The 144,179-nt window shown below is 45.4% G+C and overlaps 1 protein-coding gene across 2 annotated transcripts; it reads left to right on the forward strand.

Moving 5' to 3' along the window:
* Positions 1-32,037: 32,037 nt before the first annotated feature.
* On the forward strand, positions 32,038-98,130 carry CYP26C1 (cytochrome P450 family 26 subfamily C member 1). Of its 2 annotated transcripts, XM_069239816.1 has the most exons (7): positions 32,038-32,125; positions 33,352-34,047; positions 35,088-35,312; positions 39,053-39,328; positions 65,310-65,465; positions 71,591-72,217; positions 97,460-98,130. In XM_069239816.1, exons 2-7 carry the CDS (start codon positions 33,844-33,846, stop codon positions 97,832-97,834), a joined length of 1,863 nt encoding a protein of 620 aa, XP_069095917.1. In that variant the 5' UTR covers positions 32,038-32,125; positions 33,352-33,843; the 3' UTR covers positions 97,835-98,130. The 2 variants fall into 2 exon arrangements, with proteins under 2 accessions (XP_069095917.1, XP_069095918.1); XM_069239817.1 differs by lacking the exons at positions 32,038-32,125; positions 33,352-34,047 and adding an exon at positions 34,740-34,886 and having other exon boundaries at positions 97,460-97,980.
* The last annotated feature ends 46,049 nt before the right edge of the window (positions 98,131-144,179 follow it).

Genomic DNA, 144,179 nt, shown 5'->3' on the forward strand with positions numbered 1-144,179 from the left:
ACAGCTGAGTTGAAGATCCTGAGAAAGATGGTGTTAATGGTTTCATACCTGCTTTTTTTATGGGGTTGCACCTGACACTTAGTAATCACACATAGCAGAGTGAAGTATGTTGGCAGACAAAGAGTACAGATGAGATTTTGAATCCTTTCAAATAGAGTAGCGATTTGTTTGATGCAAAGCAAAAGAAAATCAAAGAGAAGCTGATGGTTTCCAAGATGAACCAATTTCAGAGGAGTGCCCACAAACAGTTGAAGGGTGTGTATTTGGGTTATCTTCAACCTGGAAATGCTGTAATGAGTGGAATGCCATCAATTCCAAGGAGTGAAAATGGGAAATGGAGCAATGCAAGGTCTTGGAAGAGGGATGGTGAATGATACTGGAAGTAATGTGAATATTGAAATTTTGAAAAGGAAACTTGCTTGTCGTTTCTGCTGTAAAATTGGGCACTGGATGTGGGAATGGAGACAAAATGCAGGTACAATCCAGAATGAATTTGTTTCCCAGGTACAGATGCAGAGGGATGTACAGTTAATGGTCCCAGCCCAACTGGCTTCTGTGCAGCATATAAATGATGAAAAACAGTTTTGTGAGACAATGCCTACAGCCCCAGTGTTGCAGCAAATTATGAAGAACAAAGTGCCATATAATCAGGTTACCTACAAAATCCATTTAGTCTGAATATTGATTCTCCTTAGATTCCTTCAGAAAGTAATTCACAGTGACGGTGCCTGAGAGGGGGGGAGGATATCCTAGAGGTAGATCAAAGTGTCCATATATTGATGGCGTTGCTACATCGTTTCTTTTGTAATAAATACAGGAGCTACAGTTCATTTTGTGATAGTCCGAAACATACCCCTCTCAGGAAGAGAAGTCAAAATTGTAGGGATTAGTAACAAACAGATGGTTCACCAGGTCACAACAGATGCGCCAGTTAAAACAGGGCCAAAGGAAAATAAACAATTGTTCATTTTGTGTGATTCAAGGCCTGTGAATATTTTTGCGCAGAATTGTGTGATTTACTGCACCAGAGTGGTGTTGCAACCCAGGATGACAGCTCAGTGTTTAAAATTAAATCACAAGATTCAAGAGTTCCATTTTTCCCAGTTCTGACTGAAGATGACATATCTTTGAATTTGAGACATGCTGTCAAAGAAGAAGTGTGGGATTTCTGTGGTAAAGAGGTAGGACAAATAAAAAGTGGTGAACCAGTTAAAATTAGAGTGAAACCTAAATCTGTTTTCTCCAAAATTAAATAGTATACATTTTCAAAAAAGGCGGAAGAAAGATTGGAGCCTGTCACTGAAAAAAATGATTGAGCACAGAATTCTCCAGGAGGTGCTTAGTAGCCACTGCAGTTCTCCTGTGGTGGGATAAAGAAGAAGAGTAGTAAATGGAGAATAGTGCACGATTTAAGTAAAATAACAAAATAGTCATTCCTCGTTGTTCAGTGGTAACAAATCCAGCAGTAATCTAGTTCCAAATTCCATAATTTGCAGAATGGTATACAGCCATTGACTTATGTAAAGCATTCTATTCTATTCCTCTCCATGAAGAGAGTCAGTTCATTTTCGTGCTCCAGTTTCAAAATACAATTCTTGTCTAGTGAAGAATCCTACAAGGGTATACTGAAAGTACTTCAATTTTTAGGCAAATCCTCAAGAAAAATCTGGAAGATTTGAGATTGGCATTATAATTTAGTTCTTGGTGCAATATATTGATTATTTGCAAGTTGCATCCAAGACAAAGTAAGATAGTAGACGTAACACAATTGCTTTGCTGAATCATTTAGCTGACAGTGGTCCCAATGTTTCCCCAACAACGTTGCATTATTGTAAAAAAAAAAAAAAAAAAATATCTAGCTTGGCTATCATATCTGAAAAAGAGCAAGGTAAGTATTGAAATAACACATTTCTGCAATTCTGTAAATTAATTCTCCTACCACCCAGAGGGAGGTGAGGATGGTCCTGGGGATTGTTGGCTACTGTCGTAAGTGGATTCCTAACTTTTCCCTGGTAGAGTAACCTTTAATAAGGTTGATTCATAGTAATGATTTATAAGGTCTCGTACCACTGGACAAACAATGTTCAAAGGCATTCTGAGAATTGAGAGAAAGTTTATGTAATACACTCACCCTTGGACTTTCTGGCTGCAGTTTGACTTTCTTTCTCTACTGTAATGAGAGAGCTGGATGTACCTTATTGATCCTTACTCAGAAGCACAAAGAAGCAACTGTGGTCCAAAGAGGTTTTATGATCTCTTCTGTAGCTCCCATTAGGAATAGTCTATATATACATGATTTATTTAAAGCAATACAGCAGCCAAAAGAAAATGCCGTGGTCAAGTGTGCTGCCCTTAAGCCTGGAAAAGATATGGTCACCCTTGTAAACAAGTATTCTGATGAGGTGATTAGATAATGTGCACTTGAAAACAAAACAGTAATTCAAGAAAATGAATAAGATGAATCACGAATAATTTCTATACAAATTACAGAATATGTAAATTGTTTCTTGTCAAGTTAATTTTAAGCGTCTTCGAACAAATTGAGAGACCTTCAGGAGAGAGCCAGAGAAGATGAGAAAAAGATATGGGAAAAGTTGGGTTACAAGAAAAATCATCAGGGTTTATATGTTACCCCTGACCATAAGCATATTTTGCTGAATTGTGTGCTATATTTTATACTATGCTGTCTGCCTGGGCATTCTCATTCAGGGAGAGGCTCCATGATTAGACCTTTCATAAAATGTGGCGAAAATACAAATTGTAGAAATGTTGTTGATGATTTATGTTCTATGTGTTTAGCCTGTCAGAAACATAATCGGGGAAAGAGGACAGTTGCAGTAAGAATCATATTGGCAGATCAGAAGGCCCAGATACTATAATGCAAGCATATTTTGTGGAAATGTCAGTTTACAATGGCTTAAAATACATTCTTGTAATCGCCTGCTTGTTTTCTAAATGGACTGTGGCTTATCACACCTGGAGATCAAACAGCCTGACATTTGCCAAACTCTTGTTGAGGGAACTGATACTTCGTTTTGGACTTCCAGCTTGTATTGAGAGAGATTAGGGTTCCCATTTTAAGAATTAGATTTTGCAATTCATTTGAATTGTTCTCCGCATTGATCAGAGGTTCAATTTTAACTGGAGACCTCAATTTTCTGGAGTGGTTGAGAGGATGAATGAAACCCTCAAGACCAAACTGGCCAGAGTATATGCTTCTACTGGTTTAAAGTGGCCAAATGCTCTTCCTCTGGTTTTTACGAGCATTAGATGTACCCTTGACAAAAGATTTGTCTTTCTCCCAGTGAGGTTATAATGGACAGAACAATGAGATTGGCGTACGGTACTTCAGATGCACTTCTTTCAATTACTGATGACATTGTTTTAGATTGCTGCAAGGGTCATCTGTTAATGTTTGCGCCACATTCCATTATTTCAAACGGGCTTCCTTCACAAATGTCCTACATGAGCCATGCTAATAATTCCTCACATTATAACAGTGAATTGATATATATTAAAAAACAAAAATACCCCCAACAGTCTGCCAAATTGGGTTCTGTAGGAGGCTGGCCTGGCTTGTAGTGGGTACCAGAGGTACTTACACCTTGTGCCAGGTCCAGTTATCCCTTATTAGTGTAGAAGAGGTGTTTTTAGCAGCTTAGGCTGATAGAAGGTAGGTATGGCAAAGCAGCTTAGGCTGAACTAGGAGACATGGAAAGCTCCTACTACACCACTGGTGTCATATGCACAATATCATAAGAAAACACAATACACAGAAGTACTAAAAATAAAGGTACTTTATTTTTATGACAATATGCCAAAAGTATCTCAGTGAGTACCCTCAGTATGAGGATAAGATATATACACAAGATATATGTACACAAACCAAAATTATGCAGGTAATAGCAAGAAAAGTAATGCACGCAATGTAAAGTTACAGTAGTTTGCAATAGGAGCACATAGGTATAGGGGCAACACACACCATATACTCCAAAAGTGGAATGCGAACCACGAATGGACCCCAAACCTATGTGAGCTTGTAGAGGGTCGCTGGGACTGTAAGAAAACAGTGAGGGTTAGAAAAATAGCCCACCCCAAGAACTACCCCAGAGAGCACAGAAGTCGTGATAGGGGGATTCTGCAGGAAGAACAAACACCAGCAATGCAACAACAGTGGTTTTCCGGACCTGAGCACCTGTAAGACAAGGGGACCAAGTCCAGTAGTCGCAACAGTGTCGAGAGTGGGCAGGAGCCCAGGAAGTGCCAGCTGAGGGTGCAAGGAAGCTGCCAGCTGTTGGAAGAAGCTTGGAGTTCTGCAAGAAAGAAGAGGACTAGGAACTTCTCCTTTGAAGGATGGATGTCCCATGTCACGATGAAGCTTGCAGAGGTGTTCCCACGCAGAAACACCGCAAACAAGCCTTGCTAGCTGCAAGGGTTGCAGTAGAGGTTTTTGGGTGCTGCTGTGGCCCAGGAGGGACCAGGATGTCGCCACTTGGAAGAGGAGACAGAGGGGGCGCCCAGCAACTCAGGGAGCCCTCACAGAAGCAGGCAGCACCCGCAGAAGTACCTGAACAGGCGCTTGGAAGAAAAGTGAACCGGAGTCCACAAAAAGTCACAAAAGGGAGTCCCACGACACCGGAGGACAACTCAGAAGGTTGTGCACTGCAGGTTAGCGTGTCGGGGACCCAGGCTTGGCTGTGCACAAAGGAAATCCTGGAAGAGTGCACAGGAGCCGGAGCAGCTGCAAATCACGTGGTACCCAGCAATGCAGTCTCGCGTGGGGAGGCAGGGACTTACTTCCACCAAACTTGGACTGAAGAGTCACTGGACTGTGGGAGTCACTTGGACAGAGTTGCTGAGTTCCAGGGACCATGCTCGTCATGCTGAGAGGGGACCCAGAGGACCAGTGATGCAGTCTTTTGGTGCCTGCGGTTGCAGGGGGAAGATTCCATCGACCCACGGGAGATTTCTTCAGAGCTCCTGGTGCAGAGAGGAGGCAGGCCACCCCCAGAGCATGCACCACCTGGAAAAAGTTGATAAAGCCGGCAGGATGAAGCGATACAAGGTTGATAGTAGTCGTCTTGCTACTTTGTTGCAGTTTTGCAGGCATCCTGAGCAGTCAGCGGTCGATCCTTTGGCAGAAGGTGAAGAGGGAGATTCAGAGGAACTCTGATGAGCTCTTGCACTCGTTATCTGAAGAATTCCACAAAGCAGAGACCCTAAATAGCCAGAAAAGGAGGTTTGGCTACCTAGGAAGGAGGATTGGCTACCAAAAGAGGTAAGAGCCTATCAGAAGGAGCCTCTGACATCACCTGCTGGCACTTCTGTTTCCAAGATGGCAGAGGTCTGGGACACACTGGAGGAGCTCTGGGCACCTCCCTGGGAGGTGCAGGTCAGGGGAGTAGTCACTCCCCTTTCCTTTGTCCAGTTTCGCGCCAGAGCAGGGCTGGGGGATCCCTGAACCGGTGTAGACTGGCTTATGCGGAGATGGGCACCATCTGTACCCATCAAAGCATTTCCAGAGGCTGGGGGAGGCTACTCCTCCCCAGCCCTCACACTTATTTCCAAAGGGAGAGGGTGTTACACCCTCTCTCAGAGGGAGTCCTTTGTTCTGCCTTCCTGGGCAGAACCCTGTCTGAGGGGTTGGCAGCAGCAGCAGCAGCAGCTGCAGTGGAGACCCTGGAAAGGCAGTTTGGCAGTACCCGGGTTCTGTGCTAGAGACCCTGGGGATCATGGAATTGTCCCCCCAATGCCAGAATGGCATTGGGGGGGACAATTCCATGATCTTAGACATGTTACATGGCCATGTTCGGAGTTACCATTGTGACGCTGTACATAGGTAGTGACCTATGTACAGTGCACGTGTGTAATGGTGTCCCCGCACTCACAAAGTCTGGGGAATTTGCCCTGAACGATGTGGGGGCACCTTGGCTAGTGCCAGGGTGCCCACACACTAAGTAACTTTGCACCCAACCTTCACCAGGTGAAGGTTAGACATATAGGTGACTTATAAGTTACTTAAGTGAAGTGGTAAATGGCTGTGAAATAACGTGGACGTTATTTCACTCAGGCTGCACTGGCAGGCCTGTGTAAGAATTGTCAGAGCTCCCTGTGGGTGGCAAAAGAAATGCTGCAGCCCATAGGGATCTCCTGGAACCCCAATACCCTGGGTACCTCAGTACCATATACTAGGGAATTATATGGGTGTACCAGTATGCCAATGTGAATTGGTAAATTGGTAAATTTAGTCACTAGCCTGTTAGTGACAAATTTGGAAAGCAGAGAGAGCATAACCACTGAGGTCCTGGTTAGCAGAGCCTCAGTGAGACAGTTAGGCATCACACAGGGAACACATACATATAGGCCACAAACTTATGAGCACTGGGGTCCTGGCTAGCAGGATCCCAGTGACACATAACAACCACACTTACAACATAGGGTTTTCACTATGAGTACTGGGCCCCAGCTAGCAGGATCCCAGTGAGACAGTGAAAACACCCAGACATATACTCACAAACAGGCCAAAAGTGGGGGTAACAAGGCTAGAAAGAGGCTACTTTCTCACAACACCTAGAATATTAAGTCTATACAAATAATCCTGCTTTTGATTAGGATTTGTGACTTGTGGTTAGCTTAACAAACTGAGTAAACTGCATTCGTTCTTTACTACCACATATTCCAAAAGAGTAATTGAAAAATTGCAATGTGCCTGGATGAATATCTGGAAACCTTAGTAATGAAGTCTAAGATTCACAAGTGCAAGAACCCTTCTTTCCTATGAAGATATAGTTTCTGAAGACTAATTTGTGATCAAGAATGGGTCCTTAAAAGCTTGATATAATTTTTTGTAATTGTTTGAGAAAAAATTTGGTTTTCAGCTTTTTTTTTAATATCTACTCGCTCAGACTGTGGCATAGATGAGAAGGAAAAGTATTCCAAGCCTGGCAGCATTATATTTGATAGAGTGATCACCCCTTCTTGCTCTTCTAAATTTAGGCATAAAAGCCACATTTGTTCTGCAGGATCTTAGCTCTATTTTAGAGGGGTACTGCAGGCCTGAGCCTGAAAGAGTTCGAAAGGCATGACAAAGTGCCTTGAATCTCCTCTCAACAGGGAACCTGTTACAATGGCAGCCGGAATTGGATGTTTAGAGAGCAAATCATTTGCTTTCACCAAATAGTGCATGTTTATGATGAGCCATTTATTTTGTGCCCTTGTGGACATCTGCAATGTCCCTAGACAGGTAGTACCTACACCCACTCCCATCTTGGAAGCATGGCTCACCTCATAAGGCTTTAGCTCACTGCAGGTTACTATGTAATGGCCAGCAGGTTTGCAGCTGCACTTTAAGCAATGTCTCGGGCAAGGAGCACCTCCATGATTCACTCCTGCTTCATTGAGAGCAGGAGAGGCTTTGTTTTCTGGAAGCACATGTATCAGGATTCTGGCAACAAAGAACATTGTGCATATGGATGCCTGCAGAATCAATGTCCTCCTATACGTTACACCTAACACTCCTTTTCCTAGGTTTACATTATGATCATTGAAAAAGTCTTTCTGCACAGAAGGATCATGGGTGATATAAATATGTTCAGTGCCCATATGCAATGCAAAGAAGACGATGAGCTGGTTTAGTTTATACATTATCTCAGAAAATGTATGAGTTAGTGTATAAGCTGTAGACACTAAAGTTAGTAGTTATCTGATAGAAACTTTTAGTTGCAGGTTCCTTTCCTTAGAATTTTCCCCAGACGTCAGATTGGATCAAGAGGTTTTTCTTCAAGCAGTACGCATGCGTCCCGTCAGGTGGCATCAGTCGACTCCACGTCCATCGTTGGCATTGCAGTCACCGTGATGATGTCACAATCGTCTATTGGCGCAACCCCAGCGCGCTGATGTCAGTTCTTTACTTTCTGCACCAGCCCCTTTTGGGGGGATGTCCAGCAATCGCTTGTTGACATGCCCTTCGATGGCACCCTTTTCTTCTCACTTTAAGGCATCTTGAGTTACGGCTCTGTTCCTTGGCCTCGCAGCTGCTCTTCGCCCCCCTCAATCTGCTTTTCGCCCCTTTTGTGTCTACAGGAGGAGCGCCCAACCACGTCCATTTCCCTTCAGCCAAAGTGCTGCGCATGCTGACCAGCTGCACACAGACGACGGATCCAACGTGCCCATGGATCAGGGAGCCAGCGGTCCGTCTGGTCCTCCACTGCCCCGCTGCAGCCTCCAAACATTCCTAGTCTGTTGCTCCATCCTGAACCAGTTGGAGACAGGATTCTCCATCACCTTCCCCATTGGGAGATCATCACGGCGGACATGTGTGTTTTGCAAATAGTCCGAAGGGGCTACTCCCTCCCCTTCGAGATTTCCCCTCCGGTCATGCCACCATCCTACAATCGGATGATGGAGGATCACTTGGCACTTTTCTTTGAAGGAAGTTATGGCTCTCTTGGCCATGGGAGCCATAGAAAGGGTCCCTGTGCCAGAAGTAGGTCATGACTGTTATTCCTGCGACCTTCCGGTGCCCAAAAAGGACAAGGGCCTTCACCCTATCCTAGACCTCCAGTCCCTCAATCTCTTCCTCAGAAAGTAATAGTTCAAATGTTTACTTTGGCTCAAGTTCTTTCTGCCATGGATCCTGGAGACTAGATGGTAGCGTTGGATGTGCAGGACGATTCATTCCACATTCCTGTCCTGCCAGCCCACAGGCTGTACTGCAGTTTGTGGTAGGTCTGGAGCACTTCTAGTTTACTGTGCTTCCCTTTAGCCTTACCAGTGCCCCTTGGGTGTTTGCGAAAGTGATGGCGATGGTCACAGCTAATCTGCGCAGGCTAGGGGTTTCAGTCTTCCTCTACCTAGACGACTGGCTGTTGAAGGTGGGCTCGCCCCAGACTGTCGTCTCCCACCTTCAGACTACAGCAAACCTCCTGCATTCACTGGTGTTCACTATAAACCTGCCGTAATCACACCTGACACCCCCTCAGATGCTCCTTTTCATCTGAGCTGTTCTGGACACAGTGCAGTTTCAGGCCTATCCTCCCAAGAAGCGAGTCCAGGATATTCAGGCTATGATACCAATGTTTCAGCCTCTGAGAATGCCTCTTAGGCTGCTGGGCCTCATGGCCTTCTGCATCCTGCTGGTCACAAATGCGAGATGGCATATGCAGGCCCTGCAGTGGAACCTGAAGTACCAGTGGGCACAGCATCAGGGGAATTTCTCTGACATGGCCCATATCTCCGAGGGAACTGCTTAAGATCTGCAGTGGTGGCTTTCGAAACGCGATTGGGTCCAAGTCAGATCCTTCTCCTTTCCCCAACCAGATCTGACGATAGTGAGAGATGCATCACTCCTGTGATGGGCTGCCCACATGGGAGAGGTGGAGATCAGAGGCGTCTGTTCTCCAGCGGAGTCCTCGCTCCACATCAATCTTCTGGAGCTCAAGACGATCAGACATGCATTGAAAGCATTCCTTCCCTCTCTCAAAGAGAAAGTGGTGCAGGTGTTCACGGGCAACACCACTGCCATGAGGTACTGCAACAAGCAGGCCAGGGTGAGGTTGTGGACCCTTTGTCAGAAGGCTCTATGCCTCTGGACATGGCTGGTACGTTAGGGAATATTCCTGGTGGTTCAACATCTGGTGGCCTCTCTGAAAGCCAGAGCAGATGAACTCAGCTGTCAATACTGGTCGATAACTAATGGCATCTCCATCCGGAGGTGGCGCAAGGTCTCTTTCAGCTATGGGGAGAGCCTTGGTTAGATCTGTTCGGCTATGCAGAGAACATGCAATGTCAGCTGTTTTGTGTGCTGGAGTTTCCAAGGTGGTACTCGCTCTGCAACGCTTTTCGTCTCAAGTGGAACTTAGGCCTCCTGAACGCCTTCCCACCAATACCACTTCTGCCCAGAGTTTTGAAGAAGATCAGGAATGACCAGGCCCAAGTAATCATTGTGGATCTGGACTGGGCACGAAGACTATGGTATCCATAGCTTCTGAGCAAGGCCATTGATCCTCCACTGAGACTGCCTCTTCGGGAGGATCTTCTGTCACAGCAGCAGGGGACAGTTCTCCACCCAAACCTGTCCAGTCTCCGCCTTCTTGCCTGAAGATTGAGCGGCGGCAGTTGACAGCTTTTGACCTTCCGCCCAAAGTCTGTGATGTTATCTTGGCATGGTGTGACAACAAGTCTGTTGATCCCCTTTCTGCACCTCTGTCTGAGGTTCTTTTGTTTGTACTCTCTCTTGCCCCGAAGGGCTCTGCTTTGGGCACCCTTAAAGGTTATCTGTCTGCCATCTCTGCTTTCCTCAGACTACCAGATCAGCCTTCCTTGTTTAAATCTCCCATTGTTGGGAGGTTTCTCAAGGGACTTACCCACATGTTTCCACCTACTCCATTCATAATGCCCCAGAGGGACTTGAACATGGTACTCACTTACCATATGTGTGTTTCCTTTGAGCCCCTTCATAATTGTCCAATGCGGCTTCTCACCTTAAAGACAGCCTTTCTTATTCCCATCACCTTTGCACGCAGAGGGAGTGAATTGCACGCTCTTTCTCCGAAGCCACTTTTTCTCTCTGTCCATCCTGGCAAAGTGGTGCTTTGTGCCAGGGCCTCTTTCCTCCCTAAAGTAGTCACTCTGGATCCAATAAGAGTGTGTGCCTTTTACCTCAATCGTACCAAAGACCTCCGGGTAGACAATCAACTCTTTGCTGGTTGTGTGACTGCAAAGGAGGTGCGGGCAGTGCAGAAAAGTAGCATCTCCGGATGAGTTGTACTCTGAATCAAAATGTGCTATGCTTTGGCTAAGAAGAAACCCTCTGAAGGTTTGTGTGCTCACTCCACCAGAGCAACTGCTGTAACAACTGTTAGCACGGAGAGTTCCAGTCCTGGACATCTGCCAGGCAGCAACTTGGGCTTTTATGCACGTTAACTAAACACTGCTGCCTGGACAGTCAGGTCCGCTGGGACGGGTACTTTGGCCATTCAGTCCTACAGGACCTCCTAGTATGATCTTGGTTTGCAGACCCACCGCCAGGGATGATATTGCTTGGGTATCTTTTCTAAAGTACGGAATCTGCAACAAGAAGTCTCTATCATACTCGCCTTTGGAAACAAATTATCTGGTAGAGACATATTCTAGTTGCAGATTCCTTGCCGACCCACCCATCCCCCTGCTCTGCGAACTGATTTCTAGGGACATGGACTTCCTTTCAGGGACCTAGTTCTGGCACACCAGTCTCAGTGTACTTCATGGCTTTGCACTTTTGGCGTGGAAAGTCGTAAAAAGAAACTGAGCATGCTGGGGTGATGCCTATATATGACTGCGTCAACGTCGCGGTGACCACGACTCCAACATCGGAGACGGAGTCGACCGCAGCCACCTGATGGCACGCAAGGGTACTGCTTGGAGAAATATCTCCAGAACCAGTCTGATGCCTGGGGGAAATTCTAAGGTAAGGGGTCTGCAACTAGAATACGTCTCTACCAGATAATTTGTTACCGAAGATAAGTAACTTGTTCCCCTTGTATGTACTGCAGATAATGTAATTTCAGGAAAAACAGGTTCATGGACCTGTTCTGAGCCTTCACACAGAAGTTTTATTCCTACTGCATCCAAATCAAAAAGAAGCATGCAATGGAAACATATAGAGCTGCATTTTTTTCTTTCCCTCAAGCTGTAAAATACACTATAACAATACATGCAGCACATACTACAAAGTGAAAGTACCTTGTGCAGCTGAGCAAATTCCCAACATGAATACAGTCCCAGCACTGCTTTCCTTTCCAAAAGCAAAGAGCTATCAACAACCTTGAAAACAACAATGCTTAGAGGTCCTCAAATAAACACAAAATGCGACAGACATGACCCTGCAATGTAAAATAAACGTAATCCCTATTGTGAACTGCACATACAAAAGACTCAAGGCATTATGCAGGTAATGAGGCTGCTTCTTCATACATCAGCATTGCTTGCTGCCACAAAGTATCTATAGCTGACAGTATGCATATAATAATTTCTTAGCAACTTCTCCTCTGTGACAAGGTAGAGCAGGGATACGCCCAGATCAGACAGTAAAATAAATTTATTAGCCCAGTTCAATCTTCGTATTTTAAGGCCAGAGTGATAATGGCTTACACAAACTGAGCACAGAACACCCCACAATATGTATTTCATGTCCTAACTAGAAAATCTGCACTTATCAAGTCTTACCATTTGTCGGAAGAGCAGAGGAGCAGGAAGACGTGTCAAATGCCTACCGTTAATCATTTATCTGCTGCAGTCAAATCTTAAAAGGGTACAAACATCCCCATAAATGCATATCCTTCACATGGAGTGGAACTGGACTGCTGGAAAGAGGGATTTGAATACAAGGAAAATAGACAGGAAATTGAGAGCAAGTTCAATGAAAGGGTACAAGCTTACCCATACAAAAAAACTCTACAAATGCTTCACAAGATTGCATGCAATGTATCTTCACACTATTCCACACAAACCACTTCTAAACACTTAAGATACTATTTACTAATCTCCCACAAATTGCAACAAATATCAGACACATTCAAATGATGATCGTCCCAGTTCTGTAAGGAAAGGCACCCAGTCAGAGAAGTTGCTACAGTGCCATGCAAATGACATGGTGATGTGCGCAAAACAACTTCCATTAACTGACCTTAAATTATAGTCGTTCATCATGGGATGGTCCTGCCGAGGCTCACGGTTCTGGAATACTTTAACAAAAGGTAAAATATATTTTTGTGAAAAAGACAATTTTGAAATAAATAAAATGTCTTTCTATTTTATCTATAGAATCTATTGGCTGTTTGTTTTTTATTATTTGTGATTTTTAACACTTCCACATACAGAAAAGCAATTGCATCTATTTACAGTATATATTGACAAATGCCACAGAGTGATGTGGTTCCAATAGCTGCCCAAATAACCCAAACGGGGGTCTCCATATTACTATTATGTTAAATATCCAGGCCCACAATCCCACATATCTGATCATTCCCGCCCACACAAGTTTGGGCTCACACGCCCTCCGGCTTGCCAGTTTCTTTACCAACCAAATATTGCTTATAAATATTCCAATGCTTCGCAGGCCTATTAATTGGGGGGAGCAGTTCACTATAAATATCTGTTTGTGTGTTACAATACACCATATCTCTATGCTATTCTTCCACTGTTGGCACCGGACCCCGATCCCAGCGCAGTAGTAACCCAATAGCCACCAACCGTCAAATCGATTTTGGTAAGTCTCTATCCCAGCCTAGGAGCACCAATATCGGTTCACAACTGAGCTGTTGTCCACCTATTCCCTCCAGTTCCCTGAACACTGACCCCCAGAAGCGCTGCACCCCAGGACATGTCAAGAAAGCCTGCTTGGTCCTCACCACACCTGGGACAATTAGCACTGGTGCGTAATCCATATCTATAGAGTCTGAGGGGAGTGTAATATACTCTAATGGCCTGATTACAACTTTGGAGGAGGGTGTTAATCGGTCCCAAATGTGACGGATATACCACCCGCCGTATTACGAGTCCATTATATCCTATGGAACTTGTAATACGGTGGGCAGGATATTCGTCACATTTGGGACGGATTAACACCCTCCTCCAAAGTTGTAATCAGGCCCTAAGTACTTAAAGTGTATCAGACGATGCTGGCCATTCAAAGAGATCATACGAGTCAAAGAACAGCAGTAGCGCCACTGGCCATCTGGTCATCTGTTAGCTGCAACCCCAAATCCCCCTGCCACTCCAGCCTTGCTTTCGTCAGCTCATGTATACGTGTCTTCTGTATGTGTGTATGTGTGCGTATAGACAGGACACCAATCGCTGGGGTTGGTCATTCGTTACTACTACGGACAAGGCCTGCATATCTGGGGGCTCCCGTATATCCTTCCCCAAGAGCGCTGCCATAGCGTGCCTTACCGTATAATACTGTTACCGGAGCAATGCAGTCGGCCCATTAGCCCGCTTTTCTATCAATTCCCATGTTTTCATAACACTCTCCTCAAACAAATCCCCTATGGTAGTGATATTCAGAGTGAGCATAGCCTGTATTAAACTTTTATTGTGCCATAGCTCAAACCAAGCACACCTGTGGAGAGTACAGCAGGGCCAGTCCTTGTCTATATAGCAGTCCGTGCCAGGCCCGCGTAGCGGAATTGAGAGACGCAAACTCTATAAGAAGTATAGTAAGTATATACAAGAATTATCCTTTGTGAGGGGAAATGGATCTCCACAGTCTAAGCAGTCCGTATCCTAGACCCCCAGACAGAAATGGAATGTATATTTTTATTAAATAAAATGTCTTGTACTGAATGACTGTGGGGGGATTTGGCTTCATTGCAAACAAAAGGAAGCCAGAAGGCAAAAGCGGAGGAGTCACAGCAGTCTGGTATGCCTGGAGCAGGAGCTCCTTCCCTAAAGAGCCACAGGGATCCCTCGCAGAGAGATCCAAAAACAATCACATAAATGCCGAAGTCCATCATTCCTGGTCCACATTGAAGATTTCATGTCTGTAGGAGGCTGGCCTGACTTATAGTGGGTACCTTGTGGTACTTACACTTTGTGCCAGGTCCAGTTATCCCTTATTAGTAGATTAGAGGTGTTCTAGCAGTTTAGGCTGATAGAGGTAGCTATAGCAGAGCATCTTAGGCTGAACTCGGAGACATGCAAAGCTCCTACCATACCACTTATATCATATAGCCCTATATCATAAGAAAAACAATACTAGAGTTACTAAAAATAAAGGTACTTAATTTTAATGACAATATGCCAAAAGTATCTCAGAGGATATACTGTCTTAGGAGGTAAGTAATATACACAAAATATACACACAAACCGAAATCAGTTAAGTAAACAGAAAAGTAGTGCAAACACTGTAGGACACAATAGAATGCAATAGGAGACAATAGGCCTAGGGGCAACACAAACTATATACTCCAAAAATGGAATGCGAACCACGAATGGACCCCAGGCCTAGTGTACTGTGTAGAGGGTCACTGGGAGTGTAAGAAAACACTAAGGGTGTCCAAGATACCCCACCCCAAGACCCTGAAAAGTAGGAGTAAAGTTACCCTACTACCTCAGAAAGATAGTAAAGTCGAGATAGGGGATTCTGCAAAGAAAAACAACTGACTGCAAAGCACTGAAGACAGATTCCTGGACCTGTAAAGGAAGGCGACCAAGTCCAAGAGTCACGCAAGTGTCCAGGTGGGGCAGGATCCCACTAAACCCCAGATGAAGGTGCAAAAGGGCTGCCTCCGGGTGGAAGAAGCCGAAGATTCTGCAACAACGGAAGGTGCCAAGAACTTCTCCTTTGGTCAGATGATGTCCCACGGTGTGCTGGAAGATGCAGAGTTGTTTCCACGCAAAAAGGCCGCAAACGAGCCTTGCTAGCTGCAAGAGTCGCAGTTGAAGATTTTGGGTGCTGCCAGGGCCCAGGAAGGACCAGAAGGTCACCCCTTGGAGGAGGAGACAGAGGGGGTGCTCAGCAACAGAAATAGCCCATGCAGAAGCAGGCAGCACCTGCTGAAGCACCTGAACAGGCATTCAGAAGATCTGAGCACGACGGTCGACTCAGCACAACAAAAGAGGGTCCCACGAAGTCGGAGTCCAACTCAGCGAGTTGGGCAATGCAGGACAGAGTGCTGGGGACCTGGGCTAGGCTGTGCATGAAGGAAGTCTTGCAAAAGTGCACAGAAGCCCTAGCAGCTGCAGTTCACGCAGTACACAGGATTACTGTCTGGTGTGGGGAGGCAAGGACTTACCTCCACCAAATTTGGACAGAAGGGCCACTGGACTGTCGGGGACACATGGATCCAGCTCCTGTGTTCCAGGGACCATGCTCGTGAAGATGAGAGGGGACCCAGAGGACCGGTGATGCAGAAATTTGGTGCCTGCGTTGGCAGGGGCAAGATTCCGTCGACCCACGGGGATTTCTTCTTGGCTTCCAGTGCAGGGTGAAGGCAGACAGCCCTCAGAGCATGCACCACCAGGAAACAGTTGAGAAAGATGGCAGGATGAGGCGCTACAATGTTGCTGGTAGTCTTCTTGCTACTTTGTTGCGGTTTTGCAGGCGTCCTTCAGCACTCAGCGGTCGATCCTTAGCAAAAGTCGAAGAAAGAAGTACAGAGGAACTCTGGTGAGCTCTTGCATTCGTTATCTGGTGAAAACCCCACAGGAGAGACCCTAAATAGCCCTCAGAGGAGGATTGGCTACAGAGAGAGGTAAGCACCTATCAGGAGGGGTCTCTGACATCACCTACTGGCACTGGCCACTCAGAGGTGACCATTGTGCCCTCACACCTCTGCATCCAAGGTGGCAGAGGTCTGGGGCACACTGGAGGAGCTCTGGGCACTTCCCCTTGGGAGGTGCTGGTCAGGCGAGTGGTCACACCCCTTTCCTTTGTCCAGTTTCGCGCCAGAGCAGGGCTGGGGGGGATCCCTAAACTGGTATAGATTGGCTTATGCACGGAGGGCACCATCTGTGCCCTTCAAAGCATTTCCAGAGGCCAGGAGAGGCTACTACTCTCAGGCCCTTAACACCTATTTCCAAAGGGAGAGGGTGTAATACCCTCTCTCAGAGGAAATCCTTTGTTCTGCCTTCCTGGGACTGGGCTGCCCAGGGCCTGGGGGGCAGAAACCTGTCTGAGGGTTGGCAGCAGCGGTAGCTGCAGAGAAAACCCTGGAGAGTTAATTTGCCAGTACCCGTGCTCTATGCTGAAGACCTGGGGATGCATGGAATTGTTCCCCCAATACCAGAATGGTATTGGGGTGACAATTCCATGATCCTAGACATGTTACATGGCCATGTTCGGAGTTCACATTGTGACGCTACATATAGGTATTGACCTATATGTAGTGCACGCCTTTAATGGTGTCCTGCACTCACAAAATCCGGGAAAATTGCCCTGAACAATGTGGGGGCACCTTGGCTAGTGCCAGGGTGCCCTCACACTAAGTAACTTTGCACCTAACCTTCACTAAGTGAAGGTTAGACATATACGTGACTTATAAATTACTTAAGTGCAGTGTAAAATGGCTGTGAAATAACGTGGACGTTATTTCACTCAGGCTACTGTGGCAGTCCTGTGTAAGAATTGTCTGAGCTCCCTATGGGTGGCAAAAGAAATGCTGCAGCCCATAGGGATCTCCTGGAACCCCAATACCCTGGGTACCTAGGTACCATATACTAGGGAATTATAAGGGTGTGCCGGTCAGAATTGGTAAAATTGGTCACTAGCCTGAAGTGACAATTTTAAAAGCAGAGAGAGCATAAACACTGAGGTTCTGGTTAGCAGAGCCTCAGTGATACAGTTAGGCACCACACAGGGAACACATACAGGGCACACTTTATGAGCACTGGGGTCCTGCCTAGCTGGATCCCAGTGACACAGGCAAAAACAAACATACATATAAGTAAAAATGGGGGCAAGATGGTACTTTCCTACAATGTCAAAGTCATGCACAGTGGCTTCTTGCTCGAAATTGAGGACCACTTTAACATTAAATAAAAGTGATATTTAACATTGAAGGTTTTTTCAACATTGATACACCCTTTCATCATTAAGCCGTTCCATGACAAAAAATCCTTTAACATCAAAGTATTCAAAATCTGCAAAACACTCGACATGGACAAACCTCCATTGCTGAATATATGAACGGAATATTCTCAGATGTACTCTCCTTCAAGAAGAAAAATACTGGTTATTGGCATTCCCTCGTGTATGGTACCAGGTATTCCACAATACCTACTGGAAGGATGTCCCAGACACTGTCATAGCACCACAGACGCCCCTGTCTCCATAAAAGTTTTCCTCCTGAAAAGCATTACGTTTAAAACTCCGTTACACAGGACAGTATATTTAAAAGATATAGAGCCAGGTTACATAGTCATATTATGAAACACTATAGTTTTCGATTAATGAAGTTTACATCTAGAAGAGGGCACACGTAAAATTATCATCTTTCTCATAGAATGTGAAATACCTACTTTCAAGAATGCACAATTGAAACAGACAGAGCTACCGACACACACCTTGCAACTCTTACAGCTTCTCCTTCGACTAGAGTGTCACCAGTGGATGACATAAACACATGTCATCACTGGAGATGCATCAAAAGTGCAACATCTCAGTCCAAAACAACATTCATTATTTAGATGTCACAACACATTGACAGAAAAGTACACATTGCTCTTGGTTCCAGTATTAATAGAACCTGACGTGGTTCTTTTTTGTCTCAAGCTTGGACTAATATAGTGAGATGTCATCTTGTGAAGAAATAGAGACATCCAGAGAAGGACCTCCTCTTCTTAAGAGCCAATCTTCAATCGGTCTCTTTTATGGTGGCTGCTAAGAGGCGGTACTCTGCCACTACCTTATTCTTCCCTCCTAATAAGAAATGCAAAAGGCTCAGCTCAGTAAGAAGAAATGTATGCTGCCTTCAGCCACTTCTGTAAAGGCTGCTACAAAAACAGCTTTAACAGGCAAATTCGACAGATCCCCTGCGAAAAAGCAATACAAACATTTGCAGAGAATCTTCTCAGAGACAATAGTAGGGACTTTTAAGAAGTCAAATTGAGGACCTCAAATCAATCTGATTAGATCATCAGCTCCCCAGCTGATTGCTCTAGTTTAACATGTATGGGTGCTTGCAAGGTTTGGCTCAAAGAAGAAGAAAATATTCAATCTTCCATTTTCTGGAGTATATCTTTTTGGCAGTCATGCTAATGACCAAATGTAGCACATGAAATCATAGCTAGAGACATTGAACATGGTGTGTTTGGAAGGAAAGAACGAATTCCACAAGCAACATTTTATACCACAAGAAACATGGAAAATGATAGAAATCACTTGACTCTGAGCTACTGATACAATTTAGTTTAATTGATTCACTTGTTCCCCCTGAAATGAAGTAATAGTTCAGCAATATATTTAACTTCTGAGGTGATATTATGTCACACCACTGACATTACCTGACAGGTAGCTATCCAGGTGTTAAAAAGGTAACCCCTTTATGGATAAAAGGCAAAGTCCGATTTTTGGTAGAGCGTCCCAGAATGCGAAATGGTACCTCAGTGATAGATAACCTATGACCAATACTTTTAGGTATGCTCGATATGCAATGTATGGCTTATATCTGGAGTACATTACATGTCTGAATGTTTTGAAAAGAGGGAACTTAAATGACAAATGTGTTTCTTTGAGCTTTAAGAAGCATGGCCAAAACGAGTGTGATTGAAATATTATGGAAAGTTTTGTAGAGTCCATAGTGTTAAGCGCATTTATTCCAATTATTGTCAGGATTTTACTAAGCGCAGGGTGGTGCGTTATACAGAAGTGCCCTAAGATCAAAGTTTCATTTAGGGATTGTAGAGGGTGACATCTAGCAACATTATGGACAAGTGCTCGGGAATACCAAAGTCGGATAGGAAATGTTGCTTATGTAGACAGCAATAAAAATATGCTATCTATTTTCTGAAAAGATTATACTGTTATTAAGAAATAAAACCTTTGCAGCATATAACGAGGAGTGTTTTAATCAATAAGACGAATTGTAAGGATCTATCAATATCACTGTAAATACTTAACATCTGTTTTCACACTTATGATAATAAATCAGAATATTTTGTGCATAGTTGTTGTGGTGTGTGTCACGCACAAGCTTAAAATATAGGGAATGGAGCAATAGGATTTTCTCCAGACCATGATACATGAACTTTATAACAGTGGGGCACATCTGGAGAAAATGGGTGGTAAGGGCATCATGACCCGCACAAGGTTCCACCTCTCTTGAGCCATGGCCCTAACAGTCAATCAACAATGCTAATAAATAGCAAAGTACAATCTGCACACGTGCACGTACACTGTATATATGTCATGGCAGTGAGCCCTTAGCAAACATGTTATTGGAAACAGTTGCAATAATTAAGCTGCTGTCGCATTTTTACATTGTGACAATCAAATAAGACACTATTACCATTGATTAGCCCAAAAAATCCTTTTTAGTGCCTCAAAGATTCCGTATTACATCTGGGCTTATGCTTACACAGCCTAAATAATGAAATTAGTCTTGGACTTTGTGTCCATTGCTGCACTAGTGTAGGGGCAGGCGCAATAACTTCTTTTTGTGAAAAGAAAGTCTGGATTCCATTTTATTCACCAATTTATAACACTTGTCAAACTTACATATAACAAATTACGTGTGACACAAAAAATATACATAAGATATTTATTCAAGATTGGCATCATTGCTTGCCTCATAAATGATTGCATACTTTAATGAATCCGATTTTCAACTTTACTGAAAGCAGACATCTGCTTTTAAAAGTTACCTGCACATGACTGGAACAAATACACTTTCAGCCACCCATGGTTGTGGGGATACTCCTGGCAACTGGGAAATTTAGAGTGGACTCTGCAGGCATAAACAAAATTGTACATGTGCCCTCTTGGACGAAAAACTACACATTCTGCACATCTTGGAAAAACCTAAAATAAATATTTTCTGATGGATACATCTACCTTCAGATTCCTCATCTGTAGAACAATCCCCAAGTGTCAGACTGCAGCCAGAAAACTTTAAAGCAACGATGTTGCCGGTAGAGGGTGCTAGACCCAGTTGTTGCCAGAAGTGCCATCAGGTGACACCACCAAGGCCATAACGCACCTGCCCCAGCCTCGGTGGTTTCCTTTTTTCTGTGTCTTTGATGCAGATCCATAGCTTCCTTCTCTGAGAAAATTTCCTCACACAAATGATCAAAAATCAGTACCATGTCTCCTCCCATAATGTCATGTTTTAAACCATGTAGGGCTGTGGGGGACAGATGTCCATCACGGACTCTCCCTCGGTTTGTCTGTGGTGCTGGGGTCCGGACACAACTCAAAGGCCTGCACCTTGTGCCAAAGCATGCACCCCGAGGCCATCAAGGAGCAGAAAGCCAAACTTTTCAAGACCTGAACAAAGAACAACTGACTTCTCTGGAAGCGATCCCGGCATCGTTCCAGATTTCCATCCTCCTATTCCACAAAATTGAGAAAATATCATAAAAATGGTACAAAGCACTCAAAGGTAAGTTGCCTAAACTCTTGCAGGCTCCCAGAGGACCTGTGTCTTCGAAACTGCTGTCGCGCAACTTAACTCCTGTGCATCCTCAGTGGGACTGACCTACTTCAGGATCCTCGGCACCGCACTGGCACCTCCGTCCGAGCCGTCAGTGTCGCCGCTGACCTACCCCAGTTCCCAACTGTAGATTCAGCTTCAATGGCGTTCCTCAGCACCATATACGCCATCTTTGAAGACGATCACCTACGGGCCCGGTGACTTCACCACGGCTCCCTATGTTCCTACACTTTCAGCTGATGCCATGCGATGCTGCAGCATGAATCTGGTGCCTGCGCTCTCCTGTTTCGATCTGGCACTTTGCTTCTATGCATCAGAACCAACCGCAGCCACAGACTGCTGCAGAACGTTTGTCCATTCTCACAGAGATGCTAAGTGATTTTTGGAAGAGGAGGCTATACACCTCCACTAAATATACTGCTCAGACTAGAACCTTGTATAATAGAAGGGATAAAACACCCCCTGACGTACATTATAAGGATATTGCAAGTCACAGAGGAGTTACATAACCCTATAAAGGAACAAGGCCAGAGGAACTCCGAGATGACTTGCAATATCCTAATAATATACATCAGGGAGTACTTCATCCCATATAATACATGGCCATACCGCCATCATTCCCAAAAATCACTTAAAACCTTGGTGTTTTGCATGTTTGCAAACATAAAGAATAAAATAGAACCTCTCTTGGAAAAGTAAACACCTCAAAAGCTGGTTAGGTATTTATTGGCAGTAGTCTGGAATGTGTAGAAACATTTAGAAAGATTCTGACTTTTCTATAATTATCTAAGGAATGGTCTTTCTGCTAGTCACTGTAAGCTAGAAAAATAGGGCGGAAGAAGGAAAAGGAATGTTTCATTTTGTTTGTTTTTAACAGCTGCTCCATAACCTGCGATGCCTTTCATCTCAGCTGCTGGCTCTGGCAACAGGTATTGTGGCATGAGAACTTGACTGTAATAACTTATTACAGCTGAATTCTGATATCTTTTCTTTATACTCAGCGACTGGAGGCATCACAAGTCTCTGATTATAAAGAAATTAGATATAGGAGTTTTCTACAGAGATTGCAGCATCCCATTTATTATACATTTCTCATGGTGACCCAGAGCAGGATCCTCTTCAGGAATTTCAAGGCATGTCTTCAACTATTGGCCTTGATAGTTCCCTGGAGTTAGCCATGGAATTCCCCACTGGACCACCAACTCCTTAGGTGGTGTCCCGTCATCAAATCTTGTGAAAAGCTTTGGAAGCCTTGGACTTCTGCTGAGTGTAGAAACTAATGTACGCACTGAGCTTCTCCCCTTCAATAAATCTCTGCTGACACATGTTCTGGCAGCTTGGGAGAAGCCATCAGCGAGCGGTATATAAGCTTGTGGCCTGTCAATGCAGTTGGCACTGGGTGATCCACAATTCCTCTCTACAAATCCCTCACTACAGATGCTTCTTGTTCAGGAGCTTAATTGGTTAGTGCCTTTCCCACTGTCCCCAGGGACAGGGAATCAAAACGTGTGGAGGCATGGGGTAAGAAGGCCTTTTCTGCAGAAAGTATGGCCTTAAAATCTTTGAATGCCACTGCCTTCTCATCTGTTATACACACGCCTTGGGGGTCATGGCCCAAATGATGTTGCCTCACAACCCCGTCAATATGAAAGACTACTACCAGGAGCTGATCTCGAATGGCCAGAATGGACTCAACACCGTGGACTCTGTCCGCCGTTGAACGTTCAACTTCTCATCGAACATCCACGCAAACCTCATGGACCTCCCTTTTGACAGGGTTCACCCTTTCAGCAACAAGGCAGACTCGGAGCTGAAGAGATTTAAAACTGTGAGAGCCACATCCAGATCACTGGGCCTTCAGCTTCCACCAACAACTTAGGACTTCCGGTCTTTTTGACGCTTTTGTGGCTTCAGACAAGGAGCTTCTTTTCAACCCCGGCAATATCAACAAGGGGTAAACCAGCAGCCTAACTGCCTCCTTTGTCAATACAGGGGCTGCAGTAGAGGAAAGGGCTGTGGATCCACCTTGCAACCCTCCTCCTCTTACTCCTCCACCGCACCTCCAGGAAAGCAGCCCTAGTTTGTTTCCCCAATTTCACGCAGAGCCTCTGGGAGGGCGGCTGTCCTGTTTTCTTCTAGCCTGGAAGGCCATTACATAGGACCAGTGGGTCTTTCAAATTATAGAAAACAGCCACATCCTTCCCTTCCTAAAGAGTCCACCTCTCATCCCACCTCCTCCCTGTCCCTGATCATTTGGCTATTCCTCAGGAAAAGGTGGAAGCTCTTCTCCTCAAAGGAGCAGTGTAGTTGGGGCCTTGAAGGAAATTGATGAAGGTTGTTATGTGTGCTGTTTTCTGGTTCTCAAGAAGAAGAACAGTCTGTGCCCCTTCTGGATCACAGGAGCCTGAACTTCTTCCTCAAAAAGAAAAAGTTCAAGATGCTGAGCCTAGCTCAATTCCTACTCACATTGGAGCTTGGAGGCAGAATGGTGTCACTGACATGCAGGATGCATACTTCCACCTACTTATCCTGCGGTACCATTGGAAGTACTTGCAATTTGTGGTGGGTTCCAGTTTTGGTACTACCGTTTGGTTTGACATCTTCACAAAGACGATGGCTGTGGTTGAGCCCATCTCTGACAGTTAGGCATACCCATTTTACGGTACCTGGGCACCTGGCTCTTTAAAGCCAGCTTGCCGGGGATGGTGGCACACGTGTATCTGCAGTCGATGGCATCTCTGCTGTTCAACCTAGAATTGCCGATCAATGAGGCCAAATCCTGTATGTGGCCTTCCCAACAACTCTGGTTCATAGGGTCAGTACTGGACACCAACCTTCTCTGTGCCTTTTCTCCTTCACAGAGAATCAGCGATATCCAGGAGATGATTCCATCTTTCCAGTGAAGTGCGAGAGTCACCTGCGAGTCCTGCGATTACTAGGCCTGCTTGCTTTCTGTATTCTCCTAGTCATGCATGCACGTTGGCACATGAGAGCCTTGCAGTAGTGCCTCTGCAAGCACTGGCTCCAGTATAGAGTGGCCCGTCAGACTCCTTTGTGATCTCCCCCAGCCCTGCAGCGCAAGTGGCTTTGTGGGGAGATGAGAACATCAATTCAATCAATCATAGCATTTGTAAAGCACAGCACTGTCACCCCTAAGGGTATCTGGGTGCTGAGAGTGCCGTGTCTCAGTCAGAAAGCCACATCTTGAGTCTCCTTCTGAAGTCTGCCACAGAGGGAGCTATTTGGAGGTGGAGGGGAAGGCTGTTCCAGGATTTAGCTGCTGTGTGAGAAAAGGAGCGGCCTCTGCTGTGATGGATGTGGGTGTGTGTGTGCGAGGTTTAGCAAGGCGGAGCGTAGTTGGCTTGCCTTCACAGCGTGACTACATTAGTGACAGACGTCTCCACTCTATGGTGAGCAGCTCATCTGTAGGATCTAGAGATCAGGGTCCTCTAGTCCCCCGGAGCAGCAGGTGCTTCACATCACCTGCTAGAATTGCGGGCTATTCGACTAGTGCTCAGGTCCTTTCTCCTCTCCATCATACGTCAGTCTGTCCAAATCTCAACAGACAACACAACTGTGATGTTGTATGTCAACAAACAAGGGGAAGTAGGATCTCACTCACCTCTGTAGCGTAGAAGCTTTGATACTGATCTTGGCCACACTGTCAAAGGATCTGGCTCACAGCCAATCACCTAGTGGAGTCTCTGAATGTCAGGGCCAACAGCCTAAGCCAGTGCTATTCTTCTGATCATGAGTGGTGTATGCTATGGGGGTAGTCCAGGACATCTTCGCTCATTGGAGCACTCCTCATGTGGACTTATTCACACCCTCAGAAAATGCTCAGTGCCAGCAGTTCTGCTCCCTCCAATGTCCATTGAAGGGAGCCTTGGGGTATGTGTTTCAATTGAGATTACATTTTCAGCTGCATTATGCATTCCTCCCATAACCTTGATTCCTTGGGTTCTACTGAGGATTTGCCAGGACTGGGCCAAAGTAATTCTTATTGCCCCAGATTGACCTAGAAGGGTGTGGTATGCAGACCTTCTGCGCTTTTCCATATGTCCCCTGCTCTGCCATCCATTCAGGCTCAGTGTTCTGTCCCAGTCAAAAGGACAGATTCTGCTCTGCAATCTCCGAGACGTCCACATACATGCTTGGAGATTGAGCAGGCTCTACTGACCTTTCAGCTGCCCCCGGAAGTGGTTGATGTCATGTTAGCTACGCGTTGCCCCCCCACCAAATCTGCTTATGCAAGGCAGTTGGAGCAACTTTGTTGCATGATGTGTGATCAACAGTGTAGTTCCCTTGCAGGCTAAGCTATTGCAAGTGCTGCAATATGCGCTTTCCCTTGCTCAGAGGGGGTGTGCCATTGGCACTGTGAAGGGCTATTTAGCCAAGTTGTCTGCTTTCCTCTGCCGGCCGGATCAGCCATCTCTGTTCAAGTACTCCATTGTCATGAGTATTCTTTAGGGCCTGCCCAATCTTTTTCCACCCACTCCCTTTGTGGCTCCTCGGAAAGGCTTAAATCTGGTTCTTTCCTTTTTGATGTGGACTCTGTTTGAGCCCCTTCACAGTTGTGCCCTACATATGTTAACCCTCAAAACTGTGTTTCTGGTTGCCGTTTCATCTGAAGGATCAGTGAGTTGCAAGCCTTGAGCTATCACCTTCCTTTCACCATCTGCTTTCCAGACAAGTTGATGTTGCAGACCAGGGCTGCTTTCATCCTTAAGGTGGTCACTCATTTCTATCTTGCCCAATCCATCACTCATCTGACCTTCTAACCTCTCCTCACCCCATGAAAGAGGAGTAACGGTTGCACTGGTTGGATCCTAGGTGGGCAGTTAATTACTACCTTGACCGCACTAAGGAATACCGGTTGGACAACCAGCTATTTGTGGGCTATTGTTGTGCCAAGAGGGGAAGGTGGTTCAGAAAAGGACTCTGTGTCATTGGATTATCCTCTGCATCAAGTAGGAGCTGTCTGAAGGGACAAGAGACCATTTCACCAGGGCTAACTCCACCACTTCTGAGCTAGCTTGGGGGTGTCCCAATATCAGGAATCTGCAAAGCGGCAACGTGGGATTCCTTAAACACCTTAGCAAAGCATTGCTGCTTGATGCAGAGGTGCACGGGGATGGACACTCCACTAGATCCGCCTTGCAGGGTTTCCTAGTTTAAATCATCCTTCAAAGCTCCTCTTGGAAAGGGGGTTGCTGTGAAACCTGTTCTACAGGTGATAAATATGCAGGCAGGAGTATCCATCAGAAGAAAACCTTATTTACCTGCTGTATTGATTTTTCTTGTGGATATTCTATATACGTACAGTTTTATCACTGACCTGCTGCCTTCCTATTTGATGGATAACTTATGGGGAAAGTTAAGATTCTATATTACAAATATGTTGGTAATGCAGTTCTTCACAATCTGCCTCTCGCGTTGAAGACTTGGAAAAGATTGAGAGAAACTGATGTACGTGCATTGTGGTGGGTGCTTTATGGCCTCGGTGGTGTCAACTGAAGTCACTTTGGCACCCACAGAGTCCAACGCCCTCTACAGGTGTCATCATTGCATTTAAGTTTTCCGGACCCTGTGATACCTTTTCCGTCTTTTACTGTGCAGCCATGCAATGATTAAACTCTCTAGTTCTACTGAAGTAAATCATAGATATAATTAGGAAAACTGGTATGTAGCAAAAACATGTCCCAGATATTACATGCAGTAACATACTTGCACATTAATTTCAAAACATACAAAAATGTGCCTAGGTGGGTGGGCAACAAACACTCGGAACACTGATTTCCTGCTGTGGGACACACTCCGCATTCTTACGTGCAACAGTGGAAGCCGCGGACCATGCTGGCCTATCCTGCCCCAGACTGCGCCACTGCCAAGAGCCCCAAGTCCTCAGAATCAAGCCCACCTTGAAATTAAATCGTTGCTGTGAAGCCCAACATGTAAGTGGTGGAGAGTTCGGTGGAACTCTCCACCAAAATATCGGACTGTTATAGGTGCTATTGGCGTGTGAGATGTAGTTTGCATACCAAACTTCGTGCAGATACTTTAAACAGGGCCAAAGTTATTTTCATGTGAAAACATTTTGCCCTCCGCTTTCAACTTGACCACCCTTCTCTGCTTGAAACTTGCTGTAACCCTATGACTATACTCAAAAAATGTCTGAAAATGTAATGGGGATTTGTCAAATATTCACTTATGTTTATATATTACACTGTGGCAGGTGCCACTGTGAAGTTCTGATTAACACTGTATTTCCATAGGAAATTAATTTTTTGTTTTGCTAATAACTTTGGCGCAGTTTGCGGAGTCTTTATGAAACTTTACAACAACAAAAAAAATCATCCAATGCAGCTCCGAGATAAAAAGGGGGATCCCAAAACACGTTTTTCACATAGGAATTTTGATCAGTGCTACATCAAAAACAACAGAACAGAATTACACCAAATTTGGCAGAAAGCTAGGGTGTCACTCGGTAAGAGTGCTTTTTGTGGTTGGTATAAATCTCTTCAGTGGCTTTTGAGAAATTACAGTTCAAAATGTGTAGACATTTCAGGATGTGGTAGAATTATGGGACTGCCAGATCAAAAGATTAAATCTGATTGGCTGCCTCACATCAACAAAGAAATTTGGTTGGCATTTTAGGACTCGAAGCCCTGTCCTGAAAAACAAACACCTTGAGGGGGTTTGCGGGGACCACGATGGAAGGCCAAAATCAAATTTATATATTTGTTTTGTACCGGGGTAACATTAAAAAAAAAAAAAATCTGAATCCCATTGAGGTGGGCTAGGGCACAGGCCATTGACGTATTATTTGTAACAGGAGAGGGTAGCCTATGGATACCCTCACTGAGCCATTTATTGGTCCTGGGGATCCCACCACCTAGGCCCATCATATATTTATTTGGGCAGCAGGTGGGACTGTGGGCACCCTCAACAACTGAAAATATTGTGGGGGCCCCAGGTGGGACGGGGCACCCATGAAAAACAAAAAAAAGAAATTTCTGAATCCTCCCGGCACCCAGGATGGGAGTTAGAAGTGGAGCCACAGGGCCTTGGGCCTCCCCACCTCCAACCCCAATCTTTAGTAAAATAGGTGAGCTCCCTCGGTGGGTCCAAAGCACCCAACTTAAAAAAAAAAAAATGATTAAAATAACCAAACATAACATGAAATGAGCAGAGTGTGCAGAGTGGTTTCTCATTTCATATTCACTGCTCTCACCGGAGAGCGCCCCGTAATGCCCTAAGAGGGCTTTTTACTAGAGGTTTTAGGATCCTGTAGTGCCCCAAAAAAGGGGCAGGAGCTCCACTAAGCATTTTTTAAATATTGTTAGGGGCTCCAAGGAGAACTGTAGCCTCCTTAGAAACATTTTCAAAAACTCTTGGTGCTGGTATCCTCGGGCATTGAATACATGGCCCCAGGAGAGCTTACAATCCTTTTCTAAAGCACTCCGAGCTGGCGCTGTATCCTCTTCAGCTGGAATGAGGGTACCCATGTGACTGGCATTGTGGATCCATTTTATGACCTTTACTGTGGTAAGAAAGACTCACGCACATAATTATTTTCAATAAAAATCCTTTAACATAAATATGCCAATTATTTGTTTTCATTGCATGCGTGTTGGATTATGGTTATAAGTCACATAGTGTGGTCACTTTTTAATGAAACCTATAGACCTGCCTTTTATATGTTGGTGTTCTGACTCTTTGCGGGTCTTAGGCTCTTGACGTCTGTATACCCCCAGTGAATCACTACACGTAGCCCAGGGCCTGCTCTGAAGAAATTGCTTAGATTTAAACTTCAAACCAATGCACACAAATACAGCGACTATTATACATCATACCAATGCACAGTTATGAAATACTGTATTTAATTCCAAAACAAATATACCAAAATCGCATTTCAATTTTAATGGGAAATTTCAAACTGTAGTTTCTATTTTCAAAGTTGCTTTGTATGAATATGTACTTTATTTATATTTAATTCTTTAAACAATCGTGGGCAGCATGAGTAGGCGTCATGGACCCACGGGGTTCCGCAGACCAGGTGTTAATAATCGCTATTCTATGGCATCATTGATAACATCATTGATGACATCTGAAATTAATACATGGATGAGAACACTGTTCGTGGTATGAGCTGCAGTTACTTCAGGTAACTATAACTGAGGATATCATAATGTCACTTTAATCTTTGTTTTTTTAGTGAAAATATGTTTGACACAAGTCCAGAAAGCCTCTGAGTTTGAACAATTACAGCTAATGGCATGTGCCATAATTCACGATCCAGCCATTCCCTGCTCATGACGTCTCCTATTACATGGATGAAATCACTGATTCCAGCGCAAATGCCATCACCCTGCAGCGCGTCTCTCCCTATGGCTAGGCTTGTGATATAGAAATACCACATACATCACTGATGAGATCCCATGTAGCAACAGCAATTACATCATTAGCAACATCACGTCATTGATGATGTAATTATGTGATGCTGAGAGTGTGCAATCAAGCAACACCACGAAACAACTAAAGATCTCGCTGTATACGTCTAAAACAATAAAATATACCAACAGTCTGTGCACAGTTAATACGGGGGAGCAGTGTTGATGTACTGGACTGTCCTTGCAGCGCATAGCGCTGGTGTGGCATGTGCTGAGCACAAACAGGAGGGCTCGGAGGCTTCACCGGGCAATGGCTACCGTGTTTCCGAGCTCTGCTGCCGGAGCCCAAACCCGAAGCTGCAGATTATCAGCCTTACGGTTGTGGTACAGGTGGGTAAAAGAAACTCACGGACCCCTGCAACGGTGCAGGGCAGAGGATGGGTCATGATATGGCCTGCTTTGATGCCACCGTACAACCCTTCTGTGACATCGTGAGTGGCTACAACAGCGGTGTCGTGACCTCATCAGTAATGTCATCAGTGATACCATTTGAGATATATTCAGTGACGTCATGTGTAAGACATTAAGCAGTGAAAGGTGGCACGCTGTCAATAGGGAATCCGAAATGGCAATTTCAGGGGGGTTGGTAGTTTTTGTGACCATCATTTCACGTGAATTTCGTTTTTTAAACATATGTTAGTGAATTATTAAACAGAAACCCGACTGTAAAACTTCATAGTTAACATGTATATAGCCATAAGCAACTACCATCCGTCTGCAGTGGTTCGTTGTCTTCCCTTTCGAAAGAAAGGCACATGCATTACATTCCTGCTGCTGTGATTTTTATATTCGTAATTGTTCCATGAAACAGTTGTGTGACACACAAATAATAAACAAGCATTGGCATAGCCAGCGTATCGGGTCTTGGCAAGCTAGACTGATGTTTTTTAATTTTATTTAATTGTAAGCATATGCCACAAAAATAATAAAAAGGAAAGCAAAACAAAATGCCCCCACATAAACGTGACTGCTTTATGCTTGCAATACAAATATTACCTTTATAAAACATTCACCACTGCTCAGTTTTACTAGGAATGTTTTTAAACTTGAAGCCTTGCACTCTCCCTTTTATTATTTTTGTGAAGTAGACACAAATGACTCACCTTCTAAATAAGTACCTCGAACCTGCAATCTTACCAGGGTTCTCGGGCCCTTTAGAACATGAAGTTTAAAAAGTGGCGGAGGAGCAATAAACATTCGGTATTTAAACTGAGTATAAAGAAAACAAATGTAAATATTACACTGTGAACCAACTTTCGATGAAAACGAAATCAACTATTAAGGCGGCTACGAGAACTGCCTAGGCTTTTTGCAGTCACTCGGGGTGAGCCAGGCAGTGGGCACAGTGGCCTGTCCCCCCGCCCTGGGCTCTGGTGGGCGGATGCAAAATGTCTATGACAATTTAGCTGACCAACTGCGAAGCCGGCTGACCAAAAGCCCTGCTACCGGTGTATAGTCTATGATTTAGAGGGAAAGCAATAGGGTCTCTCAGAATCCAGACCTATAAAATACTCTTATAACCATTACTGATACATTCTGTTGAGAAACTCGTCATCCATTGCGCCTCTCTTTATTTTTAAAACATTTTAATTCTAATACATTATTCGTTGTGCCTCTCCCTTTATTTAAACCGTTTAATTCGAATACGGTATTCATTGTGTCGCTCATTATATTAGAACATTTTAATTCCAATACGGTATTTATTCTGAGCGATAAATTACTGCACCACGTAAATGGTCTCAGAACCAGGTCCGTAGTTCGTTGTGTTTTATTTACAGTTAGGTTGGTTTTTAGCTTTTACACACTTTCGTAAAACTAGGCCAAGAGCCTCGGGTGCAAGCTCTGAAGTGCAGCCGGGGTCGGGTTCTGGGGTTTGAGCCAATCCCGTCCGGAGACTTTGGCGTCGTAGACCCTTCGGCTCACCAGACGTGACTGGGTTCTGTCCAGTCAGGATGAGACAGCAGCGGGCGGCGTGTAGAAGTCTGTCTGGCCAGTAGGGTGTCTCTCTGCGTCCGTCCTCGGCCCGTGTGTGCGTTTACACATATATTCACATGCATAAAAGTATACGTTTGTAAAGAGTTGCCAGTACTTCGGTGGATTTCCCGTCAAGTCCCGATGCACCACTAAACTCCAGTTTGCGCCCTGCAGGTCCTCTTAGTTTTTCCGGGCAAGACCTGGTTGTGAAGGGGAAGGGCTGATGGGGCAGGGTGCATGTAAGCCTGCAGCCGGGCCGCCATTGGTTACCTGCCTGAAGGGGGGTCGTGCTGTAGGCCCAGCCCCCACCTCCTGTCACTGCAGCCCTCTCCTCAGCCCAGACGCTCCTGCCTTCAATACCCCAGCCCGCCACCTCCAATCACATCCCACTCCAGACTCCTTAAATATGCAGGAGGCGCGTCATCCCCTCTGAAGGGGCACCCTATAGAGCGCCGATATATATCTACGAATTTGCCAAAGACGGGGAAACTTAAACAAAGGGAGACTGGCAGAGTTCTGAGGGCGCAGCCTGCCCCGCGGACCCCTGGAGCCGGACTCTTTCCCGCCTTGGTGAGTCAGGCATCCCTCTCGCCTTTGGTCTCTGCTTCTATCGTTCTGTCTCTCGGTTCGCCTCGCTCCATCCTTTTCTCTCTCTTCCTTACTCTTGTCCTCATTTTCATTAACTTGGTCCACACCTCGGCCTCTTCTTCCCACGTGTCGCTCAATCTGTCTATAAGTATTTGCTCTCTCTGTCTTTCCTCTCCTGTCTCTCTCGCGTGCACTTTCCTGGATGGATGTTCTCGCCCTGTCTCTGGGCATCCTTCCTCTGCAGCACCTGTGAGAGCAGCGCCCCTTCCTCGGTGAGGGCAAACACGGGGTTCCCCGGCCTGGCAGCTGAAGCGGTGACTGCTTCTCCCGCGCAGACCGTCAGGGTAACTGACATTTGCAAAGTTCAGATGAACTTCTTGAACCTGTTGCAGCTGCGTGTGCTGTTGCAGTCCACGAGCACGTGCCTCTGAGTCTAGTGCAATGTATAACATCCCTTCTGGGCGCCAAGTGATATAGCGCTGCTCCGGATTAAATCATGCACATGCGTTGGTTGCCCATGTAAATTTCACTCACGTATTCACTACGCCGTTTTAAATGCCGTACATGCACCGATTTACATATTACATATACATTGCTGCAACCTTTTAAATCTCTCGCTCGTGCATTCGCTAAATACATATAGATATAAATCGGACAGGGGAGACGTGCGGATTTAAATCTCGCACATGCAATGCCCGCTCCCGACCCTCGCCTCGCATGATTCACTGCACACATTTATGTAAAACCTGCGTTCGCGGCACTGAATACATTTTGAAAGAACGCATTCGCTTACAAGGACTGAGATTCGTACCGCATGGTGTGTGAAGCAAACAGGGCTCTATCCTAAGATGCCAGCCTGTGCTCTTTTCACTATCGCTCACCCAGTGTGAATACACGCGCAGCGCATTATTGTGACCGAAGCTCTCCCAGGGGCACAAGTCAGCACTTCAAATGCACACAATCGCAGGTCTCCCCAGCTACGGTGGGTTGTGGCTGAATAATCCACGCCTGCCCTGTTTGCGACGAATACTCGATGTCTAAATCTGCGTTTCTCTGTGCGCTGCTTCCCCAGTGTGCAGAACGCCTTGGCTGTCGCCTTCCTTCAAAGTTACTTTGCAAATGTGCCACTTCGGGGCAAATTGGGGTCTTGTTTCTTTGGCTCACTTCGTTGGTTCATTTACCGGTGTTCTTCATCCTTTTCTCTGCAGAGACCTCATACCTGTGATGCTGACTGGAAGTGCCCGGTGCCTCCCCCTCGGCGACCCCCGTTAAGTAGCTGCGAGCATCTTGCCTGGTTCTTCTGCAGACACTCACCTGGCAGCGGAGCTGCTGATGCCCTCTCCATGCCCTCCGCCTGGCAGAAGAGCTACCGATGCCCACTTTAAAGCCTTCGCACGCAAAAGAGCCATTGCCTCCCGTGAAAAGCTACTTCCCTGGGAGAGGAACCACCGGTGCCCAGCCCGCGCCATCCCCCTGAGAGAACAGCTCCGGTTCCCCGTCGGAGCCCTTCACCTGAGAGAAGAAACATCGCCTCCCACCTGACCCCTTCCGGTGCCACCAGGACCACCGCCCCAGCACAAAGCCTCTCCTCGGACATAGAGTGACTGTTCCCGGGCTAGGCCCGTCGGCTGAGAGAGGGGCCAGTGTGAGCTCCTCGCCCGCGCCTGAAGCTTCATCCATCCCCTGGCCCGTCGCTCAGCATGTTCCTCCTCGAGATCAACTACGTGTCCCTGTTCGAAGGCGCCGCCACCTCGGTGCTGTCGCTGCTGCTGCTCCTGGCTCTGTCCCACCAGCTCTGGGTGCTGAGGTGGAGCAGGACCAGGGACAGGGAGTGCCCCCTGCCGCTCCCCAGGGGGTCCATGGGCTGGCCCTTCTTCGGGGAGACCCTACACTGGCTCGTACAGGTAAGGGCGGCTGCAGGGCATTTCCATGGGCCAAGGGTTCTCTATAGAATGACGTGTATTTCATAAATGTGTTTGTAAAGCGCTGCCTTCAGAGCGCTAATACTGAAAACGCTTTGGGTGATATCGGCGCATTCCGTGCAGTGAGAGTGCAGCATGAAGTTGTGAAATGTTCAATTACTGCCCCTGTTAACCCTAAGCGTCACTGTTCTGATAATTTCATAAATGTATAGATATTTTCTGTAGATTCCAAACTTTGTATAAGTTGTCTGAAGCGGAGCTGGGGTTCAGTGCTTAATTAGTACATACTTCTTGCACGATCGGTAATTACCTATGCCATTTCGAACAGTATAGCTCATCATGAGTTGAGTTAGTCGTAGGCGCAAGAGTGTACTGCCGTAGGGCAGATCCTTAATATTCCATTTACTGCTGCAAATGTGTAAGGTTTGAAAGTGTCTAAATGTAATATCGCCCCTCACATCACTCCTGAAACCTCCCTTCAAACCTCCTGCCCCCTCACCACGACTACATGCCGTGTACAGGAGGACCCTCGGCGAGTGCCTGGAATAACCCCTTTGTCCCACACGTGCCCCGGGGCGGATGGTGGGAGGGGTGTGTGTGGGGGTGGGGGGGGGGTGGGGGGGGGGGGAGGGGAGGGGACCCTGATGTATCTCACATGCCGCCCACAGCAGTTCATCGAGCGAGTGAGTGCCTGAAAACCTCAGCAGCCTCACACATGCCTAAGGGGGTGCCTGGAGGCGTCTTGTGCCCCGCACATGCCAGGCGACTGCCCGGAATACTCTCTTTATCCCACGCACGCCTCAGGGGTGGTTGTCTGGAAGGTACGTGCCACCGCGAGGGGGGCGGGGGCGCAGGCAATCTTAGCAACGCACGTGCCCCAGGTAAGTGACTGGAACACTACTGTGTACTGCAGATAGCCCGGGTGCGCGACAGAAGTCCCGGTGAGGTGTCTGGAGATGCCCAGCGCAGGCCAGAGCGAGCGCCCAGAAGCCTCCGACGCATCACTGTGCTTGTCTCCGCAGGGCTCGGATTTCCACAGCTCCCGGAGAGGGAAGTTCGGCAACGTCTTCAAGACTCACCTGCTGGGGAGGCCGGTGGTGCGGGTGACGGGGGCGGAGAACGTGCGCAGGCTGCTGCTGGGGGAGCACAACCTGGTGAGCAGCCAGTGGCCGCAGAGCACCCAGATCATCCTGGGCCCCCACACCCTGGTCAACTGTGTGGGCGACGGGCACCGGCAGAGGAGGAAGGTGAGTCGCGGGGGTGGGTGTCTGTCTGTCTGTCTTGCAGGAGGCTCCCGGTGTTAGGGAGAGGGTGCGATGGGGTCTGTCGCAGTCCGGGAGTTAGGGTTCGGCGGTGGGAATGTGCTGCACGGTCCAGAGAAGGCTCTAGATTGGGTAGGGGGCCCACAGAGTGACCCCGCAAAGTCCCGGGCGGGAGTTAGCGGGGCCTCCGAGGGGGGCTGGCTTTACAGCAGAGGATGGGACAGCCTAGAAGTGGCCCCAGTCCCGTGTGATCCGGTCCAGACTCGGGGCCTCGCCTGTCAGGCCCTAGAGAGCGCCCCTCCGTGGGGGAGGATGCCCAGCCCAGGCTCGTCCTAGACGCACACCTCTGGGGTGTGTGAAGCACACACCGGGCAGGTGCCCTGCTGGATACTGGCAGCTCGCCCCGCGTGAGTTTAGTGCACCCATCGCACCTCTGACGCAGCCAGGGTCCCTCCCCCGAGGGGTGAGCCTGTCCCGGGATGCTGCCGGCACTGGGTGGCTCTCACTGGAAGGGGAAGGCGCCCCTGGAGATGCTCCTTCCCTGCGCGACAGGCTAGCGCTGCACCCGGGGTCCGCCACGTCGCAGCGCTCCCGTGGCAGGTCCACCCAGTAGGCAGATGCGCAGACGAGCTGACAGCGAGCTCTGGGGTCTGCTCTTCTCTTGTAAAGCAGTGTTTTTGCAGGTACCAGACGGCTCTCGCTCATACTGCTGGTGTGAGCCGCGGTTGAAAATACCAGACTTTCGACCATCTCCTCACCTGAGTGTCCACTCCGGCATCGGCGCTATCCTCATCTCCGTCCTCGGTGCGTGACTGAGTTTCCTCCCCTTTAGAGCACCGGGAACGAGTCAGATGAGAGCGCGGAGAGGCAAATGTGAAAGGAGTCAGGCAAGGACTGAGATGTGGGGGGCGGGTGAAAGCAGAGCGGGGTCAGGGGCAAGAGAGTTTCACGGGTAGAATGAAGAGAGGACAGCTGCTGAACGGGATTATAGGAGTAAAGGTACTCACATTTGGAGCGCTCTGTACTCCTGCGGGCAGGGTCAGCATGTTTCAGCCACTTCTGCTCTGCCTGTTGGGTTCCCCGGCCTTCGTCAGCACCACCGCGATCACTTGAGTTCTCCTAATGATTACTGCACAGAGACCCCTCAGCAGTGGCCCCCACGCTCGCTCTGGAAGGGTGCATATTTGGATGCCCGAATATTACCAAGAGTCCAATCCTGTGGAAAGGGAAGCAGCAGCCATTGCTATTTACTATACAGAGACATTTCCATATGCCACATACTTCGTATATGTGACCCACTGCACGCTCTGTACATTAGTGTCATTCTCAATGCTCTAAACTTAGTGATACTTTTTGATTTGCTGGGAGGACGACCCTCCGCCCCATGCTCGATCTAGTTGTTACTGTGTTGTGCTTCTCCTTTGCGTGTTCACTCTGCCTGAGTTCCACATACATGACATGTTTCTTACATACCAGAACAAAGTATATTGGTGTTCACGCAGAGTGAACATACACAGTATAAGCACGACTGAGGGACAACTCGGTACCAATGAAAACTAGACTGAGCAGGGAGAGCCCTTCCTCCCAGTGAATTAAGCAAATCTCATCACTAAGAGTGGGGCACATTGAGACTTGCACTAATTCATAGAGTGTGGGATGGTCACATAAAGTACGTTGTCTATGAACATGTCTCTGTCTCCTATTTCCATAGAATTGGACGCTTGGTAACATCCAGGCATCCGGCTTCTAGACCTCCCAGATGTGGGGATGGCACTGTGCAACTGTGCGTGAAGAGCCTGCATGGAGATCACTGCTGAGTGGTAAAAAGTGTTCACACCACGAGTGGACCTTTTACAAAAATTGCAAGGGATCACAGTGATGCTAACAAAAGTTTGATAACCCCATGGGCAGAGAAGAACAGCTGAAACACGTGGGACAGAGCATGTTCGGCTATAGAATGCCCCAAATACACCCATCTTTGTTTTAAATTGCCAAAGGTATCCCAAGATGAAAGCCAATAGGGGATCACCTCTAGGTGCTTTTACCCGTTATCCAGATCTTGCAAGTTTGTGAAAAAAAAGTTTACATAAAAGTGCTCCCTGCAAAACTGGGGTTCAGCTTGCTTGGTAACTCTAGAGGTACCGGACTCCATGATGAATCACGCCACAGAGAAGTCCGGGTGAGAGTCCTTTTTCAAAATACTTTTTATTTCCCTTTCCCTTTACTGGTCTGGAAATAGGACTAACAGGGGTTCACTTTGGGAGGCGCCCTCTCTGTTATAGTACAGGAGCCGGGGAAGATGAAGTAACCTTACAAAACCTTCTCCCGCCCTCTTTTTGAAGTAGTGTGAATTCCTACTATAGCCTCATTCAACGCTCCCCTGCCTACATATCCAACTCTCACTCACATTGTATCACACGCCCCAGCTCGCTCCGCAAGTGACTCATTGCTCTCCTCATCCAACTCTTTCCTTAAGTCTCTGCTCTCTCTTTAGCTGACTCGCCACTCCATCTAATTCACGTTTGCATTGTCCCCTGACTCCCCACCTAACTCTCTCCGTCTTCTAATCTCTCTCTACCCTTTCTCCTTATCTAACTCCCATCTCATTTAAATGTTGTGGCTCATCCGATTAGTCGAACACTTCTTCTTAAAAGACTTTCCCATCTCATCACCGAATTCTCATTCTCCTAGTGCAACTTCCTGTGTCTCCTCATCTGACCCTGCAATGTCTCCTTACCTAACTAACCCATCTTTTCATCTAACTCCCCATCTTCTCACCTAACTCTCCTGATTCCTCATGTCATTCTCTTATTTGCCACATTACTTTTTCCAGACCCGTTTCTAGCTTTGCCAAATCACATTAAGTCTCCTATCTCCTCATCTAGCTCTGCTTTGTTTTCAGTTAACTCTCCTTTTCCTAAGTTAACTCTCCCTTGTCACTTTGTAGCCTTTCTGTATCCCCATTTAAATCACTCCTATCTCCTCATCTAACTATCCTCTATTTCCTCATCTAACTATCCTCTATCTCCTCATCTAACTATCCTCTGTCTCCTCATCTAACTATCCTCTATCTCCTCATCTAATCCTCCTTATTATACATATTGCTTTTCCATGTCTCCTCATCTATCGCTGCCCAGTATTCTTATCTAACTCTTCCATGTCCTGATCCGACTCTCCTGTGTTCTCATATTTGTCTCCCATCTCCTCATATTACTTCCCCCATCTCTTTTTGTTCCTTTTGATGTCTCCCCATTTTAGCGTCTGGTCTCTTCATCTCACCCTCCGGTTTCCGCATTCCACCTTCTTGTCTCCTCATCCTACCCTTCGGTCTCCTCTTCTCACACTCCTGTCTCCTTATCTCACCCTCCCGTCTCCTCGTCTCACCCTCCTGTCTTCAATTTGTTCCGTCTCCTCACTTACATTTTCTGCCTCCCTTTCTAACCTTGCCTTCTATCCATATTTAACTCTCCCCCATGTAACTCGTTTGTCAACTCACTGTTTCGTCCCCTCTTCACCTGCCTCTGTATTCCTTGTGTCCTTCTACCTGTATTCTAATATAATTCTTCACTTTCCTCACCTCACATTGGCTTGTCTCCCAAAACAACTTTCAGTTTTCTCTAACTCCCCACCCAACTCACTTTTGTCTCTGCTTCTAACTGTCCAGCTCATGCTCACACTTACTCGCGCTTTATCTAACTTTTCTTCACATCTCACCACCTCCATAGGTCATGGCCCGGGTGTTCAGTGCCTCTGCCTTGGAGAGCTACATTCCCCGGATCCAGGAGGCTGTGGCCACTGAGCTGCGGGGCTGGTGTGAGGAGCCGGGCTCTGTGTCCGCATACTCAGCGACTAAGGCCCTCACCTTCCGCATTGCTGCCCGCACCCTGTTGGGACTCCGCCTGGGGGAGCATGAGCTCCAGGACCTTGCCAAGACGTTTGAGCAGCTTGTGGAGAACCTCTTCTGCCTGCCCTTGGACATCCCCTTCAGCGGACTACGGAAGGTAGGGGCTCCACTGTCTTCACTGCACCCTTCTGTCCATGTGATCTGTGTCAGTAATCTCATTACTGTGATTCATTTTTCACCTTGTCACCCCAGCAGGTGTTCCCTCACTTCCTGAGACAAGCTCTCAGCTGCCTAGTCAGTAATAAAGAAACTTTTTCTAGCCTTTTGCTAAGATCCTTTCCCTACCCAAGTGCCATATATAACCTGCCTACCTTCAGCTCGTCTGTACAGGTAAGAGGGTGTGACTGGAAAAGATTGACACGAGGTGGAGGAATGGGCACTAACAAACACTTTAGGAAATAAGGTGATAGAAAAAAAAGCCTCTTGAGGTGGCTAAAAAGGAGGTCAATGCAAGGAGGACTACACAGGAGGGTGGTCCCAGCAGAGAGCGAGTGAAGGAGGAGGAAGTCACGTCAACGCTGTCTCAAGAAACAGTTATAATAGGAATAGTTTGGGTGATAAATTTATAGTTCTCTGGTAAAAGAAGGGCCAAACAGTCAGGCAGAAAACATTGTTTTTCACAAGTTAGGGAGTAGAAAGAAGAGGTGCAAGAACATCTCACATGGTAAGCGAGCATAAAGATTGCCCGGAGAGGTGAAAGAACACTTCACATGGTAAGAGAGCAGAAAGCTTGCCTGAATAGGTGAAAGAACACTTCACATGGTAAGAGAGCAGACAGCTTGTCTAAAAAAGGTGAAAGTGAAAGAACACCTCACTGGTAAGGGAGCAGAAAGTGGGTTTGCAGAGGTTCAAAAACATCTCACATGGTAAGCAAACAGTAAGCCTGTCTGAAGAGGCACAAGAACCTCACATGTTAAGGGAGAGGAAAGGCTGTCAGAAGAGGTGCAAGAACGTCACCAGGTACAGGAGCGGAAAGCCTATCTCAAAAGGTGCAAGAACACCTCACATGGTACGGGAGCAGAAAGCAGGTTTGAAGGGGTGCAAGGACACTTTTCATGGTAAGGGAGCAGAAAGTCTACTTGAGGAGGTGCAAGAACCCCACACGTTAAGGGAGAGGAAAGCCTGTCAGAAGAGGCTCAAGAACCTCACATGGTAAGGGAGCAGAAAGCCTGTCTGAAGAGGTACAAGATCACCTCAAATGGTACAGGAGCAGAAAGCGGGTTTGAAGAGGTGCAAGAACACCTTTCATGGTAAGGGAGCAGTAAGCCTGCCTGAATAGGTGCAAGAACCTTGCATGGTACAGCAGCAGAAGCCTATCAGAAGAGACACAAGAACCTCACATGGTACAGCAGCAGAAGCCTGCCTGAAGAGATGCATGAACACCTCACATGGCACAGCAGCAGAAGCCTGTCTGAAGAGGTGCATGAACACCTCACATGGCACAGCAGCAGAAGCCTGTCTGAAGAGGTGCATGAACACCTAACTTGGTACAGCAGCAGAAGCCTGTCTGAAGAGGTGCATGAACACCTCACATGGTACAGCAGCAGAAGCCTGTCTGAAGAGGTGCATGAACACCTCACTTGGTACAGCAGCAGAAAGCTTGTCTGAAGGGGTGTGAGAACCTCACATGTTTAGCAGTGGCATAAGGAAACTTGAAGGGAGGGGCCTGCAAAGCACATGGTAGAGCCCCCTCTCCCCGGCCCACCACCTACCACTTTTGCTGAGGGGGCCACCAGGAGCCTGTTCCCCACCCCCGCACTGAGGGGGCTTGTGTTACACCACTGATTTCAAGGCAGAAGAAAGCCTGTCAGAAGAGGCGCCAAAACACCTCACATAGTTAGAACGAGGAAAGGGGAGAGGGACGTCTGCTAGGACAGACAGAGCAAATATGCGTTACTTGCAGGGCACACTGCCTAAACTTAGCACTTACCCAAAGAAGGAGCAAGTCCATTTTGCGCTATTTTGCGTAGGTAGCAGGAAATGTAGCAAATACACATCTAGTCAGATTGCATATTAAATAATAAAAATGTTTTCACAACTACACAAATTAGGTAATATTTCGAGAAAGCACTATGGGGGTCATTCTGACCCTGGCGGCCGGTGGCCGCCAGGGCCACCGACCACAGGAGCACCGCCAACAGGCTGGCGGTGCTCCCACAAGCATTCTGACCGCGGCGGTTCAGCCGCGGTCAGAAGCGGAAAGTCGGCGGTCTCCCGCCGACTTCCCGCTGCTCGGGGGAATCCTCCATGGCGGCGGAGCGCGCTCCGCCGCCATGGGGATTCTGACACCCCCTACCGCCATCCTGTTCCTGGCGGGTCTCCCGCCAGGAACAGGATGGCGGTAGGGGGTGCCGCGGGGCCCCTGGGGGCCCCTGCAGTGCCCATGCCAATGGCATGGGCACTGCAGGGGCCCCCGTAAGAGGGCCCCACTGTGTATTTCAGTGTCTGCAATGCAGACACTGAAATACGCGACGGGTGCAAACTGCACCCGTCGCACCCCTGCAACTACGCCGGCTCAATTCTGAGCCGGCGTCCTCGTTGCAGGGGCATTTCCTCTGGGCCGGCGGGCGCTCTTTTGGAGAGCGCCCGCCGGCCCAGAGGAAATGTTTGAATGGCCCGCGGTGCGGTCATTTGTCGGCGGTACCTTGGCGGACGGCCTCCGCCGTCCGCCAAGGTCATAATCACCCCCTATGTGTGCTGCTTGTTGCTTATGAGTCACTTCTACCTAAATTCATATTGTTGCAACAAAACCCAGTACATAAAATCACTTTAAAATCTGAACACAGAGATTGAGCAAGTTTGCTTAACCCTTCGTTCAGTCTTTCACATTTTAAAAACAGAAACATAATGTTCTCCTTTATTTACTAGTTGTTATAATAATGGAAATCAATATACTCTGTTTTTGGCTCTGGTGTAAAAAAATTCAATGGAACGATTTTTTTATTTTTCCTAGTGAGGGAGCAGCAAAATGTTCTTGATTATTTTTTTTTTTGCAACAATGCAAAACATGACCTAAAAACCCCTTCCTCTGCTTTACAGTGCACGAGATGTGACGTGATAGCCACCTGTACGCCTTTTGGAAGCAGACCTGTGATTTAATCTCAGATTCCCCGCTCGACCAAAGTTGTGTGATCTCAGAAATGTATTTACCTTCCGGTGTTTCAAATTTCGGAGTGTCAGTCAAAACAGGAAACAAATAGCAACAACCAAGCGTAGGAAAAAGGGATGCGGCATAAGAAACCCCTGGATGACCCAGCCCACCGTCGTAGCTCCCAAAGGCATTCTGCTTCACTCGTCACTTCCTCTGAAACCTCTCATTACAACCACCACCCAGAAGTTAGAGTGGTTTAGCTGGCAGCATTTTTCACATATGATCAGGTTCAGAAGAACCTCAAACGCACTGGGACACATCCTCATCAGCGTTCCTATCTCAGATACTCGAAGTAGTCCCTTTCACTCCTAGTTACAATTCACCAGCTGTTACCTTATAGGGTTCCCTTAAGTAAAAAGTGCATTTTCCACGCAGAAGGGAAACCTAGTTGACAGAAACGGGATTTCTGTTCAGAAATTGATTCCGCATGGGCATTGTCTGCTGACTTGGTGGCCCTTGGACATGAGTTAGTCAGGGTTATTAGTGGGAAGAAGACTATAACTATTGGGCAGGGGTAGCCACGCAAAGTCATTTTAATACCCACAAAATCAGCACCTTGCGGGCATTTGTGTGTTAAAAAGCCATGCACAGCACCATTGGCCATTCAAAGTGCTTGTATCAAAGCAACAAAACATGTAAACGTAAGGTCTGAATACATTACAGTTAGGGTTCAAGCTGATTTTTGGGGATGCTGGATCTAACTCTCCCCAGTCGCTCCCATGGTGGCCACAGTTGTGAAAGCCTGGGTAAAAAGTTTTGTTTTCAAGTGTTTTCCTGAACTAAAAGACTCCAATCGGATTAGATGGTTGAAGCTGTTGAATAGTTTAGGTCCAGGACCTCTCAAGGATCTTCAACTGTACTTTAGATTCTTATTGAATCACACGGGTCGAGGGTGATCACAGGTTACTGCCTGAAGCATAGTAGCTTGCCAATGTCTGAAGAAATTCAGGACCTTCGTACAAGTATTTATTTCTCACAATTCAGTGTTTGAGTTGTACCATGAACTCCACTGGGAGCCGATGGAGAGCTTTCAAAACTGGTTTAGTACAGTCCAGTTCCAATAGGCGCAGGTACATCCGGGCTGCCTGATTGTGGCTCTTTTCAGCATGACAGTAGTCTCTTTGGGCCAGGTTACAATAATCCAGTCAGGCCATAAGGAGTGTGCATATATCGCTTTATGGTGTTCTGAAGGATCGGTGTATATTCTGGAGGCAGGAGAGTTGGAAGTTAGTTCTTCTGACCACTGTGCTGATTAGTGGAGTGAATTTGAGGCTGAGTCCAGTACAGGTTGGTATTTATAGTTTTGTATAACACAGGTTGTGTTGCTGCTACCTAAGAACACAGTTGTATATTTTCTGATGAAGTGGGTTTAGGATTGTATTAGTTTTAACAATGATTCTCTTGCATTAAATGGGAGCCAGGGCCTGCGACTGACATACATTTAAAGGGCAGCTCAGTGACAAACAGGTGCAGTCACGGCTCGCAGCTCTTTAAAGGGATGGGTGTGACGTGCGCAGGGGGAGCGGGGATGGGACATTTAAAAAAGAAAAAAACTTACCTCTCCCGTTGCCGCAGCTCCTCTGTCGCTTGTCACTCTAGCTGCAGGCCCGGACTCCCAGCCTACCCTGAGGCCCACCCTGACACTGCTTAGCGCAGCATCAGGATTGGCTGGGAGTGCCCATCCATGTTGCTGGGCTGCATACAGCCTACTGCGTATGTGTGTTTGGCTGGCTGAGACGGCCGTCCAAACACACATGCGCTCGGAGGGGAGTGCAGTTTATTATTGTTTTCCTGAAAAGGTTTTGCAGCTGCTGTTGCTGGCTGGGGGGGGGGGGGGGGGGGGCAACGCTCCTCTGCCTTAATGGAGGAGCCTCCCCTGGTCGCATGTGATAAGATTGTGTGAAATGAATTTGCTTCCCACAAGTGTAAGATGTCAGCGGTGGTGCATATGTTGTCAGTGATGATCCTGACATCCAGTGCTTGAAATGTAAATGCATAAGTGCGAGTACTCATTATGCCAGAGCACCTGTTTGCTCTAGAGAAGTGCCTACTCTCCCGTTAAAAGTATTGGACCTCTGCTGAGAAGAGAAGGTACTCTGCTTCTCAAATTAACAAAGTGCAGGTACTCAGTACCTGACAGTATCTGCCAATTTAAAGTACTACTTCCATCCAAATAATATTCTCATGTGGCCTCTTTTACAGTATGCCTGCATGGGTGTAGATAATCATTTGGTTTTTAATTCTCTTTTCATGCCACATTTCTACCTTTTCTAAGTGCTGTAATTTACAGGAATTGCTATTAGCCAATTTAGTAAGGTTTGGAAGAATGGAGGCTGATGGGGACTTGCCAGCATTCAAACCTGTAGATCACTGCTGGTTTATCAACAGTGTTCAGCTGACTGAGCCTCCTGGTGGCAGCCTCCAGGAGGGAGCTGAGATACTACCATGCTCCATACTAGTGAAGATAAATATGGCCCAAATAATCATGTTATTCGCAGCAACTGTGCTAATAAACATGCCTTTATTGAGGTCATATGGCCTGTTCAGTGAAATGTTTATATCTCCTTTAACCCCTTTTATCCTGGACCTGGTGAAATTGTTTATAACTGTGCAGGGCAAAGCACCATGGCGTACACATGAATGCACAACTGCATTGTGTAATATGCTAATACCATTGCTTTAGGAGGGAAGGGGCATCAAGACCTACTCTAGGCTTCATCACTCGTCAGTGCCACTCTCCACATTTGATCATGGTAATAACATATTACATGCAGCACATCTGTATACATGTTATCAATGCCATGGTATTGAAAATAAATGTGGCCCAATAACACATTATGGAGAACAACTGTACTTATGAAAGAATAGTCACATATTTGTTATTACAATGCAAAGGCCAAATTCAATATTATTAAAACAGTATAGTCACAATTGCACAAATAAACTGCTAAGAGTGCATGTTACAATGGCTTTACATAGGCCTTTTTAATGTCATTTTACCTTACTGCACACAATGTAAGACCTTGTATCCTGCTTTTGGTTAAATACCATTTTAAAAAAACCACACACACATGAAAAATATACCATAGCATAACCTATATAAGCAGGTGCATAGAGTGTACTGTGTTTTTTATTACTATTGTTGAGGGAGGCATGGGTTATCATGACCCACTGGAGGCTTTACCACTCAACATTGGTAATAGTATATTCCACTCTGTATCTATCGCTCTCTTACTCTTTATCTATCTATCTATCTATTTCTTTTCTATATATACATATTTATTCAATGAAAAGCTAAAGGTTAAAGTTTAGTTGTACGTAGAAAAAATTACTTTGTTCTTTCTATACAAAAAAATCATAAAAAACACAAACATTAAACATTCTAAAATTGTAGTTATACCTTAAATTTATAGTTTACGCACCACCCTCAAATTACTATAACTTTATTTATTCTTTCTATACAAACCAAACTTAAGCTTCAGAAATATTAGAAATGCAAAAGTTATAGTTATAACTTAAATGTATAGTTAACTCACCACCTTCAGATTACTATAACTCGCACACCTCCATACACAGTGTTGTCAACCCGCTAGCCACACTGCATTATCGATAACTTGCCACTCTGCCATGCACAGTCTTCTCACAAATGATGTCATTTGATATTTTAGAAGTGTTATTATGAATGCTGTGATTCCACATAGTATAAGTGATGTAATATGAGAGGGAATAAGCTGTGCATAGTAAAGGTTGAAGTGCAGTGGCATAGAGTGTAGTGACATACAGTACAATGGCGTAGAGTACATTGGTGCAGAGTACCTTAGCGCACAGTGGAGTGGCACAGAGTGCAGTGACCTATAGTACAGTGGTGTACAGTACAGTGATTTAGAGAGCAGCGGTATATATATATTTTTTCAACATTTGTTTAGTACCATGGTACTCTCAAGGTAGTACCACAATACTTCATAAGATTTTTGTTAAAACATATCCATTTAAAAAAGTAATTTTTCTTACTTATCCCAACTTAGATCAAATACCTCATGTCTTCCTAGACATGGAAATAACTAGTCTTTGTGCAGATTTTGTAGTGAAACACAGAACACACACAAAGTGTGCTCAAAACAACATGGATGCCTTTTCTATTTGTAATGGCAGCGAATAGGCAATTAAATTGTGTTTTGCCCTTACCAGGTACCGCAGTATACTGCAGCAGAATATATCACTAAGGTTTTGTCACTTACTACTATAAAACAACTGAAGGGATTTCATGAAAAGCAAAAAGGATCATTTACACACCATCATCTATATTCCTGCAAAATTTCATGAAAATTAATTCAGCTGTTTTGTTGCTACATCCGAGTACTATCTAGGCTATGGGAAATGCATTGGTGGAAAACATGTTTTAGAGCCCCAATTTCTATTTGCACCCCTCAACGAATCACTGTGAAACTTTGCGCCATCGGCCAAAGTCGATAAGTCAATAGGTCTGTAAAGTTTTGTGGAAATTTGGTAAAAAGTAGCAAAGATATTAGAAAGCAAAAAGTAATTCCTTTCTCTGGGAATCTTAACTATATAACCACAGAGTAGCTACCGCCACTTTATTATATGCACACCATAACTGATGCCGGGTTTGTGTCAGATGAACCTTTGGAACTAACCTTTGCATGTTCTTTTTCAGTGGATTTCATTGGTTTATTTATGTTGTACTGTATTCATCCGCAATGTACTGCCTTCAGCTGTGCGTAGCAGGGTTTGACTGCAGGCAGACTATCCCTTCTATGCCCAGAAGAAGGAGATGCCCAAGCCCCATGGCAGAAAGCCAGCTTAAAGCAAGGCCTTGGGCTTTGTACTGCATGCGTTGGTCTTTGCCTCTTTGACCCACCTCTTTAACCGTGACCCTCTGTCTAATTTACATGAAGACAGATATTCTTAAATTGAGCTTAATTTGCAAACTGTCTGACAAATTCCATACAAATTCATCAAACAGCAGCAAAGTTGTTAGTAAATTGAATATCTATCGACCCTTCCATATTATCCCCCCTTTGCTGGATTTGCTCAAAGCTTGATGTACTAACGAAAGTGAAACCTGCTAAACATCTGCCAAAATATTAGTGGTTTAATCAAACTGTGCTAAATTCCTTAATTTACTTCTTTGACCCTCCCTTTTAAATGTCACCCCCTTTGGTGGACCTGCATGAAAATGAGAACACTAAGAGTTAGCTAAAATGCTAAGACTGTGCCAAATATCTTTCAGATTCATCAGATGATGCCAAAGTTATTAGCAAATCAAAAATGTTTTAGCCTTCTCTGTTTAACTTGCTTCTCATGTATTGTATCTGCACAAAAAATGAAATGCCTGCATTGGGTGTAACATTCTATCTTAATGACGCATATCATGCATATACGTTAAACTGACTCAAGGTTATTAGAAAATTAACATTGTATTGCCCTTCCCCACCCCCACCCCAGTATCTATGCCCCTTGGATGTATTGGCACATAAATGTAAATCTAATTATTTTACACTTTTGCTAAATCTTGTGCTGATTCCCCATACAGTGCCAAATTTATTAACAAATTAACACTTTATTTGCCCACACTTTTTCAACGGACCACCCCTTGATGAATCTGCATGAAGTTCAAAATAGCAAAAGTGAGCTTAATATACTAAGCTGCTAAGCGTTTGCAACATTGCTAAAGTTAAAAGCAAACCAATTGTCTTTTCAACTGTCAACTTATGAAAAACTGTTAACCCTTTTAATCCACCTGGCACCTTTTTCAAGCGTTAATAGCTTGAAAAATACTAAATGAATTTACATCAAACCTACAAAAGTATGTTTCTGAGTAAAGTTCTACTACATGCAGTTTGTTTAAATCTGTTCTGTGGCTTTTGCTGCAGCCTTGAGCAAAATGTCCAATGGGAAAACACATATTTTTAGACTTCTGACATAACTTTTTATTTCTGCTGCAGGGAATTACATGAAATTTGGCATGCTAGCCCTTGACTGGATATGCTAAGTAGGGGCTACATTTGCTGTAAATCCACCATTGAGGAGCACAATTCCATGCAAATAAAATTCATGGTTACAAGACAATTCCTACAAAGAGCTGAATTTCGCTGGTTATGGTTCAATAAACTAACCATAATTTGTGACACCATCAGGCACTGCTTATGATCTCACATACTACTTCACTCGTGCCATGTTAAATGGCATAATTGATAACATCTCAAATAACATCATCGACTACATCACTACCAAAATGGCTGTTGACATCATCCATAATACTGCTGTTGACAGATGACATTTTATATGATATGGATATCATGACTGGTGACATTAAATATGACCTTGGCAAAAAGAATAGATGATGGACGGGATGGTGAACAATGCAAACATTCATCCCCAGTCACAAAGATCTGGGTTTAATCCATCTTTTTTTGCCCACCACGCCACACCAGTTTGGACCCAACCATTTGCAAATCAGTCTTGACTCTGTTCCCCATGGGAACTGTCCAGCCCAAACTGCCAGGCCAGGTCCTTTATGGACCGGAAACAAGCATCCTGGGACCGGTTTCAGGGTACCACCCTTCACCAGCAAGGCTAGCTTAAATATAGTGGCGCAGTGAGCAAGGGACCCACGTCTAGGCATAACCTTCCCACTTGAGGCGAGAAAGGCAACAAGAACCAATGATGAATGGAATGCTGAACAATGCAAACATTCACCACCAGTCACAAAGACCTGGGTTTAATCCTTCATTTGTTTTGTGCACCATGCCACCCCAGTTTGGGCCCAGCCATATGCAAATCAGTCCATGACCTTATCATTGACATTATGGATGACATCAATATGAGTATGATGCCATTTGTTTGGATATGTGTTGGTATTAATGGAGAGTTAATAAATTCTCTTATTTATTGTTATAAATATATTGAGGTGTCTTCGGTGGGAGAGCTATGGTTTTAATGCTGAAAAGAGTTATGGTTTGTGTGGTTAACTATAACTGTACACTTTAAAGGGATATTTGGTTTCACTTTGTAGCCATAAATTTACTTTAACTTTGTTTTTTAAAGGGTGTCTTTTACGATGCTGTGTGTAGTGGAGGTTGACCACAAGGCAAGGATCGGTGCCCAAACTTCTGTGGATGACTGGCCCAAAGCCTGTTTCGCATGGCCTTTGGCTGTGGTATACACAGTTTTTATTGTGCATGGTCTCTGCCATGAATAGTTGCATTGCCAACCTTTATTCAGGATTTACAAAAAAAGAATATTGATTTTTAAAAACAATTTCAGAATTTACTGTCAATTCCCACAAGAAAAGGTGAGGATTTTTTGGAGAAGAAGGAGCAAGTGCCCCAGTAGGAATCATCCTCTTTGTGGTCAGGGTATTCTCCCCTAACCCCATTGTAATTCCTTTGGCCCTGTTTTCAGGATGCAGCTTTACTGTTTGGAAGCCTGCAATGGCGTAAGCAGTAAAAAGATTTCCGATTTCACTTGTTGCCAAACAATCAGATTCCCTTGATCCCCAAGTACTCCATGGGCGAAGGCCTAAATGCTCACTCCTTTAGACTTGGATTTATTCAAATGTTTTATCCTTGGAAAATTCGAGGATCCGGAACTACAAATTAAGGCTGAAATTACAGGAACATATTTCTCTCATTAGCTTTATGAAGTCCACCGAACACCTCTTTGTAACACACATTTATAAAAACAAGTACTTAATGGTTTTACTGCAAAACAAGAAAATACACCTCTAAGTAAATTTGGGTTCATGCCACTTTTGATGTAATTATGTTTAGCAGCACATGTTGCAGCATAAAACAAAGTTTCCTATGGAAATTAAAATAGGAAAATATAACTTTTTGCCCCTCCCCTCATCCTTCACCCCAGATGGATTTTCACAAAACGTCACATGCGGAAATTTTGTGAATTCTGTTTTTTGATTGGGAAGTTCTTGATGATTCATCAAATGGCTTCAAAGTTATAAGCAAAGTAAGCAAAGAAAAACACGTTTTTAGTGGAAATGAATACTATCCATAACCACAAAGTGGCATACATATTCATATTAAACAAGCACACATTTAAGATAGGCGGAATTAATTAAGAAAGATTGACAAACAACATTTCACATAACTGTATTTGTAGCGCACATGTTCATCTCGGAGGAATTCTATTAACGGAAACAGATGTTTATTGTTACCCAACACACAGGTACTTATTTTATCAACCTAGGGAGAATGAAAGGTAGAGTGGACCCACTGTAATCTGAAACTTTGAGGCCATGGAGTCTAACACAAATCCTGACAGTCAATGCATTAGTCTGCTGTGCGACTAGACCAGGGAGGGATACAAAAGCACTGACAGAGTCATAGGGTCTGGGCGGGGCTTGGAGGGACTCTTGTCAGGGAAGTCATGGAGCCAAGGTAGGCTTCACCATGGTCTTTGGCATCTGAAGTAGTTGCACACAATAACTTCTTTGGTAGTTCTTGCTACCATCAGACATTTTATCTCTGTGGGGTCATAGATTATTCTGACAGGATACTCGACTTGGGCCCACCATTAAGTTTGACATAAGAGGCTTTGTTGCCCTCAGTCCTTTTTGGTAGGGAGTAATTTATACTATTGATGAAGTAACAAACATCATACAAGGCCCAAACCTGAAGGCCTTCTTGCTCCGTTTCTGCCCATGACCAAAAATATACAAATAAGAAACGAAGTTCATAGACCTGGTAGTCATTCCAGGCAAGTGACTGATAACCCAAAACTGGAAATCAAACTCTCTGCCACTCTTGGAAATGTGGAGACATAAATTAATTAAAGAGGCTGACACAGAAATCCAGGTCCTAGGAAGACAATGCAAGCAACGCAATAAACCAATAATACTAACCAGCTGGAATACCATTCTGCAAGACCTTAAATGGAACAATGATAATAGACCAACTTGAACACAGTATCTAACTTCTTCAACCTAAATATAATAAATGCCATATATTCTGCATTTACAAACTTAGGTGCATATTTATGACCCCCTGGCACCGCCGTTACATCATTTTTGTGATGCAACGGCGGCACATTCCTTGTAGTAATAACTATGAGGCCACACAGAGCCACTTTGAGTTGTTTTGAATGGCCTCATAGATATGGAGTAAGGCAAGGCAGTGCAAATCACTGTATTGCCTTACTCTGTCCAAGGGAGGCGTTCCATAGGCATTACAGTAGCTGTTCCCATGCAACACCCATGGATTTTGAGGCAAACCCAGATTTACAAATCCCGGTAAACCTGAGGATGTGCCAAAATCCTACACCTCCCCTGGTGAGGCGAACAAGGAGAAATATATTTATCCTTGTTTTTCCTCTTTCTATGTGCTGCATTCTGCAGCACTCATAAAAAGAGGAAAAAGCCTTGCAGGATTGTTTTTTGCAGGAAAGTGCCCCTTCCTTCACAAAAACAATCTTGCATGCAATGCAGACACCCTTGCACCACGGTGCAAGAGTGACTGCATTGGCTGTAGCGGTCCATTGTGCACCAGCACAGAAGGAAGCATAGGAATGCACCATATTCCTCAAATACGGTGCATTCCTGCCCTTTCCAAGTGACACAGTGCAGTGGAGCAAAGTGACTTGCTGCAATGCTTTTTCATAAATCTGGCCCCTAGCCTGCAGGAAGTTGCACCTTGATCAACCGTGGGTGATGCATACTGTAATCTACTTCATGGAAATACCCAAATGCACACCACAAGATTGTATATCACCTCTGTGTGGTAAATAAACTTGTATATAAGTGTTGATGCTGGGCCTTACAGTGTTAAGGGGAACTGTACGCCCCCCTGCTTAAAAAGTAGCGTTCGTTGTTGACTTCCATGGCTATGTATTGTTTAGATCAGTGTTCTCCAATGTCGGTCCTGAAGGGCCAGATCCATGCCAGATTTTTAAGATAACTACATTTATTTATCTAAATGTGGATATGCTAACAAACTGGCATGGATCCGGCCCTCCAAGACCAGCATTAGAGAACCCTGGTTTAGATAGATGCTATAGCAATGCACTACATGAAGAGATTTTTCCTACACACCATGCTGTAGCTGATAAAAGCTGTACACTGTGTTAATATATATATATAATCTTATTTTATTGACACGTTTCGGCCGTAGCCTTGCTCACAATACCCTTGTAAATTGATATATATATATATATATATATATATTTCTAACAATATAACAAAGGGGCTGAGGTGATTATTGCCGCACCTTTTCATTCAATCTTATCAATAGTTGGTGTGTATTAATAGTGCACGAGTCCTGAGGGCCAGCCCACTAATCCTCCAACACCAGGATTCCTGGTACCAAAATTACTTGCAAGACTCAGCACATATATATATCCATTAGTGATAGAAGAGTGAATTTCCTTGCAAATTAAAAAGTGTGCTCTCTTTGGCGAGACATTTTCTTTTGCTTACAGTAGGTTTAAAGCTATTCCATAGTGTACCATTGGTTGGCTTGATTGTCACTCTCATTTGCTTACTTCATAGTTGATGGTTTGTGTGGGCCTTACCTCCCCATTGTGAGTTTTTCCCTCTCCTGGTTCATGGATGCATTACTGTGTTGTTACACTGCTCATATTTTGGTGCATCTTTTTTCCTGTTAGTTAAACACTATGAGAGTAGATGAGTTTTCCTGCTGTCTCCCTTGTGTGCTTCTCTGCCCCATGTCTCCGGGTTGCTAGGCTTGCCATGTGCTTCTTTTCTCCCATTGCTGGTTTCCATGTTGCTGTCTCGTCATGTGCTTCTCTGTCCCTCCTGTGTTATTTCCATCCCCTGTGTTACCCCCTGCAATCTCTGTGTTGCTCTGTCTCACCATGTTCTTCTCTGCTCCAAATTTCTCTGTGTTGACCTATCTCAGCCCGTGTGTTTGTGCTCCCATGTTGCTTCATCTGGCGGTGTGCTTCCCTGACCCCGTGGTCTTTCTCTCCCCTTTGTTGCTACTTTACCCAACCCCGTCCACTGTTTTGCTTCCCTGCCCTTCCATGCCCCCCCGCTTTCCTGCCCCAATTTTTGTTCAGTTTCCGATTCAACTTAGATTGGTAACTAAAAATTAACAAAAAAACACCTGTGCCATTTTGTAGTTGCACACGCCTACAAAATGAGGCGCCCATTTGTGTCAAAAGTTATTTTTTTAATTCTTTAGCTGTGCTGCACAGTATAAGGTATGTTATTCAGCATGACTAAAATCCATTGGCAAAACCAGTAAGTCCCAAAAGGTGCGACCTACTGGCTATGCAGGTGCTTGTTTTGAGTTAATGGTGCAGTAGGGTTGAGCATGGAATTTAAGAATGGGAGTTAGTGGGATGGGGATGTAGTGGCCAAACATGTTGTGATTCGAACACATATCCCCCACACATACTTGAGGTATGTTCTCGGGATTCATTTTTTGATTGCAGTGCGCTATTATAGTACATCCTTAAAAAACACAATACAGTACATGAAGTGCTACATAAGAAAACAAATATGGAGTAGCTAATTAATCAACAATTTAAAAGTGCTTTAGGCCTCACAAGCGGAGTAGAAAGCTCCATGCAAATGCCAGAGCAATACAATTCTCCTCAAGTTTAACTATAAAGTCCTCTCTTTTTGAAGATGTTAAAACATACATAAGCATTTATTACATGCAGATTATTTTCTAATGTCAAATTCATACTAAATTCAGAGCGGATGAAAACATGTGACCGCAGTTTAAACAAAACTGAACTATCATTGTTTGGTGCAGATGAGATTAAAATGCATCCTATTGTGCGATGCATTCTGGAAATAGAACATCTCACAGCAGTCACGCAACACATCCCGACGCAGCCACTTTGTCCCAAAGGGCGCAAGCATTAGAATGCAAGCATCTAGTACTGCTCATGTGACTGCGCTCTCTCCATCAGTTCTCTCCTGCATTAGTCCTGTAACATACTGACACTTTCTGGCGCCCTGAACGGTTGTCATAGTACAGCAGGCAGTGTGTGAGAGTATACAGAGAATCACAAACTTCCAGACTAAAGATCCCACTAACCTACATCACTCGGAGTCCGTAGCAGGAAAGCTCGAGTGTTTGAAAGACTTCAGCATTAGAACTTTGATTCTTCCTAAGGAAATAGTGCTGAAATTCTGACAGCCCGCTTATAAATCCAAAGTGAAATGCTCAAGCAGACAAAGCATGACATCGGAATGGGATTTTAGTGCACAGATTTGGGGCACTAAAATGGCTTCGATTCCTAAATGACTAGTTATTCGTTCTTGCTCTTCCTCGGTCTTCAAGTTTGGTGGGCGGGGATACAACTGCATGTTTGCTGTTTCTTTTATACATAATTTGTTTCTTTTATTTCTTCATGCAGTTGTATATAAAATGTGAGTGTTGTACTGTGTTAAGAGTTGAAATAGAATCATATGCTTACTTTATCCAGATCTACTGACAGACGTTAAAATGGGGAAAGATCCGGAACAACGCGTCCAGAATCACGCCTGCGTTGGTCACGGAAGCGGAAGGACGCTTGCCTGAACAACGCAGGCCTTTTTACTCTGCCTTAACCACGCATGTGCTGAACAACGCACATGTGTGGTTAAAGCAGAGAAAAAGGAAGATCCATTGGGAGAGGACGTGGTCAGGTAAGTGGGGCTTGGGCAGGGTTGGGGGTAGTTTTTAGGGGTGGGGCAGGGGTGAAGGGGTTGGGGTGGTTAGTTTTTTTTTTTTAAGGGGTGGGGGATCAGTACTGTGGTTTTTAGGGTGGGGGTCGGGGTTATTTTTTCTTTTAGGGGCAGGGGTGGGGGTAATTTTGTATTTAGGGCAGGTGGGGGCAGGTTATTAGGAGTCGGGGTAATTTTGTATATGGAGTAGGTTTTTAGGGGTCGGGATAGTTTTGTTTTTAGGGTGGGTGGGGGATTTGGTTTTTAGGGGTGAGGTGGGGGTTAGGGTAATTTTGTATTCAGGGAGGTGGGGGTGTCGGGTTTTTAGGGGTGGGGGCTTGGGGTAATTTTGTATTCAGAGCAGGTGGGGTTTCGGGTTATTAGGGGCGGGGTTGGGGTAATTTTGTATTTAGGGTGGGTGGGGGCGGGTTTTTAGGGGTGAGGTTAGGGTAGTTTTGTATTTAGTGTGGGTGGAGGGGGTCGGTTTTTAGGGGCGGGGTAAGGGGGTTGGGGGAATTTTGTATTCAGGGGTTGGGTAGTTTTACTTTTTGGGGGGGGTCAGTTTTAGGGCTCAGGGTGGGTGGAGGGTATCGGGGTAGTTTTGAAAGGTGGGGGTCAGGGTACTTCTGTTTTTAGGGATGGGGGTCGGGTAATTTTGTTTTTGGGGGTTGGGTTGTTTTATTTTTGGGGGTCGGTTTTAGGGCTCAGGCTTGGTGGGGAGGTATCGGGGTAGTTTTTAAGGGTGGGGGTCAGGGTACTTCTAATGCCTCTGTTTTGTGCACTCTAATCCCCCTGTTCTCTTATGTAGCTGGCTCATCTGGCATTTATCTCCCACCCCAGTAAGTTCAAATACAGCAAATTGTTGGGCTACCTGGGTAAAGACTGGATGCATGTAATTTAGGGCCTAATTATGAGTTTGGCGGTCAAACGAGCTGACCGCCACATTCATGGAGAGCACAACACCGCTATACTGGTGGCATCCCACCAAGCGTATTACAATTTTAGGGTGGGGGTGGGGGTGGCATGCGACAACCACGCATGTCGTTTCCACACATGCATTTACCTCACATGCTTTTACCATGAAAAATGGTTGTAAAGGCATGCATGGTCGTTCCGACCGCTTTGTTCAGGCATGCTTGGTTGCCGTATGCGTAGTTCCATCATAGAGCCGTTAAAATGAAAACCTCAGACAACAAGAACTCCTACATTTCCACAAACATGCTAAATCCTACCTGTTTAAACGCTATCTTAACCTGTAAATAATGTTGTTTCTTCATTCTTTTATTTTGAACACTCTTCTAAAACATAACCTTTCTTCTCCTGTCATCTTTTTCGCAGTCTTAACACCTTGCGTTTCCACTTGTTCCCACCCACATTTACTGTGCCTTCCTATTCATCTCTGTAGTCTCTCAGGTCTCTTCTTAGCACACCCCACAGTCCCATTTGCCCATTTACTTGTCCCTTTCCTTGACCCCATTTTGTTCTTCTACCCTCTATCCCTCACCCCTCTCGTCTTAATTACATTTTTTTATTCTTTTTTCTTGCTCTATGGTTTGTGGTTTTAATGCCTTTTTTAAATGCTGAGTTCATTATATGTTTGGAGACATTATTCCATGTAAGAAGATCCCAACTTTATTGTTGTAATGTTCACCAACACCCGATGTGGTAGAGTCAGGACCACTGGACTTATGCAGTAGGAGCCAGGCAAATTATGTGGCAGGGTTGAGCAAATTAAGCAGGATAACATGGCACATTTAGTAAAAGTATGACTTCTTTATTTCATCACTTTTCAACTTTTTCAATGTTTAGTTCTATTTAGGAAAGCTGAATTCTGAAGTCAGATGCTACATTTCCCAAGTGATTTCTGTTTTTATTTTTTTAGGTACAAAAGATCTGAGAAAGCTTTTTCACATAAATATGTGGTGGAGAAAGGAAGTAAAGCCATAAGGGCCTCTCAATTCCCCATAGCTTCTCTGTCAAATGTAATTCAATTGTTTAATAGCACCTCTCATACCACTGTAGGGTGTGGGGGCACTTACAGGGACTACAAGGTGTAGGATTACATCACATCCACACTGGTAAGTATTTTCAAAGAGTGCTTAGAATGAAGAAGCACAGACTCATGATTCAGAACATAACACAGTGGCTAGTGTTGCCTTTAATAAGAAGAATGTACTTCTACGCAAGCCAACTTTCTTTTAGCTGCATAAGGAAAATGAAAGACTGGGGGAAAAAATAACTTTCTAGTTTGTGCAATGAAGTTTGCATGCAGCAGTTTATAGCTCACGGTGATAAATTACAATTGTAACTTATCAACTGCTCAATAACAAAATTATCTCTGTGACAAAAGCAGTAGCCCACTGAGCTATGCACATAAAATACTGTTCTTTGCATGATACACTTTCTTAGCAGCAGGCATATTAACCATCTGCGCTACCTTAGATGATTCAAAACTGCCTCTAGACAAAACTCCTATCTCTCTCCAGCGGGAACATTAATTACCAGTTATCTTGACACTTTTATTTTTGCCCGAATGATGATGGATGTACAAGGAGCTTTGCAGTGCTTTTAAAACTGCCATACAAAGGAAGTAATAGATCTAGAAACACACACTTTTCTGTCAGAGGCCCCAGCTGGAGAAGTGCCTTCCTGCCGGTCCAGGCCTCCAGACTCCCTGGGAATGTGTCATGGACCCCTCGGGGTCCGCGGACCACAGGTTGGGAATCTCTGTGCTACGATATTGGCCCCCGCTCACTCAAAGGAGCCAAGATCAATATGATAGCACTGTTCCCGCTGGTCAGCTCAGGGGGAACGTATAATACAATGTTCCCATCGGTCAGTTCGGCGGGAACGTTGTAATACGCTTGGTGGGATGCCACCAGTATAGCGGTGTTGTGCTCTCCATGAATGTGGCGGTCAGCTCGTTTGACCGCCAAACTCATAATTAGGCCCTAAATTACATGCATCCAGTCTTTACCCAGGTAGCCCAACAATTTGCTGTATTTGAACTTACTGGGGTGGGAGATAAATGCCAGATGAGCCAGCTACATAAGAGAACAGGGGGATTAGAGTGCACAAAACAGAGGCATTATCGTATATAATATATGTATATCACAAGGTAACTATGGTGGTGTAAACAATGAAAATATGATGTGATTTCTCCACCATATAAATTTAGGCGGTGCTTTATTTAACGTCTGGATGGATAGACAGGCAGAAAGTGGCACATATCACATGGGAGGATACCTTTCCATTAAACATTTTATTAAAACAAAAAGAAAGTACTGAAGACTAAGGATTCCATCTGAAGAAAAGGCAAACATCAAAATACCTCACAGTCCTCAGGCCTCTGAAAACCATCTTAAGTAACTGAGATTGTTGCGAGATAGTGTCAAATGGTCTAGGCAGCAAACCACATAACAGATACTGGTGTAAAAGGCCCTACTAACAAATGAGATGGGCCACCTTATAATTAAATAAACAAAATAAGGACAGTAGACCCAAGAGACATGTAATTGCCCTGCAGAAACCCGATGCAGTTATTAGGTCACTGTTCGAAGGAGAGTGGATTACCAACATATTAATGTCAGATACGGACCACTGCTTCTGATCAATATATGTCTGTTGTGCACTCAAAGGCCCAATATAAAATACACAAATATCCAAAATTAAGTAATTATAATTGATCTTTGCAGGGGTAAGAATGCATTTTTGATTGTTGCAATTATTGAATCAAATTATCTGCACTCAGGAAACGTGAAATGTGGACTCGCACGCAATTAGCAATTTTACAAGGTATGAGAAGATAGTAAAAAAAAAAGTTATAATAGGGAAGACCGAATGGTGGCTTGGTGACACTGATAGCTTGTAATTTTGGTTATCAAAGCACAGCTACACTAACTAGGACAAACATTCTGCTAGTGCTGGACCTACCCTTAAATTAAATCAGTATTGTGACAGGAAAGGTTTTGTGGTCAAGGTCCGTGTGCCACCATCATTGGTTAATTCCTCTCTTAAATTACATTTTATCTTCCCAGAATGGGAATCATTGGTGATGATAGTTTCTTCTGATTACATATATTCATCTATGGGCATTTCGAAGCAAACTTATTAATTTAGGGTGGAGAACGATAGCACCACTAAAATCGAGAAACATGTACTAGATTAGCATTGCAATATTATTTGGCACAAAAAAATGAGTAGTAGAAACTAGTAAAGGAAATTTATCAGACATCAAAGCAATGGAGCTTTAAGGCTTTTATTGGTCAATTTACAATGGATTGTGCAGCCAAATATACACATATATCTTGAAGCAAGTGTACAGTCCCGAGGAATTCCATTATACACATGGTCAATTTCCAAATTGTATTCAAATCTGAAAGCAACCACTGCCCTGGATGATTTATCATACTATGCAAGGTAGACGTGTATAAAGAAGATACCGAACATAGGCATTTTGATTGTGAAGTACAAAAGGGTAGATGACAGAAGTGCAATATTTTTCTTACCTTGTGTTTGGAGTTTCCATGGTTTAGCTCTCAAATTCTCTCGGACTGCTTATTAACAGAGGTGTACATACATTTGGCAGAGTAGGCACTGTAATCTGGAGACAAAATGTCACGAAGTCTTCCATGCCTGGTGGTCTCTGAAGATACCTAAGGATAATAAACTATTAAAGGGGAAAGTGGGTTTAACTACACGTGAATGCCAAATTACATAAGATTAAGTGAAGTGTGAATTACCGAACATCTTAGCAGAGTACTTAAAGACTCAGGGCACTGTAATAGAAATTGCTTAGTTTGGGAAGTGGAAATATAATACAAAAAGCATACTTTTAGAGATCAATACAAACAACAGTGCACAGCCTGGGCCTTATATTTAAAGTGATAAAAGTAAATAATATTGGCACGTTGTGGCCCTTAGTAGAGCATGGAAAGAGCATATATCTACACAACAACTCGAGACGTGAGAGGAGATTGCTTTATCAGGAGAATACCTATCATCCCCAAAACAACACAAGATAGAAAATTAATTAATTGACTTTAATAATTCAAGCTCAGGACCAGACGTCCTTTCTCAAAGCCTCTTTAGTCCATCCACAGCTATCAAAGGACAGTGGACCAAACAAATTATTACAGTTGTAACTACTGTATTCCCATAGATGGTGGTTGTTTTTGTTTCAAGAAAGCCCTTAACTACCACATTGCTGCGATATTAAGAGATCCAACTGGATTCCCACCCACCATCTCACTGGTGTGCCTTCTGGGGTCCAGACCTTATTTCAGCAGAAAGGTGATACTTTATCTATCACATTACTAATACAGTTCAGAATGAAAAAGAGCTTTCAAACAACACTCTGAAAGCCAATATGTAAATCACAGCAAAGGTAATACATCATTGGCCTGGTAGTATAAATGTAAAATGGAGCAGAACTACATTTTTAAGATTCTAATTCTGGAAAAGTGATATTTATGTGGATGGCAGATATCTTGCAAGAACCTTTATGTGATGTTATACGAAGTTAAATATGGAAACCCTAAAATGTTCATACAAAGCTCTAGAGGATTTTTGTGAAAAAATAACTCTTACAGGCCTTCTTTGATCTATTAGGAAAATGGTGTTTTAACCCTATGAAAAAAGCAAATGAGAAGTGATCAAGTCAATGTATGCTTGAAAAGCATCTAGGGGAAATTAATTTACTAGTGTATTTTATAGGAACTTTGTTGGATTGTTGATTACAAGATTATGATTAACCTATAATGAGTTCATCCAATGGTAAGCGCCATCATCTACTTTTTCCCACTGGAACCTGACCGTTTGTAAAGGATGGATGATTGTGTGCCTTGTATAGACAGAAGACTACACATTTTAATGCAAATCTTCCCTAAGAGGGTTGGATCCTTTATTCATTCTTTCGCTGACCTAGAGCATACCAGGGATATACTGGGTTGCATGTGTGGCTGAAATACTCAGTATACAGTTAAGGCTATATTGAATCCATTCAGATACTATTAGCTGTGATGACTGCATTATTGTATTGTACACCAGATGACTTAGTGATATCCTGTCTATGGCTATCTGAGCAAATTCCAAAGCCCCAAAACAATTAAAAAGACATGTTTCCAAAATAATGATTTCTTGGCGTGATCTACATCTTTTAGTTGCTGGTGGGAGTGCAAAAACAGTAAGGTCATGTAGAATAATCAGATTCTTCTTAAAAAAATAACATGCAGTTAGGAAACTGGGAAAGAGAGCGCCACTGAGTCATTGCACCAAAACAGCAGCAGATGGACGGACATCTGGTTTATTTTTCTTTGAACACGAGTTGGAATATCAGTGGGAAGTTAGCTCTTTAAGGGCCAGATGTAGCAAGGGTTTAGCGAGTCGCAAACGGCGAAAATCGCCGTTTGCGAGTCGCTAAAGCCTCATTGCTATGTAGAAATGCATTTTGCGAGTCGGATCCGACTCGCAAACTGCATTTCCGACTCGCAAATAGGAAGGGGTGTTCCCTTCCTATTTGCGACTCGCAATGCTATGCATTTTCATTTGCGACCGCGATTGCAGTCGCAAATGAAAGCGCAGTTACCATCCACTTGAAGTGGATGGTAACCCAGGTGCAAACGGGAAGGGGTCCCAAAGGGACCCCTTCCCCTTTGTGTCTGGAAAAAAAAAGAATTTTTCAGGGCAGGCAGTGGTCCAAGGGACCACTACCTGCCCTGAAAAATACCGAAACTAAAGGTTTCGGTTTTTTTCCAAAGTGCAGCTCGTTTTCCTTTAAGGAAAATGGGTTGCACTTTGAAAAAAAAAAACTGCTTTATTTAAAAGCAGTCACAGACATGGTGGTCTGCTGTCTCCAGCAGGCCACCATCCCCGTGAGTGCCCTGAATCGCTATGGGGTCGCAAATTGCGACCCACCTCGTTAATATTAATGAGGTGGGTCTTTGCGACCCCATAGCGACTCGCAGAAGGTGTCTGAGACTCGCAATTTGGAATTTTGCTACATCTGGCCCTAAGTATCATCAGCTCAGGAGCTACTTTGGATTAAAATACATTTGTTCCAGAAATTAAAAATTAAACATCTTTTTTAGACAACCCTATTCTAGAGGATGTATGGCGTGGAAGCGTAGGTGTGTTAACTACATTTGTAAAATAAAATATGCTGAAATACAGGCAACCTGAGCACATTCGAGAAATGGCACTGGATGGTGACAAAGATGCATACAATCCAGTTAGCGGCTAATGTAAAGCAGATTCGATATTTGTGTTTATTTTACTTACATATCATACCTGAATCATTAAGAATGATTTCTCTAACACATTATAGAAGCTGTGGCTATGTGATGGTACCTTGAAGTACATGTTTTAGTCCAGCCCCTGGTTGTCTCTCTTTAAAATGTTAATCTTCCTTATGAATAAATGTGATCCCTGACAAAATAATTACTGCATTGAGATGACTGGTGAGAAGGGGTCAGAGAAACAATGGTGACTCAAAATCAAATTTCCCTAGGCCCTTTCACTGCTGGATAAACTTATTGTACACAACTGTAGCTCAGAAAAAACAGATGGTTCAAATGAGTGTGAAAAGATTAAATAGACATGGCCAGCGAGCAATTATTATATAAAAGGAAAGAGTAAGTGTTTAGATTTTAAAGTATTTGATGGCAGATTTCTGATCATATCAGTTCTGTGACACAGAAGGCACTTGCACTTGTTGAGTTCCTTAATATACTGTTATAAAAGTTCTTGTGAATACCAAGGAGACGTTCTTCTGTAAATAAACAGAGGCTACTGCAACAGATGAATATTTTTCTCTAGCGTATTTTTTCTTTTTGGCAAAAGAGTATGTAATGTTTTACAATAATATAGCGTCTCGCATTAGTCTAACTATCGCTATAGTTGTCCGGGTTTCTTTTAATCACATTCAGAGTTCTAAACCACATTCCAGGAGATTCCAAAATCACAATTTGTCCAGTTCTGAATCCGGTCTTCCAAATCCCATTTCAGGCAGTTCCAGAACTGCTGTCCTCAGCGTGTATGAGGTGGCACAAGTAGCCAAGTTTGTAACAAGGTCTATCACTTATCACATAGGTAGGGCTTGTGTGATATGAGCAGTACATCCTCTATTGAAAAACAAAAGTCGCATACCTCTTTCAGTATCAGCCCTGTACCAAGACTGCAGCCAAATACAAACACGTACAATATAAAGAAATCCCAAAAAGCAGCTAAAGAAAACATGTTAAATTGTCAACACAATAAGCATTAAATCCAAGCACCAGGACTCACCTAGCAACCTAAAACATCCATCCATTCATCCATCGTTCAGTCTGTCCGCCCGTTCATCCATCCACCTCTCACTCTCTCCATTGGTGTCCTTTAAATGTGGTGCTCAGGTGCCTGTAGCTACCTTGGTACGTGCACTATTCCTCTCTGCGTGGAAACCTGCATCTTTTTGTTTGTGTGCTCATGTTTGTTTGCAAGGGCATAGCTTGGTCAGTATGATTGGAGGGGTGTGAGCTTCAGATTTCCCATCATTCACCCACAGACATCTTGTTAAAACACATTATATGAGAAGCAGGACATGAGAGGGGCCTAAGGGCCACTAGGAAGAAAGACGTGCGGATTGTTGGGAGTACTTAAAACGCAATATTTTTCAAACGGATCAACATTTTCAAGGCCTTCATAACATAGGAGAGAGTGAGTATGTTTTTGTCTCTGTGTGCATATGTAAATCCAGGTAGAAATCTGACAGACGCCTCACCATACCCGACTTACAGCACCTGTACGCTGCCGTTTACTACAGAATTCATTTTCTAGGTGGGTGTACACCGCAAACAACCCCCATGGAGCTACACCCATGCTTCTTTGTTCTGTATGCACGCACTATGCAAAGGCCACACCCACTGTCCATTACATTGGCTTTGCTATTGAGTAGTCGAAGAAATTTAATTGGGGAAAACTCAGTCTCCATACTGATAGCTACACTCATTTTCTTTTAATAGTCTTAGCTCCCTGAATTAACTCATTATATTTCTCCATTCTCATACCGCCCAGATACTGAAGAAGTCAAGGAAAGACCAAGCCAATTACACAGTATATAATACATTCTTATGTAAAACATGCAGAGGTACTTGTGGGCCAGATCGCTTACTTTAGATCACTTCTTGTTCCCAATAGAACAGATTTTAACGTGATTTGTTGCACAAAGAACATGGGCCTGAGTCCCTTCTCCTTTTTATTGGATTCTGAATGTCTCTTTAGTCCTTGGTTCTATATTAGTTGGACGTGTCTTGTCGTATTCCTCCTCCACGGAGGCGAGCTCTGGGTATGTTAAATTAGCCATTTGCCCAGGTACCCAGCAACGCATGGAAGCAAAGCTGTCTTTAAAAAAAAAAAATCAAGTTTATAGTTTTGCAAAAATAATATTGATGTGTCGTGTATCATAGTCCGGGGCAAAATGATAGCCATGCCTGCAAAATTCCTGCTTTGCATGTTGTGCAAAATGTACAACATTTCTCAAAATGTCACACTATGCATAATTTCAAGCAAATTGTGTATAAAATGCAAAATACCTGCCAGGAGACTGGGTTGCTCAAAAAATGCCTTGCTGAGAGACTTTTCTGCTCAAACAAGTCTCCTGCTGGTATTTTTCACGATTTTCTTTCTCTTTGCATACTTAGAAAACGTCATGCAAGATACAAACAAACCACATTTCAAACAGAAGACAACATTTTGAGAATTTTTCATGTAATTTTACAGTTTTAAGCAGTTGCACGCATAATCAAGTATACACTCAAATCTTACATAAAAGAAAACTCCTTCCTTATTGGGTGACTAACAAACAATAGCTTGTTATGACAGATGATAGTTATTTTTCTAATATGTGCTCGGTATTATTTCCATATTTGCAGTGCTTAATTTGAGCTAGTCGTTTCTGGTGCTCTGCACCGGCACTAAATTGTCAACATCAGCACTTATGACAATCTGGCACATATTGGCGCTGTTTGCCTAATTTAGAAATAAGCACAGCAACAGTTGTTTATTCATACAATAAGCTTTAAAAATTACTACTACCTGCCGGCTGCATTGTCACACTTTAGGGGTGTGATGATTAATGGCTATGTTAGCAGTGTCATTGCCTGCTCTGGCAAGTGCAATGGGTGTTGCAGACTGCAGCGGCTTTCTGACCAGGGCCTTGGCACTTAGGTTCTTTAAATAAATTAAGCACTGCATATTTGACATCACTGTTTATACTATGTCTTTCTTTTCTCGAAGGGGATTAAAGCCCGTGACACCTTGCATGAATACATGGAAAAAGCCATAACCGAAAAACTGCAGAACAGTGAGCCCCAAGATTATAGCGATGCTCTGGACTTTATGATCAACAGCGCCAAGGAACAAGGAAAAGAATTTACCATGCAGGAGTTAAAGGTAATTCAGCCTGTCACACGCAAACATCTCAATGTGCCCCTTTTAATTTAAAAAATGCTAAGTAGGAAGGTTACACAACTTCGGTGAATGATATCATAGTAAGTCTCAAAACCCAAGTAGACATCCTCAAACAAAGGAACATTTTAGAAGGCCTATCGTTGCTAATATTTAAGGATGCAGGACAGGGTAAGGAGATTTTTCTCTACACTTGATGCTGCCTTTAAAGAACATTTCTTATATGATTTCAGGCACATGGACAGAGTTTCAGGAAAGTTTAAGAACGGGCTGCAAAGTGTCTAGCAGATTGTGTGTGTTTTTTGTGTTTGTAACCATCTAATCATGGGATCGCTCAATTTAGGTTTTGATTTGTTATGCTTGTTTGTAATTTAAATACGATTTAAATCGAAGTCAGATCATTGAAAAGCTGCCAAGCAAATGTAGTGGTATTTAAAGAAATGATATCGCTGTGTTCAGAAATTGAATTGGAGCGTGAGGTTGAAGATCAGCAAGGAGTGTGTGTTGGAAAGCAAGGTTTAGAAGAATGAATGCCAGATATTTGCACTTGAGGTTTGTGTTCTTATTGAGAAAAAGTCTCATGTTGAGAGGATGTGTGCAGTGGGTTCTTCAAAAAGTAAAGTGAGCGGAAAGAATGAACCAGACTTTGCGTTTGATATGTATGTGACATAATTCTGAACTGAGTGAAAACTAGTGGAATCCAGTGCGTAGAGAGCCACAACACTGTAGTCCTAATCCATGTACCAGCTTCATTTTGTTTGGGTGGGACTTGGAGTTGTCATTTAGATCTAAAAATATGTGTAACATAAGCATAGACATAGACTACTGAAAAATGGACAGTAATTTTTGTTTTATTTCATTAAGAATGTGGCAATATTTGCAATGAAAAATAAGTTTGCAAAGTTTAAGGTAGAAGTCAATTTCAATTTTTTTTGACGTGTAAACAAACTAATATAATTTGACACAGACCTAAAGCTCTCTGTTACCAGCCCTAATCTTGTTCTCTCTCCTTCTCTCTTTCCTACCCTCTTTTTGCATCTCAATTCCATTTCATACACTATTTCATGCTCTACTCCATTTTACACCTTCTAATTTACTCTCACCTTCATAATACACCCACACACCTTTTCCTCCCTTACACACACCGACACACCGACACACACACACACACCTCTCATCATGTCCTTTCTCCCTTTCTACTTGCTTCTCATTCTTTCTTTCCTTTTCTTTCTTTATCCCCTTCTTCCTCTTTTTCCTCTTCTCTTTATCCCTCTCTTTCCTCTCCAAATCACATCTCAGTGGCTTAGTCTCACATTTCTGTAAGAAAGATAACTATTTGATCAACAGGATCAAAGGACCTCTGGTTGTGCCTGGAACATTCTGCAGTTCCTGCTGCTGAAAACAGACCAGCTCCTCTCTCTGGAACATTGTGTGGCTAGGTCTCCAGTGGCACTTTTCACGTGGTGGCCTCAACAGGCATCCCTTTGTGGAAGTGCCTAGGTGCACATACCCCACATGTCTGGTAACCTTTGTTGATGGTTATTAAAGCAGACCCATTAATCAAATGTTTTCCTGTCTCCCTGGATAGACAGCCTACCTGGGGATGCATTCTGATGGGACCAGGAAACTGCGGCCCTATTCATGACTGTTTTGTCCTGCTGAGGCCAGGCACATACTCTGCATCCAATCTTTTAGTTTGAATGTATTCGGATTTAATCATATCAATAACAATGCACAAAACATTTTCAGACCTTTGTGACAATAACCAGACTGTGAACAGAGAGGTGGATAGATAGACAATATAAACGAGGCATATTACATATTAGGTTACCTTATGGTTCCAAGTCCCTTTAAGCAGGACTTTTATCTAGTCTTGGCCTTTCTCGTACAAATCATTGTTTTCTGGTTTGCTAGTAGGTGGATCGAGTTAAAAGCAAACATCCACGACTGGAGCGCTGTATCATTGGAGACCTGGAATCACATGGTATCCTGAGTTAAATAGTAGTATTTGCAGTGATCATGAGTTTTGGCCTGTTTACTCCATCCAGTTAGTGGACTTAATAGTTTGGCTAGGATGCTGTTCTGAACAAATGGACTAATAACTGAAGAGTTTCATGTTTTGCCCATGAAGGCACGTATCTGGATTGCCTGACACATACTGAAGGATACATAGCTCACCCTCTGTATTCATTTTGGATGCAGTAGGACAGGGCTGGCCCGGGAAAAGTTCTTCATTTGTATCTGAGTATAAGTGAAGATATGCAAACGGGTGTCCTTCTTGGACTCACAACTCTACAAATTACCATTATAAAGAAGTGTTCTCCCCCACATTACATTTCTAACCTTTAGTCTGATTTACATTTAAGCCAAGACATGCTATTGCCAGTGTTCTTTCTTGTATCCGATTTGTTAGAAAGCCTTGTGAGCTTACACTGATGGATCAATTTGCTTCAAATAATGACCTTAATATCCCGCAATGGAACATATTGAAAATAACTTTACAACAATGGCGAGACGGCTAGAGTGCATCTTTCATGCTTTTTCTCATGTCGAGCGATTGCTTCTCTTTCTTTACTTTCAATAAAACTAAAATAAGTATTTGTGCTGGTCACCCTCCCACTTTGTACTACTACCCCCCCCCTGCAACATTCCTCCGGCAGATTCACAACCAGCAACCATAAAGCCTCCCCCAGGTGCCCTATCCTTAGAGTTTATATATATGTAATGCAATGCCAACATGCAAATTGAAATATTTAAATGTGTGGTGTAAAAAAAAGATATATCTTTGCGGTTTCCCAGTTTCATTTTTCCATACCCTCATGACCGGGTGTCCAAATTTTCAAAATTGAAAACTAAGACACGTCATTAGGATTTAGACTGAAAAGTTGGCTCGACACTGGACAGGGAGAAGGAACACACTGGTAGAAAACACCTATGCAGAAGGACTACACCGCACATCCATGGAAGTAGAAGAGAAACTAGACATAAGAAAGGTCAGTGATTTAGAGGGTGTGAGCTTTGGTACAATTGGGATGATTTTGGAAGCTCAAAGGAAAAGATAATTGGTCTATCCTATGTTTCACGTATCTCTCTTTCATGGTACAGTTTTAGTTGCATTCTTGGATGTGTAGCCCTGCTTTTCTAATAGTACAAACCAACATTCAAGCTCCAGGAACACACACTGGCAAAGCCAATAGGTTTTGCCTACCCAAGAGCTATTGCCTTTGCCAATTTCTTTTAGCCGTGTTGTACAGCAGCGTGGAGTGAAAAACATAAAGTAGTGTGGAGCAGAGTGGAGTGCATAGAGTAAACTGGAGCGGTACAGAGGGCAGTGATGTGGTGTGGAGTGGTGTTTTAGTGCACTGGGGTAAATTTCAGTGGCATAGAGTAGAGTGACATGGATCAAAGTGTAGTGGTGAAGAGTGGTTCAGAGCACAGTAAACTGGCATAGAGTGCAGTGGTGTGGAGTGGTTTATAGTGCACTGGCATAGAGTTCAGTGGCACAGAGTAGAATGCAGTAGCCTAGAGCAGCGTGGTGGAAAGTTGACAAGAGTGGCATAGGGTGCAGTGGGATAGAGTGGGGCAGAGTGGAGTGGCTCAGAGTAGAGTGCCATAGAATGCAGTTTTGTAGAGCACAGTAGCATAGTTTAGTTCAGAGTAGCGTACAGTGGTGTAGAGTGAAGTGGTGCAGCATAGAGTGCAGTGGTCCAGATTAGAGTGGGGTACAGTGTCGTGGTGCACAGTAGAATAGAGTGGCTTAGAATGCAGTGGTGTAGAATGATGCAGAGTAGAGTGGCATAGAGTGCATTGTTGTACACTGCAGTGATGCAGAGTGCTGCACAGTAGAGTGGCGTGTAGTGCAGTGGCATAGAGTAAAGTGGTGTAGAGTTCAGTAGCATAGAGTTGAGTGGTGCAGATTAGAGTGCAGCGTCATAGAGTGCAGTGGCTTAGAGTAGGGTACTGCAGAGAAGAATTGCGTAGAGTGGTGCAGGGTAGAGTGCAGAGGCATTGAGTGCAGTGGTGCACAGTACAGTGGTGCAGAGAAGAGTAACGTGGTGTAGAGTGTAGTGACAGAGTACAGTGGTTTAGAGTGGTCCAGTGTGCAGTAGCATAGAATGCAGTGGTGTATGTTAGAGTAGTGTGTAGTGCAGGGCATAGAATGTGGTGGCGTAGGGTAAAGTGGCATAGGGTAGTGCAGAGTCAAGTGGTGTTGAGTGTAGTGGCATGGAGTAAAGCGGTGCAGAGTAGAGTGAAGGGTAGAGGAGAGCGCAGTGGCATAAAGTACAGGGTAGAGGTGGGAGGGAAAAGAATCTATATGGATGGGGATTTGGCAGATGGTCAGAAAGCACAAGCACTTATATGGAGCGCTCGAACACAAAAAAAAGTAGCTCCAAAAACAAGAGCAGTGGATGGACAGAAGTACTTGGTCCATGCTCCAGGGAAGGTCAAACATTAGAAGATGACATGACTCACGCATACCCTGGCAAATGGTAACAATGGAAATGAGAGCAACACTGAAGCTAACAAATGGTAAGCTCTGGGCAGGCTGTAAGTCCATTGTATTTAAACCGAAGTCTTGCAGAGACAGCACATGGGCTGTCTGGACGAAACCTAAAAATAATTATAATAAAACCAAGACTGGCTAAGATTTAATTTGTGATTTTGCGAGGCCAGGTGGTAAATAAATTCATATGGCATCTCTGAGCGAGTCATTTGCATTCTGTATGCGTGGAACTAAAAATACCACGTCAGGCCCATTTTCAGACTTCACTTACATTAAAGTTTTTTTCACGCTCCCTTAAAAGCTGGCTGACCGAAAACTACAAAATGGTGTTTTCTGAAATGTGAAGTGCTGAAGTCTAAAGGAAGCCCCTGAACCTGCTAGGTGGCTGACATGATCGCAGCTTGTTGATCCCGGCCGCGCTGCGTGCGTGAGGTGAGGCGGCACAGCAGGGATGCCTGACAACAGTTAACTCCCTTCAGAGGCAAGTGCCAGCTCGCGCGCGATCCGAGAGCCCCTCACTCCTAAAACCCAGACATGCATTTATTTCATGCATTTATTATAATTGAATGCGTCGCGGTGCCAGGACAAACCCTGAAAAGGCCAGGATTGTCCCTGGAAATACGGGGACATCTTTTAACCCTGCCTCATGATCAGATCCTAGCTTGGGCCATCTTTTAACCCTGCCCCGTGATCAAATCCTAGCTTCTCTGGGTTCTTAGTGTAATCTTAGGTATAGAGAAGCGAAGACAGTAATGTCTACCATAACTTCCACTTTATTTTTTAAATGATTTATGAAGCGTGTCCTTTACTTTATTAACACGATCACACAACACATTGCATAATATTGACGCCAAGTTTATGCACACTGGTCTGTCCCTCTCACTCTCTGTCTTGTCAGTCCCCTCAGTACGGCTCTCTTTGCCAGTGTCTTTTCCCACTCCAGCATAGCATTCCCGTCTCAGTTCATGTGTGCTCATGCAGGCATCTTTCCAGAAATGGTTCTAGGTCTCCTTTTCTTCCCCTACTCCTTGCCCATCGTCACCTTATCTACCTGTATTTATGTATGGGAAAGAGGCCCCGCTTGCCTGCTTCTGCAGATGCATGAATGATGCTCTACTGCTGTGCTGGAAGGCATGGCTGATTATGCTGTGATTCCACTGTGGTGGAAGATGGCACTATTTAAGGCTTTTCCAGTGTACAAATACTGCTCGACTGTATGCTGGCTGTTTTAGGGAAAAAACAAGAAATTGTGTCACAGGTCTGCCTATCTTCGACTTAAACGTATTTAATCTAAACATTCCAACATATTTGAATCCTAACAAGATTTGTGCTATTTCGCTTGTGAAAATAGTAAGCATGACAACAAATGAGACATAGGGCCTTATTACAACTTTGGAGGACGGTGTTAATCCGTCCCAAATGTGACGGATATACCACCTACCATATTACGAGTCCATTATATGCTATGGAACTCGTAACACAGTAGGTGGTATATCCGTCACATTTGGGACGGATTAACACTGTCCTCCAAAGTTGTAATAAGGCCCGTAGTGATGGACTGTGGAATAACTTCTCTTGAGACTAACACATGGGCTTTTCCTTGCAGGAGTCAGCTATCGAACTTATATTTGCTGCTTTCTTCACCACTGCCAGCGCCAGCACATCCCTGATTCTGCTTCTTTTGAAGCACCCCACTGCTATAGCCCACATCCGAGAGGAGCTGGCCTCTCACGGACTGAGCAGGCAGTGCATGAGCCATGGTTCCTCAGATACCCCTAAAGGCTGTGCTTACGTTCAGCCACCCCAAGGAACTGGTTTGAGTGAAGTGCAGGACGTGGCAACAGGCGACCACCGGCAAGCTTTCCTTTTGTGTCCAGAAGGAACTCCAGTAGAGCAGCCTGAGAAGAACATCTCATGCAATAAAGGGGGAAGTGATCTTCAGCCTGCAGTCAGTGAAAACATTTTAGCGCCAAAGGAAGAGGAGGAAATGAACAGGAATAATAACTGCAATCAAGGCAACAATATGCAAAGTGGATCAACACAGTTTTCCAGCAGGCGGGAAAGTCTTGCAGTTGCAGAGGCTTGTGGGCCATCATGCAAGTGCCATCTTAGTCTGAGACTCGAGCAAATAAACAGCTTGCGTTATCTGGACTGTGTAGTGAAAGAAGTCCTTCGGTTGCTCCCACCAGTCTCTGGAGGCTACAGGACTGCACTACAGACCTTCGAATTAGATGTAAGTATATTTATCTGCTTTCAGATGTAGACAATTGTTAGCTTCTCCTGAAATATCCATAGTATTCGACATATGTTCTTGCCTTTTGTGTTTTATTATTTTAAATTTTGTTTGAGGAGTTCGAAATGTATATACACATAGTACAAACCCACTGCCCTTTGGCAAGTTTCCTTTGATGCTTTCACAACCCGGGTAGAAGATGTCAAGGCATGTAAACAATGAACTGTCTTTGGCATCCTTTGGCTGCGCTGTTTTGCATAAAAGGTCAATGTTTTTTCTTTAAGTTGTAAAATACACTTAGGTCTTTAAATGTGCATGATTTTGACCTGCAGGGATGTATTTTGCATACCAGAAGGCATACACGAACATCCAGGAACTATTTAGATAAGGAGCAGATTTAAGTAAAGGAAAATCTTATCTACCTGTAGTAACTGTTCTCAAGTCTTGGTCAGTCCAGGCACTGCATTGCTTAGCCACTGATGTCTGGACAGTTTGGAAGAGCGCCCCCCCCAACATGGGGGGGCGCGGCCCCTTAGGGATCGGGGACGCCGGGGCCGAGCCTCGCACTAGTTGTGCGCAGGCTGGCCATGGGCTTCCGCTCGCGCGTCTCGCGAGACGCGCGGGCGGAAGTTCGACGCTGGGAGAGCGTCGGTGGACGGGGCAGGGCTGGACCGGTTTGGGCCGCCGCGCACTGGTGGGGGGGCATAAAAGCACCCCCCCCCAGAAGGCTCGGCCTTCTTACTTCGTGCGCGGCGGCCGGGGACGGGCAGACCTGTTGGCGATTGATTCCAGATTCCAGAGGACCTAGGAACGCGGCGGCGAGGTCGAGGACAATTGCTTCGAGAGAAGCAGGGTTCTGGAATCCTTGTCGTGGACAAAGAATCAGAGGGTCCCTGAGGATCAGATAGCAGGGGAGCGACCTCGTAGAATCGGGTGCATAAAAATTGGTCGTGTAGCGGCAGGCGCAGGGGAGCGACTTCGTCAGCAAGCAAAGGAGAGCGAGGTGAGTGAGCGCACGGAGGCTGACTCCGTAGTTAGGAGGTTGTTCTGTGCGCACTCTCACCTGCTTGGGGTTTACACCCCAGGTCAATTAGTTAAAAAGTTTCTCTCTGTTTTAAATGTTTAAAAATTTTGTGTGCCACGTGGGAGAGGGCTGTGGTGCAGGGGAAAAAAGTATTAAGGGTACAGATATTGTTCTCCTCCCAATTATAGTTAGCTTTGTGGTAAAGCGAAAGGGGGCCATATCAGTTGTTGAAAGTGCTTATTTACACATATAATTGTGGAATTAGTAGGTGGGTAATTTTGTCACTAATCTGAATGTGTTAATGGTGCATTGCGCGTCAGTGTCCTAAGACTGTTATCCACTGTGTTTTGCAAATAGTGATGTTGGCATTGGGCTAACGGACTATTCATTAGGTGGGTAATTTTGTCACTGATCTGAATGTGTTAAGGGTGCATTGCGCGTCAGTGTCCTAGGATTGTTATCCACTTAATTTTGCAAAAAGTGACGTTGGTATTGGGCTAACGGATTATTCATTTGCGTTAATTAATTGAGAAATTTGTCTTACCACTGCTTGCAACTTGTTTACCTAATATTAGCATTATGGCAACTAATAGGGCGAGAGGAGGTAAGAGGAAGGCCACAGATCCTGATCTTGCCTAATTGCTAAAATTGGTCCTAGCTAAGTTAGGGGGCGGGGATTCAGAAGGGGAGGCTGCTCCTTCAGATGGAGATGACGGTGAGGTAGGCGCTTCCCGCCCGCGCCGTGCGAATGTAGCACCGCCTGCAGCTTTTCCTCCAGTTAAGCGTAGGAATAAAAAACAGACTGGGGGGGCGGTAGTTCAACAGCCTACGCCGCAGACAGTTGCTTTTCCTCCAGTTAAGCGTAGGAATAAAAAACAGACTGGGGGGGTGGTAGTTCAACAGCCTACGCCTCAGGCAGTTTTGGCCCCCCCTCCCCCTGTGGTTGAGTTAGTCACAGTGGTGGCCCCCAGTATTGCAGCGGCGGTGCCTTCTGAAGAAATTTCTGGGCATCACGCAGGGGTAAGGTCGCCTAGCACGGGCCCGGCGGGAGGTGTGGAAGCTATGCTGGCGGATATACGGCGTTCTGTAGCAGCATTAGCAGCACCAGCCAAGGATGTACCCACGCAACCATTACCCATTGCGCAGGGAGTGGCTCTAGGGGTTGGCGCAGTCACAGAGCAGGGGCAGGCGGCGGGGGCCCATTCAGGGGCATCCCAGGACCTGACAACTCAAACTTTGGTGTCAGTATCACAGATGTTGGCCAATCTCTCTGTGCCAGTGCCAGCCCCACCCCCCACGACCCCATGGGCTAGTGACCCATTGCAGAACTCCGTACTTGAACTTAAGCGCCAGGTGGAGGCGTTGGTAGCAGCGCGTAATGTTCCTTCATTGCAGGTGGCGACCTCGGGCCCCAGTGTCAGCCAGGCACCGGGCCCGCTGTTGCAGACTCCTCCAGGTGGAAAAGAAAATGGTAAGGTCATAGAACAGGGTGGTAACACCATAGTAACACCAGCCCCAGCTGAAGTCACGGGGGCAGACACATTGCTATCTAGGCCGGGAAAGTTAGCTGCACATGTGGCTTCGGAAATCAAAGAGAAAATATGGAAAGGGGATTTTGTGGACATTTTTAGCCTGGTAAGGGCTAAGAGAAGGGAAATTGAATCAAAGGATAAAGATGCTAAAACTTCAGCATACTCAGATAAAAAACCTAAGATAGAAGAGAATATTACAAATTGGTTATTCGGTTTTAATGTGTTTATGTCAGTCATGATGGAAAAGAAGCCTGACATCGGCCTGTCAATGATATTTTATGCAAACAAAATTTTAAAAGCTCATCATATGTACGGCGGGAACGCTTGGCTGGAGTATGACCGTGATTTCAGGTGGGCAAAGGTAGAGGATCCAGCAATTGGTTGGGATCAGACTGAAGTAAATGTTTGGCTGGAGTGCGTGAACAACAAATTACCCAACAAGCAGCCCTTTCGAGCACAGTATACAAGCGACAAAAAAGGGTCTTGCTGGGCGTTTAACAAGAAAGTATGTTCACGCCCCCCTGGGACGTGCAAATTCAGGCACTCCTGTGCATTTTGTGGGCACCCCTCTCACCCCGAATTTAAATGCATTAAAAAAGCAAAGGACAGAGCTAAGGAAGGGAGTAAGTCCAGTACCTAGTTCTTCCTTGCCGACTCCCATTCACTTAGAGTTTTTGTTGCCTTGGCTGAAAGTTTACCCAGTCAAGGCTTCAGCTGAACTTCTGATTAAAGGTTTTTCACAGGGTTTTAGAATTCCAGCATCCCAGGTCCCCCCCCTAGGTCACTGCAGAAATCTTATGTCTGCCGTGAAAAACCCTGGCGTGGTGGCTAAGAAAATTGCAAAAGAGCGCGCTCTAGGGAGGCTGGCTGGCCCCTTCACTTCCCCACCCACAGTTAATTTTGTCTGTTCCCCATTAGGAGTAGTACCCAAAAAAGAGCCGGGACAGTTCAGATTGATTCATAATCTATCAGCCCCACGCGGCGCCTCAGTGAATGAGGCAATAGACCCGACTTTATGTTCAGTGCGTTATGCTACCGTAGACCAGGCACTAGTGTTGCTGAGGGGTCTGGGGCGGGGTGCGCTCTTAGCAAAAACAGATATCGAAGCAGCTTTCCGGCTTTTACCAGTTCACCCTGAAGATTACCATTTTTTGGGATTCCAATTTAATGGGGAGTATTTTTATGACAAATGTATGCCCATGGGATGCAGTGTGTCTTGCAGTTATTTCGAACAGTTTAGTTCTGCTTTGCAATGGATTTTCACTAGACGTACAAGTCATGCAAATGTTATTCATTATTTGGATGATTTCCTAGTGTTGGGCCCTCCTGAGTCAAACAAATGCATTTGGGCCCTGCAGTCTCTGACAACCATGTTTGGAGAATTCGGGGTCCCAATAGCCCAGGAAAAAACAGAAGGCCCCTCCACATGCATCACTTTCCTGGGCATAGAAATTGACACCATAGCGGGGGAGTGTCGCCTTCCTCTGGACAAGCTTCAAGTTTTTAAGGGGTCCATCAGAACAGTCTTATCCCATACCAAGGTCACCCTGCACCAATTGCAAGTATTGGTGGGTCAATTGAATTTCGCATTGAGGATTATTCCCATGGCCCGCCCCTTTTCCAGATCCATAGCTAGGTCCATGGCAGGGTTGACCGAGAAACACCATCACACCAGGCTATCTGCGGAAGTAAGGGACGATTTGAGAGTGTGGGAAGCATTCCTACAAGACTTTAACGGGGCGGTGATCTGGCCTCTTCCCCCTGCCGACAGCCCTTCTCTTGGCCTGTTTACGGACGCTGCAGGCAGTGTGGGCTTTGGGGCTATACTTGGTTCTGCATGGTGCCGGGCAGATTGGCCAACTGATTGGGTAGAGTTGGGGCTCACCAAAAACATAGCATTCTTGGAATTATTTCCCATCATTGTAGCGGTTTCTGTATGGGAGGACGCATTGAGAAACAAGACAGTAGTATTTTGGTCAGACAACATGGCAGTCGTGGAGTCAATCAATAGACAAAAAGCTAGCTGCAGATGGGTGCTGAGACTACTTAAGTATCTGGTGCTGCAATGTTTGAAACTCAACATCACATTCCGGGCGAAACATGTTCCTGGGGTAAATAACAATGCAGCTGATGCTTTGTCTCGATCATTAATGCAGGATTTTCAGAGGTTCCACCCTCAGGCGTCGGAGAGGATGACAGAGTTTCCAACATCACTGTGGAAGATTGGTGTCCCGCGCTGTCAGCCCTAGTAGGGGCTTCTTTGGCGACACGAACAAAGGGGGCATACGAAAGGGCCTTCTTGCATTATAGACTGTTTTTGAAATCAGTGAACTCCTCAGATTGGTTTTCATCCGAAGCAATCTGTGCCTTTTTACAACATTTAAAAAGCAATGGTAAACCTGTCTCGTGCGCCAAGGCCAGCTTGGCAGCCATCCGTTTTTTCGCCAAGCTAAGAGGGCAAGACTCTAAACTCAATGCCTTTATTATTAAGCAGGCACTGGTGGGGTGGTCAAAAGCGGAGGGCCCCAAAGTAGACTCTAGGCGGCCTATAACCCCCCAGGTATTAGAAAAATTGCTGGGTGCAGTTGCTGTAGTTTCTTCCTCCCCTTTCGAGACTGCCTTATTCACATCAGCTTTTTCGGTGGCCTTTTATGGGGCCTTCCGTATTGGCGAAATGTTAGGTACTTCCAAGAACGACCATGCAGGGGGTCTCCAATGGCCAGATGTAATAATCAATAATAACTCCGCCACCATACTGCTGCGCAAATCAAAGACTGATCAGTTAGGTAAAGGGGCGAGGATTGATCTTCGGGCAGCGCGGGGGTCTCTTATCTGTCCGGTTGCCAACCTAGGTGCTTATCTAAAGGTGCGCCCTTTAGAAAAATCAACGGCGTTATTTATACACGCAAATGGGGACTGTCTGTCGCGCTACCAATTTACAGAGGTAATGAAAATATCATTAAAGGCAGCAGGCTTGGAGCCTCGGGGTTACTCTCCTCACTCGTTCAGGATTGGCGCGGCTACGTTAGCTGCGGGTGCAGGTATGCCCATCTCTGAAGTTAAGGCCATTGGCAGATGGTCGTCTAACTGTTATAAGCGTTACGTTAGGCCAGAGCTGGTATAATTGGGATTGTTGGTGTATCTTAACATTCTGTACCATTCCTCACACAATTTTCCCTTTATTGCAGTAGATGGCTCCGCGTGTGGTTTGGGTACTGGGGCATTCATTCGTTCGTCGGGCGGCGTACCGGTTGCAGCAGCTCCGTAAACCGAATCCGGCGACAAGCTTAGACATGGCCTTCAGGTGGTGCGGGGTTGGCGGCAAAGGAATTAAACAGCTACAGCAGCTGGTTGATTTGGCTCGCGGATGTCCAGGTCTCCAATCCCCGGACCTCATCATCATTCACCTGGGGGGCAATGACCTGGTACATCTGGGTCGAAAAGCCCTCAGAGAGGCGATATTCTTAGAAATAACAAAGCTTGCTAAGCAATTTCCTCATACAGCCATCGCCTGGTCTCACATGGTGCCACGGAAAAGATGGGGCCCAGGAATCAAACCAAGAACAATCAATGTGTCAGTGAGGCGACTTAACGCAGAGATTTCAAAGCTTTGCCCTGGTCCAGGCCGTTTGTGGAACATCCCACATAGACAATTGAAAGGTCCTGAAATGTTTCATAGGGATTTGGTTCATTTATCCGATGCAGGTACTGACCAATTCATGGCAGACATGTGGTTTTTTGCTAAGTGTTTGTTTTCTGGTGGGGAGGGCGTAGGACCCTGGGGCCCTGGTCGCCCTCGTGGCGCAGAAAGAAAGAATAAAGTAACCGGAAGCAACAGAGGGGACCCCAAGGGGGGGGCCCCAGTATAACAAGAGAGATAGGATCCTGAAGTCCTGGACCAACCTGCGGATGGACACACCTGTTTGGGGGTAGGGAGCCCAGATCACTGGGGTGGTCACGGGGCTCATGCCCTGGGCCGCCCTGGTACACCCCTTGGTTGATTGGTGTTTGGAGAGGGGGCGGAACCCTGAACATGGGGGCAAGGAACAGAGGAAGCAGGGATACCGCCCCCCTAAGGATACAGGTGACAATCAGTCCCTGTGTGGTCCAAAGGAGGTTCAGGACAGGAAGGGATCCTGTCAAAATTATATGGTTACAAAGTAGCGACTATAGCAGTTTATATATATTAAAGTTTGCAGTGAAATGTTTTAGTTGAGTAAAGTGCATATGACGACTTACATGAATTGTGTTTATGAATTTCTATGAAAGTATATTTAAAATAAATACTTCTTCCATCAAACAAAAACTGTCTTGTCGGTTGGTGTATGACCGGTGTTGGGGTAAGGCCCCTATGGCGGCCTCCGAGTCCTATGGAAGAGCGCCCCCCCCAACATGGGGGGGCGCGGCCCCTTAGGGATCGGGGACGCCGGGGCCGAGCCTCGCACTAGTTGTGCGCAGGCTGGCCATGGGCTTCCGCTCGCGCGTCTCGCGAGACGCGCGGGCGGAAGTTCGACGCTGGGAGAGCGTCGGTGGACGGGGCAGGGCTGGACCGGTTTGGGCCGCCGCGCACTGGTGGGGGGGCATAAAAGCGCCCCCCCCAGAAGGCTCGGCCTTCTTACTTCGTGCGCGGCGGCCGGGGACGGGCAGACCTGTTGGCGATTCCCACCCACCCTCTCCTTATTATTAGGCTTGGAGGAAGGGCGCAGAAAGAAAGAATAAAGTAACCGGAAGCAACAGAGGGGACCCCAAGGGGGGGGCCCCGGTATAACAAGAGAGATAGGATCCTGAAGTCCTGGACCAACCTGCGGATGGACACACCTGTTTGGGGGTAGGGAGCCCAGATCACTGGGGTGGTCACGGGGCTCATGCCCTGGGCCGCCCTGGTACACCCCTTGGTTGATTGGTGTTTGGAGAGGGGGCGGAACCCTGAACATGGGGGCAAGGAACAGAGGAAGCAGGGATACCGCCCCCCTAAGGATACAGGTGACAATCAGTCCCTGTGTGGTCCAAAGGAGGTTCAGGACAGGAAGGGATCCTGTCAAAATTATATGGTTACAAAGTAGCGACTATAGCAGTTTATATATATTAAAGTTTGCAGTGAAATGTTTTAGTTGAGTAAAGTGCATATGACGACTTACATGAATTGTGTTTATGAATTTCTATGAAAGTATATTTAAAATAAATACTTCTTCCATCAAACAAAAACTGTCTTGTCGGTTGGTGTATGACCGGTGTTGGGGTAAGGCCCCTATGGCGGCCTCCGAGTCCTACAGGAAACGGACATCGTAAATCGTGCCAAAACCACAGATTGGGGAATACACCAAACTGCATTTTCTGCGCGAATCTTACATGCATTTCTGTTCCACTGCTTTCAGAACATGCCTTGGATAGGTTTCCTGGTGCACTGACTGGAGATGAGCTTCCCTTTAGACGAACGAAGGTCGCATTTTTATATGGGTGATTTTTAAATGGCTTCTAAACAGGGTAATTGAATAGGTAAATAAATGATATTGTTGCATTCCGTTAAGTCTTGATGTGAATGACAGAGGAAGAGACTTTGAGGAGTTAACGAAGGTGTTTTTCTGCTGTGCCGTGCCACCTGAGACAGACCCTCCCTCCCAGGCTGCCCTCTGCTCACGCCTCTTCAACAGAGATCTCAAGCGAACCCCTACATTACCGTACTCCCATTGGATTGATGGAAAGGAAGCGGAGTTGAACATACAGCTAGGTGCACCTGTAATAGACAGAATAAAGGCTGCACGGTAATTATATTGCTGCCTTGTAATTAGCAACATACATAGTCTTATGGGACTGCTTTTGTGTCGTCACTGATAATTTAACCCATAGATCTCCGAGAGCACGTCATCTAGTTTGTGCGTCAGTGCCGTACAGAGAAAAGCTGAGAGGACCACCTATCCTGAGCCAGATATCCAGAGGTGGCTCTCACGGGCACCAGATTGTGGGAAATCGGCGAAGCATACATTCTGAAATTTACCACACACAGCGTTACTCACACACAAGCGAAAAACGAGGTCAAACGTCTGCATGCACGGTTTACCTGAAGGGCTTGGGCCGAGTGCTAACTTGTGCACACGTGGGACTCGAGGACGCTGTGCTGCAGTGTTATCATTTGTCGTCTTCAGCAGTTCCCTTGTGGTGTTTTTCAGTTACTCTCAGTAGTAGTGTGTCTGTCACACTTGCAGCCCTTCCCCCCAGTCATATTTTGCTCCGTTGGTTAATTTGAGCTAAAAACCCATTTGAGGAAAGACTTGATCATAGTCTCTGCCTTGAATTGGTCCAATTACCTTTACATTTCAGGCATGCCTATGAAAGCGACAGAAACATCCTGAGGAGGTGGCTCGCTGGAAAGGATGTGTAGAGTTGAATCTTATGTAGAACCAATTTAAGCTTATTATTTCTCGACACCATTCTTGGGTACTCCACAACTAACTGCCAATGCACCTCGGACAATTCTCACGTAAGTCTTTCACCCGAACCTGCATCAGCACATCCAACAGACCTTAGTCATATTCAACATAGTGACACAGCTGGGACACAGCCTTCTACCCAGCACCCAGTTGTCGCAGTAAGGTAAATGCTTCATGAGTCTGCAGCTCTCGAGAAACACAATCCCAGACCCTCCTCAAAGTTTCAAATGAATTGCCCCGGTGGCGTAGGACACTCCTGCTGCCCACTCTGAAATATAGGTAAAGTATATATATATGTATGGTTCAGAACTGCACCTAGCCGCATCCTGTAGGTGGGGAAGTGGTAGCACTTGCACTGATCTGCAAACAGTTGTGTCTGTATTGAGTTGCCCTTCATTATAGATGGACCCTTCAGGGTATCATTGGCCGCTGTCCATCTGGCTGAAGCTGTGTAACTAAATAATACATCTCCATGACTCCCAGTCCACCCTCCAGTGGTAAGTGGAGTTTGCAAGGACTACGCAGACACATCATCTAAATCTCTTCACAAATGTTTAGGTAAGCTGATGAGTATATTTACAAATAAATAGAGGAAGCTGAAAAAGGAAGATGTCCCCATACAGCTCACACAGCTACTAAGTCCTTCATGAAATTACCAGTAATAAGCTCAGAATTTATATGGAAATCTGAAGACTTAGACTATGGAAGATAGTCTGCTTCCAGTTCAGAGATAAAATAGGCAGTTCACTAACGCTGAGTTCATCCAGTGATTAAGGAGGATAGAGGCCGCATTTCTTCAGGATGGTTCTCAGGCCCAAGATGTTACCAACTCGAATGAGAATATTAATCGATGGTGCCAGGTCCTTCTCAGTATTCCCCAAATATAACAGTACATCGTCCACATACAGGGAAATCATATGAACAAATTCTCATATGCTAATTCTCCTATGAATTCCTTCCCAGTAGAGGTTTGCTACCAAGTGCTCCATCACCAAAGCCAATAGGACAGGACACAAGGGACCCCCTTGACATTTTTCTTGAGATCTGACCAAGACTCTTTTACAACTTTTTCGGTTCTCAGATTTTCTGTTGGATTAGAATACAACCTTTGGATCCATACCACTACTGCTCTGAATTCAAGCATCTTTAATATGGTAAATAAGTATTGAAAGTATAAAGTATCAAATGCCTTTTCCATGTCAATAGACATCATTACCAGAAGGCGTTCATCTAATGTCATGTCGTCACTACATGAAAAAGGCGCCTGACATTTGCCAATGTGTGTGGGGGTAACACAGTCCAATTGATTTGGATGAACCACTGAGGTGATAACTATGAAATCCTGTTTGTTGGTAATTTCCGTAATATCTTACAGTATAAGTTCTACATAGAGAACAAACAAAGGCCTATAAGTGGTGTAATATTCCGGTGGAAGTCCATCACTGCTAGGAGTTTTTCCAGTGCCTAGTCCTTAGTCACCTATTTGCCTTCAGTCATGTTATGGGGTATCTCCAACACTTTTAACTGCACATCTGCTGATTTGTGCACTCCGTCGTATATATTTCCTTCTCTTCAGACCCAAGAAACCCTTGTGTCAAGTGCCATTATCCTAACTACTGAATGCTCAGTTGATCTCAATATTACTGACCATTAATTTTTTATTTCTTAATGTACATAAATCTGTAAATAGCTGTTGTAGGTTTTTTAATGCTGTCTTTGTGTTTTTATGCAAACAAACAGTGACCCAGGCACTTGGTGGTATTGGATATCTATCGTACAAAATTATTTACCAACATCATGGTAAAATCTGATAAGTAAGTCTTATTGTGTCCTCTTCAAAAGCTTCCTAAGACAAAAAGAAAAAATGATAGTGACACTTTTTAATGCAAACTGGGGATGTAATTTTGCCAGTCCATCTTCAAACCAGTGCCAGCTTTACCTAACAAACAGCGATTGGGGGTAACATGTCTAACAACAGGGAGGTTTAAATTGTTAGTGAAAGTTGGCATCTCCTTTGCCCTAATTCGGCATCTCCTTTGCTCTCATTCGCCTTTCTCACAGAACCACAGGGAACCTCTGCCTTTTTCGGATCCCAGAAGGTAAATCACTACTTTAATGGTTTTAACAGTTCTCCCTCCACTCCTTGGAACCGAAATTTCTTCTTCACATGCTTTAAAGATTGTCTCTTTTTTTTTTATAGTTCAGGGTGCCATGTGCAGAAACATTCACAACTTATGGCCATCGAACTTCAGGTTACATTTTCCCCTCAAACCTAGGAAAATCAGTGAATATTAATTGTGGGCCAGTCCATTCCTTTTAGGCCTGAGAGGAGAACACTCTTTCATCTTGTGACTTTTGTCCAAATATATTGGATTGTTCTTACTTTCCAATTCTAGTGTATCCATTAGACAGTTGGCAATCAAAGGGTGGGGATCATCTTGTTCTTCCCCCTTTTTTGGTTTTGACTTAAAGCGTTTTTCAAGGCTTCTATCATAAACAAAAATGCTTTAATTACTTTTATTAATAGCTGCCTCTTGTTGACATTGTTGAGCATGGACGACTCAAAGACTGTTGTTTGACAATATCATCCTCCACACTGCCAAGGATATTTTGTTCTCCCTGATCACATCTATTTCTATAAGTTCATCAATCTTCCTTTGCGGCCAAAGGATGGATTATTTGATCTATCCCAGGTTGAAGGTGGTCGGTGTTGCAAGGGAATGCTCTATCATTCTGAGTTTGCCATTACTTCCTAAAGGGAGGAAACGATCTGCCTCTGCTCACTTCCCTTTGTTCCACAGCGTTGACATCCTCCCCGTCAATGCACCATCCATCAATCATCCTCAAACCCTGAGTCCAAAACGGGCCCGGGTGTGGATGCCTGCCTCTGCTAATGTCTTAGGGCTGAATGTACTTCACTGGCGCCTGTCTGGCTGGTCAAGGACTTCCACCTACATGTTATCACTCTGTCTCCAAGACCTCGTGATCCGCTTGGAGTAGGCCTTCTCTCCCTTGTAAATCTCTATATCACCAATAGGGGGTCACTGTGAGATTTAGTAAAAGGGTCACTATCTGCCCTTAAGATATCAGACTTGCTGTCTTATTCGTCTTCTCTGTTTATCAGGGTGCAGTATTGCTTCTCCATGGCACAGTGGTTATCCTGTGGTTCCAGCCAATCCTGATCACTGCACTTCAGAAGCGCTACTTGCGATCTCCTCTGCCACACGCTCCTCTCTTTCGTTTCCTCCCTGGGAGCCTGCGGGAATGTTGGACTGCGCTCCCTCAGCCTTCACATCAGCTTTCCATGCCATTGGTCTTACCAGGACAGTTCCATTGTAGAATCGGGCACACAGCACAGCTGCCCCAGCAAGGCGGCCAGATCCTTCACCCTCACTCCTCATTACCACAGGGTCTCAGTGAATGCTTGGAGACCTCTCCTCCTTTCCACCTCAGTTTGGTCCCTGTGCAGTCAGCCTCCGCCAGTCTCCTCCCTATCACATCCTTTACTAACCCACCATCGGCTCATAATGACTCGAAGGGTCCCCACAATGCCACCGAGAGTAACACATTAGTACTAATCGAGATACGGGGTTGGAAAAATGTAGCCATCTTTGCGGATAACTTGCCACTCCGACCGCTGCTCCCTATTCCCGTGGTGCTTTTTTACATGTGGTTAATAGGGTACTGATGTCAAAGTAATGTTCATTGATCTGGAAAATCAGTTAATTGAAGCTGAAATTATGTTGAAGTAATATTAGGTTGCTTGGAAAAATAGCGTTTTATTGTGTGTTAATGCTTTGAACAAATTGTGGGTTTTTAATTTTCATGGGCTTTTCTTCAAAACTACACAGAAGATGATTATTTAAAACTTGTTTTGTTAGCATTTTCTGAGGCTACCAGTCTGCGTTTTCACAACTGAATCCTTTATTTTTTCACTCTTCTGACAGAAGGACTGTATTTAGAGGTGAAGTATGTATTTCATTAAATAACGGTAAATATCCATGGTCTTCGAGTGAGCAGAATTTCAAAGTTGTTCTGATTTCAGTTTAAAGTTGCCATTTATAGCTATTAAGGCATAAACTCTAAAAAGGAACTGAACCTATCCTGTCCACAAACTTACATCGTTAGCTAACATTTGTTAAACCATTTAGGAGGTAAACGAGCATTTGCAAAACTAGTAGGTCTGGCTTTAATGTGCTAATAGATGTAAACAAAGGAATGCACAAATGTGCACAGACTATTTGTGCTGGGCCTATCTGCAACCTGCCTCTTTCTGGACCTCTTACGTATATGGCTTATGGCTTTATTCCCTATAATGTGCTGCATGGCGTTAACGGCAGAAGCTTAGAGAATAAAAAAACAAAACAACCAGTTTCTCAAGAGGTTTGTCCCAAAAGCCACTGTCTGTGTCTTTGTTCAGAACATAAGCTTTTGGATAAGCGAAACCCAAAACTCAGACTATTACAGTGCTCTGTTTGCAAATACCATTATAGTCAAATATCTTAATTAAGTTAAATGCTTGTGTAAATTCTGTCTTTTTTAATGACACTACCTGATTATACTTGTTAATTAGTCAAATTGTCTTTAAAATGATAAAATCTACTGAAAAAATCCATTATCTGATTCAAGCAATCGTACAAATGCTTTTTAAAAGGCATTTACTAAAACACTTACCTTGTTAGACTTTGTTGCAAGCATATAATTTTACATTTATGTACAAATACAAAGTCCATCATTAATCTATTAACATATATTTCAAATATCAAGAGCATCCTTATCAAATAACTATAAGCCAGTGGTGTAAGGAAACTTGAGTGACCTCCTGCAAAGTACCAGGAGGGGACCTCCTCCTCCCTGGATCCAGTCAGGGGCCTACTGCCCGTGACAGCATACTGTGCTGAGGGGGGGCCCTGGAGCTCAGGGGCCCCCTGCACCGCAGGGGCTGCGGGTGCCTCTGTTATTCCACTGCTATAAGCCACCCCAGATTCTCAGACTCCAAATATGAAGACCATGCAGCTTTTTCGCTCAAATACAACTGGTCCCCTGGACTTAACTCACAAAGTCATTGCTTGTATCTGCAATTGTCAATTTCCACAAAGCCATAGATACACGTCTTCTCATCAAAATGAGTATCAGCTAACATTTTTGAAATCCTTTTGACAGTGGAAACGGCATCGTACTACACATTTCAGAAAATCCATGGCCCACCAGCAATATCCTGGCTTCCTCCTTTAACTCAAAAGAGAAAGCCAATATTTGAAATTACATGTAATATTCCAGTGGTATCAAATCCAATGCCATTCTTAGTGCCTGGGTTGCCAACACGCTTTTTATAGGTAGTGGACATTAAAGAATCTTTAAAGCACGGATCAAAACCTCATACATGGGTATTAGAAACTAGGGGCCTTATTCACAAAGATAAACTTAAACTTTTGTGTAAGTTTACAATTGTTTTTTATTCACAAAGGTATTTTAAAGCAGTATCTTTCTTTCTGTGGGGTCTCTGCACATAAAAAGGTAGGACAGTCCTGTCTTTGTATGTGCACAGACTCCACAGTTGTAAAGATACTACTAGTAAAATAACATTGTGAATAGCAAACAAGCGTAAACTTACAAAAAAGCGTACGTTTACCTTTGAGAATCAGGCCCTATATTTGCATTGCAGACCTTAATAAACGTTTCGATTGAGTGACCTCCAATGTTTTAATTAAACGTTGTCAAAGTAAGCATATTCGTTGCTGTCTCTTTTGTCACAATGTTCTTTCTAGTGCCACCAGGTCACATTAGTAGCATAGTAAAGATACAATTCTACAAGCACTAATTATTTAACTCCTTTCTCACAGGCAAGCAACTCTTTGCCTGCTCAGCCACTTGCTAAACCTTGTGGAGGTGCTCACCACACGTTATGATTTTAGTTTTGCCATCGTGGACATACAAGCTGTGCACCTCTGAAAAAGGAAGCAAAGCTTAAATTGAAATATAGAGGTCCTTTTCACACGCATGGTGTAATCTGTAAATGGTTAGAAAACTAGCCTTGTGAGAATTTAAATGAAACTTTATTATTACATTTATCATATCAGCAATGTAAAAATAGGAACACTAACTTAAGCCTATACTGGTGCAACTCTTTTGAGAGATTTCACCAGCCTCGCATCCGGTATATACTCTGTTATCGAGGTTTCTGTACACTACCCAGTTGAATAATTAGGGCAGTAGACCAAGTCCAGTCCATCGATTTCACACTTGGCCTAAACTAGGATGTAATGTGCCCTGTCAATAGAAGTTCTGAAATTGATAAAAAGGAAAAATAGGTGTCCATGAGTCAACTTGAGTATCCACTACGCAAATGATACAACTCTGTACAGTTTGTGACTGTACAAAGCGTTTTATGAATCCTGTCTGGGATTAAGATACTACATTTTTCTTGGTAACCCTCTTTCGAATGTGCATCCATGGAAAAAAAACTACCATTTAATTTTCCAGTTGTGTCCAAAATACCATAAAAGTGGTAATTCAGAGGGACCAATCATCACTCTTTTATAAATACATGAAATTAAAAATTAACTTGCCGTGAGACTGGCAGCAAGAAATTTCGCAAACCTACATTGAAACACCTTTTTGTCATTTTTTTTACCTCTTTGGTGCCATGAGAGATGTCTCGAAAGAATAGCTTCAAAACGTGCGACGCTTGTCACCGCATGCTGTTGGTGACGGACCCGCACCTGGTGACTTTGTGATATCTGGAGCGCGACCATGACCCAAAGTCATGCTCTGAGTGCCGGGGCCATGAATCTGAAGTCTTTGAGGGAGCGGTCCCTAATGCTCATGGCGACCTGGCGACCTGGCGCTGGACTCCGCGTCACTCCCGATCTCGCTCAAGAGGAAGGTCTTGAGACCGCTCACAGAGTCATCACCACTCTTACTCGTCCCATTGCAAATCATTGGAATATTCGAGTCACGAGAAGAAAAAGTCAAAGAAAGCTAAACATGCTTCCACTTCACCCCATCGCTTGGCTGATGTGATGCGGTAAGAGCGTCGACGCTCGAGGCCTACATCCACGGAGCCTACTTGTGAGTCTGCTCCGTGCCTCCCTGAGTTTCTGGGAGCCGGAGCCACCTCTACCCAGCTAAGATAATTTTATGAGGCCATGCTCCTCATCTTTGGGAAGACCAATCCCCCTGCGGTGCCTTAGGGGCCTGGGGGTTTGAATGGGGCCCTTTGTGTTCTGCACCTGTGGCTCTGGCCCCAACCTCCGAGGGCCCTTCCGGATCCGTTCATGGATCCATGCTGACGCCATTTGTACGATTGCGACCTTCCTCGGCACCAGCTAAGATGTCGACGCTCCTGACGTCGGTTAGGCCCATAATCAATGTCGACCCAATCCTCACCCCGACGACTCTGAGCCAGAACGGCGTTGATCGATGCCACTTCGGACTTCGATGGGGCCTACTTAACCCCAGGCTGGATTTGAACCCTCTTTATAATGGATACAAATATGAGGAAGGATTGGAGGGGCCGCTGGACCCTTTAGAATTCCAGCTAGACAAACCCGACTTGGACTAGGCACAGGAATTGGCAAAGCTAGTGGTCTGGATACTTTTGCAGAAAATGGCATGCTTTCTCCTCCTACTGTGGCTACGGCGGAGGGGAGAGTCTTACTCTATGGTGGTCAGAAGGGCGGCTGAGGTCTGCGGCCTTGAGCTTCCCTCTGTGGCAGTCAAGACTTACCTCCTGACGTAGGTACTTCAGCCTGGGGCTTAAACTTCAGAGCCTCTCGTTCCATTTAATGAATCCCTCACCAATGTCCTTCTGGGTACTTGATCCATCCCCAGCACAGGGGCTGCTGTGAATAAAACACTCGCCCACCATCGGCCCACCCGACTGACCGTGAATTCCCAACAACCCATGCCTGAGAGCCTTGTTATTACAGGGCCCAGAGGAGGCCCATATAATCATCTCCCAAGTCGATGGGAGGGATGCGGCTGAGTTCACAATTCGTTGTGGGCTGGATATGACTGACTCAATGGGCAGATAGGTTGCATCAGTTGTGGCCATGAGGCGCCACGACTGGTTGAGGACATCTGGCTTTTTGGGGGATGTCCAACAATCTCTTATGGACATGCCCGTCAATGGCATCCGTCTCCTCTGAGCAAAGCGCTCAAGAGGTTCAAGGAGTCCTGGGCTATGGCTCAGCTCCTTGGCCTCGTGACTTCCCCTTGCCTAACACAGTCCGCCTTTCGCCCCTTTCGTGGCCACGGAAGGAGCTCCCTGTCACGTCCTTTCCCTGCCAGCCACAGAGCGGCACATGCTACCCAGCCACTGCACAGTCGTGGACATGGAATCCCATGGCCTCGTGGGACAGGAAACCAAAGGTCTGCCCAGTCTACCCCCAACCCTGCCGCAGCTTCCAAGTCTTCCTAGTCCATCCCCCCATCTCAGACCAGTTGGAGGTAGGATTCCCCATCACCTGCCTCACTGGGAATCCATCACGACGAATAGGTAGATTTTGCAGATTGTCCGAAGGGGCTCCTCCCTCCCTTTCGAGACTGCCCCTCCAGCCATGCCTCCATCCTATGGCTGCTTGCTGGAGGATCATCTGACACTTCTCTGCGAGGAAATCGCGGCTCTCTTGGCCAATAGAGCCATAGAGAGGGCCCTTGCGCCAGAAGTAGGTTGTGGTTGTTATTCCCGCTACTTTCTGGTGCCTAAAAAGGATAAAGGCCTATGTCCTATCCTAGACCTTCGCGCCCTCAATCTCTTCCTCACGAAGGAGAAGTTCAAAATGCTCACTCTGGCTCAGGTCCTGTCTGCCTTGGACACAGGAACTTGGATAATAGTGTTGGACTTGCAGGACTCTTACTTCCATATACCTGTTTTGCCTGCCCATGGGTGCTACTTGCAATTCATGGTATGTCATGAGCACTTTCAATTTACCGTGCTCCTCTGCGGCCTTACCAGCACCCCTTGGGTGTTCACAAAAGTGATGGCCGTGGTTGCAGCTAATCTGGGCAGGTTAGGGGTTTCAGTCTTCCCCTTACCTTGACAATTGGCTGTTGAAGGCGAACATGCCCCAGAAAGTCGTCTCCCCCTTTCAGACTACGGTGAACCTTTTGCACTCGCTGGGGTACACTATAGACATGCTGAAGTCACACTTGATTCCTTCTCAGACACTCCCTTTTATCGGCGCTGATCTGGACACAGTGCAGTTTTGGCACCCCCGAAAAGTGAGTCCAGGATATTCAGGCTATGATTCCGATGTTTCACCCTCTATCCTGGACTTGGATGAGAATGGCTCTGAGGCTGTTGGGCCTCATGGCCTCCTGCATGCTGCTGGTGACACAGGCCAGATGGCAATTGTGAGATCTGCAGTGGGACCTGAAGTTCCAGTAGGCTCAGTATCCGGGGAATCTCTCCGACATGGTCCAGATCTCAGACGGAACTGCAAAAGACCTGCAGTGGTGGCTTTCAAAACGCGATTGGGTCAACAGCAGATCCCACTCCCTTCCCCAACCAGATCTTATGGCAGTGACAGATGCGTCACTCCTGGCATGGGGCGGCCACATGGCAGAGGCAGAGATCAGGGGTCTCTGGTGGAGTACGGACTCCATATCAGTTTTTTGGAGCTCCGGTTGATCAGGTGTGCAGTGAAAGCATTTCTTCCCTCTCTAAAAGGGAAAGTGTTGCAAGTGTTCATGGACACACTACCATCATGTGGTACTGCAACAAGCAGGGCGGAGTGGGGTCTTGGACTCTTTGTCAAGAGGCTCTACGCCTTTGGACATGGCTGGAACATCAGAGCATAATCCTGGTGGTTCAACATCTGGCGGGCTCTCTGAACGCCTGAGCTGACGAACTCAGCCGTCGATGCATAGTCGATCACAAATGGCATCTGCATCTGGAGGTGGTGCAAGGCCTCTTTCAGGAGTGGGGAGAGCCTTGGTTAGATCTGTTCGCCTCTGCAGAGAAAATGCAATGTCAACTGTTTTGTGCATTGGAGTTTCCAAGGCGGCACTCACTCGGCAACTCTTTTCGTATTAAGTGGAACTCAGGTCTCCTTTACACCTTACCGCCAGTACTGCTTTTTAGTATGATCTTGGTTTGCAGCCCATTTCTGAGGATGGTATTGCTTGAGTATCTATTCTAAGGTAAGGAAGCTGCAACTAGAAGTCTCTATCAGATTAACAAGTTACTTAGCTCCGGGAACGAAAAATCTGGTAGACACATACTCTAGTTGCAGATTGCTTACCGACCCACCCATCCTTCCCACTTGCGAACTGATTTCTAGGGACATAAATTCCCTTTTCAGCCCCTTAGCTCTTACGCACCAATTTCAGTGTTCTTCTTGGCTCTGCGCTGCTGGCGTGGAAAGATGTGAAAAGAAACTGTCGTCAGCGCACCTGGGTGGCGCCTAAGTATGACCGTGATGTCATCACGGCATCGCAGTACCCACAACGGATGCAGAGTCAACTGACACCACCTAATAGCGTGCAAGGGTACTGATCGAAGAAAAATGTCCAGATCCAGTTTGACACAGGGAAAATTCTAAGGTAAGGAATCTGTAACTAGAATATATCTCTACCAGATAAATCATTACCAAAGGTAAGTAACTTGTTCTTTAATGTGTGACTTTCCTATCTATGTAATGAAGCAAGCGGCTCATTAATTATCAATCACTAAAAAATAAAGATAATTGGTGACTTCAGCAACTGGGCGTATGATTCAAGTATGAGACCCAAAGACCTTGATTTTATGGAGCTAATAAACTCCTCACAATGAAGCCAGCGTATTAAAAGTCCAACTAATTGCAAAGTCATGTACTGAGCTTGACTTGGATACTTAACTGGGACAATGCCAACACTGATATATCACGTACATGTGGGCAGACCACTCTCTCACTAAATTTGAGCTAACCGTGCAGGAAGATGTGCAACTAAAATAGCATCTCTGGCCTCCGGTTCACTTGTGAACTATTGTAGGCTAAGTTACATTTAAGACACTTAGACCAAAGCAGCAGGCAATATGTTTGGCCGTAGCAGCAAAAGAAGTTAAACGCAATATAGTGCAGTCGTGGGGTACTAAGTCCCCGCCTAGTCTTCAGGAATGGCGGACAGACCTAGACTTGTGTGGTAGTGCAGAAAAGTAATCTGTGAGAGTAGGGGTTGCCCTGGGAAATGGAAAAGAATTTGGGATGGGTGGGGGGCCTTCTGGGGCAGTGAATAATCCTCTGTTAGCGGTGCCCTGGTGTGAGCAATGACAGTGAGCTGGGTATACCACTGCATGCTTCCTGGGGGGATGTTTGATTGGGATGTTATATTCGACACCGGATTAGCACTGTACTTCTACTCCAAGTTGTTTATAAATGATGGGTCTTTTATGGTCGTACGATACATGATGCAGTGGCTGTTTTGTCGTTCAATAAAAAGATTTATTAAAAAAAAACAATTAAGACACTTAGAACGTCAATGGTGTAGAAATTATGATGAACAAAACAAAAAACATTTAAACAAGCTATGGCCGAGTATTAAAATCAACTATTACAAATAAACAGTTAATTTCATTCCAGAAAGGTTTGTGATGCTCGAAACCCCCCAAAAGACATTTATGTAAATTATACATCAACTTTCTGCCACAGATAGGATTGATCATCCTCTAAAACTCTAACATGAATGATTTAACAAATTGTGTTTTTATTGGTAAAATAAAAAAGCACAATCAAAGAAAACATTGCTTAAAGTCCATGAACACACACTCAAAGGGGGTCATTACAACCTCGTCAGTCTTTTTACTGCCGAGGGACCGCCGTGCGGAAGACCGCCAGTAGTGGCGGTTTGCCGCTCGGCGTATTATGACTGTTGGCTGCTCTCCGTCCTTTTTCGGATGGAGAGCTGCCAACAGCCATACTGGCGGGCGGCGGGGAAGTGGAGGTTGCTCCACCTCCACCGCTACTCCAACAGAACACCGCCCAGCGAATCACGTCCTGTGATTCGGCGCGGCGGTGTTCTGTTGGCGGTGTGGTGTCGGCAGAGCAGCCCCCATGGCTCCCGTCCCCGCCCGGAGGATCGACGGAACAGGTAAGTCGATCGTCCGTTAGGGGAGGGGGGTGGGGGGAGTTGTGTGTTGTGTGGGTGCATGGGGGTGTGCGTCTGTGTATGTAGAGGGGGGTGTGAGTGCGTGTATGCTTGCGGGTGTGTTGCGTGTTTTGGGAATGAGTGTGTGTATGTCTGTATGTATGTCTGTATGGATGTGTGCGTGTATGTCTGCATATGGGTGTGCGTGTCTGACTGAGTGTGTGGATGTAGGCATGTATGTCAGTGTGTGTGTTGGTGGTGCCTGCGTGCGTGTCGAGTGTGTGTGAGTTCTGTGATGTTGGGGGTCGGGGTTGGAAGGGGGGCCCTGCCACCTTTGGGGGGTGGCAAGGGTTGTAGGGGAGGGAGTCTGGGTGGGGGGTGGGGGAGACCCCTATCAGTGCCAGGGAACGAATTCCCTGGCACTGATAGTGCTTACCACCATGGATTTCATGGCGGTTCCTACCGCTGGAAATCCACAGCGGTAAGCCGGGTCAAAATACTGGCGGCGGTATTGTGACGGCCGCCGGGCTGGAGACCCAGGTCTCCAGCCCGGCGGGCGGAACGGAGAAGCGGCGGATGACCATGGCGGTAACCGCCATGGTCATAATACTAAAAAAAAGACCACCAGCTTGTTGGCGGCCTTACCGCCGCTTCTCCCCCAAACACTTACTCCAGGCCAATAGGTTTTTATATAGAAAAATATATTTTCTTAGTTTATTTTAAGAACCACAGGTTCAAGATTTACAAGTAATACTTCAAATGAAAGGTATTTCACTTAGGCACTCTAGGATCTTTGAATAATCACAATAGCATGTACAGTTTTGGCAAAAATGTCAAAAAGCTATTTTAAAAGTGGACACTGCAAAAATCAACAGTTCCTGGGGGAGGTAAATAGAGGTTAAGTTCACAGGTAAGTAAAACACTTACAGGGTTCAAAGTTGGGTCCAAGGTAGCCCACCGTTGGGGGTTCAAGGCAACCCCAAAGTTACCACAACAGCAGCTCAGGGCCGGTCAGGTGCAGAGGTCAAAGAGGTGCCCAAAACACATAGGCTTCAATGGAGAACAGGGGTGCACCGGTTCCAGTCTGCCAGCAGGTAAGTACCTGCTTCCTCAGGGGGCAGACCAGGGGGGTTTTGTAGGGGGACACAAGCAGGCACAGAAAGTACACCCTCAGCGGCACAGGGGCGGCCGGGTGCAGAGTGCAAACAGGCATCAAGTAATGGGGAGACCCGGGGGTCTCTTCAACGATGCAGGGAGGCACGGGGGGGCTCCACGGGGTAGCCACCACCTGGGCTAGGCAGAGGGTCGCCTGGGGGTCGCTCCTGCACTGGAGTTCGGTTCCTTCAGGTCCTGTGGGCTGCGGGTGCAGTGTTGGTTCCAGGCGTTGGGTCCCTTGTTACAGGCAGTCGCGGTGAAGGGGGAGCCTCTGGATTTCCTCTGCAGGCGTCGCTGAGGGGGCTCAGGGGGGTCGTCTCTGGCTACTCAGGGGCTTGCAGTCTCTGGGGAGTCCTCCCTGTAGTGTTGGTTCTCCGCAGGTCGAGCCAGGGGCGTCGGGTGCAGAGTATAAAGTCTCACACTTCTGGCGGGAAACGTGAAGTCCTTTAAGTTGTTTCTTTGTTGCAAGAAAGTTGCAGATTGTTGAACAGGGCCGCTGTTCACTGGAGTTTCTTGGTCCTTAGTTGCAGGGCAGTCCTCTGAGGCTTCAGAGGTCGCTGGTCCCTGTTGGATGCGTCGCTGTTGTAGTTTTCTTCGAAGTTGGGAGACAGGCCGGTAGGGTTGGGGCCAAAGCAGTTGTCGTCTCCGTCTTCACTGCAGGGCTTCAGGTCAGCAGTCCTTCTTCTTGTTTAGGTTGCAGGAATCTGCTTTCCTAGGTTCTGGGGAGCCCCTAAATACTGGATTTAGGGGTGTGTTTAGGTCTGGGAGGGCAGTAGCCAATGGCTACTGTCCTTGGTGGCTACACCCTCTTTGTGCCTCCTCCCTGTGGGGAGGGGGGAACGTCCCTAATTCTATTGGGGGAATCCCCCATCCACAAGATGGAGGATTTCTAAAAGTAAGAGTCACCTCAGCTCAGGACACCTTAGGGGCTGTCCTGACTGGTGGGTGACTCCTCCTTGTTTTCCTAATTATCTCCTCCAGCCTTTCTGCCAAAAGTGGGGGCAGTGGCCGGAGGGGCGGGCATCTCCACTAGCTGGGATGCCCTGTGGCGCTGTAACAAAGGGGATGAGCCTTTGAGGCCCACCGCCAGGTGTTACAGTTCCTGCAGGGGGAGGTGAGAAGCACCTCCGCCCAGTACAGGCTTTGTGCCTGGCCACAGAGTGACAAAGGCACTCTCCCCATGTGGCCAGCAACATGTCTGGTGTGTGGCAGGCTGGCAGAAACTAGTCAGCCTACACTGGAAGTTGGGTATGTTTTCAGGGGGGATCCCTAAGATGCCCTCTGGGTGTATGTTACAATAAATTGCACACTGGCATCAGTGTGCATTTATTGTGCTGAGAAGTTTGATACCAAACTTCCCAGTTTTCAGTGTAGCCATTATGGTGCTGTGGAGTTCGTGTTTGACAGACTCCCAGACAATATACTCTTATGGCTACCCTGCACTTACAATGTCTAAGGTTTTGCTTAGACACTGTAGGGGCACAGTGCTCATGCACCTATGCCCTCACCTGTGGTATAGTGCACCCTGCCTTAGGGCTGTAAGGCCTACTAGAGGGGTGACTTACCTATGCCACAGGCAGTGTGGGGTTGGCATGGCACTCTGAGGGGAGTGCCATGTCGACTTAGTCATTTTCTCCCAACCAGCACACACAAGGTGTGGCATAAGACATGCTGCAGCCCTTAGGGACCTTCCCTGGCATCAGGGCCCTTGGTACCAGGGGTACCAGTTACAAGGGACTTTCCTGAGTGCCAGGGTTGTACCAATTGTGGAGACAAAGGTACAGGTTAGGGAAAGAACACTGGTGCTGGGGCCTGGTTAGCAGGGTCCCAGCACACTTTCAAATCATAACTTAGCATCAGCAAAGGCAAAAAGTCAGGGGGTAACCATGCCAAGGAGGCATTTACTTACACTCTCTTAATAATGACCCGTATTAGGATAAATACACTGATTTCAAACTTCCTTATAAGGATCTCTTGGAGAGAATAATAACCAAGGTTAAATCAGGGTCTCCTCTTGATCCATCCATGTCCGGATGAAGTAGTGGATTGTGCCATGCAAATGCTTGTGGCAAAATGTTCAAAAACAAAAATGAAAACGTTTTAGTGAAAGAAAATTGCTACAGTGTAAATCTGGGGAACAGGATGTTCTTACCTGCCAGATATTAATACCTTTTGGAAAATGATTTTCCAGGCAATTAGTAGGTGTTTTGTAGTTTTATATAGCGCAAACTCAACCCGCAGGTATTGGAGCACTTTTCATGAACACCAGTTACGTTACACAAGGACACGTTCTTTTTTGGTCAGCTCAGGGAGATTAAGCGATTTGCCCAGAATCACAGAATGTTGAGCAGACAGGAGACTCGAACCTGGTTCCCTAGATCCAAAAGTCGGCCTGGCCCTCACGCCACATCCTCTCCTTCTTAAGTTGGGCTGCACCCTCAACCAAAAATAATGTGGTGTGCACCAGTGATCTAGCATTGGGGCTGATAAATCAAAACTGAATATTCACAGTGACATCTGTCAAGCTAACTAGGAGATTGTTCCTGTAGCTATAAAACAATAAGAACACTGATAATGGTAGCTAATTTTTATTCAGTGCATGTTAGAAAGAACAGATCTTTCAGGATGTGGTCAGAATTCATATTTGCCCAGCTTCCTGTTACAACTTAAATGAGTACATGATGTAAAAGCTTCCACTTTCAGTGTGACGAGAAGGTGGATGCTGCTGAATATTTAATCTTGATCTGCCCACAAAGCTCCGCCTAAGTACTAAAACCCATGTTGACTGAAGAAGGCCTTCATGCTCACTGTCATATCTGAACCCCAGGGGATCCAGAGATTCGGTTTAAAATGATTTTAACATCTTCACTTAAAATTCGAGCTTTAAGCCTTATATTAACCTGATATTGTTGAGAGGATGCTATGTTTTAATATCTAACATGGAATAATGTAGCTGCCACATCATGCTATTTTAATCACCGTTATGTATGATTGCTGTTTATGCATGTTGCTCATTCGTATTTTTCTCCCATAGGGTTATCAGGTCCCAAAAGGCTGGAGTGTGATGTACAGTATACGAGACACTCACGAGACTGCGGCAGTGTTCCAGAATCCGGAAATGTTTGACCCAGACCGATTTGGTCCAGACAGAGACGAGGGGAGAGCAGGACGCTTCAATTACATCCCTTTTGGAGGTGGTGCCAGAAGCTGCATTGGCAAGGAGCTTGCACAAGTCATCCTCAAATTGCTTGCCATTGAACTGGTGACCACTGCCAGGTGGGAGCTGGCTACTGCCAGCTTTCCTAAAATGCAGACTGTCCCCATTGTACACCCCGTTGATGGACTTCACCTTTACTTCCACTTTCTTGGAAGTAGCAAAGCCAAGCGGGCAGCACAGAAAGAAACCTGATTTGCCAAAGAACCTTCCCCCCCAATTGTAGGCACTAGAAATTTTTCAGACCTTGCTTCGTTTTTGTTTATGTTAAGTTATTGTACATAAGGAAGCACTATAGTTTTCCGCGATGTGTATTGTTTGTGAACTGGATACTAGCTATAGAAAAGGCCAAACAGCTATTTATAATTGACTATTTATGTGTATCCACAAGTAAAGTGATGGACAGTGTTCATTCTCATAAGCTCTTTTAGTGGTAAGTTCTGTACGCGAATGTGTTTAAATATGTGTACTCTGTATTATAACTAGCTGTGAAATAAAGAAATAAAGAAGAAATCAAAATATTTGACAACGTATTGTAACATTACTTGTTTCTGCAAATCCTTTCTAAGCCTTTAACCAATCAAGGAAATCACAGAATGATATTAAGGATGTCTGTTGTGAGCACTGACTGCAATCTAAACTAGGTTTAATAATTCCTTAGTTTAAATAAATAAATTAGGAGCCAGATTAAAGGAAAGTGGCGCAGCGAGGTGCTGTGCCAAAATTATTTCTGTCATTTTGCTTCTTCTATATGTGTGGCAAAAAACGAGGAGGAATAAAAGTATTCCTCCTCGTTGCGCCCTGCTAACGCCACCCCTGGGGGTGGTGTTAGATTTTGGCACTTCCTCTGGTTTACGAGATTTCATAAATCTGAGGCAGCGTCAAAATGCAATGGGTGTTGCTGTGGCACGCCCACAGCCACACCCATTGCACACTCCTTCCAAAAAACAGTGCTGCGTGGGAAATGGTCGTATTTACAAGGTGGGGTCAAGCCACAAAAAGTGGTTTAGCGCCACCTTGTAAATATGGCGCTGTGCTCAGCGCCACAGGAGCATCACTAAAAGTGATGCTCCTGTGGCACTAGGGGCCTGTAAATACGGCCCTAGGAGTCTGCCAAAAAGGTGGATTCTAAAGCTGAAAATATCCCATGTTACTATCACCACACTCAATGATTCTCATTCTGTTTACCACGGAATGAAGAAAGTCTGACACCACCTTCCTGGATTCCACCCTGTGGCTTTAAGCTGAAGTTCATGTTTCTCTAAATGTACAAATTCCAAAATGCATATTTTAATTATTAATGCAATCCACTGTATTCTGCAGTTATAACAAAAGTTCTACAGATTAACATTAATTATGATGCTTCACCATGATAAAATATTGCATTCCTCACTTGTAATACCGCATTCAAAATGAGACTAGTGGATTCACATCTACAAGCACCCCTTTTAACAAATATAAAATAATGCACAGTATCGACATGGGTACTAAAAGGAGCCCTGTGAGAATAAAACCAATAAATATACATTCATTCCTTCTACACTGCCCACAAGGGACCAAGACCCATCCTTTCTAGTGGACTACAAGAAAAAGTCAGGCCAAACAATAGTTTTTGTAAGCAAATTCCTTTTTTTCTTGCTTCCATTATTGCCTTTATTGTGCCAATGTAAAGTACAGTATTCAAAGCTATATTCTTGGTAAACATGGAAAGCAAAAATAGAAAAAACAGTTTGAGCAATAAATAACCATCTTAGCAAAATGCTGTGTACTTTGGACAACCGGAATACCCATAAACATAGTGCAGGAGATTCCATAATTGGTCAACAGGAGAACAGAGGTTGCACTCTTAAAATCCATTCCATTTATATTATTACAAAGTTTCGATTGATAGTTCAATGTGGGGAATAAAGAAATATTCGTAAAACTTCAGAGTTTACGACAGTACCTGAAAAAAGCTATATAGAAAGTTAGCATTACTATTATTATTGATATTATTTTTTTATTAGTAGTATTAGATACGTTGACGATGAGTTTCCACATTTGCCCAGGATTTAATGCATGCTTTGCCCTTTTAGTTTGCAAATTGCCCCCTCACCTCTGTGTACAGCATATATCACAATGCAATTGTTCACCTTTCCACAGTGTATAAAGAACTCATTGCTTTGACAGCTTCCACATTGCCATATGTGTAATGATACAGTCATGCTCATGTACACATTGCCCCCTATGTGATGCACCATTGCCATGCATATTTCCACATTTCCCTTTTTGTAAGGCGTAAAGTTCCACAAGCTCTCAAATTGTTCTATGCCATGTGCGAGTAGCTTTCCGCTTCTTGGCAAATTAGTACTTTTAGTTCATCATCAGAAAATCTTTATTTGGTCAGATTCTGCCTATAAAAGAGAATCAGAGACAGTTTAAAACATACAATTTCATAATAAAACTTGTAGCTGAATCAGTTATAATTCATAATTAACCATTATAGCAGCATTAATCACCATCACCATGTTTACAAAGGGGTCGGCAACTACTCTGAGAAAAATACACATTAGATATACAGATATTAGGATAAAACATGCATAAAAGTAGCTAATAGACCTGGCATATTTATAAGAGCACCAACAAGTAACCTTAACAAATTCTGTAGCTAGACAGCATAGAAGTGGCCATATCCCAGGCTATGCTTCCATTGACTTTCTTCATTTCACAGCAGTTTGGAGGAAGTCGCTTACTCTCCGGCATATTTCATGGCTGTTCAACAGTTGTAAGTGGAACTATGCCTCTGCATTTGCAGTGCCCCAGCTTATTTATCAAAGGTTTGAGAAATATCTAAACTGGACATTAAAAAATTTACAAAAATCATGAAATGCAACGACGACTGCTATCCCTGACCATCAAATGAGCAAAAAAAAAGAAGGGGCTAGGTCTCCAAAAGAACTACTAAAAGCCTCAGACGCACAGGAGCCGCCAAACTGTGCCTGCTCTAAAATGAAACAAAAGAGACGTTTCCTTATTAGGAAGGGGTACAGACAAAAATTTGTGGATTCAGAAGTTCCAAATGATCTGGAAAGATTTAAAACTGACACTTTGCATAGTCCAGAGTTTATCTTTCTAACATTACAGTATTCGAAAAAGTGATGCTTTACTTTCAACTTGTCATTTTTTTTTATAGCGCATCAGGGACGTAAATAAATCTGTCAACCCCAATGTACAAAACGTTTTAGAGATATAATTTATCCAGGGGATTAATCGGCCCTTATCTAAAATGAGACAATCCAAGATTATATCTCTGCATAGTCGCTGCAGGATTTGACCACATGCTAACCCCCATAAGCAAAGGGGACAGACTAAACTTGTCCGTTACATATTTTAAGTTAAGCTCTGAATGCATGATGAAGCTTGAACTCGACAGACGTACCTGCAACAACCTCCCACAGATACGATTTTCTTCAATTTGAGCAGAATATTGTGAGAACCCCAACTCCTGGCGCCATACGTGGCAACGGAGATGCACTGTGCGTTATAAATGTTTAGGAGGGGGAGAGTTGTTCCTTTCCCCTTCTTCTAAGTAAGTTAAACAGTGTGCCAGCCACTTTTCTAGGCTTAAGCCATGCTTCGTTCAACTGAGGCTGCCAAGAGCCCTTAGAGTTAAAAATAACACCTAAATGACTGAAGTCGTTCACACTACTCAAGGACTGACCCTTTAATGTGAGCATAGGGATGTTACTTTTACCTGGCCCACACACCATTATGTGTAACTTCCTGAAATTAGTAGTTAAGTCCAAACTGCTCATAAAAGAGACAAAGTGGTGAACCAGCGTCCATAACGCATTGGGTGTATGAGCCAGTAAAACTGTGTCGCCAGTGTATAAAAGTGTGGGGAACTTGGTGTGGCAATTCTACGGGTATTCATGGAAGTCAAGATCAATTTAGAATATGGGTTATTTATGTTGATGGTAAAAAGCAACAAGGCCATTATGCAACCTTGACGGATGCCTTGTTTAAGAGGTAATTCCATGGTCATATCTCCGTGGGCATTCAAACGCACTTTGGCTGTGAGATCTACATGCAACGTGTGCAGAAAGTTAACTAAAGGTAATTCCACCCCCCCAGGTCCAATAGCATCATCCACAGTTTAGTCTGATTCACACGATCGAAAGCTTGGAGACGTCCATAAAGGTCAGGTACAGTGTGCAGTGCCCAACAAATGTGTATTTATTGAGTATCAAACTCAGGTTTAGGCATTGGTCCACTGTACCCAGCCCTGACAGAATGCCAAACTGAAATGGACAAAGGACATTGTTTTATTGGGCCCATGCGGAAAGGCGGTTAAATACCATCCTGTCTATGATTTTAATTGTGCTATTGATAAAGGAAATCAGTCTATAACATTTAGGTGAGGCTTGATCTTCGTTCATGAATATGGGTACAATAGTGGACAGAGCCCAGGAGCTGGGAATCTTTACCTTCAGAAACTGATTAAATGTGTTAGTAATCAATGGGCCCCACAAATCAACTTTACATTTTATAAGGTCCATTGGGATCACATCGGGCCCTGGGGCTTTCCCACCAGACCACTGCTGTGTTGCCAGTTCAACTTCTGAAAAGAGAACATAGAGGGGCAGAAAATGCTGTAATCTAAATTCCAGGGAACTCACCATACCAGCATCCTCCTCTATGTGATAAAGTGTGAATCCCAGTCATATCCCAAGACATTACATTGCAAAAGCGGGCTTTCGGGAGCATTCCTGTCTCTAATTTTGTTAACAGTGTCCCATAAGATCTTACTGTTTTTACCCAGAGTGGCAGATTCCAAGAGTTCCCAGTCCAGCTGGTGCAGCAATATGTAACAGGAACTCTGCTCCCCTACCATCTTTAATCATCCCTAGTGGCTCATCTGTCTGACCCCCTGAAGCCCAGGTGTAATCGCCCAATTTGGCATTAAAATCCCCACACAAGAAATAAAGCAGTTGAGCTTTTGTTGCATCACCTACAGACTGCAGTGTGGAAAGAAAATTAAAAAAATGTGTAAAATGACTACAAATACTGACACAAAATTGTGTAAAAATTCACAATTTAAAAGGAAAAGCATGATAATTTGTCCTGTATTCGCAGGGGTAGCGAGGTCGGACTTCCTGAGTCAATAACTGAGGCTTCAACCTGTAGGCTCAGAGTAATCCAAATAGAGAGCCCTCCCTTAGCTCTATCCCTCATGGACGCAAGGCTGGAATGAAATAACACGTAGCCTTCACAGGATATTGGTTCAGTAGCCCATGTTTTCTAGAGGGCTATGATGTTAAACCTGCAAATAAAAGTTAGTCAATCCTTGTTTTTAACTTTTTCCTTAGGCCCTACAATGTTACAGCTAGGTATTGTGAAAGGGCGAGCCTCACAATGGCTAGCCTTTCTGCCCTTGAAGCCGTTCTTCAAGGGGAAAACTTCTAGAAGAGAGCTTAAAACAATACTATGGCTGGACCTTATTAGGAGTAATCTGTGTCAGAGAGTGAATGAAGTCTGTTGGTCGTTGTAAACCTGTTGACAGCTGGGCAGTTGTGTGATTAGAAGGAGCTGTAGAGGGATATGAAAGAGACCATCGCTGAGCCTCTGTGGTGATGTCCAGGCAGGAAGGTTGAGGGGCCTGGGGATAGATGAGCCTTTGGGTACAGAGGGGAGGAGGCTTATAAAAAATAGCCTAACGGGACCAAGGAAGTTTTACTACTCCCTGTAGCGCAATTGTTCGGGCCAAACAAAAGGTTATGAGCTAAAAACAGGAATCTAAAATCCACAATGATGGACCGGGGCCTACCCACACGCATCTCTGGACTATGAAGATATCTTTAGCGCTGTGTGGAGGCAACCTTGTATGTCGTACAAGCCAGTCTAAGGTCTCAATAAAAGCTTGTAGCCAGACTCATTCATCCCGTGTGGAAGGGAAGGTACCCCTATCAAAATTGCCACGTAAGGACTGGCTGCAGGGGGAAGATTGACAACAGCCTGATCAGATGTGGAAAGTAAGGGACTCCTCCTGAGCCCCACCCTACTTTGCTTCTGTAAAATGCGGGCTTCACCATCAGTGTCAACACTGGGGTGGGTCCCCGTAACAAAGCAGGATGCGTGAGGCTCGGCTGACAGATTATAATGGGTATGGTCATTAGTATTTACCGCATCCCCGGCTGAAAGACTTTTAGATACTGTGGCCTGACCTTCAACAGGGGCCTCATTGACACTTGACTCTATATTACCACCCCCAGCTGACTATCGCTCGCGCTTGTATGTAAAGATGAAATGGGTCCAGATACGAGAAGTGCTAATTTATCTTCAATTATATTTAAACGGGAAACCAGGGGTGATATCTCTGCCTTCAATAGCACCGTTAATCTCTCAAAGTGGCGTGCTGGAAAACTGGGTACACTACCTTCAACTGCGCTGGCAATATCTTCCTTTGTTATTGAGCATTGTGGCCGCGAGGAAGGGTAGGAAGATGTCAAGTCTGCAACCTGCAGGGCAGTGTCCTGTTGTATTCATACTGATACTTGAATTCTTCGGCTGAATACCGTGTTTAGATTTCCTGGGGGGCAGGGGATAGGGTACATCTAGCTGACAGTGTGGGACTAACTGGTTTGGAAGAGTTAACATCATTAACAGGAGATGGGATTATGGAAATAGGGCTACTAGGGAAAGATGTCATAGGCTCAGCATTAAAGCCCTTACAAGGCAAAATCATACAATCAAACCCAGTCCCCTGTCCAAAGTTTAATGAGAGTCTCCTCTCGGCAACAGCGATTTCAGTGTTAATGACTCCCACGGCGTGATGAAGCATACAGTCAATAGTGGTAGGTTTTGCAGGAGGTATATAAGTGGAAGAACTGTCTGCATCTCTCCCTGCTCTGAGGATGGCTGGGGACCTATTCCCACCCCAGCTGAAGACACCAGTAGATGCAGTGCAGTTCCGCATTAATCCTCCAGAGTGGCAAGTCCATGAAGTTCAGGCTGTGATTCTGATGTTTCAGTCTGTATCCTGGATTTTGATGACACAGTCCATGAGGATGCTGGGCCTCATGGCCTCCTCCATCATGCTGGTGTAGCATGCCCACTGGCATGTGCAGGCTCTGCAGTAAGACTTGAAGTCCTTGCGGGTGCAGCATTGGGGGACTGTGTCTGACCTGGTCCTGATATCAGAGGGAACTGCGCAAGACCTGCATTGATGGCAGAGGAACCGTGATTGGGTCAGTGTTCGACCCCTCTCTCTTCCGCACTCACAGCTAACTGTGGTGACAGATGCAGCACTTCTGGGTCGGGGCACCCACCTGGGTGAGATAGAGATCAGAGGAGTCTGGTCGAGTCTCAGCTCTACATTAAGCTGTTTGAGTTGAAAGCAATTCACTTGACATTGAAAGCCTTCCTTCTCTCCATCAATGGGAAGCTGGTTCAGGTGTTCATGGACAACACCATTGCCATGTGGTACTGCAAGAAACAGGGTGGGGTGTGGTCCTGGACCCTGTGTGAGGAGGCTTTACGCCTCTGGACTTGGTAGATACTCAAGACATTTTACTGGTTGTACAAAACCTGGGGGAATCACTGCACAACAGGACAGATGAGGTTAGCCGGCAAAGGTAAACATCCTTTATGCCGAATTTTTTATAACGAAGTCCTGGTTAACGAAAGCGGAACAACGCTTTCTTTAACCACGACTTTGTTATTTTGTGCCTTAACCACGCATGTCCTGAACAACGAACATGCATGGTTAAGGTACAAACAAGGGAGTCGGCTGAGGAGGACGACGCAGATGACAAGGTGACGACTCAGGTAAGTGGGGGGTTTTAGGTTTTGGGGTGGGGTTGGGGGGTGGGGCGTTTTTGGTTTTGGGGAGGGGGCGGGGGGTCGGGGGTTTTAGGTTTTCGGGTGGGGTTGGGGGGGTGGGGCGTTTTTGGTTTTGGGGAGGGGTGGGGGTCGGGGGTTTTAGGTTTTAGGGTGGGGTTGGGGGGGTGGGGCGTTTTTGGTTTTGGGAGTGGGTGGGGGGGCAGGGGGTTTTAGGTTTTGGGGTGGGGTTGGGGGGGGTGGGGCGTTTTTGGTTTTGGGGAGTGGGTCGGGGGTCAGGGGGTTTTAGATTTTAGGGTGGGGTTGGGGGGGTGGGGCGTTTTTGGTTTTGGGGAGTGGGTGGGGGGTCAGGGGGTTTTAGGTTTTGGGGTGGGGTTGGGAGGTGGGGTGAGGGATGTAGGGTGAATGGTGCCTATTGCTAATGATTTTATCAGGAATGCCTTTACAACGAAATATCGTTGTTAAGGCATTCGTGGTAAAATCATTAGTAGTAAAGACGAGGTCGGTGTTCCGACCTCGTTGTTAAGGTTAGTAGCAGTTTAAGATTCGGTGTTCCGTCATATAACCGCCGGCAAAGCCTTGCAGATCATGAATGGTGTCTACATCCTGAGGTGGTGCAAGATCTTTTCTGGGACTGGGGAGAACCTTGAGATCTATTTGTCCACCTCAGAAATAGGCAACACCAGCACTTCTGCGCATTGAGATTCCAAAGCAGCTCTTACTCAGAGATGCATTTTGTCTCAACTGGAGCTCAGGACTCCTGCACAGCTTCCGCTGATACCAATTGTGCCCCAGTACAGACCAGGCCTAAGTCATCTTAGTGGCTTAGGACTGGGCGTGGAGAGTCTGGAATCCCGAACTCCTGAGTATCCGCATTGGTCCTCCTATCAGGCTGCCCCTTCAGAAGGATCTCCTGTTACACCAAAAGGACAAGTTCTGCTCCCAAACCTACCTACATGTGTGGAAATTGAATGATGGTACCTGAGAATCTTCGATCTCCCTCCTGAAGTCTGAGAGGTCTTCTTGACAGCCAGGTGTCCATCAGCAAAGACTGTATATGCCTGCCGTTGGGACAAGTTTGTGGCTTGGTGCACCAATAAGCTTGTTGATCCTCTTTCTGCCCCCTTCTCTGAAGTGTTGATGTTTGTATTGTCCATCGCCTGGCAAGATCTTGCTCTGGGCACAATTAAAGGGTACGTGTCAGCCATCTTGACTTTTTTGCAGATGCTGGATCAACCCTCATGTTCAAGTCACTCATTGTGGCATGCTTTTTTAAGAGTCTCCAGCATATGTTTCCCTCAAAACCCTTCATCATAGATCAGAAGGACCTTAATTTGGTTTACACTTTTTTGATGTGTTCACCAGCTGCCCTTTAAGACTCCTAACAATCAAACCCGTTTTCTAGGTGGCCACTACTTTGGCCAGGAGGGTTAGTGATATTCAGGTGTTTTCTGCTCAACCTACCTACACCAACTTCTTCCCAAACAAACCAGTCCTTTGCACCCTTTCCTCCTTTCTGCTGAAAGTGGTGAAACCCTTCCATGTTGGCTAAAGCATCAGATTCCCTACTTTACCTCCTCTGCCTTACTGTCTTACAAGGAAGGTGACTGCTGGCATCAATACAATCTGTAAAAACTGTGCACTGTGTTCTGTATCTGCTAACGGTAGCGTCTTACGGTTGATTTGAAGATGTCTTTATCTGTAGTGTTTTGACTTGTTTTCCATTTGTGTTCCGGTTGCTTGCAGTGGTGTTTTGTCAGCTGAGTTTCTCTGTGTACCAACTGCCCTTGGTTTGGCTCTTGCCACTGAGTTCACTCCAGGGGTTCCTGGGTGTCTGCACATGCAGTGATCCAGCTTTCAAGGTTCTTGATGGCTTTCAGCAAAGTGCTGGGGTGCTCGGGCAGGTATTCAGATAGGGCAGAAGCGCACTCCTGTTCTGCTTTTCTAACTGCAGAAGGTGGTTCCAGTGGCAGTAGGTCTGTGGTGGTGTGAGTATGCTGAAACTGACAAGGGTGTGGTTTATCCAGGTCATAGATGACAGCTTGTCGACTGTGATGTTACTGATTGAGGAGAAAATCGGGTCCAGTAGGTATCCAGCAGTGTGAGTGGCTTAGGTACAAGAAGAGGCCAAGGTTTCCTGGAATGGCTGTAGAGTTTGGGTCTGTGATGTCTGCTAGGTGAAAGTTGAGGTCTCCGAGGAGGGTGAAAGTGCTGGCATTGATGATGAGGGATGTGACAACATCCATGGTGCCACTAGCAAGATTGATGCTGAGTCTTGGTTGTCTGTATACGAGGGCTCCACCCAGGGAGAAGTTGGCTGCGATGCGTATCTTCAACGTGAGGTGTTCAATGTAGCTGGTGGGTGCATCCATATATGTGGTGCAGCCGATTGCATCTTTGAATATGATGGCAACGGCATCTCTAAGCCTGTACTGACATGCTATTCAGGCTTTATGTACCGCAAAGCATTACAATAAAGAAGGAACCACTGACACTTGCTATGCTCTTTCTGTAATGTCACTCATGTTGGCGCATCTGTGCGTCCACATCCTGACAAGTGGGTATTTTCTCATTTTCATAAGTACATGGCAACACACACATGAAGGAACACATTTGCCTTGGCCCAGTATTGCTAACTTGGGTGCAAGGTCAAGAAGGCTTTTAGGAGGTGGTATAAGACTCCCCTGGAACCTCCCATCATGCAGGTGAATTCACACACTCCACCCACTTGCTGGAGGAGGGTCCACTGCTTCTTTCTGCAATTTAGACTGTTCCTTCGACATAGAAGAAAGAATGATGGTTTGACAGCACCACTCTGTCTTTCAGTGTTATGCCGCCCCAATGGGAGTGTGAGTTTGTGTCTGGGCTGGGTAGAGCATAATTTTCTTATGTAGTAAGTGCAGGGCTGCAGTCTGCACAGGTGCATCCAATGAGGTTGTGCCACAGCTCAGACCAGGCCCATGGACCAGTTTAATTATGATACTGCTCAGTGTTCTTCACCTTGAGCTGAATGTAACACATACATTGTGATGTTGTTCATTGCTCCCTTAATTTCTCTAATTCATTGTTGTCGGTATCCCTTCCACCTTTGACAAGCACTGCACATGGGTAAAATAATTACTTCAGGTTGCAGCATAGTTTTGCGACGAAGCATCAGTCTACAGAGCTATCTTACTGAACCTCTAATCGCCAAAATCAGTGATCACCAGCAAGACCAAGTAAAGAATAATTGTAGTTGTAATTGTTGGTCATTTTATAAACCTAAACACAATTCATCAAAGATTTCCATCCAAGAGTTTAGCAGTAATTAGCAAACCAAAGGCTAGTCAGTTATACAAACACTAGAGGCATGTTTCATGAATTAAAAACTCCTGAAATTGTGTTTATTCTGTTGTTAATAAAACATTACCGCCTCCAAATTAATTTTACTTTATGGCTTTCACCCTACTACAAATAAAATAGAGTAAATCATGAAGGCCAAAAAAAGTGCCAACAGAAGCAAAACATTCCTTGTTTTTCTAAAGCAAATTACAACAATCATTGATCAACATTCAGTGAGATTCAAGGGCAACTTTTAAGGCAAACTACACGGATTTAAAAAATCTTTTTTTCTTGAAAACATGCATTTGAAGATTAAAAAAAAAAACTTTTATAAATCAGTCATTAAAATTGCTGACACATGTTACATTGAAGGGCTACATGACAATTCATCCACTTCTTACAGTCCAAATACATGTTAACAGAACAACACTTCATGTCTATGCTTCATTTAAGTAAAACATTCTTGCCTCTTTTGGTTACACTTGTAGCTCGGGGTCTGAAAATAATACCAACTTCCACGAGGATATTCACATTTTGCGGTTGCAATAAATAATATATGTACTTCTACGTTGAGCATGTATATTCTGGAGATATTTTTAGGCCAGAAGAAAATACAAACACTTTGCAATGAGTCAGTTGTGACATTTACTTATCTTCTCTACTAGTGCTGTGTTGTGATGTCACGACATACCTCCAATAAGCACATGACATCACTATATTACATTTCAGTTCCAATGTGAAAATGCCTGGGCCAGCACGGCATCATAGAAGTTGGGTTATACAACACTCTAATAATTTAATTTTACGTAATTGTATGAAATGTCTGAAAAGGTACTTACAATTATGCGAAATGCAAATCTCCGTTTAGCGCTATAGATCTGAGTAAAATATTTCCTTGTATCCATTTTGGATTTAAAGATAAATGTCATGCTAAAAAATGCCCAAAAAACAAGGACCTGATTTATACTTTTTGACGCAAACCTGCACGAGCGCAGGTTTGCTTCAAAAAGTTTACAGCCGGCTACTGGCTTTCCTAGACGCCAGCTGGGCGTCATATTTAAGGAATGACGCTAGCTGGCGCTAAGGCCCGGTTAGCGTCCAAATAAATTACGCTAACCGGTAGGGGAAGCTTAGAGGAAACTGGAGGTTGTGCGTCAAAGAATGGCGCTAGTCAGGTTAGCGTAAAAAAATGGACTCTAGCCTGACTAGCGTCATTTTTTGACGCACAACCCCCACAGACATGACTCCTGTCGTAGCAAAGACAGGAATCATGCCCCCCTGCCCAATGGCCATGCCCAGGTGGGACTTCATGTAGAGTGGCCCAAGTTAGCTCCCCCTATGGCATTTTAAAAAAGAAAAAAGAAAAAACTTACCTGGACTTACCTTGGATGGCCCCCCCCATCCTTGGGTGTCCTCCAGGTGTGGGTGGGGGTGTCCATGGGTACAGGGAAGGGAACCTGTGGATAGCTTCCATGGTCTCTGACCATGGAAATGAGCCCACAGGTCCCCTAACGCCTGCCCTGACCCAGGCGTTAAATAATGGCGCTAAACAGGCTTAGCGCCATTATTTAAGGCCCTCCTCCTCCTGTGCGCCATTTTTGCACGTGAGGATAAATAAGGCGCAAAGGCCTTAGAGTCATTTTTTGCCCGGGAACGCCTACCTTGCATCTCATTGACGCGAGGTAGTTTTCCACAAGCAAAAAAATTACGCTAACTCCATAACTTTGATGCTAGCGCCAAAGTATAACTATGGAGTTAGGTTTGCGCAACAAAAAGAAATGACACAAATCCAGCGCAAACAGAGTATAAATATGCCTCCAAGTGTCCAGAACCACAGCTACTCATGTTCTGTTCGGCCATGTTGTTCCTGTGCTCCCGAAATAGGATTTTTACCTGAACGGACTTGAAATTACATGGCTTAGAAAAATGGCATATTCTTGAGGAATTTCATGCAAGGAGGTAAAAGCACAAAGCTGGAAATTACTGGAGTATTGAACGTTTTGCCTAGACCTAGTTAAAACAGCTGCCTGCAATAACAACTGATAATAAATTAAAAATATGACTTGCTTTTCAGATTCATTTATGAGACACTATCGTTGGTTCCTGAGGATACATGTCTGGGCTTTTGTTTATTTATGTACTGCTGGCGGCTAGGACAGGATAGCAGATATCTATTTGCATGTTGCCACAAATTCCATAAAAATCCTTGAAAGGATTTGAAACATTTATGGCTTCCATATTCTACAAGCCGTATTTTGGTTTTGTTGAAATTTCCCTAATAATGAGCCATCTGCCTTTTCCAAATAGCTATTAATGTTTGAGCTTGTGTTTCAGATGGAGGTTTGCACAAGAATTCAAATTAGGTGGACTAGGGCGAGCATATATTATACAGAATATAAGGAATAAAGTGCCCCCTTTGATAAGTAAAAAGCAGATGCAAGGCACCCTAGCGTTCCATGACCACCTAAGAGAACTCACCAGTTGATCTGATTCCGGTTTGTGGTCACAGAACTGTTCAGGGGTATTTTATTACAAAAATATCAAACTACACATTTGTAGCCACTGCATGTATTCGTACAATAAATTCAATAATTCTTGTAGATATTTAAACAGAAATGATCCACTTACAGAGATATTTTTTTTATGTAAATAGTGTAATTATAACTCCTACTCACATTGTCCATGGCACTCAAACACTAGGCCTGCATAGTGAATGGATAATCCCAAACACTGCAGTGGGGTTGGTTGAAGGCGCCGCATACGCTTTTAGTATACATTACTGAAACATATGAGTACAGATGAGCCTGAATAATGTTTTTTGGAGCTTTTTCGGTTATGTGGATATTTACTTAAAAAGGCACTGTTATATATCCATACTGTTAACACTACAGTGTTGTGACCAATGGACTAGGTAGAGGGCCCCAGTTACAATTCATTCCATCAGTAGTTTGTTGTTTATGTGCACATTTTCTATCAGCATGTAGAGAGCTTCTCTGCACAAGCTCTAAGCTTTGTGCACTCAATCACAGTGACATGAGCATGGAGTGTTTTGGGATAACTACATCTCTGACTTTTGTTGATATCATGAACAAATACGAATATTGTATCTGTGAGCATTCTTTAATTTTATGACTCAAAAAGATGAAAGGTCACTTGATGAGGAAGCCACGAGGTTGCCATATTACAGATGTTTATGATATAACCCAAACGTTTAGTAAATAACACAATACAACATAAGGATCATTGAAGACATTGGACATTAGTGCGTAGTTGCAACATTTTTGCTCTATAAGCCTTGAGAAGGCTTGCGAAGAAGTTTGCAAACGTAACAAAAATTGGAAGACCAGGAATTTTGCAGAAATTCTTATCAGCATATATCATGATTTACTGCTGAAGTATGTGACAAAGAGCCTGTGCTCTATAGATCACAAGTAGACTTCATTTTTAAATATCCTATGGGGTTAAGTCACCTACTGCAGAGATGTGTGTGTGGCCAGCAATTCTCACAAGAGGATAATCAACGTACGATAATTCTGGTGGTTAATATACCTGCGGAGAGATCTGAGCTTTGTCTGATCAGTTTCACTCATCATAAATTAGCCTTGAGGGTTAATGTGCTTGCTTCAAAACACAATGGGCCAAATTTATCTTGCCCCTAGTGCCACCTTGTACCATATTTGTGTCATTTTTGTTTACGAAAATGAGGCATTAAGGTGGCATTTCGCACATGTCATATTTACAAAGTGGTGCAATGCAAGTATTGCGCCACTTTGTAAACCCTTGCAACTCATTATGCTTGCGCCAGGCATAATGTATGCAAGGAGGGTCGTTCCCACATAGGGAGGCCCAGAAAAATGGCAGAGTGAAATTTACTAGATTTCGCTGCACCCGTTTTGGTTTCTCTTCATTACAGTAGCAACTAGGTATTAGGTTCCAGATAGCTCTTAGCTGGGATGATACTCCAACAAAAAGGGGGCCGATGACCCTTTAAGTGAGTCCTTTGTATTGGGCCCAGATGGAAGTGAAAGTGTCCCCATATTACACTGGGACACATTCAGCAGTTTACAAAGGGGCCAGCATTGGTCTGGTTCAATGATAGCTGCGGATCTGGGATCATCCTGGAAGACCCTCATTTGCTGCACTGCAAGTCAGAAAAACTTAGCAGAAAACAGTTTGGGTTAATCTCCTTCACAACACAATTATGCGTCAAAAATTCCCAGCAAAATGTAGCCTTTCCGAAAAATAAATAATGATGCAAATATCACGAACTGCACTCAGCAAGTTACATGCGACTGAGGAATGATGCAGTGACACATGTCCTATAGACCCAGATCTTCAAGAGACCTCTCTCTGAGCCTCATTTGTGTTAGATAACCTTTTTTGTCCGGTCCTTGTACTTTTTTTATTTGTTATAACCCATTTTCCTGTTTATTTTCATTTTTGAATTTACTTTATTTTGACAATGGCACCAAAAAGGATAAGTTTTTTGTAGGTGTTTGGCTTCAACCCCATTTTCTCTGGATATCTGTCTAGTGCAGTGGTTCCCAACCTTTTGACTTCTGTGTACCCCCATTTTATCAATACTGGAGCCTGGGGACCCCCACTGAATCATTATTGGAACACGGGGACCCCCACTGAGTCATTACTGATAGCTGGGACCTAATATTATTACATTGTTTAAGCAGTCACGGACCCCCTGAGGAGGCTTCGCGGACCCCCAGGTGTCTCCGGCCCACAGGTTGGGAACCACTGGTCTAGTGTGTTGGAGACAGGGGGAAGGCCTGCAGAGGCCATTTTACCAAAGAAAGAAAGTAACGCTGAGTACATGTTCTTTCCAGAAGGTGATGCGAACCAGGCTACAGGCTAGTCACAGACAGGGTGATAACCTCACTCAGGAGCTCTGTCTGCTGATGGATGGCCACCTGGCAGTGTGGGCATAAGGTGGAGGTGACTCATATTATTTGGTATTTTATTGCACAGGATAGTTCTTCCATTGGTGTGGCCACACATTAGTGCTGTGAACCTCCTGGAAAAGAGAGCATTTCAACAAACACCTGAGAGGAGACCGTAATAGTGTGAGAGATAAAACCAGTGATAATTTAGGGCCAGATTTACTAAGAAACTGCCTACTTCTTGCTTGATGCAAGTTGTCGCAAGTCAAGGCAAGTCCTTCAATGAATTTACAAAACTACGCAAAGGGATATTTGCGCCACCGTGCGTGACTGTGGAGAAATGTAACACATATCACTGGCTTGCACAAAGAAAGATTCGCCTACTACAGAGAGACATTTCAAGAAGGAATATCTTTATAGCAAACATAGAAAGAAGACTATGCATCTAAAGATTTGTTTTTGTGCAGGAGGGTATCTTTTCCTGCACAAAAACAATCCTGTCTGTAATGCAGGCATCTTTGCACCATGGCACAAGTATGTCTGCATTGGTGCTACGCAGCACCCAGTGCGCCAGCGCAGGAAGCGCACGGTAGAAGACCATATCCCCTTCATGCAATGCAGGAACTTTTCTTGCATTAAATTTTAATAAATCGGCCCATTGGTATTTTTGAACAAAGTGTGAGAAAAAAATCAAGCAGTCTTTTTTTGCGAGACGTTGTGATGGACAGTGAATGTATAAAGTCTTATCACTGCCACAAAAATATTGCCATTGTCTGACTGATAACCCGTTAACGAAGAATTTATACTTTACATCTTTTGAGAGATCTAGGTAGAGGTTATTAATGCACCTGGTGCTGGTTCTCATTAACAGATAAAGAGATGCTCCCCCAGAGCAAGGTGCACATGAATATGCATGGAGTGTAGTGGGTTACCTGTTTGCTTCGTGGGATATTTTATTGGACAAGATGGTTAGATCTAGTGGACAGTGAGGATGTGCAAGGGAGGGGCCAAAGACCAGACAAGAAAGAAAGGAAGACTTGTATGAAATCAGAAAGAAAAGGTAACCAGATGTGGGAGAAATGCAATGAGAATTTTAAAAGAGTGGGACGTGGCTTAGCTGAGCCTTGTAATGAAGTGAAAAAGAGCATAGTATATACGTCTAATTCCTTGCGGGTGACCTAGCCCTCCTGGAAGAGTTGGCAGGCCCGGTAAGGGAAGCAAGAGAACTTCTTTAGATTCACAAATGTAATATTATGAAGGTTCCAATATCCACATATAAGAAGTCTCACAATGGCCCATCTATTATATTGATCGTTCATTTTATTCTTATCATAAATTTCAACACATGTCGTTAGTACTTCATACTGTAACACTTCTATGATTGTAAAATGTTTTATTCCATGCAGCCGACGTGTTTTGCAGCAAAGGGCTGTTTTGTTAAAGGCATTATAATATGTTGAGAGAAATCAAAGTTAATCTCCTTAAGTAATTAGTGTCAGACCTACCTGTAAGCAGGGGTGAAATGCATACGATGAAAAATACCCTTTCTCCCAAATAGCCAAGCTGACTCAAGTATCAGGATGAAGGGATGAATACTGGTGAAGCACCGGCTGCCCATGCTACTTCTGAATGGTCTGGCTTCTTGTCACCATCTGTAAAACAAATACCGACATCAGTATCATCTACTTTTCCATAGCAGAATTTCTTCAGGCATGATAATATCATTGAATTACCTAATAACCCTCCACCCTTCTTTCGTCAGTGGGAAGATCTGGCAGAATCTGATTTCTGAACCTATAAAAGAAACTCACAAGATAAATACATCAGCTGAAACTTACAAAGTAGCTAATGTATGCAAGTGAAGAAGGAGTACACATAGTACCTAACACACTCAGAGACTGGAACTACCCCAATTCATAGGAACCCAAGGAACAGTTCACCAATATTTCTCATTAGAAGTTCACATAATTCTGGCATGGGTCATGAACACTGTTCATAATAAATTCTTGATGTATGTTGCCCAACAGCATGTACTAAACCAGGAGTATTACATCATACCCTTTGTATAAATTCTGATAAACGTAGTTTCTCAATGTCTATTAATACACATATTGCTTCAAGTTTGACTGCATACCACTTATTTACTCTGTATATTCCTTTAGAGTTCATGTTTTTTTTAATAGTCCGTTAATCTCAGTGCTCCATCAATATACTTAAAACTTCAGCGTTCATTTGCATAATCACCAGTTTCTAATAATTTTTCTGTTACTCCTATCTTTTGCGGATATAAAGACAGACATTACAAGAGCCATCAAGAAAAGACTACACACTGCTTCAGATAAGAGTTTTATTTTTTGGCAGCAATAATTCAAATACGGCACTGCAGCGCATTACCCTTCTGAAGATACGGTTGTCCTTCTAAGGGTGTTCCTTCTTTTCCTTTTTTGTAGGGTGAGAGACAGAGTCCATTGAAAACAATGTCCACCCGGACTCGGACGAGCCTGATGCCGTTGCAGCCAAGAGGGGAACAAGGAGGAGACCAATCGAAGGTGTCACGAAAAACAGGTAAGAAACAAGGACACAGAATGCCACATCCAACAGGTGAGTACAGAGGGTGGGAAAGACTCAAAAACGACAAGCGGTAGTAGGTGGTTCAGTGCACAGCCTTAAAGGATCCGTTCTCCACCGTCTTAAAGGGGCCACTCCTCGGGGATTCCAGGGACACAACACACCTGACAATTAGGCAATGTAGATACATTCTTTGATCTATGGTAAGGGGTAACTCTGCCAACCCACTTTTCAATCACTGATGATAAACTGCATTATAGGCTCCCAACCATTATCCTTGCACTTCGTCTTCTTTTGATCACACAATCTGAATTCCATAATACCAAGGCACACCTTACAAAATTCTTTGACTATTTTGAAAGTATTACCAATAAACAGCAAAAAATAGTAATCAAGCATGTGATAAACTTTACAAAGGAAGTAAATTGTATGATCAATATAATACATGGACTATTGTGAGATGTCCTATGTGTGGATATTGGTGACTTCAAAATATTAAATTTTTATGTTTTATAGAACACCTGTCAGGGTAACTGGGTTGTGGCACTGGATACTATCGCTTAATACATTCACCGTTGTTCACATTTGTAGAAGTTTGATTGGCCATTTTGTTCGGTTGGTTAGGTCCTCCTACCTGTACACTACTAGCTGACACATGTTCACTGCTGGGCACTATCATAATATTTGGTCTTCCATTAGATTGATTGCTCACACACCAGCCTGTGCGGGGGCTTAGTGCACTAGGAAACAAGGCAAGTTTGATGAACAGGTTTGCAGATATAGGTCTTCTACATTGCCTGCATCAGGAGAAGCATCACCTCAGGTGGCACCATGGAGCAGCTGATGTAGGGTAGGGGGCTCTCCTGCCAGCCAAAGCCAGCCAAACCCATCAAAACCAGGCCAATCTCTACCAAATAGCAAAAATCTGATTGTCAATGCAGGTGATGATGAATTAGCTCCCTGATGTAATCTGTAAGAAGTACAAGTAGGAGTTATGTCAGATCATGGCACACTAAAATATCCTGATCCTGCAGCTGGAGGGCTATCCTTTCACCTTGCACCAGGAGTGGATTTTTGTAAATTATTTACCTTATTGTAATACTTGTTCCTAAAACTTACATTATTGGCTCACTCTTTTTTCTCAAGTTTTAATGCTGTGATTCATAACAGCTGCCCCCCCCCCCCCACCAGGTTGCACCCTGCCATATGCAAATCAGTCTTGACCCTGCTTCCAGTGGGAACAGTCCATCCTGAGTGCCAGGCCAGGTCCTCCCTGGACCAGAAACAAGCATCCTGGGACCCTAACTGTCAAGCATGGATGGATTAAACCCAGATCTTTGTGACTGGGGGTGAATGTTTGGATTGTTCAGCATTCCGTCCATCACCTGTTCTTTTTGCTTTTGTAGCCCTAAGTAGGAAGTGTATGCCCAGACGTGGGTCCCATGTTCACTGCATCACTGGATTGAAACTAGCCTGGCTGATGAAGGGTGATACCCCAAAGCTGGTGCCAGGATGCTTGTTTCCGATCCAGGGAGGATGTGGCCTGGCAGTTTGGGGAGCGCTGTTCCCATTGGGAGCAGGGTCAAGACTGATTTGGATATGGCTGGGTCCAAACTGGGGTGGCGTGGTGGGCAAAAAAACGATGGTTTGAACCCAGATCTTTGTGACTGGGGAGGCATTCTTCAGCATTACGTCCATCGTCTGTTCTGTTCTAACTTTCCAAAAGTGGCATTTTCAGAATTATAATTTAAAATCTAACTTCACTAAAAATTAGGATTTAAAATTAGGATTCCAGAAACACTAAACGTTAACTGGTTTGCTTTTCCCAATTGGAAATTACACTTATAACATGTAATAAAGTAACTCCAATCTTATCCTGTGGGAGAGATATGCCTTGCTCTAGTGAAAAACAAATGTAGAAGTTTTTGGCTATCAGTAAATGTAAAACCTAAAAATACACACTCTACCTTTTAAATTTATTGCACTCTGCCCTATGTGCTGCCAAGGCCTTGGCCAGGGGTGATGTATATGCATTAAACAGGAAGGTTTGGACCTGGTGAAAGATTTACTTTACGAGGCCGATATGGCAGTTTAAAACTGCACAGACAGGCTGCAAAGGCAGGCATGAGACATGTTTAACATGCTACTTAAGTGGGTGGCTCAACCAGTGCTGCAGGCCCAGTAGTAGTATTTAATTTACAGGCCCTGGACACGTTAGTGGTACTTTACTAACGCTCTACAAGTAAATTAAATATGCCTTTTGGGTATAAGCCAATATAACATGTTTTAAGGAGAGACCACAAGCACCTTAACACTGGGTTGCAGTGGTAAAGTGTGCCAAGACCTAAAAGCCAACACAAACGAGCTCAGAAACCAGGAGGCTAAAGGCAAAAAGTCTGGAGATCACCCTGCAGAAAGGGCTAAGTCCAACAGTTACATTTCCCTTAAGCAGAAATACTAAATATTACTCTACTGGGTAGGTTTATTGTATTTCATTACTTAAATCATTACAAAAAAATAGCATTTAAAAATTAAAAAATACAGGAAAACAACTGAAAATATCATCAGTTTTTCAATAAAATGCAGTTAATTGTAGTTCTTAACTTCCACCTTGAAGCATTATCTTTTTGGTGGAGATTTTGATTGATATCTCTGCCTTAGATCTGATGTTTCTTAGTTCGTTAAAATGACAAGTATGCTGCAACTTTACTGAAGCCGCATTTAAACTACTTGTTCAAGCGACGGGGCATCTCGATGATCCCCTCAATTATATAATGTTATTAAAAGTCATTAAAATATATGATTGTCCTAAAATATATATTTGCCAAACCGGGCTAATTTCGTTGTATTGTGAGTACTGAAACAGAATTGTAGTGTTTACATACAACTGGAGAACATTGGTTTGAGCAGGTGCGACGTGCTGACTAAACATTCTGGGCGGCAACAATATGTGTACTATAGAATCACTTCTGTGGGTTCAAAACCTACACTGTAAGATAGCAACTACATTGTGCCAGTAGCACTCCTGAAGCCCACTCTTATAGACTCTTTTAAGTAGTAACACCTTTAAATTACTTACCATGGTAGAAAATTCGATTTGAAGCGCTCTTAGGATTCCAAATTCACTAATTCTGTTCTCGATATCATCTACCCCTGCTTTTTGGCAGAGTGCCCTAATTCCGGATGGGAGTATTGGTTGCTTAAAAATTCATCCTTGTTCAGCTCTAAATCATTACCAGCAGTAGCTAAATATTTGGACCATGGGTTGTCGTTTGCAATATGAATCTCTTGTAGCACCATCTTCAGTGAGCTAACTTTAGCGTGCATGCCTAAATGATGTTATTTGATGAAAGGGGATTTACATTCCAAGTTCTACCTGAGCAATCAAAACTTTAACCCTATTTGAGAGTGTGTCGTGGAAGTTGGAAGAGCCTTTTGTGTGTTGTACATTACAACTTGTCTAGATCTGGGGAGAGTGTTGTAGGATAGACTTGGTGGCCACAGGAGATAGTTCGAATCAACTTAGCTTTTGTAACCCTCATGATGGCTTCTGCCGCAGGGCTGTATAGGTGCATGTGTATTCCACTTAGGGCAAATGTCAATTTGCTATTTTTGCTTTTAATCTGCATTTGGTGGGTATTTGGTTTGTCAGTGTCCGATAGCCAAACCCCCAAGTAGTTGTGTGACAATGTACAGGCTAACTTAACCGGGCCCAAGTGCCTCAATTACTTAGATTTGTTTTCTAAAGACCATCACCTTGGTTTTGTTGACATTTATTATATTATATTTATTTAGTGTCCAGTATCCCCTGCAAGCCTTTATTTGTTCGGTCTAAAATGACTAAGGCGGTCATTCCGACCCTGGCGGTAAATACCGCCAGGGCCGGGGTCCGCGGGAGCACCGCCAACAGGCTGGCGGTGCTCCTTTGGGCATTCTGACCGCGGCGGTACAGCCACGGCCAAAAACGGAAAGTCGGCGGTGTACCGCCGACTTTCCGCTGCCCAGGGGAATCCTCCATGGCGGCGCAGCTTGCTGCGCCGCCATGGGGATTCCGACCCCCATACCGCCATCCTGTTCCTGCCGGTTTCGGCCGCCAGGAACAGGATGGCGGTATGGAGTGTCGTGGGGCCCCTGGGGGCCCCTGCAGTGCCCATGCCAATTGCATGGGCACTGCAGGGGCCCCACTTAGAATTTCAGTGTCTGCTTAGCAGACACTGAAATTCGCGACGGGTGCTACTGCACCCGTCGCACCCCTTCCACTCCGCCGGCTCCGGTCTTCTGGCGGTTCCCGCTTGGCGGGCGGCGGGCTTGGAATGACCCCCTAAATCTTAAGAATACTGGAGGATGTGAATCTTATGTGGCCCAACCCTGGGTGGAAATGACTCTGCTGTGGCAAGTGGCACCCCCCCTCCAAGGTCATCAGTATAGATGTTGAATAAAGTATTACATGATGTGAGAATTAAATGTAAGCATAGTACATTACATTGCAAACATTTGGAATAATGTAGACTCCTTCAGCTGACAGTGATGAATGATCAGAGAATGAAGACCGCTGAATTTTGTGGCCACATACATACTTTTTCTTTACCTTAAAGATTTATGTTTGGCAATGAGGCTGCTTACAGAACTTCAACACCAAACCAAACCTCGGATGTAGGCCTGTGAATGACATTTATTCTGATATTTAGGTTCTGGCTGTTTTCTCAGCAGCTTACAGTCATCCTCTTAAAAATATATCGTTTTACTCTATTTTTCATTCCGAGAATTTGGGTTTAAGTCATTTCCAGGCATCACGGCCTTAAGAGATTAATCGTTCAGCATTTCTTTAACCTTTCCACACTAAATATTTCAGAAAGTAAAACATGCATACGGTCAAGGTAGCCATTCCTTGCAGCAAATGTGAGATTCATTGGTGATGGAAAGGAATTTACAGCAAAATAAATGTAGAAACAGAGGATAGAGAGGATTACAAAAGGTATAATAAGGAGGAGAGAATTGGAGAAAAGATTTAAATGATGCAGTGTTGTCAGTTCATCCACACGATACTTTTACTGTCGGCATACAACTCATATTTAGTCTATATATCACATACCTATGTTTTTACGTTTTGAGATCATACCGGCCATATTTACATAAAAAGACCAATGCAGACTTGTAGAAATATGAACATTAATGTGTGTTGCATTTCCAGTCCAAACCTGGACTTTACTAATGGTAAGTACTCCATGCTCTATCAGCAAAGTACTTAAGTGAGATGGTGCACAGCAGTGCTTATGTACATGTCTTCAATTTCCAGTGCGTCTCACGCTTCATTTTAATATTTTGATTTTATTTTTTTGTCAACTCCCTGTTGCCGTGAAGTGAAGTGAAGTGACCCACCAAGTTTTTTGAATCCAGGATTGTTACCTAAGCAACAAAGTAAACAAGCACGTTTTGGCCACTGCTGACAAAGCAATACGTGCCTTTACATTAGGGACACCTTCTTCGTTCCGACCATTAGCTCACCAAAGCATTGAGGTCTCCTTGGCCTGCATAGGACCAGGTTGCTAGCACCAACCATCAATCCTCTAACATATTGTTATGTTTTAGTTAACATGAGTCCTTTGGTATTGCCATGGTAATTGCATGGCAATAGAATTCTTTAGAATCCTTGTACTGAGGATTTTACGGGGAACGGTTGGAGGTCGGGAGAAAAGGAGACATTGAGGAAAGGTTGCTGGGTTATGCTGTTGTGGGTGGATGTAATAAAAGACTTTGAACAAGAAAGAAGTGTCTCCGTGTCACATATTCCCAAAGACCTTTTTAGAAGCAAAGTGGGTGTAATATTTGAAACAAGTAGGTAGGTATCCTTTTTTTATTACATGTACTAGATTTTTCATTTAACATTTTCTAGGTTGTTGGACTCGTTTAACAGTGGATAGTTGTGAAGGTGAGTATTCGGCTAATCAGATTTCCTTTTTTTGCAAATGAGATTCATTCTCTGATACATTATTATCCAATGAAACCAGTAGAAATTAATTTTATATTAACTTTTCCCTTACAGATGTGCATGTTATGCCCTAAAGCACAACTTAATGAGTGAATAATTTGCAAGCAGTCGTTAATGTGGCAATTTTAAAATATTTGCTGTTCTTGATCTGCCATGAGAATTAGACTTTTTCTTCAGATTGGCAATAAAGCATACTTTTTTATTAAAACATGTTTTATTAAGTTTCAATTAAACAGAAGGCCCAGCTGGACTCACTCTTACAGTGTGTTGGACCTGATAGCCTTAGGGTTGTCACCCCTAACTTTTTGCCTGCCTCCCTCCACTTTTTGGACACTGTTTTTGCTGGCTTTTAGACTCTGCGCACTTTACCACTGCTAACCAGTGCTAAAGTGCATATGCTCTATCCCTTGTTAAACATGGTAACTTTGGATCATACCTGATTGGACTATTTAATTTACTTATAAGTCCCTAGTAATGTGCACTATATGTGCCTAGGGCCTGTAGATTAAAGGCTACTAGTGGACCTGCAGCACTGGTTGTGCCACCCACTTAAGTAGCCCCCTTAACCTTGTCTCAGGCTTGCCAATGCAAGGCCTGTGTGTGCAGTTTCACTGCCACTTCGACTTGGCATTTAAAAGTACTTGCCAAGCCTAGAACTCCCCTTTTTCTACATATAAGTCACCCCTAAGGTGTGCCCTAGGTAACCCCTAGAGCAGGGTGCTGTGTAGGTAAAAGGCAGGACATGTACCTGTGTAGTTATATGTCCTGGTAGTGTAAAACTCCTAAATTCGTTTTTACACTACTGTGAGGCCTGCTCCCTTCATAGGCTAACATTGGGGCTGCCCTCATACATTGTTGAAGTGGCAGCTGCTGATCTGAAAGGAGAAGGAAGGTCATATTTAGTATGGCCAGAATGGTAATACAAAATCCTGCTGACTGGTGAAGTCGGATTTAATATTACTATTCTAGAAATGCCACTTTTAGAAAGTGAGCATTTCTTTGCACTTAAATCTTTCTGTGCCTTACAATCCACGTCTGGCTGGGCTTGGTTGACAGCTCCTTGTGCATTCACTCAGACACACCCCAAACACAGGGTACTCAGCCTCACTTGCATACATCTGCATTTTGAATGGGTCTTCCTGGGCTGGGAGGGTGGAGGGCCTGCTCTCACACAAAGGACTGCCACACCCCCTACTGGGACCCTGGCAGACAGGATTGAACTGAAAGGGGACCTGGTGCACTTCTTAGCCACTCTTTGAAGTCTTCCCCACTTCAAAGGCACATTTGGGTATAAAACAGGGCCTCTGCCCTACCTCATCAGACACTTGCTGGAGAAGAAACCTGAACCAGAAACTACATCCTGCCAAGAAGAACTGGCTGGCTGCTCAAAGGACTCACCTGTCTGCTTTCTACAAAGGACTGCTGCCTTGCTGTTGGCCTGCTGCCTTGCTGAACTCTTATCTGGCTGTGAAAGTGCTCTCCAAGGGCTTGGATAGAGCTTGCCTCCTGTTCCCTGAAGTCTCAGGACCAAAAAGACTTCTCTTTTTCACTTGGACGCTCCGTGCGCCGAAAATTTCGACGCACAGCTTGTTCCGCGGCGAGAAAAACGCCGCACCCCGACGCTGATCGGCACGACGCTCTTGGGACGACCGGAAATCCGATGCACGGCTTCGCAAGGACACCGCCGCCCGACATCTAGAGGAGAAATCGACCTGACGCCTGCCGTGAGATCGTAATTTCGATGCGCAGCCCCGCAGAACGACGCGCAGCCGGAAAACAAGCAGGAAAATCCACGCACAGACCCGGGATATCTGGTAATCCCCGCGACCCACAGAAAGAGACTGTCTGCGTGCCGGAAAACGACGCACGACTTCCCTGCGTGGAAAATAACGACGCAAGTCCGTGTGTGCTGGGGAGAAATCGACGCACACACCCTTTTTCCACGCACCTCTTCCTTTGTGGCCCTCTGAGGAGATTTTTCAACTCCAAACCCGGTACTTGTGCTTGAAAGAGACTTTGTTTCTATTCTAAAGACTTAAGACACTTTATATCACTTTTCAGTGATATCTCTACAATTTCCCATTGCAACTTTATTCTTTTGACCTACAATTATCCTGATAAACATTATATATTTTTCTAAACACTGTGTGGTGTATTTTTGTGGTGCTATATGGTGGTATTGTATGATTTATTGCACAAATACTTTACACATTGCCTTCTAAGTTAAGCCTGACTGCTCGTGACAAGCTACCAGAGGGTGGGCACAGGATAATCTTGGATTGTGTGTGACTTACCCTGACTAGAGTGAGGGCTTTTGCTTGGACAGGGGGTAACCTGACTGTCAACCAAAAACCCCATTTCTAACATTGGTGATCAGCGGTGAGGATAGGACTTGTATTTGTGCAGTGACATACAGTAGCTAAGTATTTGACTACCTACCCACAGTTGAAGGTCAACTTGGTTTTTATCTCTTTTTGCAAATCCGTTTTTTTTCCTGACAATTTTCAAAAACTAAATCCTCACTCAACATGTCTCTGACTGGGTCTCAGACAGGGGACTTTGACCTAGTCCAGTTGGAGACATGTACGGTCAAACAACTAAGAGGATTCTGCAGGGCAATGAGGGTACCCACCCAAGGGGCCTCCAGAAAGGAGGACTTTCAAGTGGCGCTGAGGGCCTGGGCAGAAGCCCATTTAGAGGATGATGAGGAAGAGGAGCCAGAAAATGGCCCCTCAGAGGAATTTTCACTATCTGTGGATGGTGTTACCACTGCAATTGTGCCCCCTTCCAGACCAGGGAGCAGTGTCTCTGTGCAAAGCCTGACCGCAGAGGAAAGGAGAGAAGAAAGGGAGTTCCAATTGCAAATGGCAAAACTGAAAATTGAGGCTCAACAGGAGGAGAGAAGGGCAGAAAGAGAAGCCAAGCAAGCTGAGGCTGAAAGAGCAGCCAAACAAATTGAAGCTGAAAGAGAAGCCAAACAAGCTGAAGCTGAAAGAGCAACCAAACAGGTGGAGGCTGAGAGAGCTTTGGCTGAAAAGAAACTATTGTTGGCTCATGAACTGAGTCTCAAGGAGCTAGAGATCAAGGCGAGACAGTCTGAATCCAGCAATAATGGTGGCAGCATACTGACAGGACCTGCTGGAGAAAAGAAGGTTCGTATACCCAAAAATGGGTGCCCAGTTTTGTGGTGGGAGATGACATAGATAAATGGTTAGCTGCTTATGAAGTTGCACTAAGGGCTCATGAGGTTCCTGAAGGGCAATGGGGGGTAGCTATGTGGGGTTATGTACCGCCATTGGGGAGGGATACACTCCTCACATTGGATCAACCTGATCAAAACACATACCCACTTCAGAAAGCCACTTTACTTGCCAAGTTTGGGCTGACCCCTGAGGGATACCGTCAGAGGTTCAGGGACAGCACCAAACAAACCACACAAACATGGGTAGATTTCTTTGACTTCTCCAGTAAGGCACTGAATGGATGGGTGCGGGGCAACAAAGTAGCTGATTATAAAGGTTTATATGACTTGATTCTGAGAGAGCATATGCTTAATACTACTTATACAGAGTTGCGCCAGCACTTAGTGGATAGTAAGCTGACTGATCCCAGGAAGCTTGCTGAGGAGGCAGACCTCGGGTTAGCACCAGAGTGTTCAAGAAGGTACCTGGGGGGACTCCCACAAAGATGGTCAGGGTTCCCAACAGAAGAAAGAGGGGGGAGATAAACTTGCAGATAAGGAACTCTCCAAAGGCCCCCAAAAGAATTCCCAGGGAGGGGGTGGCAACCCTTCCTTTTCCAGATTTGGGAAAAAGACAGGGACATATGACAAGTCAGGGAAATCTAACCCTAAGTGCATGGAGTGTTACCAGTATGGTCACTATAAAGGCGATCCCCAGTGCCCCAAGAGGGCACCGTCCACTACCGGACAGGCACCTGGGTTGACTAGTGTAGCGCTCGGGGGGGAGATGGACCCAGATAGCTTTGGGGAACAGGTTGAGATTTCCCTAGTGTCCCTGGGAGAAGGAGAAATGGTGCCCAAGGCCCACATGCCCAAAAATACTTCCAAGTACCGGCAGTGGGTCACCATTGATGGGCAGAAGGTGGAGGCTCTGCGTGACACAGGAGCCAGTATGACTACTATCAAGAGTCAGCTGGTGTCAACAGAGCAGATAGTCCCTAATACATTCCACCAGGTCATAGTCGCTGACAATCGCGAGAATCACCTACCGGTGGCTCTGGTTCCCTTTGAGTGGGGGCGGGGTCTCTGGTACTCTGAAAGTAGCTGTGAGTCCTGCCATGCCTGTAGATTGTCTGTTAGGCAATGATCTTGAGCATACTGCTTGGAAAGAAGTCGAGCTCAAGTCTCACCTGGAGATGTTAGGGTTACCTGAGTGGGTCTGCATGACCACACGGTCCATGGCTGACCGAGAGGGAAGTCAAGGGCATCTGGAGCCTGGAATGATGGCCCAGAGAGCTGCCAAGAGGAGGGACAAGGGGCGCGGGAAACCGGCCCCAGAAGTTCCCGTAGTGGCTGACGGGGCTCCTGAGGAGGAGGCTCCCGAGCCAACTGGGGAAGACATTGCCACCCTAGGTGACTTACCTGAGCTTGCTGGCTGGCAAGTTGAGGGTGGACCCACCAGGGAGGAATTCTGCAAGGCGCAGAAAGAATGTCCCACTCTGGAAGGTCTGAGGAAACAAGCCTCAAACCAGGCAGCAGGTGACCCTTCTGGCGATCACCACCTATATTGGGAGAATGATCTCCTCTACAGTGAGCTTAAGGTTCCGGCCTTTGGGGCAGCATGTACGCTGGTGGTCCCCCAATGTTACCGAACCTTCCTACTGGGTCTGGCTCACGACATTCCCCTGGCAGGACATTTGGGGCAAGGCAAGACCTTTAACAGGCTTGTCACCCACTTTTATTGGCCCAAAATGAGGACACACTCAGATAAGTTCTGCAGATCTTGTCCTACCTGCCAGGCCAGTGGTAAAGCAGGAAAAAGGGTTAAAACCCCCCTGATTCCACTTCCTGTCGTTGGCACCCCCTTTGAAAGGGTGGGCATCGACATTGTTGGTCCCTTGGATCCTAAAACTGCCTTAGGCAACAGGTTCATCCTGGTTTTGGTGGACCATGCCACCCGTTACCCAGAGGCAATCCCTCTGAGGACCGTAACTGCACTGGTGGTGACCAGAACTCTGATGGGGATATTTACCCGTGTGGGATTCCCCAAGGAGATAGTGTCTGACAGAGGCACTAACTTCATGTCTGCATACATGAAGTCTCTGTGGGATGCGTGTGGTGTAACCTACAAGTTCACCACACCCTATCACCCCCAGTCTAATGGTCTTGTGGAGAGGTTCAACAAGACCCTGAAAGGCATGATTGGTGGCCTCCCTGAGGCCATGAGGCGTAAGTGGGACGTCCTCTTAGCATGCCTTCTCTTTGCTTACAGAGAGGTCCCCCAGAGGGGGGTAGGGTTCAGTCCCTTTGAGCTTCTCTATGGGTACCCTGTCAGGGGACCCTTAAGCATTGTCAAGGAGGGATTGGAGAAAGCTCCAAAGGCACCCCCTCAGGACGTGGTCAGCTACATGTTGGCCCTCCGCAACCAGATGACCCGCTTCTGGAAAGAGGCCCAAAGTAACCTTGAGGCCAGTCAAGAGGTAATGAACACTGGTATGACCAGAAGGCCACCCTGGTAGAGTTTCAACCTGGAGACAAAGTGTGGGTAATGGAGCCAGTAGAGCCCAGAGCTCTCCAGGACCGCTGGTCTGGCCCATTTGAAAACAAGGAGCGGAAAGGGGAGGACACTTACCTAGTGGACCTCCAAGCCCCTAGGAATCCCCTAAGGGTGCTCCATGTGAACCGACTAAAAGCTCATTTTGAGAGGTCGGAGATCAACATGCTTTTGGTCACAGATGAAGGAATGGAAGAGGAGAGTGAACCTCTCCCCGACCTCCTCTCTGCCCAAGAAGGTGATGGGTCAGTAAGCAGGGTCATTCTTTCTGACTCCTTGACTCTAAACCAGAAAGGAGACTGCTATGAGCTATTGGAGCAGTCCTCCCCGCTGTTCTCCCTTACTCCTGGACTGACCCACCTCTGTGTTCATGATATTGACACCGGTGACAGTCTCCCTGTGAAGAACAAAATTTACAGGTTGTCGGATAAGGTGAAGGCCAGCATCAAGGAGGAGGTCTCCAAGATGTTGACTCTAGGGGTTATCGAGAAATCCAGTAGTCCCTGGGCCAGCCCAGTGGTGTTGGTCCCTAAGGCTACTGCCCCAGGTGCGAAGCCAGAACTCCGGTTCTGTGTGGACTACCGGGGTCTCAACTCAGTCACACGGACTAATGCTCACCCCATCCCCGAGCTGATGAGCTCGTTGACAGGCTGGGCGCTGCCAAGTTCCTGAGTACGTTTGATCTTACTTCAGGGTACTGGCAGATCGCCCTGACTGAGGGGGCTAAGGAAAGATCCGCATTTTCAACCCCTCATGGCCATTACCAGTACCGGGTGATGCCGTTTGGATTGAAAAATGCCCCCGCTACCTTCCAACGGTTGGTTAACGGGGTCCTAGCTGGCAAGGATGCCTTCTGTGCAGCCTACCTGGATGACATAGCTGTCTACAGTTCCAGCTGGGAGGAACACCTGCTTCACCTCAAGGAGGTGCTTCAGGCCCTGCAACAGGCAGGCCTGACCATCAAGGCTAGTAAGTGCCAGATTGGGCAGGGTTCCATGGTGTACTTGGGACACCTAGTGGGTGGTGGCAAGGTGCAGCCACTCCAGGCCAAGATTGAAACTATCAAGGCCTGGCAACCACCTCGAACGCAGACTGAGGTGAGAGCCTTTTTAGGCCTCACAGGATACTACCGCAGATTTGTCAAGGGCTATGGTACCATTGTGTCACCCTTGACAGAACTCACTTCCAAGAAACAACCTAGGTTGGTGAATTGGACAGAGGCTTGTCAGAAAGCCTTTGACGCCCTAAAGGAAGCCATGTGCACAGCCCCCGTGCTCAAGGCCCCTGACTACTCCCAGGAATTTATCGTGCAGACAGACGCTTCAGAGCATGGCATAGGGGCAGTTCTAGCACAGCTAAATGAGGAGGGCCTAGACCCACCGGTAGTCTTTATTAGCAGAAGGCTATTACCACGGGAACAGAGGTGGAGTGCTATTGAGAGAGAAGCTTTTGCTGTGGTCTGGGCACTGAAGAAGCTAAGACCCTACCTGTTTGGGACTCACTTCCGGGTTCAGACAGACCACAGGCCCCTCAGATGGCTCATGCAGATGAGGGGTGAGAATCCAAAACTCTTGAGGTGGTCCATTTCCTTACAGGGGATGGACTTTACGGTGGAACATCGCCCAGGGGTTGACCACGCCAATGCTGATGGTCTTGCCAGATACTTCCGCCTTAGCGATGAGAGCTCCCAGGAGGTCGGGTAGCTCTCCCCACTTTCAGCTGGGGGGGACACATGTTAGACCTGACAGCCTTAGGGTAGTCACCCCTAACTTTTTGCCTACCTCCCTCCATTTTTTGGACACTGTTTTTGCTGGCTTTTAGACTCTGCGCACTTTACCACTGCTAACCAGTGCTAAAGTGCAGATGCTCTCTCCCTTAAAACATGGTAACCTTGAATCATACCTGATTGGACTATTAATTTACTTATAAGTCCCTAGTAATGTGCACTCTATGTGCATAGGGCCGGTAGATTAAATGCTACTAGTGGGCCTGCAGCACTAGTTGTGCCACCCACTTAAGTAGCCCCTTTTTCCTTGTCTCAGGCCTGCCATTGCAAGGCCTGTGTGTGCAGTTTCACGGTCACCTCGACTTGGCATTTAAAAGTACTTGCCAAGCCTAAAACTCCCCTTTCTCCACATATAAGTCACCTCTAATGTGTGCCCTAGGTAACCCCTAGAGCAGGGTGCTTTGTGGGTGAAAGGCAGGACATTTACCTGTGCAGTTTACATGTCCGGGTAGTGTAAAACTCCTAAATTCGTTTTTGCACTACTGTGAGGCCTGCTCCCTTCATAGGCTAACATTGGGGCTGCCCTCATACAGTATTGAAGTGGTAGCTGCTGATCTGAAAGGAGTAGGAAGGTCATATTTAGTATGGCCAGAATGGTAATATAAAATCCTGCTGACTGGTGAAGTTGGATTTAATATTACTATTCTAGAAATGCCACTTTTAAAAAATGAGCATTTCTTTGCACTTAAATCTTTCTGTGCCTTACAATCCACGTCTGGCTGGGCTTGGTTGACAGCTCCTTGTGCATTCACTCAGACACACCCCAAACACAGGGTACTCAGCCTCACTTGCATACATCTGCATTTTGAATGGGTCTTCCTGGGCTGGGAGGGTGGAGGGCCTGCTCTCACACAAAGGACTGCCACACCCCCTACTGGGACCCTGGCAGACAGGATTGAACTGAAAGGGGACATGGTGCACTTCTTAGCCACTCTTTGAAGTCTCCCCCACTTCAAAGGCACATTTGGGTATAAAACAGGGCCTCTGCCCTACCTCATCAGACACTTGCTGGAGAAGAAACCTGAACCAGAAACTACATCCTGCCAAGAAGAACTGCCTGGCTGCTCAAAGGACTCACCTGTCTGTTTCTACAAAGGACTGCTGCCTTGCTGTTGGCCTGCTGCCGTGCTGAACTCTTGTCTGGCTGTGAAAGTGCTCTCCAAGGGCTTGGATAGAGCTTGCCTCCTGTTCCCTGAAGTCTCAGGACCCAAAAGACTTCTCTTTTTCACTTGGATGCTCCGTGCGCCGAAAATTTCGACGCACAGCTTGTACCGCGGCGAGAAAAACGCCGCACACCGACGCTGATCGACGCGACGCTCTTGGGACGACCGGAAATCCAACGCACGGCTTCGCAAGGACAACGCCGCCCGACCTCTAGAGGAGAAATCGGCGCGACGCCTGCCGCGAGATCATAATTTCGATGCGCAGCCCCACAGAACGACGCGCAGCCGGAAAATCCACGCACAGACCCGGGACATCTGGTAATCCCCGCGACCCACAGAAAGAGACTGTCCGCGTGCCGGAAAACAACGCACGACTTCCCCGCGTGGAAAATAACGATGCAAGTCCGTGAGTGCTGGGGAGAAATCGACGCACACACCCTTTTTCCACGCACCTCTTCCTTTGTGGCCCTCTGAGGAGATTTTTCCACTCCAAACCAGGTACTTGTGCTTGAAAGAGACTTTGTTTCTATTCTAAAGACTTAAGACACTTTATATCACTTTTCAGTGATATCTCTACAATTTCCCATTGCAACTTTATTCTTTTGACCTACAATTATCCTGATAAATATTCTATATTTTTCTAAACACTGTGTGGTGTATTTTTGTGGTGCTATATGGTGGTATTGTATGATTTATTGCACAAATACTTTACACATTGCCTTCTAAGTTAAGCCTGACTGCTCGTGCCAAGCTACCAGAGGGTGGGCACAGGATAATCTTGGATTGTGTGTGACTTACCCTGACTAGAGTGAGGGCTTTTGCTTGGACAGGGGGTAACCTGACTGCCAACCAAAAACTCCATTTCTAACACAGTGCCATTCCATCGCATAGTTAAGGGCAACATTACAATGAGCAAATCATCTAAATCATTTATGTCAAGGCATATTGCTATATCTTCTACACATGGGGTCCATTGTTAGACTTCAGTGAATATCGACAAAAACAGCCTCTCCAACCAATCCTACCCCGCCCTCCACTGATTGCACCTGCAGTAATCCATAATAACAGTGGTGTCCCGGGTATGGCTCCAGGTCTCAAACTCCGTTCAGTACCCAGTTGTCAGTCCCAATATCCAAATGTATCCCTGGGGCAGGGGGAGTGAACTATCCACGGGCCCGAGGGGGCAGCCCCGGGTTGGTGATGCGGTTCTCCCAGTCGGCCCTTCAAGGCAATGCTTCATCTTCTGCAGTGGCCGCCTGAAGGTCAGTCAACAGGGCCTCCCACGCATGCCCCACCTCTAATGTACCAATCCCCCTTTTCGCCTCCCTCGGCAATACTTCTCCATCTACTGCTGCCCATTTTTCCAACTCACTACGCCACTTCAGTAATCAGGGTCCCCCCACTAAATTCCAATTCCGCATTATCTTGCGCTTCACCAGTAAGAACACTAGATCCTGGAACCTACTGGTAACTTTCGTTTTCGAAGTGTGCGCAAAGCTGCTCAGCAGACAGTGCCCCAGTGTACATGGGATTGCCCTATCTCGGACAGCGACCAGTAGCTCCGTGATCCCCTCCCAGTACTGACGGATCTGAGGGCAACTCCATTACGTGTAATAGGCCTGCCCCATTCTCCCCACATCTGGGACAACCGGCATCTGCAACTTGAAAATCTCTGAATACGCTTGGGGGTTAAGTATGCTTCCTACATATACATTTGAAGCGGGCATTTTGAGACATGTGAGGCGTCCTATCAAGTATAGCATCCCAGGCCTCCTCCGATATCAGGGTTCCTAAATTTTCCTCCCAGCTAGCCTTTTCAAGCGGGCAGTGGTTGTTCCCCCCAAGGGCCCTAACCACTTTGAAAGTGAGTGAGGTAAGGGCTATATAGCAGTAGCTTCCTACGGCTGGTGGCTCAACAGTACCATTTACCCAGTGACATCATATAGTTGCTGTAACCTTCCTGTGCAAGAGGAAATGTCTCTGTGGAATGTCAAATTCCACCCTAAAGTCCTCAAATGGGAGTAGTTCCCCTTACTTAAAAAGGTCTCCCAGGGTAGAAGCCCCGCCCAGTCCTTCAGGCCTCTCCAGTCCCCTCCATGCGGGAGGGCCCTCAGCATGGTTATCGGTAGGTTCGGGGAATATAGGACTTTGGTATGAACCCTCCTTAGGCATCTAACCCAGCATTTAGCTCCAGAGGGTCCAGGTTTGCCCTCACTGCTTCCGCCTTAAGCATAAAGCAGTCATTGATCCCTTCCAGCCAATATTCTCACCCCCCCCCCATCTGTCTCCAATTCCAATTCTAAAATTGGGGTCCCTTGCTTTGTGGGGTTGTCCAACCAAGCCAGCAAGGTGCCAGTCCTGTCCCTCTCAGCATGTGTGCCTGCCATGTATCCCCTATAATCGAAGCAGTAGAGTCTCTCTACCTTAGCCGCTACCTTCTCTTTCTTATCAAATAGGGGCTGTTGTTGGTCTGGACTCTGGTCTCTGCCCTCAATCTGGTGCAGCTCCTCCCCAGAATTTAGCACCGGCATCTACAGCGTCCCCCTTACACCCATCCCGTTCACCAGACATTGGCCCCTTAATGTAACTTTAAATGCTTCCCACTCAGCTTGTGCGACGCGGCCCCTTCATTTGGTTAAAAAAATGTGTCTATGTTTTGTCTTATTTCCTACCATTCCAGGTTTTTGTTGCCATGTGAGTATCCTAGGCCTAGGGCAATGCCAGTTGAAGCTCAGGAGAAGTGGGTTATGATCCAAGATCATGCTGGCCTAGTATTCTGCGTGCGTTACCATGCTATGTACATCTGGGGAATACAGAAAGGTATTGAGTCACACGTGTAGTTCATATAGGCTGGAAAAATACGAATAATCTCTAGCATGGGGATGCATCAGTCTCCACGTGTCTACTAAACCACATGTCTGGTGTCAATCTGAGAATGTCCGGGCCATTCTCAGCGCTGGTGACTCCCTCAGTGGGGAATGCGATCTGTCTGTCCCTATTTCCATCACACAATTAAAATCGTCCTCAATCACTGTGGATTGAGTTGCGTATTGCACCAGGGGCCCGATAGATTTGAGATAAATGTGCTCTGATCTGTGTTTGGAGCATATGTGTTAATAAGGGACAGGTACCTACCCTCTAACCTCCCGCTCACTGCTACATATTTCCCATCAGGGTCTGCCATATGTGCCACATACTAGTAAGGGACCCCTGCTCTCACCCAGATGAGGACCCCCCTCTCGAAGGCAGACTAATTAGTATGATAGGCCTGGCCGTGCCACCTGCGCTGAAGCGATGTCCCTTCCTGAGGAGTAAGGTGGGTTTCCTTGAGAAACGCTATGTGTATGCCCCGCCTGTTCAGGTCAGAGAATATTTTGTATCTCTTTGACATGCTGTGCATGTGTCTGATGTTCCAAGAAAGTATCTTATAACTCGGGTGTGGAGCCATGCAGTTTACTGATAATATGATTGTGCATACACCCTATCCCCCTCACCTTCGTGTTTGTCCCAAGAGTCCCCAGAGGTGTTTAGCACAAATTGATACAATTGTAGGAACCTCAAATAAACAAGCTCCCCAACCCTCAACAAACTTTCCCTCCCCAGGACAAAGCAGCTAACCCCCCTGTCCAAACCAGGTCAATCCCACCCATAAAATGTGGGGTTTCCCACAAAACATGCATGTGTGAACAAAAAAGGGACTCTAGCGCAGGCCCCCAATCCAGAGCCCCAACCAGTAACTTGTGACAGGCAATGTCCTGCATCCTTACAAGGTATTCGCCATTGGACTTTAGCCCTAGGCGAATGCAGAGCAGTGCCATTAGAGTCCCTTGGCCGGTGCTAACCAGTTAGTCAGTAGTGCGACAGGCTATTAAATGATGTCATCTGCAGTCCCAGGGGTGACATGGGCCAGCAGAGTGCTGAGGGTACTCAACACATTTGAGGTTGAGTCTGATTCCGAGTGTTCTGCATAAACCTCATGTGCCGCTGATGGGGATCCAGTGCCAGAGTCTCTCATGTGAGCCACTGCTTCAACCGGCTGTCTCCTTTCATTTTTGGATTCCTCTACCAACAGCATCATCACGCACCACTGGGGGGCCTCCTTCCTCCTCTGAGATCCTGAGGGGCGCTGTGACCTCTGTGTGCTGCTAGGCCCAGGCTGTGGGTGGTTGTCAATCCAACTCCAGACTTCTTGTGAAGAGTGGAAAAATAGGACCCCCTCAGCGGTCGCCATTCAGAGACATGCCAGCAACATTATTCCGTATTACACACCCATTTGGCGAAGGCGCTTTTTAGCTTTGTTAAAGGTAGATCACCTTTTTTTACTTAGCGGGAGAAATCAGGGAAGATTTGTCACTATGCTGTTGTCTATCAGCAAGTCTCCCTTCTGACGGGCCTGAGCTCAAATATATTCCCGATCTTTGTAGAAAGGGAGTTTTGCCAAAACTGGCCATGGCAGAGCCCCCGGTGGGGGCGGGCTGCCAGGCACCCAGTGAGTCCGTTCCAAAGCAAAGAAGTGGGACAGGCACTCCCGGGGAATCTCGGTATGGATGAGCTTTTCTTAGTATTCAATCATGTTGTCCCCTTCTGCTCTCTCTGGAAGCACCACCAATCGGATATTATTGTGACGGGATCTGTTCTCTGCAACCTCGGTTCTCAATTCATGGGTCCTGACCTTGGTTTCAAAGGTGGGCAATTGGGTAGTCGGGTTTGCAACTGTCAAGGGTATTTCAGCTACCTCCCTCTCCAGTAACTCAATCCGCAAGCCGGCGATGGTCATCCCTAAACAGGCTCAAGTTCACCCCCAGTGTATCTATTTTTGTTTCTAATGCCTCTCTAGTGGCTGTTATGGCTTGTATCACATCTTGTAGCGTTGGACCATGTTGTGTACTCAACTCCATGCTCAGATCCTCGTCTATTGGGGGGGTAGTGTCTTTCTTCCTTGCGACCTTCCCCATGTTCGCCTCCCCCGGCCAGGAGCAAGGTGCCCTTCAAAATTACTTCTAGCCCTACAAGTGAGCCTCTTTGCCACACAGACCGGGGGCAGTATCATTGTGGTCTTCTAACTGCTTCTCCCCTATGAGCAGCTGAGACTGGTCTATTCACACGGTGCTCTTAACTAAGGTCTGGCTGGAGGAGTCTCAAAAGTGGGGCTAGCCCTCGTGCCGCCCTCATAGCCCCACCAGAATGTTCCACTCCAGCTGCAGGTGCTTCGTCCAGCACTGACTCCCAGGCGATATCCTCTTCCACCTACAACCACTCGAAGTGCAAATGGTAAGGGTGGTTAACTCAGGGGAGGTCTACAGCTCTAACGCTCTCTGACGCCCCTTCAGTGATTCCTCTACTTCTGCCGCTGCAGTCTCGCCCCAGGGGTGCCGGGGTTCCAGGGACCATCAGGCCCAAGGGAGACAACAGCAACAGGCCGCTTCTCTCCTTGTCTCGCCTCAGGGGTGCCGAGGTTCCAGGGACCATCAGGCCCAAGGGAGACAACAGCAACAGCTCCCTCTGTGGTTTATCTGCTGCTGTCGAGTTGCAGTGGGCAGCCACACAGGAAAAGGAGGTGGGGTCTGATGGTCCCCTCACCCCCTGCTCTGTGTCCAGATGCGTATCCTCAGCACTCGTGCCCCAGTCCAGCCTCAGTTCAGGAAAGAAGAGGTGGGAAGGGCCTGCTTCCTGCAGCTGCCTTCATGACCTCCTCCCTAGGGCCCAGGCCCCCCACTAAGAGCATTCGAGGCGGAGTCCCACCACCAAGCCATGCCCGCTCAGCCTCTCCCAACCAGCCTGGGCTCACCCACTCTGTCCGTCTGCTCATGCACTGCTGCCAGTCTCCCATCACCTACAATGGCTCCCAGTGGGGTGGCCCCACCTCCTTCACTCTCCTGCTGTGTCCACCACCGCTTACTTGCAGCTCAGTGCTGATCCCCACCAACTTCACCAAGGCCAGAGTGCAGCAGTGATATCAGCCGCTCTGTCTGGTCGGTCGAGGTCCACCCCTAAGACCCCAATGTCCTCCTCTTCAGGGGTGGCTACTCCCTCGCAAAATCGGGGCCCTCTTGGGCCTCTTGCTCCTCTGCTGCTATCACCCCAGCTGGCTCTCAACAGGGCCACCAGTCGCTCCTACCTGGTGAGGCCCTCTCATGTGGTCCCAACTTCCCATGCAGGGTTGGCAGCCTCCATTTTGTTCTGCCCTGGCCACTGACTCACTTGCTCCACCACAGCCGTTGGGGCCCGTGCCGCCTCCTCTCCTGGCCCAGTCAGGGGTCACCAGCCACCTAAGCAGTATTCCGCTACCCTTAGTGTGTTTTAGGGCCGGATGCACTTCAGGATATTAGCGGATTGGGAGCCTCCGATCTGGATCTCCTCAACCTGCTGCCGTCGGCATCAGGCCACACCCCTGGCAATAAAGCATACATGACAGTCAATTTCTGAAAGTGCTAGCTCTGATTCCTTTTCACTTCAGTTTATTTTTATTATTTTATTTTGTCTTGAAGAGCAAACATCACCACAATGAAGTCCATGTCTGAAGAGTATAGCAATGCACATCCTCCCTAAAATTAACACTTAGAGCTGGGAAACACAACAGTCCATTTTAATTAATGATTTGTTGATAATTGCTCGCACGGTAGGAAGTCTGTGGACATTTAGGCCCATATTTATACTTTTTTAGCGCCGCATTTGCATCATTTTTTGACGCAAAAGCGGCACAAACTTACAAAATACAACTGTATTTTGTAAGTTTACGCCGCTTTTGCGTCAAAAAGCGGCGCAAATGCGGCGCTAAAAAAGTATAAATATGGGCCTTAGGGCTAGATGTAGCAAAATGCAAAATTGCGACTTGCAATTTGCGAGTCCATCCGACTTGCAAATTGCAAGTCGCAATTTGCTATGGAGTACGGTGTCTCAGACACCGACTGCGACTCGCAATGGGGTCGCAATGACCCACCTCATCAATATTCATGAGGTGAGTCGCAATTTGCGGCCCCATTGCGAGTATAGGCACTCGCGTCAGCAGACCTCCATGTTCGTGACCTGCTTTTAAATAAAGCAGTTTTTTTTTTTTTAAAGTGTAGCCCGTTTTCCTTACTGGAAAACGAGCTGCACTTAAAAAAAATCCGAAACCTTTAGTTTCGGTATTTTTTCAGGGCAGGGAGTGGTCCTTTGAACCACTCCCTGCCCTGAAAAAATATTTTTGGGTCCAGTCACAAACTGGAAGGGGTCCCATAGGGACCCCTTCCAATTTGCGAGTGGGTTACCATCCACTTGAAGTGGATGGTAACTGCGATGCCATTTGCGACCGCGTACGCGACTCGCAAATAGGAAGGGAACACCCCTTCCTATTTGCGAGTCGGAAATGCATATTGCGAGTCGGTAACGACTCGTAATATGCATTTCTGCATGGCAAACCCACGTTTGCGACTCGCAAACGGCGATTTTCGCCGTTTGCGACTCGCAAGCGGTTTGCTACATCTGGCCCTTAATTCTTAATATTTTAAAACAATGTGTAGATGCTGATTAGGTGTCAGCTAAGGTGCTTACATTGTTTAGTAGACAATTCATCTTTCCTTATCCTCTGAGACTGCATCAACTGGTTTGGCACAGAAGCCCACATCTGTCATCTCCCCACCTTCTATGGTTTCAACTAGAGCAACATCCTCCTTTCACATCAAATTGGCATTTTGAGATTACAGGTAGGACCTCCTGTCACAGATTGTAGTCCCAGCTGGACTGGAAACCTGTTCCAAATATACACAGGCAGCAGGGCATGACAGATATTTGATTGCAACCTGCTTAATGTTTGTCACTGCTCTATTTTTCCAATGCTTTGTACCACTGGCCCTTATCTGGAAAAAAAAGTCTTAACTTTCATCTGCATACTCTAGTACCATCTACCCTGCATGAGTCCACATTTTAAAACACTTTCTTGTTAGCGGGTTTATGCTATGCATGGTACTGATAAACTAGGGTTGGAAGTGGGCCACTGACATCACTGAGAAGATTGATAAGTATGGGGTTCAGCTGCTGTCCTAACTGCCAGTGATGACAGCTAAACTGACAAGTGGATTCTGGGTAGCCGGTAGTGCAGTGGCATCACTGACACTGCATTCCACAGAAACTCCTCCAATATTTTCGCCTTGAAGGTTTTTTGTTTCATGCACCAAAATTCTCTTCCTGATTCTCCTCTTGTACTTAGCAAGATCTCTAACTAAATAAGGCATAAAAGTGGATGCGCCACATCAGTAGCAATGATTCAGAACAATGGCACAAAGGCGTTCTAGCTGGCATCTCATTTAAGTGCAAGTGTATGCCACTGGCCAAAACTCAAGTTATTACACAATAACTAGCTCGCTTTTTGAATTCCCTGCTAATTTTCTTTCAGCACAACTAGAAGGGTAAGCTGACTTCATGGTATCATTGTTGCTGCTCATAAGACATAATCACATGTGTAAACATCTGGATGACTGGTCCTTACTGTAGGGAAGTCAAAGATATGCGATGGAAGGATCATCTTTCGTTTACATTACATAGTAAAAAACACATATAGGCGGAGATGGATATCTATTGGTTCAGATCATCCCATATGAGGAAATAAAGTAGAACGTTCTTAGCTCTTTGCTGTTTTATCATCTGATTTGGGGCTTGTAAGGAATTATTGAAATGGTAATACATTTTGTGACTGATGGCATTATCATGGTAATCTGTTTCATTTTTCAGGTGCTCATGCACAGTGGGGTTTCACCAAAGACAACTCTAGTGCAATTATTCGAGGCAACAAAACGAACCCACAAATTTGTAGACTGAAGACATTCAAAAACGCTAATGTTAAAATTGACAAAATGTTGATAGATGTGTGTACTTTCTCCACGATAGACATTGCAATGCTTGAATAATTAAAATGTCCTTTCCTAGCAATGCAGGTGGTGATTGCACTGGGACCAAGTACCTAGCAGGCAGCCCAATGTCCAGGAATGCTTGTCCACTGTGCCATGTGACTGTCTACATGTGAAGGGTCTGTGCTGTTGCCTCTGTTAGTGAATCTTGCTTCAGATGCAGTGCAATCCCAGGTTAACCAGAATCCCATAATGATCAGAGTAGCTCTGGTTCCAAGCAAATAGTGATCACACCATAATTCCAGAGGTAAATATACATCACAGAGTCCTGCAGCCAGTTAGCCGCTCCTTCTAGAACTAAGGTATCTGCTGACCACAGGGTGTCAGAATGAGCATTGAACACATTTTCTTGTCTAGGAGACAGCAGTGGCCATGCCTTTAGTCATGGTGTTTAAGGTATCCCTTCTTTAAGGACACACACTGACTGGAACAAATGGTGTAAATCCAATCTGGTAACATTACAATGTGTTCCTGCTCCATTGCAGGCTTTGTTAATCTGAACCAGACAGCAAACTGTCCACAATAGACTCTACAGGAAACTGGCACAGGGGTGTGGAATGTGATGGAACATGTTGAATGCTTTTTAATTTCCTCTGTGCAATACCCTAAGTGTGCCAGGTGTGGCGGGATGTGGGCCCTGTGTTCACTATGTCATTGGAATCAAGCTGCACCTCACTGACAAGGCCCAAACAGTCCCAAACTGGTTCCATGTTGCTTTTTTCACATGGTCTGGACTATTCATTTTGGATTACGAACAAGCCTGGTTTGCATGAATGTCGATCTAGCCTGGTGTGCATAACTGGCAAGGAATCAATGGACTGTATTTCAAGCAGGTATGATTAATTCAAACTCTCCACCAATCGCCTTTTTGTTTGCTATGTCATACCAAATCAAAGGGATATCTTATAAGTACTGTAGGAGGCTGGCTCTGTATATACTATACCAAAAGGAGGTATGGTGTGTACAGAGGGGTTCCCCAGAGGCTTAACAGAGACTAAAGTAGATATGACTAATTCTCTCTTTTGTGGTAGGCTTATCAGAGGGTAGTGCAAAGCATTTGTTGTACACACAGTCAAGAAATGAGGCGCACACTCAATTACTAACTCCAGGCCAATTTTTTTATATAGCAAAAATATATTTTGTTATTTAATTTCTAGAACCCGAAGTTCCTTGTTGCAGGTGTAGGAAAGTACCCTCTTTTTGGCATGGTTACCCCCACTATTTGCCTTCTGTCAATGGCTGTGTTCACTGGAATCCTGCTAACCAGGACACCAGTGACTGTGCTCTCTCTAAATTTGGTTGCTTAGGACTTGGCACACCCCACAATTAGCATACTGGTACCCCCATATAAGTCTCTAGTGTATGGTACTAAGGTACCCAAGGCATTGGGGCACAAAGGGTTCCCCATGGACTGCAATATGTATTTTGCCACCCAGGAGAGCCCATGCAAATTGTGTATGCAGGCCTGCCACCGCAGTCTGTGTGAAAAGGTGCATGCACTCTTTCACTACAGGTCACGGCACCAGGTACCTGTAAGTCACCCCCCCTCCCAGCCCAGAAGCCGGGGTGCAGGGGCCTGTGTGTTAGGGCACCCCTGCACGAGCAGAAGTCCCCCTACGAACTCCAGCTTCATTACACTGGAATTTGTAAGAGCGGGGAAGCCACTACCTGTGTCCAGCTACATAATGGTAACTCCGAACCGGGGCATGTTTGGTATTAAACATGTCGGATCATACCCCAATACTGTTGCCAGTATTGGTTGTATGATTCTGTGCACTCTGGAGACTTCATAGAGGACCCCAGCATTGCTTCTACCAGTCTTCTAGGGTTTTGCTAGCAGCCCGTGCTTCTGGCACCCTACAGAGGGGTTTCTGCCCTCCTGCTGCTTGACAAGTTCACAGGGAAGGCAGACCAAAGGATTTCCTGTGGGAGAGGGAGGCAACCCCCTTTCCCAATGTTAATAGGTGTGACATGGCTTGGGAGGAGTAGCCTCCCCAAGCCCCTGGTATGCTTTGAAGGGTACATTTGGTGCCCTCCTTGCATAAACATGTTTGTACCAGTCCAGGGACCCCCGGTCCCTGCGCTGGCACAAATCTGGACAAAGGAAAGGGGGGTGACTAGTCCCCTGTCCATCACCACCCCAGGGGTGGTGCCCAGTGCTCCTCCAGGTGGCTGCTTGATTCTGCCATCTTGAATCCAAGGTGGGCAGAGGCCCCTGGGAGCATCTGAGTGGCCAGTTCAGGCAGGTGACGTCACAGTCCCCTCCTGATGCTTACCCTGCTTGGTGACCAATCCCCCTTCCTGGGCTATTTAGTGTCTTTCTCTTGGGTGGGTCCTCAGATTCGAAATGCAAGATTCCAGGAGGACTCCTCTGCATCGTTTATTTCATCTTCTGGCCACTGGGACTGGACCCTCCAGGATCCGACAATCTGCAACTTCAGGGACGACTATGCTCTGTAACATTATTTCTCTGGCTCCTTCCAGCAACTGCAACATTTCCCTAGTTGTGCATCCCCTGAGGGCGGCGAGTCTTCAGCCTGTACAAGAAGTAAGAAGGAATCTCCCTTGGAGTGAAGGAGTAACTCCCCTGCATCTCAGGCACCAACTGCAACAATGACTGGCTGCGTGGATCTGCCCTCCTCCAGAACTGCATGGCTCCTGCATCACAGGTGGTGGTCTGGAGTGGTCCTCTTGGCCCCCTCTACCAGCTGTCCAACATGGGAGATGGTAAGCCCTTGCTTCTCCTTGGAGGACCGTACCCCTGTCCACCACAACTCTTGCAGCTACCAAGGCTTGTTTGTTCCTCCTTCAAAGGATCTTCAGGCTCCGTGTAGCCCCATCCTCAAGCCCCCAGCAACCCTTCCTGCAATACACAGGGGGTTATTCTAACTTTGGAGGAGTGTTAATCCGTCCCAAAAGTGACGGTAAAGTGACGGATATACCACCAGCCGTATTACGAGTTCCATAGGATATAATGGACTCGTAATACGGCTGGTGGTAAATCCGTCACTTTTCCGTCACTTTTGGGACGGATTAACACCTCCTCCAAAGTTAGAATAACCCCCACAGTCTCCTGCCTGATGCTCCAGCGACGTGGGACACTTCTTCAGGTATGCTGAGTGGGCCTCACTGCAACTCCTGCGCCTGCTGCCCGTGGATCACCCATGGGGGCTGCTTCCTCTTCTTGTGACTCTCCCAACTGCTGAGGGTCATCCCAAACTCCCTCCTTGGGTCGAGTCCCCTGGACCTTGCTGGTCCTTTTCAGCCTTGCAAACCTTCTTCTTCTTCGCTTGCATTTGCCAAGGCTTGCTGGTGGTTTCTCAGCACCACTGACCAACTGCATCACAACCACCAACGTGGGACATCACTTACATCACTCATTGAACTACTCTTTGGCACCGGTGCTGCACTGCTGACCTTCTTCATCCCCCGATGACCTGGTCCTGCAACCACTGAAGGGTGGCTAGTGGCTACTGCCACAACCGGACACTCCAACCTTGAACTGGACTTGGTCACCTTCCTTTGCAGGTCCTCTTCTGTCAGGATCTACCTTTGGGTTCTTTTAGTCTTGTCTGGGTCTTGCACAATCCTTTTCCAAAGTCCTCCTGTTGGTTTTAGGGAACATCAGGTACTTACTTATGCTCTCCTGGTCGCTGAGGGTCACTCTGGTACTCACCTCTTGAGGATCCTAGTTCCTCCAGCTTCCCTCTACTGATTCCACTTCCTTGGGTGGGGGACTGCCTTTCACGTCCCACTATTTTAGTATATGGTTTGGCCCTCCCCTAGGGCCCTCAATATTTGCTATTGCTTTTACCAATGCCTATTGCTTTCTATGCTATTTACTGATTTCTAATGTGTATATAATAGTTTTTTACTTTCCTCCAGTTGGGGGATTGTCTATTCATTATTCTAGTATTTGGATTCCATAATAAAGTACCTTTATTTTTGTAACGCTGTGCGGTTCGTTCATGTGCGATGGTGCTGTGTGACTATAGTGTTATTGCATAAGCTTTGCATGTCTCCTGGATAAGTCTTGGCTGCTCATCCACAGCTACCTCCAGAGAGCTCTGGCTTCCTAGTCACTACCTACACTTCACTAATAGGGGATACCTAGACCTAGTATAAGGTGATAACACCATAGGTGCTCACCACACACCGGACCAGCTTCCCACAGCAGGGATGAACAGTTGTGAGTACAGATCAAGCATATGTATCAAATGTACTTTGGATATATCAAATGTACTTTAGGTTTTGCAGATAAAGCAGTTTACAAGTAAGTAACACTTTTCAATTACAAAAGTTGACCGTGCAATTTTTCATTGGAGTCAATAGAGTTCTTGGGGGGAGTGTTAGCACATTTAACAGGTAAGTACATGACTTACG

The sequence above is a fragment of the Pleurodeles waltl genome, chromosome 6 (assembly GCF_031143425.1).
Source record: "Pleurodeles waltl isolate 20211129_DDA chromosome 6, aPleWal1.hap1.20221129, whole genome shotgun sequence".
NCBI lineage: Eukaryota > Metazoa > Chordata > Amphibia > Caudata > Salamandridae > Pleurodeles > Pleurodeles waltl.

What these genes read in the sequence shown, in the direction of transcription:
- CYP26C1 (XM_069239816.1), top strand. Translation starts at nt 33,844, where the DNA reads ATGTTCCTCCTCGAGATCAACTACGTGTCCCTGTTCGAAGGCGCCGCC. An exon ending in CCCTACACTGGCTCGTACAG is followed by an intron (nt 34,048 to 35,087) that starts GTAAGGGCGGCT and finishes TTGTCTCCGCAG; the next exon opens with GGCTCGGATTTCCACAGCTC. An exon ending in TACAGACCTTCGAATTAGAT is followed by an intron (nt 72,218 to 97,459) that starts GTAAGTATATTT and finishes TTTCTCCCATAG; the next exon opens with GGTTATCAGGTCCCAAAAGG.